Source organism: Thermobia domestica, chromosome 9 (assembly GCF_964235325.1).
Source record: "Thermobia domestica chromosome 9, izTheDome1.hap1.1, whole genome shotgun sequence".
Taxonomy (NCBI): Eukaryota; Metazoa; Arthropoda; class Insecta; order Zygentoma; family Lepismatidae; genus Thermobia; species Thermobia domestica.
In genome coordinates this window covers 124,792,241-124,936,419 of record NC_137462.1, presented here as the reverse complement: position 1 = coordinate 124,936,419, position 144,179 = coordinate 124,792,241, and the positions used below count along the sequence as shown (strand labels likewise).

At 35.5% G+C, this 144,179-nt stretch overlaps 2 protein-coding genes across 2 annotated transcripts; both read left to right on the top strand.

Annotated features, from left to right (window-relative positions):
- Nucleotides 1-23,067: 23,067 nt before the first annotated feature.
- LOC145694087 (uncharacterized) lies at nucleotides 23,068-142,389 on the top strand. The gene is made up of 3 exons (XM_081770215.1): nucleotides 23,068-23,073; nucleotides 123,262-123,314; nucleotides 141,930-142,389. Exons 2-3 carry the CDS (start codon nucleotides 123,300-123,302, stop codon nucleotides 142,326-142,328), a joined length of 414 nt encoding a protein of 137 aa, XP_081626341.1. The 5' UTR covers nucleotides 23,068-23,073; nucleotides 123,262-123,299; the 3' UTR covers nucleotides 142,329-142,389.
- On the top strand, nucleotides 54,108-60,356 carry LOC145694989 (uncharacterized). Its single transcript, XM_081771823.1, has 3 exons — nucleotides 54,108-54,265; nucleotides 57,880-58,127; nucleotides 60,135-60,356. The coding sequence occupies exons 1-2, from the start codon at nucleotides 54,254-54,256 to the stop codon at nucleotides 58,117-58,119; spliced, it is 252 nt and encodes an 83-aa protein (XP_081627949.1). The 5' UTR covers nucleotides 54,108-54,253; the 3' UTR covers nucleotides 58,120-58,127; nucleotides 60,135-60,356.
- Nucleotides 142,390-144,179: the final 1,790 nt, after the last annotated feature.

Genomic DNA, 144,179 nt, shown 5'->3' with positions numbered 1-144,179 from the left:
ATCCAAACTATATGAATACCATAGGGAATCAAACGTATGCACGATAGAGGTTATGCACATAAACGAGAATGTTGCACAGGAGTAATGTTTAATTTAAACGTTTCACAATGAACAAGAGAAAGATGTACTTTGTAATATTAGAAACCATCGCACTACTCTTATCTGCGATACAAAACTCCTATTGTATACCATATTAAAAAAAAAGAAAAAAACTACTTAATATAATCACTGAAAATGTACTTTAAAAATAAAAGGAGCAATTTGTTAGTTTTAATAGTGAGCCAGACTTGGCAATGCAAGCTAGAACGAATTAAGAGATTCTCATAGAAACAAAGGGAAACCTTGGAAGGGGACAGGCCCGTATCTAGGAGGGTCTAGGGGGGCCGGTCTCCCCTAAATTTTTGCTCGCCCCCCTAAAACTTTCACGGTAGGCTTGCAAATGAAATATAATATGGTGATGAACTATAATATGGTTGGATCGCCCCCCCTCCCCTAACTTCAGCCGGGTACCTCTACATTTTTGGGCTGGCTACCAGCCTGGAAGTTGATCGATCGAGAAAATACAGTTTAAAAATAGGAGAAATAAATATATAAAAAGAAAAATCAAAATAAATTATCGCAATATATTACAAAAGCGCAATTTACACAAATGTAAATTACTTATCTCCTTGGGATTTATCTTATAAAATACAGCTAATAATACCATAATGTAATTTAGAAAGCAATAGGAACACAAATGGAAAGGTAGATGGCACGGAGCATAGATTAGCATTGCATCAAAACGTGACCTTAAGTTATGCTCTTCCTAAAATAAAACATAATACTTGAAAAATGTAATTTAAATACTGCTTTTACTGTTAAGCAGCACTAATACAAATAATCCAACTATATTTATTTGTAAAGAATATGAATCTTATTAATAGCACTACTCATTCATCTGAATTTGCTTCACTTCAGTTTCCTTTAAAAAAAAACTGCTGAACAAGATTGCACTTATTTAATATAAAAACACATTTACACGTGACGTTTCGATCTTCTAGCCAAGATCCTCATCAGACGTACACTCCTAGGTATTACTTTCTTCTCCATACACTTCTGCAAAAAACCCACTTGCTGCTCCATGTTGATTTCTCTCCTTCTGTTCTTCCACTTCTCAACAGCCCTTTTCAGCTTCGGCTCAGAGTGTAGACATTCATCAGAGTGTACGTCTGATGAGGATCTTGGCTAGAAGATCGAAACGTCACGTGTAAATGTGTTTTTATATTAAATAAGTGCAGTCTTGTTCAGCAGTGTGTTTATTTTTCTGATTTTATTCGCAAGACGTTGACTATGAGTGTGTGTCAGTTCAGTTTCCTGTAATACTTTTTTTTTTTTTAATTTTATTTAGGATACAAATGAATCACAGTAATGGATTAAACAAGGATCGGTCAATTTTAGAATAGAGATTTTTTACTTAATTTTTCTCCCAAAAAGGCAGATCTTATTAATTACATTTGTGCAGCTATTCTAACAAATGTTTGAAGTTGATCCATCGCTGACCAAACAACATTGTGATACTTGATTATTTGTGATATTAACCACTCAATCTGTCAATGCAAGTGATAACTAGAAGGGAAAAATAGGAAAGAAGATACCGATTTTATGTACAGGATAGAGGGAAGTAGCCTATATAAAAATCGAGTGTATCATTTAACTTTAAACTTTCGTTCGGCATACGTTTTACGTTCTACATACATATAGGAATCGCAGTTTCTCGGGCATAAAATAGATAAAAGAATTAGACAGACAGGTCTATAAATATAGGATATAAAAGAATTACAGAAGACAACACTAAGTTTAACCTTCACAAAATATACGCAGAACACTTCCTTATCCTCTTACAGCTATTACTTTCAATATTGACGAAGGTTTGATATAGCCCATCCGGCATTTCTTTCAACTAACAGAAAAAAAAACGAGATTTTTTTTTTTTTTGTAATTAAAACATCCATCTCATGCGAACTCAATCCCAGATTCACTTCACGTTCATTCTTAGAAAATTAATGCAACACTGTATAGAGACAGTCGCCAACGTGATTTGCATTGAATGGCCGAATAGAATGGTTGTGGTAGTACCGTGGCTGATGTCTTGTAACAAACTCCTACCTTACAGGCTAATGTTTATTTATGTTGTGAGTATAAAATCAACATCCAGAGAACATCTTAAGTACTGAGTATGCAAAAAACGAGTCAGCACGATGTAATATATGAGTATATTCTGTATGAAAGTAGCGATATATCACAGCGTTCTATATTTATTGGAGCGTTGTTCAAATAAAGTCGTCAATTTTTTTTTAATAAGTGTATATTGATACATTGTAATTCTTGTGATACATTGTAGTTCTTGTGTAAGTGCACTGTGTAATGTTGTCAAATCTCCGTTTAATAAAGAAAGTTTTTTAAGTGTTTAAATAGTCCTACTTTTGCCATAAATTAGCGTTTGGTTTCGCTATGTTAGATAATATTAACTTCTTTATACTTGTTTTACATATTCCTACACTGTGATAGCTGTTGAGAGAAGTCGCATTGGTAAAAATATAAATTGTATAGGTCCAAACCAAGAGAATGAAGTTTCATAGAACTTCAGAAAGTTGCATATAATAGTCAAGCTTTCTCCTCTTAGCTTGTAGAAATGTAGAGACAAAATTTTAATTTTTAGAGATGTGAATTTCCTCAAAACCCGTCACTGCTTCTACTACTAGTATGAAACACCAGATAGAACAAAGTGTTTCCCATAAGAGATCTGTTATCTTGTTCTTACTCTAGTCGTCCTGTGTTTGTATGTCTACACTACAATGTGTAACTATTATGCTAACTATTATGCTATCTGGAAGAAAGAGTGTAGGTTATACACCTGAGCAGAAGGGAGGAATTGTCAATACGATAAATGATACTGGATTTAATAAGAGATAACTGGAATCGAAGCTGGATCATCATCAAAGAGTAAATGTGTATTTGGTTAACTTCAAGGGAAGTATTCTTGATATATCAAAGTCAAGACGGCTTTTTCCACATCCAATCAGGTCCGGTGAAGCGTCTCAGCAAAGTTTACCATTATCACCATCACCACCGCAAGGATTTTGTCATCACTGGCAGGTCACTTGCTTCAGCCTAGGAACTTTCATGAACTCGTGTTATGGTCCTCTGCTAATCTCTTACTTTTGATCCCTCTTTGATTTGTCATCTTTAATATTATCCACTAAAGTTTCGTTCTTATCTTCTTTTTCTCATTTTCCACCATGTCTTCTATTACAGCTCTAACTTTTGATCCCTCTTTGATTTGTCATCTTTAATATTATCCACTAAAGTTTCGTTCTTATCTTCTTTTTCTCATTTTCCACCATGTCTTCTATTACAGCTCTAATATAACAATTTATCCTCCAAAATAATGCTGTCCAATTTATTTTCATCTTCCTACATATTTTTCAATACTGCTGTTCTTCCCACGCTTTCCCATAATATTTCCTCATTGTACTTTCGTTCCACCTAGCTAATTTTCTATATTCTTCAAATCCACATTTACAACGCTTCCAGTCAATACTTACCGCTCCTCCACAATGTCCACGTTTCCGTCCCGTAGATACAACGTAATAAAACTCTAAATGAAATATTTGACAAGTTTTTTTCGTAACTTTCCATTTTTCGACCAACAAAATTCGTTTATCTTCTTCCTAAAGACATCTTTTCTCCCAGTTCCTATCTTGGGCACGGTGACTCAGTGGTAGTTCGCTTATCTCTGGTGTATGGGGTCCCTGGTTCGGCCCCCGGCCAAGTAAGTTTGTGGTGAACAATATCGTGTTCGTGGGTATTCTCTGGGAACTGTAGTTTCCTTCTACATTCTCATTCCACTGATTATTTTATCATCATTCACATGCCTTAATCACTCGTCTCCCTTAGCATAAAGGACATAATAATGGAACGTTAAGCTGATAGGTTTCATTTCATTTTCATTTCCCCATTCTTATATTTAGTTTCCATTAACATTTCAATTTTTTACTATCTAAATATTTAACAACTTTAAGGAATAGCTGTAGACCAATGTTCATTGATATGAAATTAAAAGTGAATTTTTGAAGTTTACTTTTAAAGTTGATTTAAGCTTTAAGGGTTATTTTGTAGCTCAATGTATCATTGATATGAAGTTAAAAGTGAAGAATCAGCTCATTATACGAAAAACGAAACATATTGTTACTCATACTAATGCTTCGGATTGCCATTTAACGTTTGCGTTATAACAAACATGAAAAACTTTAAAGACGTCAATTATATCAGTTTGAAGTAGATTTATGGGTAATTTTCTTTTTCAATACTATACTAAAATTCGCGATACATATCGTAAATTAAAATCGTCGTGATTGTGTCAGTAAATACAGCGTGCGGATATACTGACAATAAGTAGTATATAATACAAGGTCACATCACTATGATTTAAAAAAAACAAAACAATTTTGACGCCTAACTGTCAAAATTCAACGTAGTAATATGGAAATAAAACAGGCTTTGCTAAACAAATTAAACACATTGCCCAGAGTAACATCTTGCTCTAACAAGTAACTACTATACTAGTCTTTCTGGTAGAAAGAAACTGGTTGCAAACTTATCTTTCAGAATAGATAAGATAATAATCTATATGAGATGCCCTCAGTGTTTGTACTAAAAGCATGGGTCTGATTTCATATAACTACAATTATATTCACTTCGTTATTATTTGCAATACGTTGCTTACAGAAGCTTATTATTTCTGTTTTTATTATTGTTTAATAAGTGTAATCAAACTCTTCTTCCATATCCTGATCTATCCAAGATAATGGTATATCCTGGTAATTAGGAGGCGGATTTATTGGCAATAAAACAGAAAAAAGAGTGCACGAACAGGTATTAAATGTTGATAATAAGAGTTTCACCATTTCTCGTCAATACTAGTTATTTAGATCACACCTGGTACAAGGATTTCAAAAGTACAGCACGTTGATTACCTATAATTTTCGTCATTATTGTGCTTTATTTATTCTTTTATCTCCAGATTTTTCGTAAGTGATCTATATACTATAGAACAAAATTTTCCTTGTCTTAAATTTTTATATTTCTGGTCCTCTCACGTATCGGAATGGTTGAGATGTGCTTCCGGGTTCGATTTCTGTTGGTACCATAAATTATTCGCTGATATTGACCTAGTTTATGTGTAGTTACGATTTTAGGAGGTGACCCGGGAGGAAGTATGCCTTTGGTTACAAAATCACTCCCGACCCTCCCAGGACTATATCTCTGATCATGCTTAATGAGGATAACCCGCACTTTCTCAATATTATTTTTCAGTATTACTTCGCGTATTATTGGTATTTAGCAGTATTGCGTTTGAATTGAAAGTTCCTGACGGGGAAAGTATTCTAAAATCGTACTACTGTCGCGTCGTTGGAAAACTAGTTGAATTACGATCAAATGAACTCCTGTATGAACATAAAATAGGTGCAAAGTGTTTATTATTATTATTATTATTATTATTATTATTATTATTATTATTATTATCATCATTATTATTATTATGATTATTATTATTATTATTATTATTATTATTATTATTATTATTATTATTATTATTATTATTATTATTATTATTATTATTATTATTATTATTATTGAATATGAAGTATGAGTAACAATTATGGATCATTAGGTTACTAAAAAAGTTTATAATACTAACACCCACAGGACCAGAGTATAAAAAAGTTTGCTAAGTGGCTTTCTCTTTTAAAAGGAGCTAATGCATTTGTATATATTACAGGTATTGAGGACAAATGAAAACCACAGGGAAAAAGGAGGTAAGTCAAGAAATGGTCGAAAATGCGTTAACAGCAGAATTATGTAGCCTCAAATATGTACTTTGCATGGACTAAATCCCACCGTAAGAAGAAGGTTAATAACTAAGAAATTTAATGTTAAAGATTTCATCTACAGAGGAAGAAGGAGGTAAGTCAGTGGAAAACAGGGCAATTTTGTAAAGTTATAAAAAAAACTTACTTGCCCCCTCTTTCCCTTGTAGTCTTAAAGTAATCATGCGTAGGTTTTTTAGAATATCTGTAGAAATGAATGTTTATTGCGTAAAAAATGTGGAGACATGTGGCCAAACATGACATCCATTAAGGAAGGGTTCTCAGCCTATGGTACGCGTACCACTGGTGGTACGCGAGTCGCTGTTGGTGGTACGTACGACATATGGCAGTATTGATTAATAACATGGTTTAGTGATACGCTGGTGAAGAAGGTTTAGAAACCCTGCATTAAGGTAATTAACACTAAAATACACAGTGTTCAAGATTTCCATAATGACACTAGGAAAGTGACACTATGACCAGTGATTTAGATAAAAATATATTAATCGGAACTCACTTTACATATTTTAACAGCTTCCATATAGACTCATACTAGATTTCTACATTGTCTGACAAATATTTTCTGGAACAGTGTTTCTATGTGTTCTGGTCAAACTAAACTATTGCATTGACTATAGTCAATAACTTAAGATGATCGTTAACATTGAAATATTAAGTTCTAATTTATGTTAATAAATTTTATCAACACTGCATACCCAATGGGTAATGGCAAGGGCAGTTGATAGATTTAGTATCCCGGCATTCGAATGGTAGGACTTAGGGCGGACATTGGCGCATTTCCTGTTCAGCTCATCTTATCTGTTTTCATTCTACTTTACTTAACTTCTTCTGCATTGGCTGCAACAGCGAGCAAAAGCTCCGTCCCATCAATATCTGATTGACAGGCCATACTTCTCCAGAACTATAGGGCCCATTACCCGAACGCCTGCTTCTACACGTTCTTTCTATTCCCATTACCGACTCCTACACCAAATTTGGTGCAATTATCTCTGAGTGATATCGCGCCCCTCCCTCGTTAGTGTAGTTTCTACTGATTACAGATAGGAGGCAGAATTTCAGGTACATTTGAACACTCTTAAGGTAGTTCCTATTGACTAGCGTTAGAAGGCATGAGTTCAGGTACATTTTAAACACTCTTAGGGTAGTTCCCATTGACCACTGTTAGAAAGCAGAAGTTCAGGTAAATTTGAACATTTTCAGGGTAGTTCCTATTGTCCACTCTTAGGAGGCAGAAGTTCAGGTACATTTTGGACACTGTTAGGGCAGTTTCTATTGACCACTATTAGAAGGCAGAAGTTCAGGTACATTTTGAAAACTTAGGGTAGTTCCTATCGACCATTGTTTGGAGGCACAAGTTAAAATACATTTTGAACACTCTTAGGGAAGTTCCTATTGACGACTCTTAGGAGGTATTCTACACCACTTTTGTTCAGTGATAGAACATTTCAAGATATTTTTAGTCATATTAAACAGGAACCAAAAAAGTCGTATCTAAAAAAAATCCCAGCACTGATTTATTTATTTTTATTTTTTAAATTTATTTATTTATTTATTTTGCAGTGTACATGTAGATACATTGAAACTTTGTACATTACAAAATTCGTGGACAGTATTGAATGCATATATGCATAGTTAAGTGAGCTTAAGGAAGCCGAAGCTTGATACTAATTTTATAAGACTAACATAAAAATATAATAAAAGTAGCATTTGCCATTTAAATTTGGAGCAATGTCAAAGAAGAGTGAAAGGCAAATCAACTTGTTCCTTTTTTTTTTTTTTTTTTTTTTGCAAACGAATTATTTACTTGTAAAGAAATGTTATTTTTTAAAAAATAAAAAAAATAAATCGTTGTTACAACGAGAAAAAAATGACCAACAAACATTTCCCAGACATGTACTCGCTCGTATGTTGATTTACGGCATCGTAATAGACACGAACTACTCGGTTTAAAGTTGTGCCTCTTTTTATAGATTTCTTATACAAGCACATAAGGAACAGGGACAAAACCATAACCGACCTTATATATTGTATGCTGATGAGAATGTCTTTTTGCAGGTTGCGTGCCTCATGTTCTGTATAAAGAAACCATTTATGTCAAGATGTGATGATGTTATGCTCAGAGACACATCATGGTTTTCTATTTGGAAGCGTGCAAGTGCATTAGCCACCAACTAAGGTAATAAAAAAAACAAGGAAAAATACAAAAGAAGTATGCATAAGATCTTCAACTAAAGCGAATTAAAAAAAAAAATATCTGTGAATGAAAGGTCATCCAGATTGTAACATTACATTATTACCCGTTGCCATTCCTTCCTTAAAAAATCCGAAGTTAAATTTACTGGTAGTTCCATGCAGTTTCTTTCTTTCTTTTTTACTTTGGAGCGACGAAAGCAGAAAAGAAAGTATGGTTATAGTGAAAAGCATAAATTCAATACTTCAACAGATTTACACATTTCATGGACTCTATATGTTGAGAAAACGTCATTTTTCAATGTTTGTAGGTTCGTCACTGTTGCGGGTCTAGCCCGGGGCCAGGGGGGGTCTAGGTCCCTTAGTTTTTTAAGTGACAAAAATAATGTACGCTAATACTTATATATTTTTTAAACTTTATAATAAACTCATGATATACCTATTATAGTCTGAGTACTGGCTGCTTCCACCCCTTAGTTTTTACCTTCTGGATGATGCCCCTGATATGTCGCTTATTGTTTCTAATATTGTTCATTTGCCTAGAGCTTTCGTTGTTCACTTGCCTAGAGGCCACATCTTTCAATGTATCCGCAAACGTTTAGACTTAAGGTTTCTGTAAGATTCTATAGGAACGAATTTCCGAATTTTCTTCCTGCTCCCAAAAATAAGGGTAGTTTACTGAAGGGTGAAAATGAAAAATAGTATTTTCTCGGGAACAGCTCTAACGATTTTCTATGTATTTCATAAATAAATATTTCATTAACAAATCTGTACTGTACATCTCTGGTAAACAAAACAAAAAAAAATCCAGACAGAATAGTTTACTCTTGCGAATGGATTGAATTTTGAATGTTTTTCTCAAAAGCAACTCCGGTGATTTTTGTTTACATTTCATAAATGAATATTTCATTACTGACAATATGGCATAACCCGTTTCTCCTGATAAAAACTCACAAAAGTGCTGAAAAATGCAGGTGTTCTAATTTTGAGAGTGAGTTTACGGGCAATTTTGTTCATACTTCATAAATAAGTGTTTCATTAATCGCATGATAATATGGCATATCTCGTTTGTGCCGAAAAATACACAATGTGTATTTTACTCTTGAGAGTAAATTTGTTTTCGGATATTTGTCTCAACAATGACTCAGACAATTTTCCTCACATTTCATAAATAAATATTTCATTAATTACCTAAAATGTTGGGTAATTTTCCTTCTTATTAAAACTTTATCTTAGGAATGAGTTTCCTCCGACAAAGTTCCCCGAAAATGCCTCACAATGTTGTTCATATCTCACAAATCAATGTTTCAGTAATACTTGTAGCATATCATAATTTAGTTTAAGAAAGTGGAGCGAGTAAGTTTAGTGCGTTGCCCGTACCTTTTATGTTTTCTAAGTCTCTCCATAGATATTTATTACTTATTTTTCTATTTAGCATTAACTTTATTTCTCAGTCAGATTCAACTAGATGCTCTGCAACGTTAGAGTTCCCTGCTGCACTTCTTATTAGTCCACACGACGAATATAAGGAGCAGACAGGAAATTAATTATATTATCCGCGTCAAATCATTTATTTCAATGCATAATAAACAATAAAACGAAAATGTCAATATGTTTATAAGCAATGTCCATCACAATCCATGACACGCTACCAGCACTCCGGAAAGATGTGTACTTGGAAAAGGGCACGCACAATGCTCTGAATAACTGAAACCTGTAAACGCATCAGTAATGACGGGGTTCCGTGTGGACTTTTTCAGGATTGCAGTGTGCTTCCGGAGGGCAGGCAGCACGTCATTGACAGTGATGAATATTATTTAGTGTAAAAGTACAGATATTTAGGAAGTATTGTATCGTTATCTGTTTATTGTACACAGGCTGAAATACATGTTCCTCTCACCGGAACAATAAGTTTATGAAAAGTATTTGAACCCTTTTCTCCCATTTACATATGCATTTCAATGAAATTCTAATTGTAAAAAACACAGAGGTATTCAATTTTTGAGATATTAGAAATTTTACATCCTTCTTCTCTAATACGATGCGCCGCACAGTGGTCGGAAACTTGAAAAAAGCGGAGAAAAATAATTTATTCTGAAATAATGAAAGTTGACGAACGTCCCTCTATCGTTCTATACGTAATGCTCCTTTCTAAATCGATTGCAACTACTGCCAAAGTGATTCGAAGAACCCCTGCTGCAATACGTGTAGTTATATATACAGGGTGGTCCAAAAGTATGGAAACTCTCGCATAAATGTCAAATATTGCAAAATAACTAAAGGAACAATGTAGGAGAGTAATAAAAGTGAAGAGAAATTGAGGAGGACACAGAACAATGAAAGCCGCCATCTTCAAATCCACCATCCTGAATTAGACATACAGTTGGACATCGCTAGCCAGTACGAAGTTATGGCAGGTGTCAATATGCATTCAAGAAGTGGTTACAGGTTTAATGTGCTCTCCATTGCTCTCCGTCTAATTGTATGTGCAGCTAATAAAAAGACGGTGTCAAACAAATGTGTGTTTGACCTTAGGATACAAAATTAAAGTTCGCGGTTTTGCATTAGCACCATCTTCGAAGAAACTCTAATAGTTACTAGAATGTAATGTAGTTCAGGATTACGTTGTTTCGGAAAGATTAAAAGGTTCAGTATATAATCTTCTTGTATACTACTGCACTGACATATAATATACAGCAGCTCCACATGACTGATACTTTATCACTGCACTATGTATGACGCTTTCACTGCAACTTTGATTCAGAGACGAAGCGCAATACAAATTACGTACAATGCCTTTTCCCCTTGTAGGCCGCAGATAGCGGATCTCGATTGCCATCACAACAACATTATTCATCACACATTTCCAGTTAGATGGAGCTGAGTACTCCAGCTGCACTTGGATGCACCTACTTTCAATGCTCAATCATTGTACTACTCATGGTCAACTCAATAAACCTTATTTTGCAGATAAGCAAGAATAAGCTTAGACTGCAGAGCTACTAACATCAGCGTATATGTAACTTTTTGGTAATACCAACAAAACTATCATATAAATAATATGATAATGGATAGCGAATAAAACTATTCACTAAACACATAGTACTCGAGTTCAATATACCATCCAACCGCTTTCATCGACCTCAGAAACGATTTAAATGGTTAAAACATATCATATTGTTTGGTTCATTTTTTACTGATTTCTCGGCATTTTTATTTGTTCATGTGTAACGGACCATTTTGTCACATGGTCCTTACAGTAAATCTACGCTGTAATAGAAATCCAATACGTCAACTCCTACGTTATCTGCATATCTGAAAGGTTGAAATAGTTTATCTATTTGATCGATTTCGTCGTTGTTTCAAAGATTATTTATATCTAGATGTTCAATTTACTAGTAAATATGCAGATTCGGAATAATGAACTATATAATAAAAATCCAATTTTGTAATTAAATATATTTCAAAATATGTAACAAAATAATTATAAATTTTACCATTGTAACCCTTTGGAAATCCAATCTACAATTTTGTTATTTTAATGAAAACCGAAGTCTTAATGAAAAATTTATGAAAAGAAGAAAAAGAAAAAAGTGTTGTAATGACAGAATTTACTGACATGAAGTTTTAAGCAATGAAAATTAGTTTTGAAGGTTAATTACGTTTTATTTACTACTAAACGTGTATATTGTTCTAAATACAGGGATTATACTAGTTGTTAGTATCCCATATTTAATATTATATATAAAATATATAATTTAAACCACGTCTCTCTGTTTTTCGATTGAATAGATATGTTTGTTCGTGAAGCTAATAATAATAGTATACTATGTTCAAGTAAGTAGTTGAGATCCCTGACCAAATCTCCTAACACCTAATGATGTCCCAGTCTTATTTCGTGCTATAGATGAAATTTAGTTACCGGTTATGTCGTTGGTTATAGTCAGCATAAATATATACAGATGGTCGTTGTGACATCCAGATTTGATCATTTTAGTTACTTCTATTTCCTTAGGATGACATGGTGAATGAGTACTGTATATTTTGATAGCTACTGACTACGTATAATCGTCAGGTGTATACAATAATGTCACGAAGTAATCTATATGTGTAAAATAGAGGCAATGCTGCAATATGTTTATGCTGGTGCTGAAGAGCCCGCGTATGATTACAGCGTATTGTTCTCTTCATAATATTCACGTCTGTGGCCCATAGTTAAGAAGGCTGATCGACACAAGGTAGCATGTAATACAGTATCTCTTATTTACGCATCCTTATATTCAATTATCTTCATTTTGTGTTGATCATCTCATGGCTGATATTCCAATTAGACACATGGATTCACATAATACTTATAAAGAACAACGGATCACGACCAGGGAACTTGGTGGCGTATTTAGTGATATCCGGGCCAAAACAAAATATTAATCTATTTGTAACCGTCTCGTGTTGGTTTGGTGATGTCCAGAGGAGTGACCCAACCAAATGAAGGGGCGGCTACACATGTTTACATGCAATTTATGGACAGCGAATCAATTCCTATGTCCTAAAACTCCGAGCTTGGAAGCAGAAGAGATACTTATAATCAAATATCAATACCAATTTCATAGGCGGCGAGGTTGACAAAATCGATTTTTGACCGCTTTTTCCCAGTTTCCGACCACTGTGCGCCGGCTAGAAGTAGTTCCTTCATTAAGGTACTATCTTGCAAAATTCATTTCAAACTCGTACGCCATTTTCTTGAGATGCGATAATAAATAACACTGTTCAACAAATTTTGATCGAAAGTATGTAAATTCTTTGAAATTGCGATTTTTACATTCATTTAAGCACAATATGAAAGGAAATGATAATAGAAGAATTTTCTTATCTCAGGTTGTGAAAAAAACGTCCTTGTACAACAGTAGCTGTATATATACAAATGTATTAATATTTATAGAACATTTAAGCAAAATCCTTGTAAAAACCTACATTTCACTTTTTTTTTATCTATTTCACTGTGATGTGATAAGCTGGGGAGTTAAAAAGTACCCTAACCTATAGCTTTCTATACCCTTGTACTTCCTTTTTCAAAATTGCGCAAATACCAATTTCACAGCGATACAGAAAATAAAGTAACCGTGGTCAAGTTAAACATTAACAATTCCGTAATAAAAATCAGTATTAACAACAAAACATGGAAAATATGTACAAATACCTTTTTGTGTAAGAACTACACTGCAATGTAGACAAAAGTTTCAATTGATCCCTTGTACAGGATTATGTTTATTTTATTTTGAGCGTCTTCGCTTGGCTTGCCTTTTGTAGGTTACATCTGGAGCATCCCTTGCAATAGTCCAACAGTAGTCGGCCAATATGTTAGTACTCCACTTTCCCTCATATCTCTTCTCCATGGCTGCAATATCTTGATGGAAACGCTCACCATGTTCGTCACTTACTGCTCCACAATCTTCGGGAAAGAAGTCTAGATGTGAATGAAGAAAGTGGAGTTTCAGAGACATATTGCAACCAAGATTTTCGTAGCACAATAACAACTTTGCTACCAGTTGTTTGTAATTTGTTGTTCGTTGTCTTCCCAAGAACTGTGAACAAACACTCTTCAAGCTTTCCCACGCAGCTTTCTCCTCACCTTGGAGAATTTCGTCGAACTTGTGATCTTTGAATAGTTGCCTAATCTGTGGCCCTATGAAAACACCCTCTTTAACTTTGGCATCACTTAATCGAAGGAATTGTCCTCTTAGGTACTTATAGGCCTCATCCTCTTTGCTCATGCTCTTAACAAAACTTTTCATAAGACCTAATTTAATATGTAGAGGGGGAAGCAAAATTCGGTTACGATCTACCAGTGGTTCATGCTGCACATTTTTCACTCCCGGCTGAAGAGTTTCTCTGGTACTCCAATCACTTTTACGGTAATGAGATCCACGATCTCTACTGTCCCATTCACATATAAAGCAACAATGCATACCTAGCAACAGTGCTATTACTTTAAGGTCACCACAAATGAGGCACTGAAAATCGTAATATTTAATGGCTTGAAGTAAACGTTTCAAGTTTTCATAAGATTCCTTCATATGAACTGCGTAACCTACAGGAATTGAAGGAAGTTCATTTCCAATACGTAAAAGCACTGCCTTTAAACTCACCTTGGACGAATCTATAAAGAGCCTCCACTCCGTAGGTTCGTAATTAATTTTAAGTGCCCTCATGAGACCATTTACATCTGTACATGCCACAAGTGTGTCTTCCATAGTAAAAAATGAAGTGAACATCTTCTCCCTATTCCGATACACTGAAATATTTACTTTTTCCTGCAATAAATTCTATTGCTTTAAGCGTGAAGCTAAAATTTCGGCTTTGCTTTTCGAGAGGTCCAAGTCTCTGATTAGATCACTTAGTTCCTCTTGAGTAAGTCTATGTGGTTCACATGGAGGTTCTTCTACAACAAACGTAGGGTCCTTCGAAGTACTTGATTCAGGAGCTTCAACTTCTTGGTCATCATCAGAAAAAAGATCGTATTCTTTAGGTGGGTCAGGAACAGGTAGTCCTTCTTCATGTGGAACAGGGCGCATTGCAGAAGGAATGTTAGGATAGATCAAGGCCCGCTTCTCCTTCGTGGAAATTCCCTTCTTGACGGAAGGAACCATACAAAAATAACAGTCTCTGATGTGGTCGCTTGGCTCCCTCCAAATCATGGGCACTGCAAAAGGCATTGAGCGCCCCTTCCCATTAATCCAATTTCTTAGATTGCTGGCACAAGTGTTACACACAATGTGGGGTGCCCAAGATTTATCTTGGTCTCCAATTTTACAACCAAAGTAATATTGATAGGCTTTTCGTATAGGTGGTGTTATAGTCTGCTTTTGTGAGGAAAATGTCACTTCCTCACACACGTAGCAGAAGCTATCCGCACTGTTTACACAATTGGGCGGCATTTTTGTTTATTGAAATCCTCAAAATGTCACTTGAAATAGTTCCGACAACTATTTAAAAATATACATTCGAAATACCAGTATTTTTGCGTACTTGTAGTTGTATTTTTATGTCCTGCACTACACAAACGTCACACCCAAAACGCTGATAACTGCACTAAACCTGTCTTTTCTAACAATAGCAGAACACTACTGAGATAAGGAACACAATGAAACCAAGCGTTCAAATAGTTTCTCCAGTGTTGTCGAATCAGTGTAATATTTTACCCCAAACGAAGCGAATATATTTATTTTTAAAGCGTTATTATTAGACATGCCTGTAAAACGAAATGTTGAGCTAACATTCGAAAATAACTTTCAAATTCGTGATCAGCACCACAAAATCAATAAGAATTAGCTGATTTTGTTCAATTTACATTTTCGTTGTTGAACAGTGTAACATACAATGTCGATTTCAATATGGCAAAAGTAATTACAGAAGTATTCCCTTCCTCTCCTTCCTTAAAACTGGAATTCTCGAAAACTCGAAACGCATGAACGGTACGCAATCTGCAAGACAGTATAGTAGTTTAAGTTGTCTATGTTGAAGAGCTTCTGAGATATTTTATACTTATTGCACCTTTAGAATGTGTGCCTCTCCCATATCCTCCACCCCCAAGCAACACCTTCGAGTCGAGATTCGAGAAAACGGTTTCGTACCCTATTACATCTGATGAAGTACAAACTGGCTGTAGGTGACTTCTTTCCATGTGAAAATATGATGACAGGCACACAAGCATACACATATTCTTTTATAATATTAATAAGGATATGAATAAGGAGTGAAATAAGTAACTGACTCGGACAACCTAATAGCTAGAGAAAAAGCAGTTGTGAGAGTGATGGAACGGATCATGTATCGCCAGTTCACTTGTGTCACGACTTTTGTTCGGGAAAGTCGGATCGCGGTATCGCTTCTCCACGGTGACTCCCAGGGTCACTGGGTCTGGAGGTCATAAGTCTAACTGCCTTCGTGCTTCTCCACGATGACTCCCTGTCACCGGTCACCGGGTCTGGTGGTCTAATTGCATCTAAATCTTCTAGATCACAGGTCACGAAGGTCGGTCCATCATTGGTGATAAACGAGAACATCAATAGTGCAAGCGACGGTTTTTACAGACATACCACTCGCACACTACTAAAAACTTGTATATACCATTGTTCCACCTCATGTTCCCAGCCGCTTCTTGTTCTTATATTTCTCGCTGTGATTTCTGTGATTCTACGTCATAAACAAATATATATGATACTATAAGATTATATATATATATATATATATATATATATATATATATATATATATATATATATATATATATATATATATATATATATAGGGTGTAAAGAAAGGTTGTTTACAACGTTTGGGAGGTGAATCTACAGATGAAAACAAGTAAAAATGCCTATGTAACACAATGCCCATCTCGGCCTCCTAACCGAGTTACGGACGTCCAGAAGGGTGGGAAAATGAACTTTGAAGGCTAATTCTGGCAAAACGACAAGAGATAGAAGGGCAGTGTTAGGCGACCCACACAGACTCTCAACATGGACTATCCAAAGATTAGATGTGTACAAGATGAGCGCAAGGAATTCCCAAAAGGATGCGAAGCATGCCGCTGACGTTATGAGGGCAAAGTGAGGTGAGAGGGTGTGTGTGAAGTGTTCATGCATACAGAAACGAATAGCTGAAGTGTGTATGTGTATGCAAGATGGCGGGAGAAGTGCGTGGTTGCATAACCGTACAGGAAAGAAGCGCAATTTCGACAGGTTTATTCAAAGCATGTTTACGAGAAAGCAGAAGAACGGCAGTCCGGCAGTGGGATAGGGACATACAGCGCTTTACATAGGGTCGACAGTAGTGTAATTTGAAAGAGCTAATAGGAAGGTGATGCAACGTTTAAGATAGAGGAACGGAAACCTGTTCCGGTGATAGTACTCGTAGAAGGTAAGCTTCATTCAGCTGATTACTACAATTGCAATACAAACAGCAAGAATAAAAAACTGAGTAGTTAAGGCTGAATTCGACCACTGCGTTAGAATGTAAAAAAACGTTTGAGGATATTTATGACGAAACTATGGATCACACAAATTTTGTGAATTCGGATAATTGTAGATTACCTATGTATTGAACTAAGCATTAAAAATAGTAAAAAATTCCTAATCATTGTCACTGTTGTATAAAAAGAGCACTTGAATGAGAAATTACGGTTTTCGGTAATGAACTGAGCTTGAACAGTGGTTCTACTTGTCTATTTAGTGACTAAGCTTTTCAAACTGTAGTTAGAAGTATAAAAGATATTGCGAGACTGCACAATTTTAAACTACCTCTTCTTTCGACGAAATTATCCACACAAATGGAGTGTTCTTCAGGTTGAATTCACCCGCAAAGAGATTCAAGCAGTATGGCAAGATGCCGAGACACAGCAGCAGTGGGAACTGGTGTCCGGGATTGAACATGTGGGTGAAAGGGCAATTCGATGATCATTTAAGAAATAATAATAATAATAATAATAATAATAATAATAATAATAATAATAATAATAATAATAATAATAATAAATAATCCTCTCGCGTACTTGACGCGTCGGGCAACCAACAGCGCCCACTGTTTTATGAAGCAGTAAAACACCTCTAAAGCGAAAATTTGCCAGGTGATTTAGGAATAGCTTTCTGAGGAGTGTTGGAAATCTGGCAACCTTACCTGTCATTACGGAAGGAAGAAGCAGTTTTTTTTTATAACCGACAAACTATGGCTTAAGTGTGGTCGCGTTTCTTAAGCGTCACGTCTAGCCACGCCACTGGTTCTATCTAAAGGCAAGTTCTATTTCCTATTCTACTTTCTTATGAACTGGTAGACCTCGAATGCAGTAAATCATGGAGAAGTAATTTATTTCCACCATGATTCGTAAAGGTTTACAAAGTAAATTGAGAAGATAGACTAATAATTAAGATTAGGTATATCAGCTAGATGAAAATTGAATAATTACTGTATATACATTACAATTCCTAAAACAGTTAGAACAGAAGTTATCATTGATATGTAGGAAAATAAATAATTTTCCTGAAAGACCAAAGATCTGCAAAATGTTTACGTTTTAACCTGAAAGACCAAATGTATGTGTGTAACTATATCGAATGATCTTTAAGTGTGGATCAGATACCACGGACTACAACTCGAAAATCTTCAATTCCAAGCTTGGCAACGCATTAGAAAAACGAGCAGGCCTGATTTGGTAATTTATTGCTACAATTTCGTCTTGCAAACAAATGTACGAAAACATTATTTACCTAGGTATATATCGGCTCATATGTTGAGCAAATGTTCGCTTTATAACCTAATTACACACATCTTTACTCTATGAAAATACTTCAAATTTCGAATGAAATGCGAATGCAATACAATACAGCGCTATGTTGTAACAATAGTGGAATTTACCAACATAAATATCAATTTAAATCAAACTTTACCACAATAATGTTTTTATCTTACTCTTACACACACAGAATAATTATAATCGATTAGCGAAATTAAGTGCTTAAAAATTCATTCTTACTAAAAACTGTTTTCCTGTCGTCTCCGGCATGCCATCTCATCGGCAACGAAATTTTATCCATATTTTTGTTTTCTGCAGCTACTATAGATTTGTCTATGTGATTTTAATTCAAAAACTAAATATATAAACTAATAAACTGTAATAGACACTAAAAAGAATCACACATAACAAGGTTCAATTACGTCCGGTAGATAATCAACCGCTGGAGGGTATTTGGTGCAATCTAACGGTGACATGTATAACTTCTACTATTTTTCTTTCAATAGTAGAAAATAGGATATACGTAGGTAGTCAACGTCAATGTCATCGTTAACCCTGAAGAGGTTAACGAGTTGACTCGATTAACGAATTCGGCGAATTCCATTAACACATTGGTCTAGCTACGTATTGCAGCAAATAGAATTTAAAAATTAGCTAGCGTCACGAGTTATCATGTGGAATAACGGACGGATGTTGTCACCGTTACCTGTTAATGGTGTTAACAAATTCGACCGAGATAATTGCTCAGTTAACTATTATGGGAAACAGAATTCAAAAATTTGCTCATAATAAATGTGGCTGAGTTCATTGCTCTAGCTATCTATTTAATGCAAAATACAGAATCCAATGAAATTCGTTTTGGTTCAAGAGTTATCGTGTAAAGTAACGGACGTACGGACTAACATTACAATATTGTAAGTCCCACTTGCGTGGTCCTAATAAACTAAAGTGAAAAATAATTAAGAGTGTAAAAAGTCGCAACAAGCAGTTATGGGTTAGGTGCATTATAACAAAATACATGATAATTGTAATTAATGCCTACATGCTTGACTCTTAAAGTGATTAAATAAAATATAATGGTTGACATAAAATATATTACCGGTACGTTTAAAGAAAAGGAAACAAAACGTTATATTCAAACTGATTCAGTGTAAAGCGAAGATTCCAGCCTTGTAGTACGCCATTTAGATTTCAATTATTATTTTCATTAGTCAGTGGTTAAAAAAAAAAAAAAAAAATCTTACTCGTAGGATTTACCAATAACTTTGACACTTTTATTAGCGATGCTATGCATTGCAGAATCAAGTTTTGTTTTTCTTTCTAAATTGAATATTTTTTCTCTGTTTATCCCTTACGAATTACAATTTCAACTAACATGAATAATTCTTAATCTCAAAAATCAGAATTTTTGAACAAAAGTACCCTGGAACCATCAGTATTTTTTAAAAAAATCAGAAAAGAGACAGAGATGATGATAATAATAATAATAATAATAATAATAATAATAATAATAATAATAATAATAATAATGCCTCTATTCGAACATTATGAACAAATGTTGTCTTAAAATTTTATCGTTTTGTGACAATGCGTTAATTAATACTCAAGCCACTTTATTAGATATTTGATACTCTATATGGACAGATTTGGTTCCCCACCACTATTTAATAACAATAAAATTGCATGTTTAGGTTTTACCTTCATAGAAATTAAATGGTAGAAGCCACGAGGCACTTTTAGCCAATACAATATAGTTAATACAATGAACGATACAACGTAATATTTCTATCAGTAACATTGGGTTAGTGAAATTGCACAGTGATGAGTTCCATCAATTTGATTATACGATATGTAGTGTGTGCCCAGGAGTCGTGACGAAACGAGAAATAAAGTTTTTTCCGTCTCGTGTCGATTCTCGAAAAGTATTTATCTTCTTCTTTCGTCAATTTCTGTACAAAATTTATGTCCTGATTTTCTCCTTAATTTCATCTACAAGTTATCAGAATCTTTCCGCATCACAAGAGATTCACGAAAGGTATGATGTAAGAACATTTTGAATCATATTTATTATTGAAGTACATTGTATAATGACTTATACATTGTTCAGCGTAAGCTCTAAAATCCGATAAACAAAATATTTGTATCCTTCCGCATGTCACAAATACGATTGGCTAGTGATGTATCACTCCAACTCCCCACGGGAAGGAGCAAATTATACACGTGCATTTTGACAATACTGTCTCATGTTGTCCAGATACTTACAGCAGCAGGAGAAAAGAAACTCGAAAGACTTTAAAAAAAAAGTATTTGAATTTCGCTGGTAAACAATTGTTGCTTAGTAAGTAAAGGTTTGCCTTGTTGGTGTTTCACCACATCACTCGCGGAACCGGGATTCATGCCAGTCATCTTTCAGAGTTTAAAAGCAGAACACCCGTCCACAGTTGAGTTGGCGCCATAATTACTGCGCATGCTTAGTGTTTATTTCTATTGTTTCATTAGCCACACTTGATTGCAGTATTATTAGATAATACGTATTATATTTTTCTCATTTATAATAATATAGCAGTTTTATATAAAGCTTCATCGTAAAAGTAATAATGCAATCACATGAAGTATTTTGCGGAGGAGTACAAGCGTCGGTAGGACAACAGCAAATCAGCGAGATTTAGTTTCACGTGGTTTTGTTTATCGCAGTTTAGAGCTTACGCCGAACAATGTATATATATATCAGTAGCGGCTCGTAGTCTGTACAAGCACCGGTTGCAATGTTGCAATATAAAGGTATGTAGGTACGCGCAAGTGTTCCCCTCCCCCAGCATTCTTGAGTCTTATCCAAAAATATTCAGGAAATATGAAGAGGAAAGTCTTTTAAGCTCTATTTGTATGTTATTGATTAAATTATTTCTCTAATATTGATTTAATGTACTATCAATGTACGTTTATACACTATTTATATACAAAACCTCTACACTCATGTTATTGAACACGAGATAAATCGAATATATAGTATGTGCTGTAAACCATGGATGATGGCGTTAATCCGAAAAGAAGAAAAAAAGCAAGAAAATTGCATGCACGCAGTTAAACAAAAGTATTTAATTATATAAACTATGCATTATTTTAGAATGGAAGGTCCATCTTCTCTTCCATCTTTTGGGCTTCACATTTTTCTATGACTTTATTGAAATCTGAAATGCTGCTCGCCAAGTTTCTCTGAATAGAAAGCATCGCTACCGCAAATATTTTTCGCTTTATTTTCTTTAGGGTCCAGAAACACCTCTCTCCTCCGACAATATGTATTTTGTTAGCATTTCTTTGTATAAATATACGGTACAAAAAGTCCATTTTCAGAAACCACGTATTTTTGTCTGTAAAGAAGCATGAAATCTAAGATGTTTTCCTTCGAAAATGGAAAAAAAATAATAATAAAGTAGTTTAACATTCCAGCAAATTAGGCTAAAGAAGACAGATGAGTATTGGAAGTGAATGATTTGATATTAATTTATGCTCTCCGCCGGAAATCGAACACAGAATCATGTGCACGAAAGACACAGAGCTAGGAATTAGACCAGTAGTAAGACATTTTCTTCTTCGAGACTCGATCGACCTCCCAGAATAGGATTTTTTTTTAAAAATAAATCTTATCCCAAGAATTTTCACCTTTGTATTATAAATGTTAAATAAAATCTATTGACTTCGAACGACCGCCCCCCAAACTTTCAGCCTGGATCCGTCCCTGCTACCACCAGACTTATATTTGTTCTTTGCGAGTTTGTTTTGTGAATAACTTCTTTCTTCCAAGCGTCTGTATCTCGCTCACCCTATCAATTGAGTCAAGCGCTGCTAAGCGGAGGAATTCGTAACTATTACAGAAGCTGACCAGTTGCGGTAAGAAAGGCAACCGCATGAGACCAATAGGGGAAGATAGGAGCGATGCAAGAATAAATCCACTTCCCCATGTTAAGAGATAGGAGCTCGCTGCCATATGCTCAATGTTACTGCTTCCAGTGGCAACGTTCGCTGCCACCGGAAATGTAAATCTCTCTCTTTCTTTCCGTTTTTTAATTGACTTTTTTTCAGAAATGCATCAATACTGTTTTGCGCTCAAGAGCAGAGGTTTATTTTTTACTAATACACTACTTTAATACTTAAAAATAGTTTTAGTATTAAAAAATATCCGGTTGCACAACCATGCAACATATAGTACCAGCCGCCGCTGATATATATATCTTTAAACGTTGATAAATTGTTTTCATTTCGTTCGTACAATCACTATGATGCTCTTTCCTTTCTTACTATGGATCATGTAACACTAAAACAGGGATTGAGATCTCATATTTGGGTGAACTAGTGTTTCCACGAGACACGAGAAATTTCTGGTTTCGTCTCGGATTTAAAATTTCTCGTCAGGAAGGCAACGCTAAGGATGAGAATGTGGGTCTAAAGCGATCTTGTATTTAGAAATGTTCTTCAGGTCCAAATACTTATGGAAATTGTTTTTTCATGGGGTTTACATTTCCACCCAACGTAAGTAGATTTCTAATTGCTTCAGGAAGCTGAATTAAAAAAAAAAACATATTATATGCCCCATCAAGAATCAAACCGAAGATCATCTGAATCAAAGATATTCGTATTAACCATTGGACCCAAGAAGACACGGATACGGATGTAAAAGCATTCAAAAATTGTCCACTTTATCCTCATACATGTCATAAGAATTCATAACTTTCATTACCGCCGCAAGTAAGCAATATTTTACGTAAAAAAACACAGGTAGACAAAAGACATGAGCTTTAGTATAATAACAGACCTACCAGAAGCTTACAACAATTGATAAGCGACTATAGGACAAGTCATTATGAGTCGAATTACAAAACGGAACCAGATGCTCTTTAAAACTGGCACACCCATCATTAATTTTAGCAATTCATCGTCAGCAGTATTCCTTAATCTAAAATATTAGTCTGGATCTCATTCATAAATTCTATTTACTTACACTTCATAATTTATTATGGAAATAACCTTCAAGGTCGGTTCTACTTCTTGGTAGCACCAATAGATGTCAAGGTCAATTTCTGGTTATTAGGAAGTACATTCTCACACTCCACTGTTTTAATTTTGGGGTAAAATCCTTGACTATGTCACACAACACGATTTATGATGATGAGCTGCGGACTCTAAAACCTACCTATTCCGGGTGGAGACTGATCTAGACAAGTGGTTTTATAGACTGCATAAGACATCCAATCGCCTACTGACGCATTCAATCAACGCACGAAAATGATTTAAAACTGAAACTCTTTCCTTACACGTGGGACTCCAAAGTTTGAAAACGTACTTTCGATCACTACGTGAAATCTTACATAATACAAAACTAAGTAAATAGAATTGCGTAACTACAAAACACTCATTGCAGATCCTGAGATATTTCTTCAACCCCCTCCCCTTTCCATTTACGAGGTATTTGTTGGCTAGCACTATGTAACCCCAGTAGATATTCAATGGGGTGAAGATGTCAACTTAGCTTCATTCGCTAATTAACACAGATCCATATGTCATTAAATATAATATTGTGTATATATTTGTAAAAGCAAAATCTAAATTGATGTTGTTAGTGGTATGAATATGAGAAAAAAATAGGATCTCATTTTTTTCATACTATTCTGATAGCCTAAAATCCAAGATGGCCCCCGCGACTTTTTATACTGTTCAACATTTCCAGCTCAGGCTTTGAATATGGATTTACTTTATTTTCCTTATTCTTGGATGATCCCTACATAGGCTTAATTCTTGTGTGTTGATACTGAAATGACATGATGATGAAGAAATGTTAAACCTTTGCCGGGAATAAAACCTAGGACCTCGGTAATCCAATCAACCGATATGGCTTAAGGCTAGGGTAGGATTACTCTTGGCAGTTTGGATTATGCGGATACTATAAAGGGTGTTTCAAAAATTTGAGAGGTTATTCCTGACAGCAAGATAAGACAAAAAGTATAGACCAACCTGGGTGCACAAATGCTTTCTTTCGGAGTTATAGGCTGCCGACAACATGAAAAATGAATTTCAAAGGTCTCTAGTTCCAAAACTATAGGATCTACCGTAGTCGAATCCAGATTTCACTTAGGAACTAATATGTGCGCTATACAAATATCCACGTTTCAGAATCCTAAGGTACTTCTGCAACAATTTTTATAGAGGGAGTGTGGCTACGGGCATATAATTTGAAGTACTCACCAACTACCTCTCCTGAAAGTAATCGAGAGGGAGAGACAGTGTGGATAGAAGATAAACATGTTGTTCCTGCTCGGTATGTTATCTTTCTTAAACGATCGGCATACGAACATCACAAAGACTTACTGTCGAAAGAGTGGTCGGTATGTCTGAGAGTACTAAAATAAATAAATAAATAAATAAATAAATAAATAAATAAATAAATAAAAGCGACATTTAAATAATTCATAACTGATTTACAAGAAGCCAAGAATGTATATATAAAATTACGATTTTTCTTATGGTAAGCCTTAAAAATATAAATATTGTAACAAAGAAGCATTAAATTAAATATCGCACAAACGCAAAATAACTATTGAGTAAGAACTGTGATTTTATAAAAACCAAATCTGGTAGTAATAATAATAATAACAACAATAATAATAATACTGTACTTACAACTATAAACTCGTGAGAATAGAGTATTATTATTATTATTATCGTTAGTAGTGATAGTAGTAGCAGTAATGATAATAATAGTAGTAGTAGTATTGAAAATTTGAGAATTCAAAGCTGTATCTGAAGTCTCAGTCAAAAATCACGTATGACGAACGAGGAAAAAGGATGGGGGAGGAGTGTGTGAAGTATGTAAGATTTATGAAGGGGGCCTCCAGGTAAACAAGGTTGGAAAACACTGATGTACATCATTGATGGACCACTGAAAATTCACGAACCTCCTAAGCGGAAATTGAGGAATGAAAACCCAACCTCTCATACTCTAGTTATACAGAAACAGAAAGACAATTGCACAATAGGCATTCGCTGATGTCGTCCTGGTATTGCAAATACAGATGATCCGCACACAACGAATTTACAGATTACACACACGTATACTTGTAAGTGTTGCCTAACGACATTTAAATAACTAGCTGCATACCCTCTACCATGATGGAAAGACTAGAAGGTGGCTGCATGCGCATGTGGTCTAGAGTGCTGTCGTGGCTGTGATGTCATCTGGGTGGCAAAGGACAACGGGAAATGGCGCAGCTGGAAGTGACAAGTGGAAATTCTTTTGTGTTCAAAAAAAGTGATATCGAGAATTGTCTAGTTTCTTTTTAGTATTAGTAGTATATACAGTGACTTGTGTTGATTCTGCATACAAAAATCCAACAGTATGATTTTAAAAAGATTGACTTAGAGGTAAGACCAGGATTCGAAATCATAAGAGGGGAGCGATAGAGGTGATCATTTCTATCATCATTTCCTTCTACATAAAATACTGAGACAAAGTTTTCCCCATGGAGCAGAAATATAACTTGAGAACGGAGAAGGGGATGTTCTAGTGGGCATTACCTCCCTCGAGTTACGCATATGGAGAGCATTGAACGTGTTAAAGTAGTTCAGATCCCATTTCATTCTGGAAGTCTGTATCCCCTGTAGCCTCGGTGCTGAAACGGGACTTTGCACTTCAAGTTAACTAATAAATGGGAGGTTCATAATCATGATTAACGGTTAAGATATATAACGATGTATTGAACCAAAAGAATAAAGTATCCATCTCCCATGTCATGGGCGAAATTGTCTGGGCATTTTTACACTCAGATTTTGAACTTTTTGTTTCATTTTAATCATAACTTTGGATAATTACACTAGCCTGCGAATTTTAACTTTTGGATCATTGCATGAAGTATAGTATGCCACCTTTCATATTTCGGGTGTACAGAATTCAGAACAAAAATCTTTTTAGTCATTGCACATCAGGTTTTCTTGCAAATTGCATATTAACATTGCTAATATCAATATATCTAATGGTTTATTGCTATTCATAACACTGCTACGAATACTAGGACACTTACTAATATAAACAATATTAATATCTTATATTTGTATTTCCAGTGCTGTATGCGACAGTAAGTTAACTCGTAATCACGATATTAGAAACAAACAAGGCAAGAAAACGGGAAAAAAGAGCGATGTTTATGGATAAACATTCACTATAAAACAGTAAGACTCTTAAACCAAGCAAACGTAAACTACATAGTGTTTTTCAATTTGTGCCCTCATCTGCGCCATTTTAAAGGAGGAAATAACACACCCATAGATAATGACATACCACACAAAAAATCCACACTAGTGGATTTTACGCATCTTCCCTGAGAAACTGCGTCTTGTCGCGGCCCACTTGTGACTAGTGGCAGAATCTTCTCTCTGCAACAATCAGCAGTAGTCTGCAAGCCTGTTGCAATTCCACTTTCCTTGATAACGACTTTCGAGTTCCTTGAGGTCCTGATGAAATTTCTCTCCTTGTTCCTCACTCACGACTCCAAGATTGTCTGGAAAATAGTCCAAATGGGAAAACAGCATGTGCACTTTCAAACTCATGCTAAAACCCAATTCTTTAAAACACAGTAGCATTCTTTCCACCATGTTTCTATAGTTTGGATCCTTTGTGTTGCCAAGAAAGTTTTCCCTGCATCTCGGAAAGCTTGCCATGCTGATCGCTCGTTCTGGTCCATGACATTTTCAAAATTTGCGTCACTAAAAGGTTTCCTAATATCTGGTCCATCGAAGATGTCCTCTTTAAGTTTTGTATTACTGATGCCAGGAAATTTTTGACACAGATATTTGAAGTACTCATCTTCAGTATTTATAGGCTTTACAAATTGCTTCATTAAGCCAAGCTTAATGTGAAGGGGAGGTAACAATATATCATGTGCATTAACAAGACCTGCACGTTTTAAGTTTCTCGAACCAACATTCCACTGCCTATCTGGCCATTCCTTTTGAGTCCAGTAGACTGCCCTTGCCTGACTGTCCCACTCACACAGAAAGCATGGGGATTTGGTATAGCCTGACTGTTGACCCAACAGAAGACTGATGACCTTAAAATCCTCACATATTTGTCATTGATGTTCGTGGTACTTTATCTTGTTCAACATCAAATCAAGGTTGTCGTAGTTTATCCTCATGACAACAGAATAAGCAACTTGAATGGATGCTAGCTTGTTTCCGCTGTGTGGGAGTACACACTTCAAACTCCGCTTAAAAGCATCGATGAAAGTCTCCATTGGGATCGATCATAGTCAGGCGATCCTAATTGTAGTATTAACTCCGGAATGTTGTTCTGCAGAAAAGAAAGCAGCAAATTCTTGTTCACGATGCCTGTACCAATAGTACGTCGTCTCTGGTATCAACAGGTTTCCCTCCTTTAGTCGTGATCTCAATAGTTCGGCAGATTCCTTTGTGAGACGAAGGTCACGAACTAAATCATTTAAACCATTCTGTTCGAAAAGTATAGGCTCTGTTGATTCTTGTGGGTCAAAGTCTGAATCGTCATTGTTGTCACTAGGAGATTCGGAAGAGGCTTCGTTTAATTGGTCTTGTGGCTGTGGGACAGGTATGTCAGGACCATGGGATACTGGTAAACTGACGGATGGAATTGTAGTTGGGTAAGCAATTTTAGCCCTGTTCCTACTGTTGGAACCTTTCATATTCACAGAACAAAAGTAGCAATTTGTGATGTGGTCAGTAGGCTCATGCCACACAGTGGGGATTCCAAACGGTAATGCTCGTCTTTCACCTTTCATCCATTGCCGTAGTTATTCAATGCATGTTCGACAAACCTCTTGTCCTAATCTCCCTAATCTCCAAATTACGCAAGATAAGCCTTTCACACAAAAGAAGTTATATTGCGCCGTTTTTTTTATGGGCACAAATGTCCCACATATATAAGAGAATATATCTGGATTATTCTTAAAATCTCGACGCTGCATTCCGAAAACTCTACGAACAAGCAATTCACTTTCGACACTAAATACTAAGCACGCACACCACGATATTAGAGGCTTCAAAGCACTGAGCACAATTAGGGAGTTTACAACGAAACTGTATGAATCATTCGCAGGAAAAACAATATAGCAAACAAAACAATGCCGCTAGGCGGACAAGATAAGCTGTTGTTTAGCTACCGTTACAACATTTCATGCCATGAGAGTAATAGCATTTCAGCTAATCAGGATGTTTAGTCCTGGTTTGAGACGCATATGAATGAATAGGTAAAACGATTATCTCGATTTTGTCACAAAATGTGATGTGATGAGACAAAACAAACCTTAGTTTTCGTCTTAGGTGGCAATCACCACATTACATAAATATATTGCACTTACGCAATAAAATCATCGCAGGCTAGTGTTATATATACGTATTTAAGGGACCCCTCCAGAATTACAAAGTTAAGAATTACAACACTAAATAAAGAAATATGATAGATTCTCGAACAATCAAGGAAACATGGTGGCTCAGTGATAGAACGCTCACCCATGGTGCAATGGGTACTGGTTCGCTTCCCGGTCAAGTGAGTTTGGTGGACAACATCGTGTCCGTAAGTTTCTCTGGGTGCTCCCGTATTTTCATTCCACCAAATTCTGCCATAGTAATTCATTAGCATTTATCGTTTGTCTCCTTTAGTCCACGGGACATAATCATGGGACACTAAACTAATAATTTCGTTTTTTCTTTTTCTTTCTTTCTTTCTTTTCTTTTCTTTTTTTTTTTTTTGTAAAATCAAAAGAAAACTACGTATTTGTTTTTTATATTGAATAATCAAAAACTAATTTAAGATATAAAAAGCAAAACAAGGAATTTCCTTCCATTCTAGACACAGTATATTTATTATTACACACTAAATAGTTATTTTGCACAATAAATAGCAAAAAAAAAAAATCTACCGTCCTAGTAACTCTACCAGTCTAACTATGCTTATCAGCGTTTCCCGAATTTATTGTAAATATTTTGTCAAGTGTTCTGTAATCACTCTACCTGCTCGCTATCAACTCCTTTACCCGGTCCTACGAAGATAGATTAAGTACAAAACGATAGAAGAAGACCTATATATACTCGAGTGTATTACTTCATATTTAAAAAAAAGAAAAAAAAGAAAAAAGAAAGAAAGGAAGAAAAGAAAAAGGGGAAAATGTAGTGAGCAATATTGGCTTGTTCAAGCTTCAAAGTTGTTTAGTATGAACTGATGATATTGCTGTTTCTTTTGCTATTGTAAGCTAAATATCTTCCTTTGAATTCACTTAGCTCAAGCATTGATAACATTAAGTTGAAGATCACTATAAATACAAGCAAAGTTCGCGTGTCAGATACCAGCGACCAGAGTGACAAGAATTTAGCACCGCATTGCATCCACCTTCTACTCTTTCCGCCATGCCCTCTACAAACAGAACGAACAACCTACCCCCTACAATAGCATGTGTGCTGTCTTTCAAACTAAATTATCATTCCCCCTTCAGACACACATTTTGTAGGGCGATTTTCGATCGAATCTGTCGATGGTATTCCCTTTGATGCGTATAGTTTCTTCTAATATTAAGCAAGACGGTATAACCATTTGAAAATAATTTATTATTATTATTATTATTATTATTATTATTATTATTATTATTATTATTATTATTATTATTATTATTATTATGTTAGTTATGATTCATTTGTTGTGTCAGTAGCAATGCAAGCGGTGGGCGATAACCCAGGACCTCGTGCCTTCAGAGATCTCACAAAGCCAACGAGCCTAAAGATGATTTGACACTGACTTTTATAAAGACCCATCGATTCAATAATTAATAATATTAATATAAACAATTATGAATTCGGATTTGTTTACATAAGACATTACGTAATGGTGACTTGAAACAAACTTATCATCTATTCTTGTAACCGTACCGTGCCGAAGGGGGCCGACGGCTCCGGGCGCCGAAATAAGGGAGCGCATTTTTCGAGGGGTCGAAAGAAAAGAAAAAAAGAGAAAAGTGTACTTGGAATATTACTAGTATGTACTTAAATCCTCTTCCTGCTTTAGGAGGTAGTTCTATAATGTTATGTTAGGGAAATGCATGTACAAAATGTAAAGAAAAAGCAATAAAAAGTGTTCCAAATCAAGGAAAAGCAAGGTCTATTGTTGAAAATTTTCTTACGTTTCGCGCCAACCTTGATGGTGCCTCGTGGCTGGTCTGTCGACCTCACTCAGTCATATGCATGGGTACCGTCATATACTTTCGCCCCAGGCGCTGATTTTTCATGGGACTACACTGTCTTGTAATATTAGGCCACTAACATAGGCGAGTATACAATAAATTTAGTTTTATTGTGTACTACATTATACACTTTATTATAATTTGCCTACCTTGAGCATTTTGGTACGAGGCGCCACTGACTAAAAGTGTTCTCTTTACCATTGGTAGCAGTCCTTTCTTTCTGCATCGTAATAGAACGTTCGCGATGAATTCCATATAAACGTTAATAAAATATTGTTGTCGTCAGATGTTTATTCGCTTCATATGCCACAAAATCGACACTGGAAAAACAGTTATCACATAAATACGTAGAGTCGACAGCAAGATTGCATATCTTTTTCCAACGTATACTAAATCATCTACATAGTTAATTACTTAGAATGTAAAAATGTAGTATGGTTTCAGAAAATAATAATGGAAACCCGATGTAGAAATAGTTCTACAATTATAAGAACTGTATTCTATTAGATCTAAAATTATATACGTAGAGCTATTCATTGTTTACAAACTGAAAGGTTAAGGAATGGCATTTTTGCAAATTTTTCAATCAAGGATGAGAAGAAAATTTCGTGTGAAGTTAGTCGCCTCCATTCATTAACGATGGAAAAACAAGAATACGAATGTACGTGTACCATCCGCTACCTGATTACACCACCTATCTAATTAACCAAGCACGAGCAAAAGCTGCTGTACGCCCAAGACTACTGTTTGCTTAGATTTATGTGAAGACATCTGTAATTTGTTGCTTTCTGAACCTGTTTTCTCATATTCTCAATTTCTACACCAATGGTTCTATGATGCTGTCTCAATGATAAAAAAATACAATTACGATTTCGTCGTTTAATAAATCTGAGGGCTACGAAACATTACGAAATCATTTTCGATAGTTCTAAAATTGTCAAAGTAAAAACAAAAATAGGAGCAATACTAAAATTGGTAAAACATACCAGTTTAACATAGCATAAGGCTACTGCACAATTTATAATAATTTTAACAAATACATTATACATATTATATAACATACATGAATGCCAATGTAAAATGTTCGAGAAGTTCTTCACGTGTACTTAGGCATGCACTGACATGTTCAGTCTCAGTCTTCAAGGTTGGCCTGATCTTCGCTCATCCATAATTTGGAAATTTATGAGTCGACCATCTCATTGCACTATGAACCTGCTCATTTCTGTCAGCAAGCATTTCTATAAGCACATATTATATCTGTTCCCTATATCGACCTACATGTCTAAACACTTATTCCGTAATAAATAAATAAATAAATAAATAAAAAGAAAATACACGAACATCGACTAACAAAATCATTGTCAATGCAAGTACATTCCGGATTTTTTTTCAAAGAGTAAAGATAATTTGCAACTGCTTACCTTCATTCTTGTCCATTACCTTCAATTATTGCCGAGTGTATACAAATGACCCGCGATCAGAAATTTTCCCGTGCGTGGAGTATTTAGATACAGTCAGTTTCTCATAGCCTTAAAAAAATACTACCTTCCAGAGTAACTACTTAACGTTCCTTAATAGTTAGCGTTACCACCTGTCGTGCCGGGTTTGATTCTCAGTAGGACGAGATGATATTCGAACCTCACACTAAACTGTAGTCCATGTTTGACATAGCATCGGTGCTATAAAGGGACATCAAAGTCTAAAATAATCAACCAACGCACAGTGGCGGATCTACAAGGTAAAAACTCAGGGGGCCAGCCAGTACCCAGACTATGATAGGTATATATAAACTTTCAAAAAATATATAAATAATAGCTTAAATTATTTTGTCACTGAAAAAACTGGGGGGCCTAGGCCCCCGGCCCTGACCTAGATCCGCCACTGCCAACGCACTTAAATTAAACGGCAAGACGTTAAACCTATGAAGAATTACGTTCAAATGCAGGGATTTTAATTAAATAATTTATGGTCAGCACAACGGGTTCATCATTATTTTGGCTTCCTAAACTACAATTCTCTACATTTTAATTCAAAATGCTTTTCATGATGATGGGTTAACACTGAAAATTCTATATTTTTCCGGAAATTGAATCCAGTGCCTCGAGCACCAACTGTAAGCCCTATAACTATTTGGCTATATTAGCACTGAACAAAGGAATTAGAACCTGCATTTAAGATTACTAAATAATTTGTCTTACTGCACTAATAAGTTAGCAAATTATTTCTAAATTATTTTTGTTTATTTGTAGAGGTTAACCAAATCCTTTTAGTACCAAGGCTCTTTGAGATATTAACGTACAGTTTAAGGTTGGATTCCAACCAAGGTAATGCATTTCACGTGCTCTCACTGGGAATCAAACCCGGGATCTCGTGGATCGAAGGCACACACACTAGCCACTAGATCAACGGATAGGGCTAAATAAGGTTTGCATTCGTTAACTTGAGGAGATATACACTACGATGGAATAATAATAGCAATAATATAGTACTTTTTAAGAATGTTTGCTACTGTAAAGTACAGAAAAATTATTAGGCTAGAATGTTGGAATTGTTCATTTAATTTTACGAGATAATAAACTCGAGATTTACAACTAAAAACTGTCCATTAAAAGCTACTATATTGATTACCTAAATGTTTAAGCTAAATAATAACTACAATAATTTATAATAAATGTACACTATTTGTAAGAATTATAAGTCGTGGAATAAAAAAAAAACCTTTTCGTGTTGATATTCAAAATTAGTTAGTATACAAATGTTTTCAATTATCTTGTTAAGTTCCAAGGTGATTCTTTTGTGAGATAAAGAATCTTTAGTTCCTTTTAAGGGACGTATAAAAATGTCTCCAACGGTAGTATTGCCTAAATAGGACATTAAAATATGCTTCGTATAATTTAGTATTGTTTCTTGGAGCATATTCTCTTCGTATATAAAATTATCTGCACGTGATACTATGAAGAAAAAATATAAAGAGCTCTGCAATAATTTTGTGTAAAGTATCCTATGTGGATATTAGTATACAGAGTTTGTTAGACAGAAGCGCTTGTCCTCTGGACGTGAAAAAAGATCTACGGCTTAATTATAGGCCTGAATTGCCGTAGCGTTATTTTTCTTTAATTATACTAACATGAAATATTATTATATGAGGTGCATTCATATCTCCGGAATAAGAGTATAACTTGGTGAAAGTGTGCGTATCCTTGAAGGTTTGAGATTTTTAAAAACTATTACTCTTAAGTCAGCTTCTAAAAATTTCTTTCGTACAAAGCAAAAGAATAGATAATAACTTAAATTGCATCATATTTGTTGTCGTAAATACCAATACATAGAGCTTCATTGTGCATATATTGTTAGCAAACGAGACTTTGGCGTGAAAGATCCGGGTTCAGTTCCTGGTGCGAGCTGTGTTCTAGAATCCCAAGTTAAAGCTATGTATAGGTCTCTAACCAACAACACTAATTACGCTCAGTGTTTCTTCCAGACACGTTTTTTTGGGGGACACTGCCCCCTTCCCCCCCGGAGCTCTGAGAGTGACCCCCGGAGAAGACCAAAATAATACGTCCATAATATAATAATAAATAGAATAATACCAGCAGTGCCCCTCCGGAATACTAAGTGTGCTCCCCCGGAACATTTTTTTCTGAAAGAACGACTAATGCGCTTAGTGTTTCAATTGATAACACGTTATGTTTAACAATATTTCTTTATTTATAAGTGTTTTAGATACAGATGTATGTCCACTTTACACGGAAACAATGTAACAAAGTAAATAAGAAATAAAAACTAACAAAAAAAAGAATATGTATCACATTTACAGAGACTTTAGTTTGTTTCTAAAATGATTTTCAGAGTCAAATATATCAACAACTGACGATAAAATATTATACGATGCCAGCTTGAAGTATAAGGAACGTTGTATAATTGATAACCTGGGTGTTACATACGTAAGCAACATATGACTGCGAGTAGCGAAAATTAAGAACGGAAACCAATAGTTTGGAGTTAATTTTCCCATTGATAATTTTATGGAGAAGCAGCAAGTCTGCCACCATGCGTCGAGTAAGTGGAGTCTGAATATTAAGTTTGTATAGGAGCTCTGTTTTATTCAGATTACGCACTGAAGGAACTCTTTGTTTGACAATAGCAAGAAAAAGTTGACAAAATCGAAACGGGATAAGATTGAGGCACAAGCTATATTCCATGTCGGTGAACAATATTCAATTTTAGGACATATGAAAGCTTTCAAGAAAATACTTCACCATGGAAACTCTCGGTATTATCTAAGAAAACATCAACGAATTTGTTTCTTTGAGAAAATCAGTATAGAGTAATTCAAATATCTTAATTATTGAAATATACAATTACCCATTTCTGCCGAGAACTTTCAATTAGCATTACCCAAAAACATACAGAGTGGATCACACTTCCGAAGTCTGTATGTTTTCTATAATACGCAGATTTGGACAATATATATTGTAAGAATTAAGGCAGTAACGCAGGAAATGCACCTGAATTATCAAGGCTCAAACTGAATCAGGAATAACACAACAAGTTGTTGCACCGACCATTTTTTTAAAAATATTACTCTAATGTGTATATACAAAGAGTAGAAGAGTGGATTAGTGCTAACGTTAGTCTAAAAGAGTTTACATTACACCATTATGTTTTATTTATTTTGTGCAAATACGAGAAATCCCCTGTCAATTCTTAACTCTTTGATTGATAGATAAAGCATACAGTTTTAAATTCTCTCAGCCTGATGTGATTTTACTGTTTTGAAGCAGTTTGAATGTTATCTATATATATAAAAGAGAACGCACAAATCCTTTGTGAACTCATCACGCTAATACGGCTGAACCAATTTCTTTCATTTTTGGGGGGTTATTATGATTTGGACCCTAGATGGTTTTTATCATATCACTTTAATTTTTAATTACCAGTGTCTTGAGATAATTGACCATTCAAGTGTCCATACGTACAAATCCTTTGTTATTAGTTCATCATAGGTAAAAATAAACGTATTTATATGCAACCCGCATGACCATGTGACTCGGCGGGTTAACATAAATGACAGGCGCTATAATAACATTTACTGCAATTTGAAAGCGAAAAAGTAAAAATTATCTAAGTAACAAAGTTTATTGCGTTCCGGGGTGACCGCAGCGAAGCGGGGCGGGTTAACATAAATGACAGGCGATATAATGTTAACATTTACTGCAATCTTCTATGGTTTTTATCATATCACTTGAAAGCGAAAAAGTAAAAATTATCTAAGTAACAACGTTTATTGCGTTCCGGGGTGACCGCAGCGAAGCGGGGTGAACGCTGCTAGTAACGCATAAAATAAAAATTTGGTTTTTAACAAAGTGGAAAAAAATGTAATTTATTTTATTATTATTTATCTTATTTTATTTATTTTATTCTTTTTATTTCTGTAACGATCCATAATTTCGCAATGATATGCAACTATTCTGAAAACAGAAAAAACAAATGTAACATTTGATGTTGGTTTTATTTTATCGTACAAATACAAAAAAAAAAAAAAGAAAAGAAAAGAAAGAAAAAGAAAGTAAGAAGAAATCCTGACTGATTCACTGACTGACTAATCAACGACCTCCTTAACTGCAAAACTTGAAATTTGGAAAGTACATAGGATTTGTGACGTAAGACAGTACTTCCCAACTGATGTGTGTATATATATATATATATATATATATATATATATATATATATATATATATATACGTCACATCATAACAGAAAAACAGGTAAACTGTTAAAATGAATTTTTGAACATAGTCAGTGCCTAACCTGAGCTGTTTTTTTTTTTTACCATGCCATTGTATCCTAAGGGATCGAGAGGGGTGGGTTTAAATTTTTTGTCAGAAATTGTATATCTCAGGAACGCATCAAGTTAAGGAAATGAAAATTGGTATAGTAAAATATAAATTCCTCATTCAAATGAAACGGACACGTGTTCCAGGTACGTGTTTTGCTTGCTCTACTTAATGCAAAGCCTATGAAATTAAAGCTGACTGCTTTAATTAGCGAAGAGTCAAATGTTCCACGAGAGTTTTTCAGAAAAAGAGAACTCTTCTTGAGTTCCCAATGTTTAAATATTATGCCAATATTTGTTCATTTCACTATCTATTGCACTGGCGAAGCGTACAGAGAAAATTGAGTAGACATAACACTACACACACACACACACACACAGACACCAATCTTCGTAATTTCACTTCCACATATCACTCTCAGATATACTCAATAGTAGTAAAGTTGCCCATCCAACATCTGAACTTGCCGATAATCTTTGCCTACTATGTTAAACATAAAACGACAAAAATCTGTTTTTTAAAAAAATATCGTTCTTCTAAGGCCCATTAGAGCAATTTAACCTTTTATAGACGGAACTCGACAGATGATTTAATATAAACAACAATAACAAGAAAGTGGCGGTATTTCTGGCACTAACAAATCTACCTTAAAATAATCTAGACTGGCAATCCTGTAATAGACAGAAAGTCGAACGTCTTTTATAAAATTTTACACGGTGAGTGTATGGTCTAACATTTCGCGCGGAGTTAGTACTCGTGCGCTTTTTCTTAGGGAAACGTACGAACACTGATTCTTACGTAACAGAAACACACCAATCTACACGAACGTAATTTAAATGGGATGAATCGTAATTGTGAATGAATATTTGGCTTCATTGTTCTATTTTAAGCCTAATCACAAGTCCCATTTGTGCCTCATTTTCGGGCATTGTATCAAATTAAATCTCCATTTTTATTTACTTTTTTTTTTCTTCAAAAAAGGAAGACCAAATACACTTGAGTTTTATTTAGTTAATACTTTAGACCACATAAGTATGTTCTCTATGTTAGAATCCATGTAATGACACGATAATGTAAATATTTTGTCTAATTAACGCGTGCTTATTGTTTAATTAATTATCAAAATCTTTTGATTACTTGGTCTATGTTCTTTAAATATAATTTTTTTCTAATCTATCTTGCGGGTGAAATAAAGAGAAAAGAAAATCACTATTTTACCAATTTTATTTCTTGTGCATAGAAAATCCAAGTAACTCCCAAGAAGATAATGCCTATTTATTGCCAAAGCAAGTGTATTCCAGCCATGATAATGATCTTTATGTTACAGAGGTTATAGTCTGTAAATGACGTCAAACGGAAAGTCAGTGATACTTGTTGCTAACCACACCAAATCTCAAGGATTTTTTTCTTTAGCATTTCCTCAATGCTATTGGTAGAAGTAGAGGCCACACACGTTTATATTATAACAAAGTCTAACATGGACCATCAATCACCTAATATATTGAGAAAGAAAACAAGGCTATTAGTTTTTATATTATACAAGCATAATTACATAATACTAATACAAAGTAGTCCTAATTTTCCACTCCTTGTCAATGTTCCAAAATATTCCACTCAATTACCAGAGAACATAAAACTCTCTCATTTACTTGTAACTAGTGCCATTTTAATCATTATATATTCATTAAAAAAGAACTTTTAAAATTTGTACTAATTACAAGGCAATTTAATTCTTTGTCTTTAAGACTAACACACCTGCTCAATAATCTCGCGTGGTGTGTACGATATATTGTCGGATGGATTTAATATCTATGATATATATACAAAAAAAAATTTGGTTATCCATACTTGTGATGTTTCAAACATGCCTGAAACTATTTTTTTAAAAGGGTATAAAGGAGATAGATCAAAGTTAGTTTATCAAAACTTCTTAGGAAAATTATAAAGAAGTTAACAAAATTAGTGTGAAATTAGCATACAAATGCTTATAGTGTATACTAATATAAGTTGTATTGCATGAACTTAGCAAAAATAACATTTACTCGTAAAATCTTCTTTAGTGTTGTCCACAAAACGAGACGAAACGAGAAATAAGGCTTTCGCGTCTCGTCTCGTATATTTTGTAGAAGTCTCGTCTCGTCTCGATTCTTGAAAAAATTCTCTTCTCAATTCTAGAAAAAAAAGGATTTTCTAGTCTAGTCTCGATTTCTTTCTCGTCTCCTTTCACAAATTTGTGTACAAAATTTATTCCCTGATTTCTTCCCTTAAGTTTATCTACAAGTTAACAAAAATCTTACTCGTCACGAAAGGTTCGCGAAGAGTGTGATATAATAGTATTTAAACCATGTTTACTATTGGAATAAGCCTATATATTATGTAATGACTTACATATCTTTAAACGTTGAAAAATATTGTTCATTATGTTGATAAAATGTTTTTTTTTAATTTATAAATATGCACGAGGCACATACGGGTTTTGCTATTCATCTACTCATATATATTCGTATATATGCATGGTCCTAGTAAATACATAAAGGAGTTTTGGTAATTCTAACTCCTCGAAAATAGTTAATATAATATTAATCTATACATTTTGCATTTCTTAATTCTTTATATACTAGGGAATTTTCTGTTATATAATTTCCCTCTAGTTGAATTTCCACGATTTTTTCTTATTTCTGCCATTTTAGGCATAACGAGGATTAGGCCAAACAAGGATCCTTTTTTCGCCTAAAATGGCGGACACAAATCTTATCATTTATCTGTCATAAAAGTGTCAGATAATTGGTTAGGCGAAACGAGGATCAGGCCAAACGTGGCGACACGATGTAACACTAACACAATGTTTGAGAACTAATACTAGGGTGAACAAGTGTTGCCTGCGAGACTCGTAAGATTTTTCGTCTCGTCTCGATTAACGTATCGGAAATGAGACGAAAATTGTCATGATTTTTCGTCTCGTCTCGAACAAAACGGCCTTCTTTGTCTCGTAGGCAACACTTATCGAAACTACCTTTAAGAATTGTATTTCTATTCAGAAATACTTGATTGACCTTTAGAGTACATATAGTGTCATTTATTTCCCTCGGACCTTTAGAATATATCAACGAACTGTTGCTTGTATTTGATCTAATATCTCCTCATATCATTAAATCGTAACTATTCTGTAATTTAAATATGATTTTTAAAGATGGCTTGTCAATAATAAATGGCATGTATGGGTAGATTATTTTGATTTTCAAATAAAATTCACTTTTTCTGTTTGTGGTAACATACATGAGGAAAATATACATGTTAAATTTTCCTAATTAATAGTCAAGAAGTGAATAAAATTAAAGAAATAATCTACGCGAAAATGTTTTACCGAGTTGACTTACAATACTAGGAGCATTTGAAAGAAAACAATATCTAAATCTTCGTTCTTACACTTCAAGCGCATTATAGAAACCGCAGTATAGTGTATGGCTCATCAGAATAGTTTTTACTGTAAAACTAATTTTACACTGTACAGTTTAGCTGGTAATTTTCCACGGAACTTCAGCACTAAACTAAATAAATTATGCATTATTGTGAGTCAGGGAAAAAATCTACAAGAAATGTGTAATTTTAATATAAATTTACATTTTACATCTCATTACAGAAGATAACTAAAACTATGTAAAAAAAAATATTGTTTGGTTTGTTTATTGAAGTTCAGTGTCCGTTTTCACTATTGATACGTGAGACGCGGACCTACAGTTCAAAATGATATCCAAACCACTATAATCCGTTCAAGACATTCCGACCGTGAATCGTAATTAGAACCTGATCCCCTTGTCTCCCTCTACCGTCGTCGCTGAATCCACTCCAGAGCTGAAAATGAAATTTCATTTTGAATTTTTTTCCGATGTATTTTTGTTACCTTTCAAACATCATAAAAACAATTTATTGACAAGCAGATTTTTTTTTTTTTTTTTCGCACGGAAAGAAAGATGTATGCGTACAAGTTCTTCCTGGTCTTCATGATACTTGTTTATGCAATTTCGATTTCACTGGAGCTACGTAAATAGTCGCAGCGGTTACTCCCTGTTAGGCATCACATTCTGCAAAACTGTATCTTGGAGAATATTTATACAAAATTTGAAAATTATAACCCTAATAGTATCGAAGATTTGGTGATAAGTGATTCAGAGAATGAGTCACTGAATTTACTGGTTTCAAAATGAATATCGGAAATTCCAATTCTTATATCTTATTAGTGAAACATTCTTTCGAGTCAACTATTTATTTTGCAACAAATCTTTTATTTAAGTGAAAAATAAGTTCATTCTAAATTTTAGAGCAATGAAGTTGTAATAAATGAGATTGTACTAAAAGTAGAGCTGTACATACTTCATAACATAAAGCATATTATTGTTATTGTAATTTTTTTTTTAACTGAAACGTAATTCAGTCAAATGTAAAATTGGCAATTGCACTTATACGTTGTGTTGATAGTCTACTTTACACTATATAAAACGACACAGGGTGGAACTACTTGCCTGCGATTCGAGGCGACACGAGAAATTTCTCGAATCTCCTGACCAACACTAATTCACTTAACTCTTACATATGTAGATCTGAAACACTGTTTCAGTGTAACATGGTTCATACTATAAAAACTATAAAATGAAAAAGTGATTATATAAGCATATTATGAAGAGAATTTATCAATGTTTTAAAGATACGTTAGTCATTTATACATCCAATAATAAATATAGTTTAAATGTTATATTAGTGTTCGTTGGACTTCTCGCGGAGCAGAAATATTCTGATACCTTCTACATGATACTAAAAGAAAGAAAGGGAAAGAAAAATCCGGGCATAAAATTTGTACATACACTTCCAAAGCGAGAGGGTAACAGTTTCGAGGTGAAACGGGGGGCTTTCCAAGAAATGGGACAAGATTAGAAAAAACTCTTCAAGAATTCTGACAAGACCAGACTTCTACAACAACTACAAAACGTGATAATCTTATTTTCGTCTTGTTTAGTCAATAGCATTAGCTGAAACGGTGTATCTGTGGTAGAGTGCTTACTTCTTGTGTCCCTGGTTCGATAACAGGCTAGATACTTTGTGGTGAACCACAGAAAAAAATTTCCTCCCATATTCTCATTCCGTCAATTCTTTCATAATCATCCAATTAATCACCAGTCTTATTTTGCCAAAATAGCATATTTGTGGGACGTTAAGGTAAATATTACAAAATAACGAATTCTCGCATAAATAATCTAATGTTCGAAACTTCTCTTTTCTTTCTAATGAATGGGTCAGAAAATTAAAAAAAAAAAAATACTTTGTAGACAACTTGCATGGCACTATATCAGAGATGTACTCTTTTTCTGTGCAAAATATGTGCTATTTTACTTCGTGACCTTCCAAACCCCCTTTGCATAGCTATCTAACATTCCTTTTTAAGGAAACATTTTTCTCAAGAATTAAAACAATGAAATATATTTTTGTTCTCACTGATCTACACATTTTTCTCTAATCAAGGAGAATTAACGCACCTGTATTCTTGAGGCACATATTTTATTTTTGGTGTCTTTAAGTATATGAGAAAGGTATTTATACATATATTATGCACCTGCAACGTTCATTATCTTAAAAACACATTCTTGGTATTTTTAGCTAATTAAAAGAAATTGTGGTTAATAATCCAAACTATTTTTGTACTTGCTTTTTTGCTTCTTGCAAAAACGCAGTAGAAGCTGCAGTTTAATTCTTCTTCGTAGTCAGAAGTTTGCAGACGAACCGGTTTTCCCCAAGCATTTAGCGCTATTGAAGGTGGAAAAAATTCTGCTTAAATATCCATCACGAAACACTATTTGATAATCAGAAAAGCGCTTTGAAACTGAATAAATGATGCTTGTAAGCTGTTTGTTAACAAACAAGTATATGATTTAGTGAAACAATATATTCTTAAATAAGCCTTTAAAAGACGGTTTACGCTTTAAAGCAAGAACAGAATTACAAAGCGTAAAGTAATTAGGTATAAAGAAGCTCATGAAGAAATACGAAGCCTTTTAACCTCGTAAATACAACACTGAAAATTCTACCCTTGTACTGCCAAACAACAATTCCTTAAAAGCTTCCACTTTTTATATGTGTATATGTTAAGCTCTTATAACATAAAAAAAAATGAGAACAATTAAGCTAGGAGCAAGCCTTGAATACGTACTACAAAATACTGATTACATGAATAGATTATATGGTAGTTCAATTCACGCTTACGGTTTCACAGGTCTCTGTAATAATTGCCCAGATACATTTTAAGATTATTCGCTGCTGAACGATCGTGACTAATTCTTTATGTACCTTTTCTCCTTCCACACATGTTTACGATCATTGTTATTAGGTTTTGGTGGCCTTCGTTAGTGAAATATAATGAGCTAGCTTTTATAGGTTCAATTGAAGTTTGGTAGGCAGATAGGGGGAAAAATTACAAGGTAGTTCTTTTTTTTCTAAATGTTGTTTATGTTTTCTTTCTTTTACTTTATAGCCACCACATTAAAAAAAAAAAATGTTAATTTCTTAACATGCAGATACGGATTGGTAGTAATTTATCTATCAAAACGTTTATCGCTTTTCTCCAAATGCGAAAACAAATAATCAAAATAGCCCTAAACAAAACTACAGATAAATAATTACGATATGTAGGTATCAGTGTAACGGAGAAGCATTAGTAAAATAAGTAGGTACAGTAACATAACTCTTTGTTATCCTCTCTTGATCGTATCTCTGTTGATAGTAAGGATCAACTTTAAAAGGTGGCTAAGTTCCGGAAAATAAATAAATAAAATGTTTTTAAGAAATAAATTGTACGTGCATTTATTCTATATTTATAATATCTTAAATAAAAATCTAATATGTTTGGTATTTTGTCCCATCAAAAATTACGAGCTTATTTTCAAAAGAAAACTCATACATCTCCAAGTTTTTTTTTCTATAATCTTCGTTGGACTATACAATGCAGTTTATACACATGGTAGAAACGATGGAGTTTTTTGGTAGAAGTCAGTCGTATATATGAACAGGAGTCTCTCGCACTCAAGATGTTACACTAGCCATAGAGATACTAGGAAACTCTTAAATTATGTTGTTTCATCATTATTGGTCATGCGTGTTATCATGAAATCGGATTTCCGGTCGAACTTACGCATCAAAGAGTACGATGTTGCGCTAATGTAGCCATCTGTATTGTCCCCACTTTTCTGGTAGACTCTGTAACAAATTTTTACACATCTTTCTACTGTTTGAGTATGACAGATAAAATTTATAAATTCAAACTCTGAATTTCATTTGGCACAAGTGGTAAAATATTTTCTGTTGTCAAGTTTTCTACCATTGGATTGGATAAGAGCTTTCGTTTCGTCCAACCAATCAGTTCAATGTAGTCCTTGGCATCAAAACTTAGTAAGGAAGGCATACAAGTTCTAACAGATTTTTCCTTCGTCTATTGATTTCTAGCTTTCAGTATCCTATTGTAACTCAACCCTCGTCTGTATTGTCTCTCGGCCACTATGATCACCAATAGCATCTTTTCAGGATGGCAAAAGATAAGGTTTCTCTTAACTCCTGGATCGATGTTTTCTTTAATGTTCTTCGGCATGCATCTCATTGTTTGTAAGACCTTAAAGACGCACTCTCTCGCATTTCACTGACTGGTATCCTTTAATCCCTCCAATTAGCATATAAAACCCTATCTTTCTACCCTACTGGTAGTGAAACTTCCGTAACTGGCAGAGCAATGATGTTTTTTTTTTCTTTCTTTCTTTCTTTAATTCTCTGCATTTAGCGAGTGTGTACTTGGAATCCCACTCATAGGGAACGCTTTTAATGGCGAGTGTGTACTCGGGCTTCCGGCTTGAATGCTTATTATCGAACCAGACAACGACATACATCTTCTCAATGTAAATGGCTAGTATTTTTAGTTCATTCGTAAGACTCGTGTGAGACATTCGTAAGACCTGGTACGTATGTCAACCATCGGGAATGACTGGACCAATCAGCCCAGTAAGAGAAAAGTTTTTTTTTTTTTTTTTTTTTTTTTTTGCCATCCTGAGAATATGTTGTGGATGATAGTAACTGAGAGACAACACATACAAAAGTTGGGTTGCAGAAAAATACTGAAAGCTATAGGAATCATCAGACGAAGGAGAAATCTGTCAGAACTTTTAAGCCACTCTTAATACATATTGATGCCAAGGACTACACTGAGCTGATCGATTTCCTCCAATGGTAGAAAGCTTCAAAACAGAAAATATTTTATTATTTATGACAAATACAAATCTGAGTTTGAATTTATACACTTTTCCTGTCACACACAAATAGTTTTAAAGCGTCTTAAGCTTTGGACAGAGTCCGCCGAAGGATTGTGCGGACGAGATAATAGAGGTGGTTATATAAGAGCAACATTGTAATCTTTATTAAACTAAATCGGAAATCAATTTCAAGAGAGTACCTTCTACTGGTAATGGCGAAACAACATAATTTAACATATCCTGAATAGTTGGAAGGTTGAGTAGGGCGTGGATACAATTTGAACTACAGCCACCTCCACGTGATGAGATCTGGGTCATTTATCAAGAATAATTTTGCCAAATGGGTGAAGAGCTGCAAGCGACTATTTTCATCTCAGATTTGAATGTATACAATTCCTCTAGAAAAAAAAGTTAAAAATGGCTTGTATATTTTTAATACAAAAGTGGGTCTCTTTGTTAAAAAGATATATATATATATATATATATATATATATATATATATATATATATGTATATATATATATATATATATATATATATATATATATATATATATATATATATATTTTTTTTTTTTACCGAAATTCACTAATTTTAGGACATTTGCGCGAATTCTAAGTTTAGCGCTGTGGTTTTAAAAGAATAATTTACCATTATTAAACAACTAAAATAATTTTATGCTATTAGAAGCAAAAAAATCTTTAAAATTTCAGCATTACAGTAATAATTAATCGTCTTTAGTCATTTTCTTGAAACATTTGCCCGAACTGAAGAAAAATTTTAGGATATTCTTCAACATTTTCCCCCTTTTCTAAATACGCAACTTTTCCGCACTATTAGAAATCGATAATCGAAGAATAACTTTTCGACCCATCTTAACATATAAAGTTACTTCTTTCATATTACAAATTCCCTAAAGACTATGTTAGTATTAAGTATGAAGACTATGTAAGTATTAATATGAATCAACTATAAAATATAATATCACATATCATATAAAACATCCTAAATGCAAAGTGCCACGAACACTATGCATGTTTCGTTCTCTCTGAATTTGCACTAATATTGTCCACAGCTATATGCAATATTTATAGACTCCAGCATATTATAGATTATTGCAGGCACGTCGCCTTCGTTGCATATTACCACGTCTTTTTTTCTTTCATAGAATTTTATGTTATTTGTATTTTAATTGGTTAATATCTCTGATTTGAATATATAAAACTCTTTGGTATGAAGATGGGTGGAAAAAAAGTACTGTACAATGTTAAATTATAAAATCCCACACACAATCAAAAATAATATGAAGTACAGAATATCACAATTTCACCACTGAAAACTATAGACTAACCGTGTAACCATCTGCGGAAAACAGCAGAAAAATGAGGCGCAGTGAATAAGATTTTGTTCGACAATGAGTAGTGTAGGTAAATTAAATAGAAAGATGAGGTTCATTTCCCATAGGCCATATCCTCGGCAGGTAGATCGAACGAAACTTATACAGGGTGGGCCAAAAATCACGAAGGGATTATAACTGTGAATAACTTTTTTTTTATCATTAGTTTCCACTGATATTTCACAGGCTTAAACATCAAAGATGGAAGATTCTTTACATTTATGTGTGTAATATAATCTCAGGTAGATGTTCGCCATTATCGATCTCACAGATACGGACACTGTGCAGCACATGATAAATGACAGAGGTCAACGCTTCTGGTAAGAGTGCCCAAACCTCTACAAGCATTTCTGAAGGACAAAGTGTATGTGAACCACAATCAATATAGTAGCTCAGTGACAATACTGGTGCAGAAGTACGGAGGCGCGGTGGCTCAGTGGTAGAGCGTTCACCTTTGGTCCCCAGTTCGAAACCAGCTCGCGCCGTGCGGACTTTGTGATGGACAAACGCTATGCTCGTGGATTTCCTCGGGGGTCTTCCGTTTCCTCTCACTTTCTTCATTCCACCATTTCATTCATTTCTTATCATCACCGTCTCCTTTAGCTTAACCGTCCTAATCGTGGGACGTAAAGCTTAAATATTTCATTTCATTTCATTTTTCGTGCAGAAGTACGGGCACTCGAACTCTTGTCATAAATCATGTTACACACGACCCATACTTGTGAAGCCCATGATGGTGGACATCTACCTGAGATTATATTGTACACATAAGTGTAAACAATCTACTATCCTTGGTCTTTAATTCTGTGAAATATCAATGGAAAGTAATATTTTTTTTAAAGTTATTCGCAGTTATACTCACATGGTGACTTTGGACCCATCCTATATATGTTAGAGTACTACGTGAATCAATACAAAAATCCATATTAGTTTGGACAAACGGCTGCATTGATTTTAGAATTAACATTATTGTCTATGGGAATAGTACAAAGATAGGCATAACATATTTAAAAAACCACAACGTGTGAATTTTTATTATATAATTCATTAAAATGAGCATAAAATAGTCTTGAGGAAATATAAAATTGGCGAGCTATTGTCAATCAAAATATAAAGCTTATGACTTTTACTGTTGTCTGTGTTGTACAACAAACAAAAAAAAAACGTAGTAATTTGTATAAAAATAAGCCTTTTACAACCAAAAGGTTAAGATACTTGGCCTACAGTCCAGCTGCGATGATCACTCGACCATCTGTTTTGAAATGAAAATGAAATGAAATCTTTGAGTTTTACGTCCCACGATTATGCCGGTTAGGTAATGAGTAATGAATGAAATGGTGGAATGAACAAAGTGGGAGGAAACGGGAGGACCCCGAGAAAACCCATGCACATGGTGTTTGTCCACCACAAGGTTCACTTGGCGGGGGCTGGGATCGAACCCGGGACCCCTAGCACCAGAGGTAAACGCTCTACCACTGAGCCACCGCGGCCCCCTACTTTTTTTTTTTTTTTTTTTTTTTTTTTTTTTGAAAATGGCTCTAACGATTTTGCTTATATATCATATATCAATATTTCATAAACTAGTAAGAGCTTTATACTATACTAGAACTCATTGCTCTGAGAAAAAAAAGTTTACTCTTGGAACGAGTTTTTTTTAAACAATTTCCTCAAAAAACTCCTTAGGCGATTTTGTTCATGTTTCATTTAAAACTATATATATATATATTAATAAAACTGACAATATGGCATAACTCATTTGTTCTGAAAATATCCACAAGGGGCAATTTACTCGGTGGGAGTTTCTCTTCGAACATTCTGAAAAACGACTCAGGCGATTTTCTTCATATTTCATAAATGAATATTTCATTAATGACCTATAAAGTTACGTAACTTATTAGAATATTCACAAGGGGTAGTTTACTCTTGTGGGTTTGGTTATCTTCGGATGAAGTTTCCCCAAAACGCCATATACTTCTGTTCGTATTCGCAAATAAACGTTTCAGCAATATAACTACCGCATAACGTAATTTAGTTTAAAAAATTGGAAACGAGAAAGTTCAGTGTTGTGGCCCATATCTTTTATTTAAAACAGTACCGGTATACTAATGTAAGACTATGTTACGTATATATTGTAATGACAAATTGGTTTAAAATTAAATGTATTGTAATTTGTTTATACTACATTTTACTTGTAAAAAAAAAGATATAAAACTATTTTCCCCCACTTTTGCGTATAATCCGAGATGTTGTTTATTTCATTGTTGAGTGAACTATAGTAAAATCAATAGCTTATAATTCGAGTTCGGTGGGATCACGATTTCAACACGAATAGAAAAACTTTCCCTACGCTTATTGCAGCTGTCAATATTTCGTTATATATATATATATATATATATATATATATATATATATATATATATATATATATATATATACAGTGGCGGATCCAAGGGAGGGTCTATAGGGGCTGTAGCCCCCCTTGACGCTCAGGTACACTCTGGATAAAATGGGTTTCAATCATGCTTTACACTGGATAAAGCGGTAAACTATGGTTTAGCCCCTCCCTTTATCATATCCTGGATTCGCCCCTGATATATATAAGACATCATAGTGCTTTTACAGCGAAGAAATTAATTGGCGTGTGTACGTGGATATTTGAGTAACTACGCCATATATATTCACAATAGACGTATGCGAACCTTGACAGCTAGATATTTATGAAAATTGATACCCTGACTAATTGTGAATCGCTAATTATCGTGGTGATAGTCACTCAGTGCGGAAATGCCAGAGACGCGGCACTAGTCCTAAACGGCACAAGGCCTAAAAATAATTTCGCGGTTCAAGTTCTAAACGTCATAAGACCTAAACGACACTAGTCCTAAACGGTACAAGACCTAAAAATAATTTCGCGGCACAAGTCCTAAACGGCACAAGACTTAAAATTTAGGTCTAGTGCCTATATTTTTAAATCTTGTGCCGTTTAGGACTTAGGAATATTATCCGAAATGTCTTGTTTACCCGCTACGTGTAATACATATACATTTTTGTTACCTTTCGGGTCACACGCCTCTATAATCTTTTCAGGTGCTGCGCCGTCGCTTCTGAGGTTTGGAAGGCATGCAGGATTTTATGCAGTGTTGCAACTCCAAGACAGTTCGTTTTATAGCTCTCGGGAACGGCTCGAGATATCGGTTAATCACAAACGTCATTAAAATTGCTGCGCTACAGGAAGACTTCCTGTTCACATTTCCGCATTATGTCATATGAGACTTCTTCTTTCTACGACTACTGTAACATGTGCCTTTTCTGGGGTGAATTCTGTATCAAGCCTGTAAGCAACTGGATGGTGTACATGCTGTGTTTTACTCCCTACTGTACATTTTGTTTTTCTGCAGTCTTGTTGTTGTTGTACATTTGCTCGTTTCTCTGTACGGACCCATAATTTCTCAAATTTAGAGCCTCGTATCTTCCTTATGTGACAAAACTTACAATCCGCCTTTTGTTTATTTTCTTTCACCTTCTATACCAATTGTTTTAATGTCATAAAATGGTATACGTTATATTTGAAAAACTATAAGTTTGTGTTGGGGTGGTAACATAGCTTGTGTGACATTACTGCCGTGTTCTTGGTCATGAGGACTCCTCCTGTAGGTATCAGGTTACTAGCACACATTTTTTTTTATTTTCTGCCTTTTTCCGGCGTTTTAAGGGTATAACTCGGCACAGTCTCACTCAGTTACTGCGTGCTGTATGTATTATACGTAGTGGTTAAATAAGGCATTTCCGCACCAAGTGACTATCACCACAATGATTAGCGATCCACAATTAGTCAGGGTACCAATTTTCATAAATATCTAGGTATCACAATTCGCATACGTCCCTTTCAGTTCTTGTACAGTGATATTCCTAATCCTGTTTTCCAATCTATCCCTTTATTCTAGCGTTTTAATTTTCGGTGTTTTATATTAAATGTTATATAAGATGTGAACATTTGTAAGTGCAGTAAATTCGGTATATGAAAACAAACTTTAGATTTTCAATTTCCCGATGCTTTACAAAAGTATGATTGCTTACTCTGATTCTCAATTCTTCAATCAATGGGGAGGGGGGGGGGGAATCAGTACCCGGAAAATTTATTTTGGATAGTAGTACGTAATTTATTTGACCTTGAAAAGTATTCATTGGTATTCAAGAATTGTGTTATCAAGATTAAGGCTCCTGGCTAAACTCAACTCCACTCAGTGTTGCCAGACCGGTCAGTTGGAAAAGCAGGAGATTCGAAGATAAAATACAGGAGAAAGCAGTAGACACATACAGTGGTGGCATTTGAATGTAAATCCAAAGAGGAGGCAATAAAATTTGCCATTATTAAGGGCGAAGTAGTCAAAACAAGCAGTCCAGAATTCATTTCCGATGAACTACGTTGAGCATATGAAAAGCAAAAGTCCCGATGTATATTAATATTATTTGATACACACGTGTGTGAAGTAAAACGTAGTGAAAGAGCAAAGTGGAGTGAGAAAATGTCTTTTCATGCACGTAACGATAATGTAGCTATATGGTGCAGTCATACTAATCGTGGCGTAAGACGATTTCTTGCTGACGATCGTGGAGAAATGATCTAAGCTACTCTTCCAAACCAAGTCCCAATCTAAACAACACTTACTTGTAAATCTTACAGAAAGTCGTAAAAACGCTAACCATAATGCATATAGAAGATGACGTACAGTTGTATTCTTTGGATTCATATTATATACAGTAAAGCTATATATCTATATACTCTACAGAGCTTTGTGTATTATAACAGAGTAATTTCATCTTTTTATGTGAGGAAACATTGAAAATTCAATATTAATAATAATATATTTCTTCAACTTCTCGAAGTAAGGAAAAAAGCAGGAGATTGTTCACTTTTCATTTTCTCTCGCAGTAGATCAGTAGAACGGAGAGAAAGTAGGAGATCTGCAAAATCAGTAGATCTGGCAACACTGACTCCACTCTTTTGAATATGAGTGAGTAACTTCAAAGACAAAGAACATCAAAAGTGTAGAATGTGAGCAAGATAGTATCTACAAAACGTTATTAAAATTAACAATCTTTTATTATGGACCAGAAATTCGGGTGCGCAGCTTATAACTTCATAATTATTGGGCATCCAAATTTAGACGCTATACAAAAGGTCATGGGACAGTTATTAGAGTTTATATAAAAGCCTTTTGATTGTACTATCTACCTTAGTTACTATATTTTTTTTTTATTTTCCTCATTCTTTTAGTTATTCTGCCTTTTGGCAGATCCTGACACAAAGAGTTTTTTTTCTTTTTCTTTTTTTTTTAAGGTTTGGACCTGGAAATGTTTCTTCCACTTTTATCAATCTTCAGCTCCCTCTTTTAATTCTCAATATTTTCTTGTGTTTTTTAAATCATTGATCATTTATTCTTCTTCTTCCTACTCCTAATATTCCTTCCATTTTTCCTTTTATGGCGGTATAATGGAAACATTTTCTTCGCAAGATATGTTCAATCCAATATGGAGTTTTCACGGGATATTCTCATGACTTTCGATTTTTCGATATTGATTTCCATTCCACATAATTCCATATAGTATACAAGTAGGGTCAGCTTAGCTATGAGCTGTAAGATATAGATCTTACACTGCCTCGGTCAACCAAATTTATACACTACACGAAATGTCATTAAAACCATTATTAGGCCTAGTTCATGTAATTATATAGGCGCCGTGCTGGCTCAGTGGTAGAGCGCTCCTTTTTGTCGTGTGGGCAGTGATGTAACTATGGGGGGCAAATGTTGTTTGTGTCCCGGGCGCTGGATTGGGAGGCGCTAAAACGGGATAAGGCAAGGAAAGGAGTATTAACAAACTGAATATCATAAAAAAATAACTTAGCAGGATAACAACGAATCACCAACCTTAGGATCATATTCATAGAGTATAAGATTGCTTCAATGCTATCTTTTGAGACATTGTAAAAATCTTTGCAGTCAACAGAGTCTGCGCAGTTAAATTTTACTTCCAGCTTTTTGTATTTTCATCTAACATCGATTTAAGGGATTTGCAAAATATTCGAATATAATACTTGACACAACAACTTGGCTGTTTTCCATAATTAAATATTCTATTATAAACCAACAAACTGTTGATTCATTCTACACATATGCATATCCAGATATAATTGAATCAGTCATTGCGAAAAGGTCATATTTCCATCCCCACCACATTTTCATTTTAGTGCAAATTTGAGAAGTACGCGAAGAAACGCGCATCCCCTGTGAAAAGACCAATTGTATGCTGGCATTATGTTACATATCCTCTGTATCATTGATGCCATTGTACACGTCGAGGTTGCAATCCGAAGTTTTTCTTTCTCATCAACAATTTACTTTGGTCTATATATGGCCTTTTCAAAATGACTGATTCAAAAAACATTTTCATTTGCAGTTATTATGATAAGATCGTAAGAATACGTCAAGAATGCTACGTTCATATTATTTGGTAATCAAATACTAATTAGTTTGGTGTTTTATCTTGTACTATAAATTAAATTATGTACTGCAATTTTGAAATCAAGCTTTATACCCACTTGAAGAAAAAAATGGGGTAAGAAAATTACTATGTGATGCCAATATCAGGTGTACTTTGGTTTGGTTAGTCAGGGTGGGGGGTGCTCAGGTGAGTTCTTGCCCCGGGAGACAACTAGCCTAGTTGTGTCGCTGCGTATGGAATCCCAGGTACGATTCCACCTGCTTCCAAGTGGGTTCTGTGGTGGACAAATACCGTGAGGTGCTCCTGTTTGCTCCTCTTTTCGTCATTCCACCATTATCATGCATCTCATCATCAACGCCCCCTTAGCCTAGGTGCATAATCGTTTGATGTTGAATTTTTAATTCTTTTTTATACCATCTGGCTCAAATTCTAAATGATGATGTTCTACATTCTCTTTAAGTAACTCACTATAATTCAGAAAGTGAGAGTAAGTCAGACTTGTATCCAGGGGGGGTCTAGGGGGCCGCATAACCTAAATTTTTGCCGGTCCCCTAAAATTTTCACGGTTTGCCTCAAATGAAGTATAATATGGTTGTATCGCCCCCCCCTAACTTCAGCCGGGCCCCGCCTACATTTTTGGGCTGGCTACCGGCTTGGAGTGAGTTTAAGAAACATGGTTCATAAAAGTATTCTTGTTTTATAATTTGCATTTACGATTAAAAACGGCAAATAAAAATTATTTTTCAGCTTGTAAATAAAGTCTATTGGTAACTACTAAAATACATGGGTTCCTTTAATGTAACGTTTTGCGCGACTTCTTAATAAGTTTTATGCAAATTTGATATAGCTGCTGCCAACGTAAAAGTTATGTAAACTGTAAGTTGCACCTTTCTAACCTTCCGGAAGGCATACGTGACTTTTCCAGCAACTTTGATTAAACAGACGTATAACCGTATAGTACCAGACCATAACATGACGTATAATATACATGACCATTTAGTTAGTTTTCGTTCTTATCTTGTAGAAGGGGAGGGGAAAGGAATCTGATTTTTTTTTAAAGTGTAGTAAGGAGGAACAACTTTCAATTTTTGTGCGTGTGTCTCTTGTATGTGATACAGATACATGTTTAAGTAAGTCCGTCACCTTGACAATTGCAACTTTTCCCCCTGAATCACTTCTAGTGTTGGTAATCTTTTATTTTCGTTTCTATACGAAAACTCTCATTTATCAGGAGCGAAATAAGAGAATAAACTACATAAAATCCCAAGGTCGGTGTAGCGCGTCCTAAAGAGTATCTCACATTCCGTACGATATATATGCGCCGAACACATAAATTGTGTAGTCTCTCTTGTAGTCCGGAACCGAGCGGGGAAAGGAGGGGGACGGGGCAGCGAAAGGTCGACTGACCCCCCCTTCCCTTACCTAAAAGTGAAGACAAAAGAGGATTGTTAACAGGTGCAAGGTCGAATCCTCCTCACATATGCCTATAAAAGAAGCTTTCTGAGACTCAATTTTCGACAGTGCATCAGAGAATATTCATTCAGAACGTTCCAGTACATTTGCTACCACAAGTTCACCATGAAGGCTTTGGTAAGATCATATACATTACTATATACTGTTCTCTATTGCCAAATAACACTATTCATGTGCTCATTTTGGTGCTCTCTTATGGCAAAATTAACGTTACCGAGCTTAGTGCGGAAGTCCCGGGTTTGATTCCCGGTGAGGAATCATGTGGTTTGGATTTAACGTTAAACTGTAGGTCGGCTGGTCCACTAACATTTAATTCCGAAACAGCCAACCAATCAATAGGTACACATCACAATGACTTTCTTAGTTTGAGAAAATGAAATAATGCAAAGTTCCATTAAAAAATAATAAATTATATCATTTCACTCTTTTGGTATTACAAAACACCTACTGACAAGAAATTTCTACTATAAAGCCCTTATTTTCAGAATGGAATATTAAAATTATTCACAGTTATCATTTTATCTTAAATGTTTAGTTTTGAAATTCAATAATTTGTAAATCATTTCTTAAAAATCAATCTTTTTGTAAGAAAAAATAAATAATTTGCTCTTTTGTTTTATTAAAAAAAGAACATAAAAATTACTTTAAGGGATCTCGGTGACTCAGTAGTAGAGCACTCATATCTGGTGTGTGGAGTCACTGATTCGATCTAAGCTTCCGTCAAGTGGAATTTAGGGTTGAGAAACACCGTGTGCGTGCGTTTTCTCGGGGGTTCTCCGTTTTCCTCACACTTACTTCATTTCACCATTGCCGTCTCATCATCACCGTCTCCCCTAGCCTCGGTTCAAAATCGAGGAACGTTAAACTAAAATTAAACAAATAAATTACTTTAATATTTACCTAACTTTATACGGTTTAGCATTTTCTAATTCACTTTATGCAAAGGAAAAGAACATTTAATAGCTAACGTATCAGTTTTCAATCTAAATAAAATCACAAAAATATGTATTTGTTTAGCATACCACGGACCTAGAGTAGGCAAATGATAAATGCAAATCAATTACTAAAAATTTGATCTAATAGTTTTATCTCAAAAGTAAGAAGAATCAGTAGAAACCCGAGAGAAATCTTATAGACACAACGTTGACCAAAATAAACTTGCATGACTTTAGATTGAACCTACAATTCGCCCCAGAATTAGATTTCGAGTTCGTAGTAATTGTATAGCCTATTGTTAACCATAATAAATAATTACATAAGTTCCTTTCTGTGGGAGAGCAAAGAGCGGAAACTAAAATGATAAATTGTGTTTAATTAATACTATTCCTACGTTGCATTTATAGTAAGCTATGAAAGACATACACACTATTATAGAAATTGAAGCCACGATATAATTAACTTCTATTGTGAGCAACTGTAAATATGAAACGGAATCTTTCTTATCAGACTATTAAGCTGTATATTGTAAAGGAATTCGATATATGCAAAAATGAATTGTGGTAAACTAATTGAAGGAACAAACAGTATGAAACAACCATGAGAAGACTCATGAGCACGATGTTGTCCAATACAAGATACCAGACACCGAACCAAAGACTCCTCAGAGTAGAAGTATATACTCTAGCACTGAGTATTGACGTGGGAGACCCGAGTTCGATTCCTGGCGGTGGTTTGGATCCCACGTTAAACTGTAGGTCCACGTATAATATAGCCTTGCTGGTGAACGGGACGCTTACCTTAAAATCAAAATCAAATCTACAACTGCGTAGGAAATATGTATTTTAAATTGCCTATATTTAGATATCAATCCGTGAAATGAAAATGTAGAAGAAAACGGGAGAATTCCGAGAAAAGCTGTGGAGAAAATGTTGTGTACCACAAATTTCTGGTCTGGGATCGAACCAGTGACTTCTCGCACCAAACGTGAACGCTCAAACACTAAGCCACCATACCCCCTGATGTTAAGTTAGAGAGTTCATTGTGATATCGTTATTATTCATACCTAATAATTTATTAAGATCAACAATAACCCACATGTTTTGCTTGTATTATTTTAAGGTATTAGAATCGAAGTTTAAAGAAAACAGACTTTTCTTAATGACTGAGGTATTAACTATTTCCTAAATTTCTTTGGATGAAGTTTTTTTTAAAAAAAGTCAGTAAACAACATTATTACTGTTCTTCGAATGTAATACTGTACTTCCTCATGATCAAGTCAGGGTTTAATATTTTTCTAACATTCTGGCAAAAATGGTATTATTTTTTTAGGCCAAAGAGCAGAAACACTTGTTTCTAACGAAAAAAGAAAAAAATTGCAGTCATACAATTGTGTTTTACGTTTCTAAACATTTTGGATCTAGTCTAGTGAAAAAGTTCGTAAAATCTAAATTAAAAAAAAAAAACTATTCACTAAGTATGTTTATTTTATCGTAAAGCAATAGAACTTATTAAATATTGACATACCCATGACAAATTGAAACGATTAGATTATTCTCTTGTTGCATATTTCTTACAGGAAGATATTCTATGCACTAAAAATGTTTCATTAGATTGATTAATACATCTCCTTAACCTACTTCATTGAACCAAATTTATTTTCTTGCCTGTTGAATTTTAGCGTCCCTTTTCACCACTGGTGCCATGTAAGACATGGATCTTTAATTCAAGGTAGAATCTGAAACGCAGTCACGTGTTCAATGTTCTTACGATTAGAGATTGAAGCCGGGACTGCGTAAACGAAAGAAGCGCGCTAGCCAACAGACCAACTGGGAGGGCTGAGTAAAACTTCTCTAAGCTATTCTGTGAAATTGAGCTGGGTATTATTCCAAAAAATGGAAGGAAAGCTAGGAACAGGAAGAAGAAGAAGAAGAACACAACTGATCGATGATTTGAAAAATATAAGAAAATATTGGAAGTTAAAAGAGGAAACTGAAGATCGACAAACATGGAAGGCCCAAATTTAAAATAATAAACAACCTCAGTAGTCCCAGCACCTACCAAAAGGCAAAATACTTAATAATAATAATAATAATAATAATAATAATAATAATAATAATAATAATAATAATAATAATAATAATAATAATAATAATAATAATAATAATAATATACAAGAAAGTTAATTTTATATCACTATTAGTGTTCAAATTATGCATATCAGTACAGTCTGGTGCACTTTTAGTTGTGAGTTTAGTTTAAGACGCCTTTTCAGCAGTGAAGCGGAATGAGATGGTGGATCTAGAACTTAACATGAAATCCTAAACGTTTTTTTTTTTCTTTTTCACCAGGAAACAATATGCACTAACCCTCTCCACAATGTGTTATAATGGTGAATTTCATCTTCTGAGTGCATTTATTGATCTGTATTAGTTCTATTTTTTTAAAAAATAATAAATTTAGTTAAAACGAAGATTCCAATTCTCAACGTGATTCTTCACAAATTGAACACTTAATTTCAGTTATATTGTATGTAGGCCTATACTAAAAAAGATCTTGTTAGTTTCTACTCACCATAAAAAATACACAAAAACAGAACAATCCTACATAAAAAAATAGATACGGAAGTACTGCCTTTCATCATAAGCAAACGTTAATCCTGAATAAAGAGAGTAAAAACGTTTCATACTTAATAATATTATCGTTATTAGTTGAAACCCCTCTACGTAGTCCATTACAAATATAAAATACAATACATATAACTTACAAATCATTATTTCTTCTATTATTTCCAGCTTGTCTGCTTGTTCGCTCTCTTGGCTATCTGCTTCGCTGAAGAAGCTCCCAGAGACAAGCGAGCTTCTGTAGCCTATGGAGGCTATGGTTTGGGAGGCTATGGACTGGGATATGGAGGACTTGGCTATGGCGGATACGGTCTTGGATATGGCGGATTGGGCTCCTACTACGGCGGTTACGGACTCGGAAGAATCGGTTATGGAGGTTATGGACTTGGTGGAGTTGGTTATTATGGCTAAGAAGTAAGGTACGTACTAATATGTTTTTTTTTTTTTTTTTTTTTTTTTACTATTAGCTGTACTCCAAGAAACGGAGAAGCGTCATTTTAGATCGTAATGTAAACATTTAATAACTGATAAAACTAAAGAGTACTTAATTACAATATTGAAAACGGTCCATCATAAGATTCATTCTTATTCTATCTACATTCTGTTCATATATACTGCTTAAGGCAGTATAAAGAATCACGCGAAATATATCTTTATGAATGAATGGGATATATATATCCACCATTAAAGTCACAGTTACCCGTGATGTTAACGGATTAATTTTCTTAACGAACTCATCCGAGATAATTACTCTAGCTTTCAATTGAAAAAAAATCCTTGAAAATTTATCATGTGGGATAACGGACATATGTAGAGATGTACTGACACTATTATCTTATAAAGCCCATTAGCGTAATCTTAATAACTGGTGAACTAAATATTATTCAATTACACATCTGAAAAGGGTTCTTCTTAGGCAAATAAAGAAAAAATAAAAAAGAAAAAGAAAGAAAGAAAGAAAGGCTTTCATTCTTATTCTAGCTAAATTCTGAAACATCAAAACAATTAGCTTATAATGGTACAATAAAATCTTTTCGTTTTACCTTCTATCTTTTCCATTTATTTCCATTTTTGAAAATTTTGAAGGCAACAATTTGAGCTGGATTTAACGGATACAGTTTGGTAATTTTTTCTCCTCTTTCATTCTCTCTTGTCAAAAGTATTACTGTTAAGTGACCATTGGACAGGGACCAGGTGATGGACGCTGCCACCTGGTGGCGGCCGCTCTCTTGCTTCCCTCTAGCGTCGTCATTGCAAAGTGTATAGCTATAATAAAAGAATGAATAAGCTCCAGTTGACTCATTTATATGTGTAATGGGAATCAAGAATGAATAATCTTCGAAGTTCCCTGTTAATGTGTCAGCATCCATTACTTTTTGAAACGTATCTTGAGTTATTCGGATTATTTTTTATTTTTATTTTATTATTATTACTATTTGAATCTTCTAAGAAGAAAGGGAAAACATTTCTATATTTAACTACGAAAAGGAAGGGAAAGTTCTCCATATCATACCTATGAGGAAAGGGCAAATTTCTCCATATTTTACCTATAAAACTGGGAAAAGTTATTCATAGTTTACCTATTTTCTTAAAAGGAAATTTATCCATATTTTACTTATGAAAAAGGGAAAGTTTGACACAATTAACCTATATAAAAAAATCCTCCATATGCTACCAATGGAAAAAAGGGAAAAAAAATCTCCATATTTTACCTATGAGAAAGGGAAAGGATTTCCATAATATGCATGTGGAAAAAGAAAAAGAGCTCTCCATGTTTTTCCTATGAAAAAACAGGAGAAATTCTCCATACTTAATCCATGAAAAAAGGAAAAATCTTCATATTTAGCCTAGAAAAAGAGAGAAAATTTATCCATATTTCACGTCTAAATATCCAGGAAATGTCGTAAGGAAATTTCATTATTTAACAAATTTCTAAGCACAGATTGTAAGGTCAACTTATATTAGAATATTAACAATGAACTCCACATCAATAATGTGATAGAAAGCCTGTCGAAGCTTATGTTTGAAGGTACTATTCAAGATATTGGCTTTAACAGCAGAACTTAGGAAAAAACCCAGAATATCTCAGTTAGGATGACCGGCCACCGAATTGGAAGGTCTCATGATTCCGATACAAAAACGGTAAGTCTACGTTCGCTCGATGAATCGAACTAGAACTCTTCATATCAGAAGTTATTTCCTTCCTTGTAAAGCCTAAGAATCATACGTTCAATGTGAAATCATGGAAACTGCGATTTTTTTTTTCGCTGCGATTCAATGTGAAATCATGGAATCTGCGAACTGTTTCTCAAAAATAGAAATATATTTGTTTACTTTGAGGCATATATCTGTATATTCTTATTCCTAAAGACCACGTGGAGATTTCTTTATTAAAATGGAGATTTCTTTTCTTTTCTTTTTTACAGTGAAAGATCAACTTATCGTCATTCATTTATTAAGGAAGAAAAGAATTGAAGATGAATAATGAAATCACCAAATTAACATCGAGATGCTGTTACGACCATCATCATCATCGTCGTCATCGAAACTAAATTTGATTGGCAGTAATATCAAAAATAAAAAGAATGTTGCGCAACTGTAATTATTTCAGTTTACTAAGCAATAAATAAAGTTCATGAACACTAAAACTATTTTTACATTCTTTCATTCCACACATTTTATTTTTGGAAAAGTCATTATAATTAGGGTTACATTATTTTCATTTTCTGAAACTGGAGTACTTAATGGATCAATAATGCTTATTATTATTATTATTATTATTATTATTATTATTATTATTATTATTATTATTATTATTATTATTATTATTATTATTATTATTATTATTATTATTATTATTATTATTATTATTATTATTAAAATACTTACAACTAAAAATGAAACATATTTAAAGTTTAAAACTGAATGACAATTTTAGATCCCTATAACTCATTAATCATAGTGTATAACAGTGATCGCCAAACCGTGGATCGCGAGCTACTAGTAGCTCTTGGGGACATTTTCGGTAGATCGCGTTAACGCTCCACTTGGCTAACCTTGATCAGTGTTGCCAATGTGGGGTGAAAATCGCTAAAATTACTAGGGAATTCGACTTCGACTTCCTTCTCATTAAAGTTAATAAGTAGGGGTCTATGTTTAAAAAAATCTATTATTACATTTGTTATTTATTACTAACTACACTTCAATTTCTTTCTAGTGTACAATTCAATTTCAGTTTCTTTTTTGTTATATATAGTTTAATTAAAAATGATTTCATATTTACTAGAAATGTAAGTTTATAAGCAATGAACAAATGTAAGATTTAAAAAAAAAAGAAGAAGAAGAAGTTGGTAGCTCTTTTGATTGGTAGCTCATAGCAGAATTTAAAAACGGTACTGTAGCTTAAAAGCTTCGGTTTGGCGGCCACTAGTGTATAATCTTATATTGCTAGTGTCATAATAAAAGGCTTGATGGCGTTTTAGAATTAGTTTCACCTTAATATGTGATGTATTATTTAATAGTTATTGTTCGCCAGAAACGATCTACCTTTCTAGCATAATAAAAATTCATTTTTTCCGAAAACTACGCATGAAGATTTACCCTCACACATATCATTATGTTCAGTTTAATCAGATCTGTCGATTGGTATAATATAATCATCGAACAATTTTGGCGCGGCAAGTGGCGTGGTCCTGCAATCCAGTTCCCATGGAAGCGATAGAGTGTGCTGGGGAATGGCCTATACTGTGAGAGTAAATCTTGGATGATAGTCTACGTGCCCATCAACTCCACCGCCCAAGTTACGGTTCCGAGCTCACGGTAACAGTAGATCCAATCTTTCATAGCCTCGGTGTTAAATAAAATGTGAAAAAACTGTAGTCATTTTTCATTATATATTGCTATAGAATTATTATTATTATTATTATTATTGTTATTATTATTATTATTATTATTATTATTATTATTATTATTATTATTATTAATAATAATAATAATAATAATAATAATAATAATAATAATAATAATAATAATAATAATAAATTAAGTCAATATGAAATTATTCGTTATGAAAATAATAATTTGATCTTAAGGTTTCCGAAGCATCATCGCGTCGACTTAGAAATAAGTCAGAAGTTATGACTAGCATCCTTTGCCTTGGAGGTGTTATTACAAGCTCGATTCCCGATAGGAACTTAAGATTTTTGCCCTTGGCCAAGTGCCGTGGAATTAAATAAGTAAGCACCGTACTTAGAGTAAATAAAGATTGTGCCTACAGTAAAACAGAGGCTTTCAAATAATCAAAGCAATGAATGTATACGTTATCTGCGTACGCAGAAAACTTCATAAGTTCCAGCGCTACAATTAATTGTAGTTTTGTTATCGCCCCTGAAAAGCTATTGATACCCAGGTGTTTTTCTCTATTTGGATGTAGTATGATTGGCACTTCAGATCCCAGTTATCTCTGCCTTTCTTAAAAAAAAAAATAGTTCACTATCTCTTAATTCAAGTATCTTCATGATTCTGTACCAATAACAAACATTCCTGATCACAACGAGGAGCAAACCAGGAATAATGGCAACAGAAGTCTCTCACAGTAACTATCCTGCAGATCCGACGCACTATACCGTATTAACCAGGCAACTTTGTATAAAATGGAAAATTGAGGCTGAACGTAGGTTCAGTTTGATGATAAATATCGGATGGAGAAGTTTCTGACTCAATATTTCTTAGCAACATTATTAATTGGAGTTGGCTTTATCCACAAACTGTATCAGCAACGTCCACCATCCTTCTGCAAGGTGGGTTTCTGATGGAAAGTTTTTCAGTTCTCTCGGTATAAAGAACAAATAAAACGTAAATACGGTAAATAGACAAAAATTTCACGCAACTCAATAAAATACATATTTTATTTATCAGGACAACTCATTTATTGGACAAAACACTCCAAGGGAACTCTTAAACTAGAACTGAACCTATTTAATCGTGATGCTTAGTAACCCTGTTTACGTTCAGTATACATCTATTTTATAGATTTGTTACTATACGTGTCAATCATTATCTGTAATGTATCTAGTTCACTATTCGTCACTATAAATAACACACGGATAACAAAATATATTGCAGTTGATTTGTTACTTTTGTATATACAGTACTAGTAAATGCCGTCCTACTCCGGGTAATACCTTGCGTTATAACAAATATGCTCCCACCCGTTCTTCTTCCCACATCTTTTCTTCCTTTCTTGGACTAATATTTTTAAAAACGCTGAAATACGTGTTTAACTATTTTAAACGAAAAGTCCAAAGACCAAATTTCAATGGATTCCGAGACATGGACACCATATTATGATAAGTGCAATCCCCATTCAACCCTTAGACATGGAATTTCCAACACTCCTTCCTTATAACCGGCATAACCGTGGGACGTAATACTCAAAATTTCATTTCATTTCGTTTCACTCCTTCCTTAGTGGTTCCTTACGTCACAATCCTATGAACTATCTATATTTCAAGTTCCTAGCTTAAGCAGCTCAACCTAGCTCTTGATCACTCAATCAGAATTTGTTTTTGAGAATTATATATAAAGTCTTCCCGGCAGAAATGTGTGGTCATATCTAACTGAATACCTATTAATTAAGGGTAACAACATCTGCTAGTTATTGAGCATTTTGTGTGATAATATTTTGGCAGGTAAAAAATGTATGTTTTTTTACGATAAGAAACTATTATTATTATTATTATTATTATTATTATTATTATTAATAGTAGTAGTAGTAGTAGTAGTAGTAGTAGTAGTAGTAGCAGCAGCAGCAGTAGTAGTGTTGCCACGAGACGAGACGAGACGAGACTTCAGGCTGTCTCGTCTCGTCTCGTGCAAAGCATGTCTCGTCTCGAAAAAATGTGCTCGTCCCGTCTCGTGTCTCGTCTCGAGAGGTTCTGTCCCGTCTCGTCTCGTCTCGTTTGTCTCGTTTTGTCTCGTCTTGTCTCGTAAAAATATAGCAGCATACTATGGGAATGAAAGTAAAATGTAGCAGGCTGCACCATGCTAATCAAGATACAACTAACAAGGGAAGAGAGGGAGCTTATATATCGAAGTAGAAGATGGTTTATATACCAATCGAAAGCACTAATGACGCCTATTACAAAACTGTAATAAAAATTTTCCGAATGCATCTACTGTGCGAGTTATATGAATATACAGGGTGTCCAGAAAATCCATTTCCACCCCTTGAAATCGCAAACGATGAGACAGATGCTAAAACTGGAAAACACGTTTTTGATCATTATAAAAGTACAATGTATCAAAGCAAACATTGTTGTCCCAGGGCCACCCGCAGAGTCCCAGGCGGGATCCAACTCAAAAATTACAAAAGGTAAGGGGGTCAAGTAGTATATCGTTCGAAACTTCTTAGGAAATGAAAGAAGACGAACAAGTCCCAACTCTCTAAAATTACCCTTTGGAAAATGGCGGCCGGTCAAACTGTCAGCAAAAACGTCATTGTAGAGTCTATGGCCACCCTCCAAAGAAAGAAAAAAAACTGAAACGGTAAGACAGATGTCAAAAAAGAAAAATATGTGTGTCATCTTTTCAAAAGTACAATGATTGAAAGTAAAAATGTTTGTCCCAGGGTCCTCCACAAGGTTCCAGACGGGGTTCTACTCAAAATTTTCAAATGGCAAATATGGTCAAATAAAGCTGTTGAGAAATAAAAGAACACGGAACAAGTCTCGATCCTCTAAAATTACCCTGTGTAAAATGGCGGCCGGTCAAAATGTACATCTTCATTTCGATTTTCTGAGCACGTTCACTTTCCATTTTGCAATCGGCACTTGTTTTCATTCTGAGACATTTGTACGTATTTACTCTTCCTGGTGCAAGGAATTCTTTCGTTTGAATCATTTTATAATTGATAAACCAGATAACGAGCATAAGTACCACTGTTGTGCAGTCATAAACATAAATAAGTAGAGGTAAGAGTCTTTACTTCTGATGGCTCCAACCTCTACTTATTTATGTTCGTGGAAGTACATTATATGTTAACTAGTCAGTTCTATACTCAAAGATGTCAAATGTTGTCGTTTCTTTTCTTTATGTCTTAATTTGCTTTTATTTTATTATTTTTTTTCTTTATTTAGATATTATTGGGCTCAAAGAGCAGAATCTCACAGTAGGGGCATTTCCTTTCTTTCCGTTGAGTACAAGAATTAAAGTGAAAATAAACTAAAACCCGGTTACAGAAAGAACAACTAAAATGCAAGATGTTTGCACAGTATTATCGTAGAGCGTCCATACTTGTTCTCTCTGCTTTCATTTAATAACAGCTTTAAACGATGTGCTACTTGACCTCCCTTGCCATTTGAACAATTTGAACATGACCCCGCCTGGGACATATTGGAGGACCCTGAGACAAATATTTTTACTTCCAATCATTGTACTTTTGAAATGATGACACACATGTTTTCCTGTTTTGACATCTGCCTCACCGTATCAGAATTTTTTGGGGGTGGCCATCGACTTTACAATGACATTTTTGCTGACAGTTTGACCGGCCGCCATTTTGCACAAGGTAATTTTAGAGTATTGAGACTTGTTCCGTCTTCTTTCATTTCCCAAGAAGTTTCGAATGATATGCTACTTGACCCCCTTACCTTTTGTAATTTTTGAGTTGGACCCCGCCCAGTACACTGCGGGTGGCCTTGTGACAAGAATTTTTGCTTTGATACGTTGTACTTTTAAAATGATCAAACACATGTTTCAGAGTTTTGGCATCTGTCTTATCGTTTGCGATTTCAAGGGGTGGTAACGGATTATCTGGACACTCTGTATATCCATATAACTCGCATAGTATATGCATTCGGAAAATTTTTATTACAGTTTTGTAATAGGCTTCATTAGTGCTTTCGATTGGTATATAAACCATCTTCCACTTCGATATATAATCTCCCTCTCTTCCCTTGTAAGTTACAAGTAATACCAAGAACACACAAGACAAGAAATGTCACGGTAGCTACACCGTGAAGCCTTCACCTCTGGTAGTCGGTTCGATCTCGGTTAGTGACATGTGAGCTTTGTGGTGGACAAACATTGAATGTGTGTGGGGACCGTGGTGGCTCAGTGGTAGGGCGTTCACCTCTGGTGCTTGGGGTCTCGAGTTCGATCCCAGCCCCGTCAAGTGAACTTTGTGGTGGACAAACACTGCGTGCGTGGGTTTTCTCGGGGTTCTCCCGTTTCCTTCCACTTTCTTCATTCCACCATTTCATTCATTACTCATCATCGCTGTCTCCTTTAGCCTAACAGGCATAAGCGTGGGACGTAAAACTCAAAGATTTCATTTCATTTTTCGAATGTGTGTGTTTTCTCGAAGTTGTCTAGTATCCTACCACTTTCTTCATTCCACTAATTTTCCCATCATCATCCATTCGGCCAAAGTTGCCTAAAGGTCTTAAAAATAAATTCAAATAAGCTCACAAGGCAAGGACAAATAGTTTACAAGATAATATATCTCTGCTGTTAGTTGTCTGAGGCTTCTCGACCCTGGCTTTTTCTTTTTTTTTTTCATTCTAAAACATTGAATTTTGTTTCACCAGTTTCAATACACGAATATACAGTAAATTGCTCATAGGTACGTCGAAGATGAAGACACTAATGTTAAATAATGTTTACACGACAAGCAAAGTTCGATGTAAAGGTGTCATCATCCCCGACACTATCGTATACTATCAGCCCACTTGCTTTATAGTGTTTATATATATATATATATATATATATATATATATATATATATATATATATATATACACAGAGAGAGAGAGAGATGTGGAAAGATATATAGATAAATAGAGAGATAGATATGTGTATACACTTTGATTTCATATATTCCAGCCTTTAGGTTTCACAGTGTTAACCCATAACAATCCAAAAACTACTTTCCATTTTAGCATATATAGATTTGTTGCAATTATTTTTTTTTTTTAAAAAAGCTCGGAACCAAATAATTTTATTGAGTAATGGAAAGTATTTGATTGAAATTTTATGTTACTGCACACTAAGCTCTACTTAAAGTGCCATAGTAATGGGAGCTGAACGACACATCGGACGAAAGAATGCTTGGGGCCAGTCTTCATCTCCATGGTTCAAATCTGTTCCCATGTGCTACTATGTGGTGCTTGCCTCGTTTGTGTAACAAACTCATGACAGTACACCCAGATTAGCTAATGGCTAAAAAAAAAAGTTGATTTTTGGGTGGCCATTTTGGATTAAAGTTCCTTATATTGTCGGGATCTATTCGCAGTCATACAACGTACATCTTCATACCAAGCCGAGCGGTCTGCGGCGATAGACCATCGGCTTGAAGGCCCCGGGTTGAGTCCCGGAAGGGTCATGTGTAAGGATTTTAACAACATTTGTTTTTTCGTACTGTGTCAGGGGGGGGGGAATCGTACGGGATAAAAGGATTTCAGTCTGAAAAAAATGGAGAGAATATCCTCCCCAGGATACTTTCATGGGAGTAAGGAATCAGTAAAAATATAGGATATACATTTTATAGCAGGTTTAAAAATATGGTTTGGGTATCCTATTTCTTTTCTGTTAATTATATTCTTCAATGTTCGAATTTTGATCATTCTCATGAAATTTTCTGCTTTCAACGGAGTTCCATGAATATTATACCAAATGCTCTTTAAACTTATCAAGTTCGAGAGGTTTAGTGCGCCTGTAAGAAACAATTTCTGAAGATAATTCAGGTCCTAATGAATATTATTCACTAGGAAAGGGAAGTATTCCCCTCCTCTCGAAGCAGAGGGCAATTTCGCACTCTGGTCAGATCAAACATTTCCGCGTAACAAAACGAAGGTCCCCCTGTAAAACTTCTTTACCTAAAGTGTTATTATTGGTATCATAAATTTGCTGAAAGCAAACAATTTGAAGGGTTCGTCGATAATATCTTTGCTTCTTTTGAAGTTCGCCCGCCTTCCAAACGAAGAGGTGAACTTTACAACATGACTGCTGTATAATAAGCGAGCGATTGGTAAAATGGTAAAAGTGTGTTTTTATGTATATATATATATATATATATATATATATATATATATATATATATATATATATATATATATATATGTGTGTGTGTGTGTGTGTGTGTGTGTGTGAGAGAGAGAGAGAGAGAGAGAGAGAGAGAGAGAGAGAAGACAAAATTTTAGCTGCAAGATGACACTTCAATTGCCGTTTTCAGTTCATATAGCAAAAAGAATACCGCCACCAGAGAATAAAGACAAGTGTAGACTTACCCAGTTTTCAAATTGAATAGATGGTGGTGGTAGTTCGGTTTCTTGACCTTGTAAAAATCTTCCCTGTCTTTGATTTTGTTTGTCATCATTCCAGCCAGAAATGAAAAAAAATGAGAATTCCTCAGTTTACAGCAAGGGGAATTGGGAACAAGACATTAAGGATGATATTCCTGGAAGCTCATGTATCACGATTGTTTCATTCAATAGACAGAGGACCCTTTCCATTAAGGCTTTTCAACATGTTTTTTCACAAAGGGGATTTTCCTTTTGCAATCTATATGACCACTGGCAATTTCAATCTTGGCCATTCCCGCCAGCGTTTTCATTTTCGAGACACGAGACGAGACGAGACATTTCACGAGACGTCCCGTCTCGTCTCGTGTCTCGTCTCGTTTTCGAGACGGGACAAGCAGACTGTCTCGTCTCGTGTCTCGTCTAAGAGGGTTCTGTCCCGTCTCGTGTCTCGTCTCGTTTACGAGACGAGACGAGACGAGACGAGACACGAGAAATGTCTCGTCTCGTGGCAACACTAAGCAGTAGTAGTAGTAGTAGTAGTAGTAGTAGTAGTAGTAGTAGTAGCAGTATGAAATAGTGAGGTCAGCATCAAAGAATTAGGGTGTGAAGTTGTATGTCGTCACTATTTTGTTGTAATACTATCAATTACTTTACAATTTCGCTCCATCGCCCTTATCGCTTGATTCTATTTCGCTATTGGGCACGGCGACTCACTAGTAGAGCGCTTACCGCTGGTGCGTGGGGTCCCTAGTTCGATCCCCGCTCAAGTAAGTTTGTGGTGGACAACATCCTGCTCGTGGGTTTTCTCTAGGTACTCTCGTTTCCTCCCACTTTCTTATTCCACCAATTCTTCCATCATCATTCACTTGCTTTAATCAAAGAGTTTTCTATTTCGCTCTTTTGAACTTTCTACTGACCGATTGCGGTATTCTGTAATGGGGACATATTCACCGTTGCTACTTGTCTCCATCACAATTTTGAACTTTTAAGATAAAAAAAAAGTCTATTAATTATAACGTCCTTTTAACATACTAACTTAAAAGCAGCGATCATGTACTGAAAACATATAAAGTATATATATAAATTAAAGATTTACGGAAATTTTATGTGTACGACAATAAAATATATTTTAAAGTGCATACAAATAAGCTTTGGCTTCGGAAACACACCAACTCAGTTAAAATTAATACAAATACTGAAAAACTGTAGATCATGTTCAATACGCAAAAGCACTACTAAATCCAAAAGGTATATTGCATCTTATCTGCTTTCCGTCAGCATTTGCAGGTCACTTATGTGGAAGAGACAAGGAAATGTCAAATGCACTAAAACTTACCTTGCAATTAAATTACTACAGTATATTGTAAGTATATGCATATGTCTGCAGAATTCTTAAAAAGTTTGTATTTCTAACTATAAACTTATATCCCAATAGTGACAATTTTAACTACTGGCAGTAAGGGAGCAATGATCAGTGAACAGGATGTTCTGTATTATGGTATATTACTCCGCTGAAACATCACAATGAAGAATTTTTGGTAAATTTTTGCAAATTACTTTACTGAATTACTAACTAAACGATAATATAGCAAAACTGAAAGACTAGATTTAAATTATTATTAGAGCAAGGAATTTTAGGTAGTGCACCTTAATTTTTGTTTGTTGTTAAAATCCCCCAAATTAGCTTGTTTTGCAGAGAAAACATTAAGTAAATATTTCTATCTATATTTTGGTTGCACTTTTTTACACTTTCTTTTAGATGAAAAATGTTTTCTCAATTTTGTCACCTTTTTTTGCACTTTTTTGAAAATTTTCTTTCGCTTCTTTGCCGCATTTACTTAAACAAGGACCACCGATCGTGTGCAGCATTACATTACTTGTACTTCAGTGAACTTCCTTTACGCGAAAGCTATTGAATAGAAAGTAAAGGAAAGTGACAATATCAAATTGACCAATTATGTCTATCATCAATTGGTATTGTGGAGTGCTTATGTAGAAACAATTATTTATTTATTGACCAGATGGATGGATTCCATTGGTTGATTTGGATTTCAACGTCTCCTTTAGAACCAAGGGTGTATGAGGCATAGACCTACAGCTTAGCGTGTTTGCACACGATACCGACAAAATTGGAGGAAACACCGATAATATCGGTGTCGGTGTCTGCGTACTTTGCACACGTCGCCAACAATATCGGTGGAAGCCCCGACAATATCGTTGCCGGTGATGAGCGAAGTAAGCGACACACAAAAAACTCTTCTCCATATATGAAAACAAATAAAAAAAATATTAATCGGGTAAATTATTTTTTAAAACAAGGACTACAAAAACTGTTCTGAAGAGGTGTGGAGGACGGTACAAAACTTAGAAAAAATAGGCTTATGCCTAAACATGTTTAGATTTAACAGTGCCGTTTTAAATAGAAGTCGTAAACATATTATTTTCGTTTCGATGAGAATTGATGTTGCGGTACATTGCAAAATATATTAGTTTTAATTTTTGTTGAAACACTGTTACATATTGTATGTATTATTTTGTTTTCCATGCAATTAACAATAATGTAATAGTAGATTCAATAATAAGATTCGAATTAGTAATTATGTTTTACATTGCTCCATACATACACTGTCGCAAATCCCGGGGGAATGAACGGGACATGTCCCCTCCAATCTTGGAACTGGGGAGATTGTTCCTCCCCCCCAATTTTGGAAGAGAAATTTGATTATTTGTGTCCGATCACCAGAAAGGAAAGTGAGATGAAATTAATGTCCACTCAGAATAAGCCTCAAATTAATCAACTACAATATATATATATATATATATATATATATATATATATATATATATATATATATATATATATATATATATATAATATGGGAACGATCTTACTCGTCCGCCCCCCCCCCCTCAAATGTTGAAGACAGATTTGCGCTGTTGCATACATACCTGTCATTTCTCGTTTCTTTTTGTCCATGAACTCAAAATCCTGGGCAAGGCTTGCATAAACTTTTCGTCATGCTTTTTGCTTTTCAATTCTGTCCTTGAAAGAGTGTTATCTTATCCCATATGCAAGGTCTACATTCCACAAGTTCAATAAGGGTTAAAATATCGAATGGAAAAATTCCTGCCATCTCTAAAAATCTAAGCAAAACTAGAAAGATACGAATGCAATAATACACAATCTCTTCATCCAGTAACTGCAGCTAAACTGCAGAACTCTATCAGGGGGTCGATCCCGGTACAAAGGGGAGAGGGAAAACTTGGATACATAGCTTTAGTCTTTGTTTTCAAATGCCATTCCACAAATTATTTTTTAAAAAGGGGGATTTGGGATAGTTTTGGAAGTGAGAGAAAAAATCTGCAACAAGTGAAGCATGAAGTCACATCCCTATTGTTGAGATCACAATCAAGAACATGCCAAATGAGTAACTTGTCCTTGGAGCTTTGGAAAGAGTGTTTGATTGTGCTGGTCTCGTTTCAAAATAATAATAATTCTACTTTGACTTGTCATAAATATTTTATTCAATGATTGCTTATTAAGTGGGACCGGGAAAAGTGATCTGCACACAATTCTGATGAAAATAAAAGGAAGTAATAATAATCAGGATTTTTTTCCATATGCTTATGTTCACAGTGTGTCAAACTTTGAAAATTACGCTTAAATTAATTTCCAGAATGTATTAAAATTTAAATGCATTAATAGATTAAAAATATACCATCAAAGAGTGTGTGTGTGTGTGTGAGAGAGAGAGAGAGAGAGAAAGAACAAAAATAAAAAAGGAGTGGAAAATAATTAAGAAATTGGTTATCTAAATTTCCTATATTCTATTTGGTAATAGCTATTTAGAAGGAAACCAGTACTCTTCAGACTTCCCACATTTTATACTTATTTAATAAAGGGAATTAGCTACTCCAAAACAGAGACTGTAAAAAATAGTAAGCTGTTCCGAAGTTGTTATAGGACAAGATAATAATAATATTATTATACAATTGTAATAGAAAAAATGGAAACAACAAAATTCCACAGACAAGAAACGAAACAAAAATACACAGCGCCTTGTCACTCACTCTCTTCACCTAACCCACTAGCCGGCCGACATTATCGACCGCATGTGCATCCAATCATAAGAAAACACTGTCCCCGACAAAATCGGTGTCGGCGATACCGCCGACAATATCGGGGGCTTGGCCGACAGCATCTGCGTGTCGGAGGATCGGCCGATAATATCGGTGGCGTGTGCAAGCTACGATTTGAGTACATTGAAGTCGATTTCACCGCCGACATTATCGGTGCTTCCACCGATATTATCGTTGCCGTGTGCAAACGCACTTAATGTGGAATCCGACCTACGTGAGCTCCCATCAGGAATCAAATTCGTGTCTACCGCGCCAAGCGTACGCACGGAAACCATATACAACAAGCCTTACTTAGTGATTGAAGATGCAACGTTACTAAGAAAAATGTTAAATGTTACCGGTACTTGTTTTAACAATTTTTCGGACTTGTGACTTTCACCACATTGTATTCTTGGACTTGTTTTAGGTATACATCAGTGAATTTTTAGGCCTTTTGTATGATGTAATCAGTTTTGGCACTATTTGTGTGAATGCTGACATTTCACATTTTCAACCTTTCTTCGCAAAACCAAAAATTTGCATCTAAAATTTATATCTCTATTTATTATTATTTACCTATTTTATATGATTTCTGCACAATTTCTGAAAGGGCATACGTAGTTCAGATTACATTTAAGCTGTCAGGTTCTGTATGTAGTCTCAGCTCTAAAGATAAGACTATAAACAAGATAAAATATATTTATATTAGTCTATTATTATTGACTATTATAATTTTTACACAAGACTGTAAGGATCAAGGTTACCAACTGTCGTTTGTTATCTGGACGTGCCCTGCACAGAGAAAAGTCCGTTCTCCGGACAGCGGTATATTGTACAAATATACGGTATCCTCTTGCTTACTATAGAAATCAGTACGAAGCATACGTTATCCGTATACTACGAGGCACTCGTACATAGGCACTGCCCTTAGATGTTACATCATGCCGTTGTAGGATGTCTGACATCTAACAGTTTTCCGTATATCACATGCATATACTTATGTTACCTTCGTCAGTTATATGTTATATACGTCAATTTGTATGTGAGATCCTTACCGCCTACATTGTTTCATACGAAAAGCACGTATAGATGAAACACATACAGAAAATATTATAAAACATGCGTTTTCAGTTATACGTCTGCTGTACGTTAAGTCCAAAAACTACAGGAATTACGCATGTAACCTATCTTTTTAAGTACGCCACCTACAATTTTTTCCCAGTGTGTCTTCTCTAATAAGCAAATTTTTTCCTACAATGAAATTGACCAGATTTTCTAACGATTCCAGAAAAATGGAACGTTGGAATAAATAGCTCCATCCCCATTTTGCAATATTTATATCTCTCAATCACAAAGGAACCATATGACAGTGTCCGTAAGTTTTAAAAGAAAATTTCCCTTGACTTTCAAACTTTTCCCTTTTATCACCAAATTTCCCCGGCTTTGTTGAGTATCCAATTCATATGACAGAATTTATGAGATAAGATTAATTTACAGTGGCAACCACATCTGTTTCATTCATTTGCTTTTTACTTATATTTTTTATACTTTTTCGTTATACTTTTTACAAAAAAAAAAAAAACACACACACACATAAACATACCACCCACAGGGCCGAATTTAGCGGGTGCAAAGGTGTCCGTCCTCCCCCCCTCCTTCGTTGTAAATATGCACTATCTAAAATGAGAAGCTAGCAGTGAAAATGGCAACCCTTTCCGAAATTTCTGCCATCATGTTTCCGTTTGAAGCTTAAAAGAAAGCTGAGCTCTGGAAAAGCAATAGTTTAAATCTATTTTCTTAAGGTTGAAGGAAAAGGATTCACCAAGCAAAACAATATAACATTTGTCAAGTAGGAAAGAAAACAAAACCCAGGAGGAGAGAACATTTTTTCCTGCATAACACTTACAACCCTCTTTTAAACACTTTCCTCCGTTCTATGCATCAGTGTTGTCAGGGGTAAAGAATATTCTCACATGTCACTTTAAAGAGTTTCAGTGTGATTGGTTATTTTGGTATTTTGGTAGTTATTGGTGCACACCCTCAGACAATCCTGGATCTGGCCCTGACCACACACTCACAAAGTATTGCTATTGCATTAGCTTACTCCTGAAAAACAAAGAAAAATTTAAGCATTTATATCAGTTAATCAGTCAGCGTGAGAATTTGTTTTATTATGTCCATGTTCATGTTTTATCAAAAAATTCTCTTTCCTCCCCTAATTTTTCTAAATTTGTCTTCGATTTCCCCAGACTAGCTCGGAAGTCAGCTGTCTGTTAATACTGGGCAGGGGAGAGACATTTATAACTTACTCAACAATAAAATTCGTGGATGTGTATAACAAAAATTGACTTTGTTTTTAAAATACGTTTAAAGCTTCGTAAGCAGTAAAGAAAACGTCATTTAAAGAGATAAAAGGACATTTATACGTACTTGTTTATAGTCTGTAAATAATTGTTTTTGTCAGATGTATTTTTTATTTCGTGAAATATATATGGTATTCCTAAAAATTAGCATGAAAGTTAAGATTTTTCACAGGAGCAGCAAATGATATTAAATCATGGGCATTAAAAAGGTTTCAATACAACAGTATCCGTTACAAAAACTCTCTTATGACCAAATGCATTAAATGTAAGTTTCTCGCAAAGAATATTTTAAGAAACACTCTCAATAGAAAGACATATATATGCCTATGTGCATTCTACACGTTCCATTTAAAACACAAATGCTAATAAAACTTTATAAAATACAACCTCTTTTTGTGGTTTATGACATTTACTGCTTCCGGTATATCATTTGTCATTAAAACCCAATTGTGGTTAAGTTAAATGTGGTTCGACCGATCAAATAAATACAACGAGAAAATACGTATCTTTCACTCTTTCTTTTAACATATGAGTTCAACATTATACACAGTTGAACTCATGATGGGTTAAATATTATGTTAATAATGGGTTTGCATTCTTTTCTTTTTTGGTAATTTGAAAAGCCTTGCCTTTACTCTGTTTCAAAACTGAAAGAAATAAATACTAAATTAAAACGTAAGTGACAAAATAGCATATCTTGTTCAGTTTAGGTTTTAAAACATATTAGCAGTTCGTGCGTTTCCAGCATAATTTAGGGAGAGGGTTAACTTCATTTGCAAGTAAGTGTTGAAATATGTCCTAGACGCACTAAAAGAAACAACGATAAATGTGTATTCATGTACCACACACATATTAACAGCACGAAAAACAAGGCAAGGCAAACAAGAAAATGGAACTAGTCAGGATTGTTTTTGCGTGAATAATGAAACGTGTTAAGTAAAACGAATGTCGTAGTGATCTATTTTTCCTTGTTTAAAAAACAACAAACAGAAAACAGCAGAGAGCCGACCTCTGTCAAATTAATCTCTTTAATAATTTCTTAAGTCTATTCGTAACTCGCTTAGTCTCTCTTTCGTCAGCCTCAGTAAAGAGAATTCTTATGTTAGGCTATTCGGAAGTAAAAGGTCGTTTTCGTACCACACGCAACTAGTAACTATTGAAAACAAACCTTCTTCCCCATAATGCTCTCACTCGGGTCTGAGAAATGTAAATATTGGTGTGTTCCATTTACCAGCGGTGATTTCGCGGAGTGAAAATTAGTACAGTAAGCTCGACTATTCGGAATATTTTTAAAAATAAATAAAAGGTACAGACCAACGCAGTAAACTCCCCCTCTCCAATTCCTTAAACTAAATCATATTGTAAAATACAAACAAAATTATAAGTTTTTTTATTCGAAAAGGACCTTCGCCCAAAGAAAATTCTCCCTCAAAAGTAAAGTAACCCTTGTACGTTTTTCCATAAGAAATGGCTTATCCCATATAAACGAAGTATTTCTTTATATAAAATATCAACAAAATCGCATGAGGGCCCCGCATAGCGAAGTCGCTAACGTTCACGCCTTCGGTGCGAGCGGTCCTGGGTTCGATCCCCGGAGGGGCAACTCGATCGAAAAAGTGTGAATAGCTTTTTCAGGCGAGTCATCCTGAATGAGGTTTTCCTCCTTTACACCAGACAAATTTACAGTAGGGGTGGTACATAATTTATAGGTCTCAGGCCCCTTCCTTCCTTTCCCTTTCCCCGGATAGTGTGCTCGCCGAGGGACATCATCCCTTATACGTGATGGGCTAAATGGCTATTGATGTCGAAAGCCCAGTAATCTAAATCCTAAAATTGCATGAGTCGTATTTCACAAAACTGTCAAAAATAACTCACTCCTAAGAATAAGATACCCCTTGTGGATACTCTCAAGGAAGTGATCTACGCACCATAATACGAATATTAATGAAATATTTAAACACGAAAATCCGCATGGTTCGTTTTTTTGAAGAAAAAATATAGTCAGAAAACTAGCTCAAGTATCCCTTATGAACTTCTTCGTAAGAAGTACTTTATGCAACATTGTTAAGTTATTAATGAATTATGAACTAAAGCAGTAGATTCGTTTCTGAAAAAAATCAACCGAAAAAATCACCACAAAAATAAATTAGGCTACTCCTCTTAGATTTTTCAGGACAAATGAGTTACGCCATATTGTTAAGTTATTAATGAAATATTTATTTATGAAATATAAACAAAATCCCCCACAGTTGTTTTTCAGCAAAATTTTCCGAAAATCCTCATTCCCACGCCTACGCCTTTTCAATTCTTTCCAGAGAAAGGAAGGAATATTGAGTATGGGGTTGTTAATGAAATGTTAATTTATGGAATTTCAATGCCTTCAAAAAAAAAAAAATGCGACTTTAGAAAGGTGTTGCAAACAAAAACTTGACCGGAGAAATCTTATCCCACCTTCAGAAGGATTTCACACGATTGAGACACCCCTGCAATATACACTTCTGCAGGGACGTACGTAGGGGGGTGGGTCCTGGGGGCAGGCAGGTAGTCAGGATTTCGTAAAGGGGGGGTCCGTGATATGAAAAACTGTGGTCATCATACCAGGGACTCGATCATTCTAAACCATTTTAATGGAATATATATTGGTTCGATTAGCCAAAATTTCGTAACGGGGAGGGGGCGTGACATGAAATTCTGAAGGCCCAGGAGCTCGATTAATCTGAACTACTTTACTATCAACATATATTGATTTGTTAGGACAATAAAATGAGGATATGTTGGTAAGTACTTCAATAACAAACTATGAAGAAATCTCGAGTAGAATAATAAAAGAAAATATTGAAAAAGATTATACAATATTTACGTCCTTCCTCTGTTTATTCAAATATAACAATTTTTCTTTCATTATGACCTCTACTATTATAAAAATTACATATTCACTATTATAAAAAGTACATACTCAATAATGTCTTGGAATAATAAAAACAAAAATTCACGTGGAACGAAAGTTCCGTTAACATTTGATTCAACAGAGAAAGGAACGCAGATATTGTAAAATATTTTACGTCAGCTACTGTCTGTTCCAAATGACAGGTTAAAGGAGCAGGAGGAAATTGTTTTTGAAATAACATATTTGATACTGCAAGGATGCGATGACGAAAAACTATGATAAGAAATGTCCACGCTATTACAGAACGGCACTATGCTTTCCGAAGCTTGAAATCTTCCTGACTAGAAATTCTGAAAAATCGCTAACTTTTCTAGAAATTTCAAATTCCCTGACTCTTCCAGGATATCTCGCTTACTTCGCCACTATGTATTGCAAGTAATACAAATCTCCTCATACGAAAGAGTAATCAAAAGCTTCCTGTAGTTTATTTTTATCTATGATTCTTCTTTTTCTCATTTCAGTTTGTTTCATCCTTCCTGGTCTCGAAGGGGGGTCCGGACCCCCCTTGGTGTCGTGCCTGCTGGGGGTACGGACCCCTGCCGAAATTTCGACTTTTGTACAAATTTATCCTAATTTTAGGGGCAATTTTAGGAATTTTAATATAAAATACCCTCATATAGAGTTTGGACCCCTCCCGAAATAAATTCATGCGCATGCTACTGCACTTCTTTATTAATCAGCAAAAGGAAGCGGCACTAGTAAATATAATATGCACCAGTAAGTGGACGAATTTGGTATCATTAAAGAGGGTAAAAGAGAGTATCAAGAACTTTTCCAAATTTTGATTTTTTTAAAAATTTAGGTGTATCTCTTTACATTTATGTCATTATGGTCTAGTTTGGAGGCAGTAAAATGTAAATGTTGCTTATAATTTAACCACTGACGATTTGAGAGGTTGTTCCCTGGAGTTATGAAATTCCCAATTGTGGTCAACATGAGCTACTATTTATTTTTGTAGTACTATTTTCAGTCCCTTGTATTGAACCCTCCTCCCTCGTGGAGAAAAAAACTGAAATCTTCACTACCTCTTACAACAATTATCAAGGACCAAGATTGTGAAGGTGCAGTATTTAAACAGATAAAGTAAAATTTACTGTACTATAGTGTTAAAATGTACTCGTGGTCCATGTTAACAAATAAATATATATTAAATACTTTTACACAGTTCACTGCATTAATTTTTGTTACTGTTCAGCAGTGTCATTTTTTATTTTGCTCTGGGAGGGGGGAATGGTCCACCAATGTAGGTAAAGTATTATGTGTTTCATTAGTATATTGCTATCTTTTTGATTAAATAAATATAAAGCTCAAATTTTGGGGGAAGCAATTGCACCCTACTGTCCTACCAAGTGTTAGATGGGTAAACAATTCGTCTTAGTAATACAATTCCAAACATAATAGAATAACATTTATGCAGTTAAAACTCGGGAGATACAGGGTGCGGCACGTAAAACCGGCCCGTCGTAATATTCTGGTATAGTGTGTTTTGGCAACACATAAATAATCTACCTTCCTACCAAGAGATGGCGTTTCGAGGTCGGGTCGACTTACGTGACCTGCAGCAGTCACGTGCAGCCGCAGCCAGTGAAACTTGTCGAAGCCAGTTGTAAAAAAGACCTCGTTGTGTTAAACCGGGTGAGTGGCAGTGTGTGATATTGCCATATCTTCTCATCATGAGTGACGAGGCGTGGTTCCACCTGTCTGGGTACGTAAATTCCCAAAACAACCGGTATTGGTCAACAGAAAATCCACACGCAATCCACCAGGTACCCTTGCATGATGAGAAGATTGGTGTTTGGTGTGCCATTTCCGCCACACGCGTTACTGGGCCCATATTCTTTGAGACGACAGTGATCAGTGACGTGTATATGGGAACCCTGGAGGAGTTTTATACACACTTGATCGAAGAGGAGCGTCAGTTATGTTACTTTCAGCAGGACGGTGCAACATGCCACACATCAGCTGCATCATTGTCCCTTGTGCATGAAATGTTTACACCAGAGAGGACAATCAGCAAAGGCTTGTGGCCTCCTCGGTCACCAGACTTACCAACGTGTGACTTTTACTTATGGGGACTGTTAAAGGGAAGAGTATACGAAACAAATCGACACACAATTGAAGAACTCAAGACCAGGATCCAGGATGTCACCAATAGCATTACAACACAAGAACTGACAAGGGTATATATGAATCTCCTCAATCGTGCTTACATGTGTGTTGAAGTGGGCGGAGGACACTTTCAGCACCTGCTGTGAAGGCTGTTGTGAAGGTGAGTAGTCATATTCAATACATTACATTTCATTTATGTGTTGTAGTTAATCATATTCAATACATTACATTTCAATTTATGTGTTCACTTTACGGGCCGGTTTTACGTGCCGCACCCTGTATAAGATAATCTTAAAATGACAAAGCGTCTCTACTAGACGAATAACAATTGCAACAGATGTCGGGATTGGTAATTTTAGTTATGGTATTCATGTTTTGATTTTATCGCACATCAAATTCAAAAGCTAATAAGTTCAATAGAAACAAAGTACTGAAAAGCAAAGTTATTAATGGATGAAATTTAAATGTAATGATAGTTATAGTACAATATAAAAAAATACCTTCGCCTCGCCCTTCAATAACACTAAGTTCTCGTATATAGTTAGTCGCAACGGAGGTAAATATAATGAATAGATGAATAGTGATATAATGAAAAAAGCCATTGTCTTCTAAAGAAAGGAAATGCCAGTAAGATCGATTTTACACTAAATGCAAGAACGGATAATTATAAATAGTAAACGATTCTGCAGTGGCGTAGGTGTCCAAAAGCCATATCTCGACAACGAATAGTCCAATTTTCATGAAAGCTCGTATTTCAGGTGATGTTTTGGTTGCCACCCCATGTCAGTGTTGCAAGAGCTACTGATTTTGCAGGAGATCTGCTTTTTCTACGTTCTACTGATCTACTGTGAAAGAAAATGAAAAGTGAGCGATCTCCTGCTTTTTTTCTTACTTTGAGAAGTTAAAGAAATATATTATTATTAATAGTGAATTTTCATTTTTTCGTACATAAAAAGAGGAAATTTCTCTGTATCCATGCACAAAGCTCTGCAGCGCAAATAGTTATAGAGCTTTGAAGTATATAATATGAATACAAGGATACAACTGTACTCATCTTCTATATGCATGATGGTTGGCGATCTTTATAACTTAGGATAAGATTTACGAGTAAGTGTTGTTTAGATTGGGACTTGGGTTGGAAGCAGGGTAAAAGTGAGGGGTATGCTGGTGGGAAGTCGTTACCCCACTTCCAAAAATATCTATAGCGTCCCCCACTTCCTAAAAATTACAGTAAATAAACATAGGCAAGGAGGACGGGCTACGGCCTATCATGCGTCACGGTACTATTTCAGAACCAGTTTTACCCCTGGTTGGAAGAGTAGCTTAGATTAGATCACTTCTCCACGATCATCAGCTCTTATTTTGAAGTAATTAAAATTCAAATTTATGTTTTGTATGTATTGTTTTATTTTGAAATTAAAGTAATAATGAATTCTGAACCTCTTGTTTTGACCGCTGTCCCCTTAATAATGACATTTCTTGGTCCCCCTGGATTTGCACTCAAATGCCGCCACTTTATGTGTCTACTGCTTTCTCCTGTTTTTTATATTCGAATCTTCTGCTTTTCCAACTGATCGGTCTGGCAACACTGCCCCATGTAAAGCTTAGCAATAATAGTAAGTATGATAATTATACAGGATGTCTCAAAACTCCCCTGACACAGGGTAACTCTGTTATTATCAGAGTTACAACAAAATGTAAGAGGAGAAACCGTCTCCAAAAATGATTTTAAAAAAATCTAAATTGAAGGATTGTTTTAAATCGGATGAGCCGTTTGGGCTGTACATTCTTTATGCACCCAATGTTAAATGAAAAGGCAACGTTGCCATTTACCTGGACCCACAACATAAGTGAATTAAGTTATTGTCTTTTACGCTAAGGTGTCGATGGCCAGCCCCCATTTCAAACATGCACCCATTCAGCATACTCTTACAAATTTTTAAGGGTCGATAGTAGCGGACTGATGCAGGTCTAGGATTCTGCCAAACTACTACGATTTCTTGGTTGTCAACGGCAACAAGCTTGAGTGGCACAAGAGAAATACTAAACAAAGATTTGACGCTTGCTAATTCATCCACCACGAATTTTTGTTTATAGCGGCTTTGATCGAAACTACTATCACAACCCCACTTATTTAGTAGGTTATATCGTTGATGTGGCAAACTCGTCAAAATGTCTTTGAACTTCACACAAACGTGTAACTGTATGATCAAGTAGATCTTGTAGAGGTACTGCTGCGGATATATCTAAAACGGTAATGTTAGCTGGATAACAGTTCTCTTTACTTTGACGCAGAAAGTAATATGGTGTATACAAGTTACTTTTGTACGCCTTTGCATTATCTCGTAAATCCTTATGAGGTCAGTTGTAAATCTATCATCAGGGAGAGCGTTTTAGCAGGTGACATACCAGATTTACCTTGCAAGAACAATTTTCGTGTTTTTTGAGCTTTGTTGCGCGTTGTGGAGAGGCAAATGACACATCTTCCACTATGCTTGCAGCGTCATTTTTTCCTGAATCACGTAAATTCTTCTGGGCTGCAGCCACTATTTTTCCACGTGATCTCTCTTCCACAAAAGTTTTAACTTTTCTTCTCTTACATCTTGCACTTGATTCTGCAAAACATTTCTGTAGATGTTCACGACTGTTGCTGCTGGATGTATCACCTGCACCCTGTTGCAATGAACAAGACGATATTTTATGTATTCGTAAATTGAGACTGACATTCCCATTTAACCATAGAGCATTGTATTTCAAAAAAATTTTCCTACTTCTACCATATTTCGTTCACCTAAATCTAATTTTTGCACACGGAATGCTAATACTCTTCTTCATTAGTATCTGCACATCTTCAGGGTGCTCCAGCAAATTAAACTGTTCTTTTATGTACTTCCAAATGTCTTCACTACGTGCACTTTTCTCACATTTGTTCCACAACTCGAAAATAACTCTACGCGTTAGCGCACACATTGTCAACGAAACAATATTCCTGTCACTCTGTTTGCACCTGTTTGCAGCAAACACTTTTTGTGACCCTTTAACAGCATTATGAAAAATATATTTACAAAGTTTCGTCGCGGAAGACAGGAGTAATACCTTTTGAAAGTCTACATTAAAAAGTATATCTGGTGAAACAAAACGATGCCGCGCACCTACATTTTCCGTCTCAGATTACAATCAGTAATGCACCAAATTTCGGTACACTGTTTAGCCTGCGGAAGAGTTCATACCTTCATGTATTATATCCGCCTCTTAGGCTTCTTTCGTATTGATGCGGCGATTTACCGTCGCAGTTCGAGGCAGTTTGCCGCGTGAGAAGTGTACCCTTTCATATTATGCGGTGTTTTGTCGTGGATGAAAAATATACGAGCAGGGTTGCTGTGTAACTGAAGAAACGAAACCTTGCGACTCTTACCATGTTGTGGTGGTTACAATGGACACACGCAAAAAGTGTCTTCTACTCACCTTGTTGAGACAGAGAGAAAAACAAGCAAAAAAAGTCAGAGTCACATCTGGGTTCACCCTTTTTTAGAGAAGTGTATCTTGAAGGAAATTTTTCTATACTGTTTCCACAACTGATAGACCTGAGCAAATAGCGGCCAGGTTCTGGATATTGAAAATACTATCCCGGTATTCACCTGTTGTGACTGGGAAAACCAGGATAAAGTCCTTTCAGGATAGTCGGTGGTTGAGATCTATCCTGGAATCTTAAGTCAACACTCAACCACTGAGCCAAGGCTGATCAATAGTATTATTATTATTATTATTATTATTATTATTATTATTATTATTATTATTATTATTATTATTATTATTATTATTATAGTATTTCGGGTTTATTCTTTTGTTTTAAGCGTTCGACTATTGACTCAAATCTCTTTAAAGCACTGCTCTAGTCCCTGAATTTAAAGGACTATTCAAGAAATTACAACCATAGAAGTGTTCAAGATAATTATAAAATATATAAAGTACGGTATATTTATCAAATATCACATCATGAATTCTCTCTTGTTTTGCGAAAGTACATTAAGGTATTATTACTAAATATGTAATATTGTTGAAATATTTGATACTGTATATTTCAATTTTGGGGCACCACAAATTTATAGAATTACAAGCTCATTAGTCCAATGCTGTTCGGACATTTATTTCTCCCGATCTTCTTCTACATAGAAAAAATAATTTATATTGATTTGGACTCTTTTTAATCAACGGCCTATGGATTCGACACTTCGGTAGTATCAGTCGTTTTCAATTATTTTTAACCGGCATAACCGTGGGACGTAAAACTTACAGATTTCATTTCATTTCAATTATTTTTACGTTATCTTTTCCCATATATTGTATGTAAAAAGTTTGGTTAAAATCACTCCAAGTGTCCTAGGCTAGAGCATACCCACTTACACAAACACACTCCACACACACACACACACACACACACACACATATATATATATATATATATATATATATATATATATATATATATATATATATATATATATATATACATACATATATATATATATATATATATATATATATATATATATATGAAATGAAATGACATCTTTAAGTTTAACGTCCCACGATTATGCCGGTTAGGCTAAAGGAGACGGTGATAATGAGAAATGAGTGAAATGGTGGAATGAAGAAAGTGGGAGGAAACGGGAGAACCCCGAGAAAACCCACGAGCACGGTGTTTGTCCACCACAAAGTCCACATGGCGCGAGCTGGGATCGAACCAGGGACCCCAAGCACCAGAGGTGAACGCTCTACCACTGTATATATATATATATATATATATATATATATATATATATATATATACGTGAAACACACACATCCATATTATCGCATCCACTGTCTACTCTTTCCTGGCAACACTTGCTCCCTCCCCCAACACCCAACGGCAGATCGTTTTGTATATGTGAAGAGCTCCATTGTTTGTAAGAGCCCTTTCTCATTATCCGGCGAACTGCCGTACAGGGTGGAAAGACATTGCAAGCAATGGAGCTCTTCACATATGCACAGCGGTCGCCGTCCATTTACGCGGCGAGCAAAAACAGCCGCTTCTCCCTGCTAGAAAGCGGCACTGCAGATCGCTGTGTATAGCCAAGCGGGACATAACAAGCAATGGAGTTCTTCACATATACACCGCGATCTGAAGTTGAATGTTGAGGGAGGGAGCAAGTGTTGCCAGGAAAGAGTAGAGATTGGCTGCGATAGTATGGATGTGTTTGTTTTACGTATGCGTGTGTATGGAGTGTGTTTATGTACGTGTGTTTATGTACGTGGTTATGTCCTAGCCTAGCCTAGGACACCTGGAGTAATTTTAACCAAACTTGTTACATACAATATATATGAAAATATGACATGTAAAAATAATCGAAAACGACTGATACTACCGAAGTGTCGATTCCATAGGTCGTTGATTAAAAAGCGTCCAAATCAATATAAATTATTTTTTCTATGCAACAGAAGATTGAAAGAAATAAATGTCCGGGCAACACTGGGCAAATGAACCTGTAGATCTATAAATTTGTTGTATAAACTAATTTAAAATAATAAGTTTACAGTTTATTGCCTTCTTTTCGTGGTACTAGTTTCTCTATATTTTTCTGCAAACGTGAATACGTACTAAGACAGCTATTAACGCTTAGAATGCAATCCAACTCGCTTTCTTGAGAGTGTTCGTAGGTTTGCCGAAGAAAATTTATCTCAAATTACTCAATATTCTCTTTTCTTATCAAATTTTCCCTGGTTTGCTGAGTGTCCAATTTCTATGGCAGAAGTTATGTAATAAGATTAATTTAACTTTATTAAAGGAAGTGTCATCAACCACAATTGTTTTATTGATTTGCTTTTTCCTTCTATTACTGGATCAAAAGATTCAATATATTTCAATCGAAAATTTTCTTGTACGCCTTATATCTAGGCAACTACATATAGGTTAGTGTAACCAAACCCAAACTATCACTTAACTCAGTATATGATATGCTTATCCCGTAGAAAATACGGAAACTCGATTTAGGGACCGTTCAAAAATTTTGTGGCCCTTGATCCAAAAACTAATTATTGGCCGAGATCGCAATCTTTTGATTCAGTTTTTTGATCATTCCTAAAATTCTTGTATTTCAGTATTATATCGTAAAACTCATCTAATTTGTAATTTATAGAAAGAAAGTAAAAATAAATAAGAACGAGTAAAAGGAAATAATCGGAGAAAAACGCAACTATTCCAAATGAATTTTCATTTCATAGAAACGATTACTTTTCTTACTTCATTAAATCGACCTTCAACATTAGCCGGGAAACAGACATGCAGACAGAGCATAAGATTGAAAAAATTCAACGAAACTGCAAACCTAAGATAGAAATGCATTGAAGAAACCGTTCTCACCACCAAGAAATCAATTTGCTGAGATATGGACGCTTCATCGCTCGAACAACGCCACACGAAGCTACAAATAAGACCAACGATTTGTAACATGATGACTTCTGCCTCCAAAACTCAATCACGCAAGATCTCCGTGTGCGAGCTCATCCTCTTTTGCTTAATTTAATCATCGAAAGACAAATTTAATATGAGGAAGAAGACATCTCATACGTAAAAAGACTGTTTTACAATTCTTTGGATACTTCAGAGTATTTAGAAGATACCCTCGACATCCGCCCAAAAAGAGGGAAGTCACCGGAAAACATAGCCCTCACAGAAGAGAAGGGGAAAGACGATTGCTAGCCGCCTATGATGCTGGGACCCCGACTCCTCATTGGTCACGGCACGGGATTGAACTTCTAGCAATTTTGATGTCCAATGAATTAGAGGACTTTCCATTCACCCTTGTGGACTAAACAAGTGCCACCGAACACTTTCTACAAACTGTGCAGTAGTGAAGTGTTTGTGTGAGTGTTGGTGCCAATTACGACGAACTGGAATGGAAAACTTTAAGTCCGTAAGTAGTAAGCATTCATTGACATAAATCTGAAAATATTGCAGTTTCTTTGCAAATGCCTATAACTCTGCTCTTCCGTCTGAATGTCTGTTTTTAGGCTAAGTGTTGTTTTCAGTCCGACACTAATCAAAATTTTCTAGAAACTAAATTCCAATTAGATTCATATTAGAGAACAAAGGTACTCACATTGAGCCTCACACACTACCTTTGCTATTAATGAATGTTTCCTTTTGCTCACAATTTCTTCCACGAAATTTGTGTACCCTTTATTATTTACTCTCATAATCTGTTTCGTAGAATAAACATGAGGATACGTTCTAGATTTGTAGGTAGGGAAACCTCATCTGGAAAAGAGCGTCTAGTGTGCGCTGTGCCTCAGTAGCATAGGCACACAACGATATTGTAAGGTATATTTGATTCTCGTTTACATTTTCCTTCACTTTTTTCTTAAAAAAATTCAAATACACCAAGCCCACAAAGGGTGCAAATTATGGTACTTTGAACAGACACACAGGCGCAAACAATTGCTACTGTGTTAGTTTATATCTGAAGAACAAACAAAAATTTAAGAATTTATATTGGTCAATCAATCAGCGCGAGAATTTCCCTGGATTTTCTACATTTTATTGAAAAAAAGTCCCTTTCCCCTTTCTCCTAAATTTACCTGCGAAATTTCCCTAGATTTAAATTTTGGAGACTGATGATGTGACAACTCCCTGGTAACCATTGTCTACTGCCCGCAGAAAGAAACATATATAACTGCTTGCACGCCAACGTAGGTTAGCCGTAACAATATGCTAGCGAGCTACGGGTTAGCAACCAGGCAGGTTGCCACTTTGTGTATCGGTTTCCGAAGGCGGAGCGAGTACATGGAAGTTAAGAGCAATGACATAACAGCCATTTTGGGTCTATCTGAGAATTTCGGAGCATCATTTTGTAGCGCTTTGCGTCAACGCAATGCAAAAGTTGTGTTTTACTTTGAGATTCTTATTATTGTAGTTAATATTACTTATTGCGTTATTTGCCTTTAGTTGAATCCTCAAATTTTGCGCCAACCGTTACGAAATGAAGACCGCAGACAGTATTGTAGATTGGATTAAATGTTAACTTCTACTTACTCTGACGAGCGTTGTGAGTTATATAATTTATCATTTTTCATATCATATGACCGTTGTGCGTTATATCATTTGAGCTATCATTTTTCAAATTTTTGCTACAAAGTAAATTGGTTATAGAACGTTTGTTTGTAAGGCTAAAACCAGTACTACAATGGATTTATGCTCAAATAGCAAAATCACGTTACATATTTCGTGACGCAAATTGATGAACGAAAAATATTGTATGGGATAACTCGGCACATTCCGTAATCGTTTGCGTTAATACACCGCAAAACTTGAGATTTTGGTAACGATAATCGACATAACAATTATAACGATTGTCTGCATTTTTGCGTTGTGTTGCTATACTCAGATGCCTTACGAAAACAGGTGCGGAATGACAATCAACATCAGTGACAGAGGCGACTATTGAGGGAAGTGACAGTGGTAAAAAATTAACTGTTTATGAATGCAATCCACGAGAAGTTAACTGCGCAAAGGCTTATTCCATTTCATTTGCGGTAAAAAAAAAAAAAAAGCAAATAGTTTCAATCATTACTAAGTTCAAACAAAACACATCAACCACTATTTGTACATTGTTATGCATATGTTGTGTATAATAATAATAATAATAATAATAACAATAATAATAATAATATACACGGTCAGTGGAATCCCATGCCGTGAAATCAGAATGCGCCACTGCAATTCTGAAAGCTTGAGATTGAAGTGAGAGTCTTGAAATTACATAACTAATATTGTGTACTACGTACCGGCAAAATAAACTTCTGTAATGCAAATAAATTCATAGATGAAAATTAAGAGGCCCCATCACGGCGAAATTAAAATACCGCTACTTTTACAGTAATTATGTGATATTTCCAAATAGATAAAAGATAATCGGAAAGTGAAACAAGAGCTCCATAGACAATATTATTTTACATGAGATACCGTTATCACGACTCACTTATCTGCTTTCAATTTCCAACCATTTAGAAAAATCGGCATTTATTTTCGTGTTTTTAAATAGCTGCAAACGGAAGGCTACTAGGTGACTCGTGATAACGGTACCCCTTGCAAAATAATATTGTCTAGGGCGCTCTTGTTCCCCATTTCGATTATCTTTTATCTATTTAAAGATATCTCATAATTACTGTAAAATTAGCGGTATTTTAGTTTCGCAGTGATTAGGCCTCTTAATGCTATATTTAGAAGGTAAACATTGATGATGGCTAAGAGAACAGCAAGTGTCCTCTTAACCCTTAGATTCACTTGGCATTTTTCCTACGTAATTACACTTGATGGGTCAAAATGACCCGGTGCTCTTTTTGATGTTTAATCTTTAGGAAATTGGAGATTTTGCTTTGGAAATGATGTTTGCTATATCCCTAGTTTCTCACATGGTTCTAATGTGCTTGAAGTTTGTACAAGGGCTTATGTGTACAAGAACTTATTTGTACAAGGGCATATGTGTACCTGTTCACAGGTTTACTATTGTAATCAAAAAAGTTGGAATTTTTGTTTCAGAATTGATGTTTTCTTCATCGCTCTTTTCTCACACGGTTGTAATGTGCTTGAAGTTTGTACAAGGGCTTATGTATACAAGAACTTATTTGTACAAGAGCATATGTGTACCTGTTCACAGGTTTACTATTGTAATCAAAGAAGTTGGAATTTTTATTCAGAATTTATGTTTGCTTCATCGCTATTTTCTCACACGGTCGTAATGTGCTTGAAGGTTGTACAAGGGATTATGTGTACAAGGAAATGTCTACTTGTTCATAGGCATGCTATTGTAGTAAAAATACACTATTGATTGCAATTCAGAATAATATTTCATTATTCATATCGTAACATGTACAAAGGTGAATTTTAATGCTATTAGAAATTATTAGCAACAAGTAATAACGTACTTTCACTACAAGTACTCTACATTCTCACCCTACGCACATTCTTCACACAAAGATACAGTATGAACTGTGCAGATGAATCTTTGACATTTATAGCAGACAGTAGACGTTTTCTTATCCGCTGACGTAGGACAAACTGAGCATCGTTTCTTTTTCCTTGAAATTCCGGCACGATCTTCTTGTGGTCCTCATGTTATACCACATCTTCCCAAAGTATCCACTACACTCCTCTTCAAGTCAGGAATCAGCACACGCCTTTCCATCTGAGGTTCCATCAGGAATTTTCTGCGGCGTTCAGTAGCATTTCCTTCGTAGTCAGAATTGCAAGCTATGTACGTTATATATGCGTTATTTCCTCCGACATCTAGCATGTTGAAAAACAAGGTCATAGGCCACCGCCTGGTTTGCCTCTTTGTTGTGTATGAGCGTATCTATTTGTCCATAGTATCGACACCACCCTTGGTTTTGTTATAAAATGTTATTATTTCTGGCTTTTTTGGGGCACTTTCAGAATCTATTGAAGCATCTCCATGCATAGAAGATAATAAAATAACAGCTTTATTTTTCTTCGTTACAAAACTGACCATTGTCGCTTGTTGAATGAAAACAAATTCAGACAAATAAATTTGTCGATTTTTAGCTGGTAGCATAATTGTAGGCACTTCCCTCCTGTGTTTCCTAATTGTTCCAACTAAAGTAATCTTATTACGTAACAACTCTTTAGCAAGAGATAAACTTGTGAAATAATTGTCTGTTGTAATATTTCTCCCTGGAAAGTTCTTCAAAGATTCACATAGCGTTAGAACAACATATTGTGATAGGTTAGTTTCTACTTGCTGCCCAGGTTTGCGACCTGTGTACACCATTTCAATGTATGGATAACCAGATTTAGCAGAACACATCCAGAATATTTTGATTCCGTATTTTCCTGGCTTTTGGGGCATATACTGAATATAACTACATCGACCTCTGTATGACAGCAACTGTTCGTCAATGGTTAGATAAATGTCTGGAATCATAGCTTCGGAGCAATTCTTCATGAACATATCCCATACGAAACTTATGGCAGCAAGGCGGTCAGTTTTTAGCCTAGTATCCCGTGTACGCATGTCACCAATCTCATTACTCGCAGTATATTCAAGAATCTGTTTACCGACATGGTAGGTCGATAAAGTGGATTTGCGTACATGTCAAGAAACAATTCTTTTACCGGTACATCCCAATTTCTTTCTAAGCCAACAAGAAGAAGTAATCCAAGAAAAGCAGTAAGTTCCACCATATCAACTTCTTTCCACGTAGTTCTTTTTTCTCGAGCAATGCGTTTGCCTTCTAGATATGTACACAGTCTAATTCTTCCAACAAGTCTGGTGAAAAGAACATATCAAGCTTTAGGTGAAGTGAGATGAATGTTTTTGACAGATCCAGGATTATGTCTTACAACATTATGTACAAGGGTTTGATTTGACGTACGGGGATTCGTGTTCCAAATAGTACCGTCTTTAGAAATATATCGACCGTTTATATCATGACTACAAGAGGGAATGGACACATCGTTAGTAGTTTCACTTTCACTGTCGTCCGTAGATTCACTTTCATTATAGGAATCCTCTTCATTACTCTCGGGAATAACAGTTCATCTCTTATAGCCTCATCTGAAAGTCCGCTCATTTTCGCAGTCTAAATTTGACCTCACAAACAGACGCACTAATACACAAGCTGACAACAATTTTCAATAAATCTAATTCGCAGAAAAATATTTTCTTCTTTTTTTCTTTTTCTTTCTTTTCTTCTTCTTCTTCGTCTCTTCATTTCCGCATTTTTGACCTTATGTTGCCTTAGAGAATACAAGTGTTCGAAAGTAAAATATATTACTGAAAATAAAGCAAACTAAATTACGGGTCAATTTGACCCACCAAATGTAATTACGGAGCAAAGAGAGAAATCAGTTTTCCCCCACCCTATATTTGGTGATACTAAAAAACTAAATATCAGGTATAGTAGAGAAAAGATGAATATGAGATGTCACAAAGACTGGTTTTATAAAAACATAATTGACTCGTTTAGAAAAACAAAAGAAACAGGTACCGGGTCATTTTGACCCACCAAGTGTATCTAAAGGTTAACAGAAACGCTAATAGTTATGGCTATAGTCGAGGGTATATACCTCTGTATACCCTCTGCTTAACAGGTTGACTGCCAAGGCCAGATGGCCTGTAACGCTCTGTGGGGCCAAGTAATAAAAAATTTGCGAAAATGAGTCAACATGGTATGTCCATTTGACCTGGCCCTAGAAAGCATAAGCGCCTTTTGCTTTCTAGGGCCAGGCTACGAGTATCATGTAACATTCTGGAGCCAAAAAAATATTTTTTTACTATGTTAATAAGTGACAAGTGAAACCCATATACGGGTATCGCGGCTTGAAACGGCTGGTGAGGTGAGACACAAAAGTGGATGTCACGAATGACAGTACCTGAGACCCAGTTTTGGGTCTCATGGCTGTCAACCTATTAAGAAACAATAATAAGACCATTGCCCATAGCAACAGTAAGAAAGAAAATCTCGGAAGGAATTCAGCAAAGGAGAATTCGTCTAGCGTGATTCAGAAGAAAGCCTCGAGAACCTTAATAAGACTGTAAATCTTTGCGGATCCGAAGGAGGCCCGTAGCCAGCCCAAAAATGTATGGGGGAGGGGTAGCGATCCAACCATATTACAGTTTATCACAATTTGCAAGTCTGCCGTGAAAATTTTACGGGGCCCGGCCCCCTAGCCCCTCTTGGGTGCGAGCCTGATCCGAAGTGGGAAGCATTCAATTACGATTACGAAACAACATGTTTCTTACGATTTTATCATTTTATTTCTTCACATTGCTCTGAATTTTTTAAAATATAAAATATAAAATATAAAATGAAATGTAGTGAAATTTCTTCATTTTATCATTTTATTCCATACCATAATCACTGTCTCCTTTAGGTTTATGGGAAATTAAACTAGAAAGTGGGATGAAATGGGAGAACCCCGAGAAACCCCATGCACAAGTTGTTTCTAGGACAAAGTCCATTTAGCGCGTGCTGTGATCGAACCAGAGATTTCATGCATCAGATGGAAGGGCTCTTAATAGAAATTAAAGTATGACAAAAAAAATATGTTGCAATTTCCTCATTGTTAAATTAAAGACGTGCCTGAAGTTGGCCCCCCCCACCTCTCCCAAATTACGCCAAACATTGCACATCGTTAGTGCATCGTTAGTGCACGTTAGTGCACTCAGAACTAACGTTAGTGCTATCAGCGTTTACGAAATATTGAAGATTTTTGGTGGGGGGGGGGCAACTTCATATGAAGTTAGCCCCCCCACCCATCTTTATGCAGACATATTTTCACAAAACTTTGCGCATCGTTAGTGCATCGTTAGTGCATCGTTAGTGCACTTAAACACACTTAGCACTACCGTTAGTGCTATCATATTTTGGGATTTATTCAAGATTTTTGGTGGGGGGGCCAACTTCAGAAATATCAAATTCTATACAAATAGAGGTAGAAACACGAGGTTAGCGGCGATCGTTAGTGCATCGATAGTGCACTTAAACACACTAAGCACTATCGTTAGTGCTACCATATTTTGGGATTTATTCAAAATTTTTGGTAGGGGGCCAACTTCAGAAGTATCAAATTCTATTCAAATAGAGGTAGAAACATAGAGCTAACGGCAATCGTTAATGCATCGTTAGTGCATCTAAACGCACTAAGCACTAACATTAGTGCTACCGTATTTTGGGATTTATTCAAGATTTTTGGTGGGGGGCCAACTTCAGAAATATCAAATTCTATACAAATAGAGGTAGAAACATAGAGTTAGCGGCAATCGTTATTGCATCGTTAGTGCACTTAACGTACTAAGCACTATCGTTAGTGCTACGATATTTTGTAATTTATTCTAGATTTTCGGTGGGGTGGGCAACTTCAGTAATATCAAAGAGATAGGAACATAGGGTTAACGGCAATTGTTAGTGCATCGTTAGTGCACTTAAACGTACGAAGCACTAACGTTAGTGCTACCATATTTTGGGATTTATTCAAAATTTTTGGTAGGGGGCCAACTTCAGAAGTATCAAATTCTATTCAAATAGAGATAGAAACATAGAGCTAACGGCAATCGTTAATGCATCGTTAGTGCATCTAAACGCACTAAGCACTAACATTAGTGCTACCGTGTTTTGGGATTTATTCAAGATTTTTGGTGGGGGCCAACTTCAGAAATATCAAATTCTATACAAATAGAGGTAGAAACATAGAGTTAGCGGCAATCGTTATTGCATCGTTAGTGCACTTAACGTACTAAGCACTATCGTTAGTGCTACGATATTTTGTAATTTATTCTAGATTTTCGGTGGGGTGGGCAACTTCAGTAATATCAAAGAGATAGGAACATAGGGTTAACGGCAATCGTTAGTACATCGTTAGTGCACTTAAACGTACTAAGCACTAACGTTAATGCTACCATATTTTGGAATTTATTCAAGATATTTGGTGGGTGGCCAACTTCAGAAATATCAAGTTCCATACAAAGTGTCAGTATTTTCAGGAAGCACTAACGAATGCACTAATTACTTTGTTAGTACTTGAAGTGGGCGCAAATTCACGCTGACCACCAAAGATATTTTACTTGTAGCACCTACACTAATTAAGCACTAACGTTAGGGGTTGGTGCACGAAGAAGCACTAACGATGCACTGAGGATTGTACTAGAAGTTATCATTAGTGCTTTTTAATTTGGAAGAAATTAGACACAGTGAAAAACTCTCCTTAAATTTCTTATGTGAGTTTCCTGAGATGTAACTGGTCATAACTACACTAATAGTGAAGCACTAACGAAACTGAAAGTATTTTTAGAACCACGAACTATGCACTAACGAACGCTTTAATTTTTCGTTGTTGGTTGAAGTGGGGGCGCCAAGTTCATGAAGGCTTCCAAAGTTTTTTTTTTTTTTTTTTTTTACTTGTAGGACCTACATTAATGAGGAACTAACGTTAGGTGTTAGTGCACTATGAAGCACTAACGATTTCAGTAGAATAGGTCATTAGTGGTTTTGATTTTGGCGGAAATTTGACGCAATGAAAAATACCCCATGAATTTCTTATGGGATTTTTGTGGCATATAATTGGCCATATCTACATCAAGAGTTAAGCATTAACGGAACTATGGGTGTTTTGCAGAAGCACTAACGATACATTAACGAATGGACCTGTTTTTCGTTAGTGCTAGAAGTGGGAACCAAGTCCACGAAGGTTTTTTACTTGTAGCACCTACACTAATGAAGCACTAAACTTAGGTGTTGCTGCAATAGGAAGCACTAATGTTACAAGCAAAGAAAACTTTCGAAATTAGCGGGAACTTAGCCCCCACTACAAGAACTAACGAATACATTAGTTTTATTCGTTAGTGCATTGTTAGTGTCTTTAGAAGATACAAGTAGTTTCGATAGTGTTTCACCATTAGTGTGGATACGGCCAATTATAAGTCACAAAACTCCCATAAGAAACACAAAACTCTCATTCATTGCATCAAATTCCCATCGCATTCAAAAGCACTAATTACCTCTGTTAGTGCAATTGTTAGTGCATCGTAAGTGCTTCTTAGAGCACAAACACCTAACGTTAGTGCTTCATTAGTGTAGGTGTTACAAGTAAAAAAATCTTTGGGGAAGTCAGATTGAATTTCGCACCCACACTTAAGCACTAACGGAAAAATAGTGCCATTCGTTAGTGCTTTTATAAAGCACTAACAATTTCATTAGTGCCTCACTATTAGTGTAGTTATGGCCAATTACATATCACTAGGCTCACAAGAAATTTATGGCAAATTTTTTTATTGAACCGAATTTCCGCCAAATTCAAAATCACTAATGATCTCTTCTAGAGCAATCGTTAGTGCATTGTTAGTGCTTCTTAGTGCATCTACACCTAAGGTTAGTGCTTCATTAGTATAGGTGCTACAATTAAAATATATTTTGAGGCCAGAGTGAACTTAGCGCCCCCACTTCAAGCACTAAAAACTTAGTGCCATTCGTTAGTGCATTGTTAGGCTTCTAGAAAACACTAACAGTTTAGTTAGTACTTCACTATTACTTTAGTTATGGCTAATTACACGTTACGAAACTCACATAATAAATTTATGGGAAATTTTACATTGCATCAAATTTCCGTCAAATTCAAGAGCACTAATGATCTCTTCTAGTGCAATCGTTAGTGCTTCTAGAAAATACTAACAGTTTCGTTAGTACTTCAATATTAGGGTAGTTATGGACAATTACATGTCACGAAACTCCCATAAGAAATTTATTGGTAATTTTTAATTACATCAAATTTCCGCCAAATTCAAAAGCAGTAATGATATCTTCTAGTGCAATTGTTAGTGGTTCTTAGTGCACCAATCACTAACGTTAGTACTTCAGTGGTGTAGGTGCTACAAGTACAATATCTTTGGAGGGCACGGGAACTTGCCCCAACTTCAAGCACTAACAAAAAATTAATGCCATTCGTTAGTGGATCGTTAGTGCTTCTAGAAAGCACTAAAGGTTTCTATGGACTTTGATATTTCTGAAGATGGCCCCTCACAAAAATCTTGAATAAATCCCAAAATATGGTAATGCTAACGTTAATGCTTATTGCATTTAAGTGCACTAACGATGCAATAACGATTGTCGTTAATTGCGTGTTTTTACGTCAATTTGTATAGAATTTGATATTTCTGAAGTTGGCCCCCCAACAAAAATCTTGAATAAATCCCAAAATATGGTAGCACTGACGTTAGTACTTAATGCGTTTAAATGCACTAACAAAGCACAAACGATTGTTGCTAACCCCATGTTTCTACATCAATTTGTATGGAATTTGATATTTCTAACGTTGACATCTAACCAAAAATCTTGAATAAATCCCAAAATACGGTAGAACTGACATTACTGCTTACTGCGTTTAAGTGCACTAACAATGCACTAACGATTGCCGTTAACCCTATGTTCCTATCTCTATTTGTAAAGAATTTGATATTACTGAAGTTGGCCCCCCACCAAAAATCTTGAATAAATCCCAAAATATGGTAGCACTAACGTTACTGCTTAGTAGGTTAAGTGCACTAACGATGCAATAACGATTGCCGTTAGCTCTACGTTTCTACCTCTATTTGAATAGAATTTGGTATTTCTGAAGTTGGCCCCCCCACCAAAAATCTTGAATAAATCCCAAAATATGGTAGCACTAACGTTAGTGCTTTGTGCGTTTAGGTGCACTAACGATGCACTAACGATTGCCGCTAACCTCGTGTTTCTACCTCTATTTGAATAGAATTTGGTATTTCTGAAGTTGGCCCCCCCACCAAAAATCTTGAATAAATCCCAAAATATGGTAGCACTAACGTTAGTGCTTTGTGCGTTTAGGTGCACTAACGATTGCCGCTAACCTCGTGTTTCTACCTCTATTTGAATAGAATTTGGTATTTCTGAAGTTGGCCCCCCCACCAAAAATCTTGAATAAATCCCAAAATATGATAGCACTAACGGTAGTGCTAAGTGTGTTTAAGTGCACTAACGATGCACTAACGATGCGCAAAGTTTTGTGAAAATATGTCTGCATAAAGATGGGTGGGGGGGCTAACTTCATATGAAGTTGGCCCCCCCACCAAAAATCTTCAATATTTCGTAAACGCTGATAGCACTAACGTTAGTTCTGAGTGCACTAACGTGCACTAACGATGCACTAACGATGTGCAATGTTTCGCGTAATTTGGGAGAGGTGGGGGGGGGCCAACTTCAGGCACGTAAATTAAAGCGTATATGCAGTAGAGCAATACTGTCAGAATAATCAGAATTTATAAGGAAATGATTATCAATTGTAATAATAATAATAATAATAATAATAATAATAATAATAATAATAATAATAATAATAATAGTAATAATAATAATAACGATTGTTAACTATATTTTCAAAATCGGTCGTATTGTAGGTCCTAATTTATCACTGTAATTTAACAAGATGAAATGAAAAGAGATTTGGCAGTAGTACGTTGTAATTTTTATTAAAAATCTTGCATTTTGTAAAAAATTACAAAAATCTATCAAAGAATATGAAACTATTAACTATATTGAATACCCTTTTTAAAAATGAATTAGAAATGTACTTACATCCTTTGTGTCTATCAGCAGCATGTTTAGGATATAACCATCAAAAACATTGCCTACCTGAAAAGAGAGAGAGAGATTCATGTGGTCACAAAAAGTTAGTTTTAACTAAATACCACTGCCGTTCGTGGAAATGGGAACATCAAGAAGGAATAGCAGAAATGACTGTAAAGTCCTAAAATTTGTACGGCAGATAAATAACGTATAAACGATTACAACTTGCATCATCCTCGGCTGAGTGTATGGAGTAGTGGAGCGATAAGTGGTTTACGCAGCTTTCAGGTAATAGAGGCCTACGTACAAATGAACAAGAAGTATGTATACGCATCAAAGTGTACCATATGAACAGGGCTACATGCTCTTCTCACGGGAAGTTGACTTCTCGTACCGCGTAATAGATGTCGTACACCTTCAACAACAGTGATGCACGTGTGGAACCAATATACACAAGAGAACCATACGCAGTGACTATCGAGCAATGGATTCCACAATATGACAACGTTACGACACTGGGTGGTACACATTGGAATCCTGCTTCAACCTGTCCTGGGGGAGATGGCCGCAAACGCAATAGACGCTTTCTTGGTGAGAGAAATTGGCTGATGTGTATTTCAAATATCATATTGGCAACGGCCGAACGACAGGCGTGATGGTGTGAGGTGCCTTGTGTCACTGCTAACAACATGTGATCTCTGCTGCTATGCATTGATAGCAGCTCACCAATGATTGCTACAGCAGAAAAGCAGCGGTTAGTGTCATTCCTTGAAGAAGTCTTAAGCATTCCGGTGTATATTCGAGCGGGGATTCTCCTGCTGGAATACGGTGCGCAGGCGATTCCTCAAAACATTCAGTGCGGAACGTATAGAAGTTCAGAGTGCAACACGTGAAGGCTTCTCGCCATACGAATTTTTGAAAATTAGTAGTGTAGAGTTCTGAAATTATACTAGTTTCAATATAGTCATGTAACGAATCTCATATAAATTTCATTCCAATTATACTTTGTTCATCTTTATATTGCACTCTTCACAAGCACAGTATAAACTACTTTAACCTTATAATAGTCTGGAATTTAATATTACAATATAGAAGTAGAAGGAAAGAGATCATATTTCAATTTTTTTCGAAATCGTATTATATAATGAAATCGTATTATATACAAGGATCCACTATTACATAAATTATTCACTTTCAAAAATTCAAATGCAAATTTCCAATTTTAATATTGACAAATAATTTTTTGTCTTTTATATTTCTGTAGTGGAATCAGAACGGTCACAAGACGTAAGGTATCGAACTGAGAGACATAAAAATGACACAAAGAGATTCTTGTTACACTTAATAATTTCCTGTACAATTATAATTACTTGCAAAATTAAACATCGTGATAAAGTGAGATCGCTCGATTGTTTGTTTTTTTTTTTTTTTTTTTTTTTAAGATGCTCCTTAACATCAATAAGAGTATTAAAAGCTGCTAAATTACATATTAACAAAGACGTATTCATAAAGTAAAAAATCTGTGTACAAATCATTATTGTTGCCGCATTTGAGTATCGGAGATCATAATTTCATGCCAGTGGGAGTTACGTTTCATACAGTCTCTGTGCATACAAGGAACCAACGGATGATATATCATCCCTTGGTTGATGTATCATATTGATATATATCATCCGTTGGTATATCTATTTATCTATCTATCTATCTATCTATCTATCTATATATATATATATATATATATATATATATATATATATATATATATATATATATATATATAGAGAGAGAGAGAGAGAGAGAGAGAGAGAGAGAGAGAGAGAGGGAGGGAGGGAGGGAGAGAGAGTGGGAGATATTCAATGTTGAGCCAGAGTTTTGCCGCTGTTTTGACATCTTCATTATTTTGGAATCTGTGTCCTTCAAGATGATTTTCAAGTACATTAGGCGCTAGATTGAGGCTGTAATGTACTTCCATCGAAACTGAAACAATAATTCTTAAGTGCTAGTAGCAGTGTGTGGGTGAGCACTAATGTGACCCCTTTATAGCAATCGAGGACATTGTCGTCGAATGACAGCTCGTAAACGTTCTAATGTTACATCGGGGACAGCTGCATTAATTGTTACTCCCATCTCCAAGAAAGTTACCAGGAAAACAATGCTCTGGTCCCACAAGACAGTAGCCATTACCTTGCCAGTCGACTTCAGACTTTCAATTTCTTGCTGCGTGGAGAATCTGGATATTTGCACTACAGATTTGCCTTTCTTGTTTCTGGGCAATTGTGGTGATCCCAGATCTCGTCACCAGTGACGATACACTTAAGGAAATACCGTCTTCAACAAGGTTTCGTAGCACTCACCGGACACACTTGGTGAAATACCAACTTTGCGGCTAATTGTTCCACGTGACAAACCCAAATCATTCGTTAGTCGTACAACACTTTGTCACTTGTTCTCCAGAATAGCATGTTCCATGTGTGTCTTGTCTGCCATGGCAAGTGCTATATGCCTGCCACTCCGCGCACTGTTCTTGTTGTTACTTTCCCGATTTAAAATTGGCTACACCATTTTGCCACATCCGACGACTCATCACGCTTTCCATATAGACGTCCCCAATTGACTATGAATCTCGGCAGCTGACACGTTTCTCGCATTAGGAATTCGAATGACAGCATGCAATTCCTGCTAGGACCATTTAGTCGCCCTCTATCTGTAACCGCTATGACGTCACTACCTAAAACAACAAACATTTTGCTAAAGTTACATACTATATAACCAAAGTCATATCTACGAAAACGTCTGAAAAATAAGTTTACAAGGCAGTGATGAATATGTCAAAACACCGTTGCAATGCGGGATTAACAGCCAGAAGTTCACATTTCACGAAAGTGGCATCGACAAGTTCATCTTTCAGTTAGACAAATGCTTCAATCGTCTCCGCGGCTATGTTGGCAAATAAAAGTTGACTGTAGCACAAAATGTGTACTGATTTATGCACAACTTAAAATATAATTACTGCGAAATATGGCTTTTAATCTTACTTTTGGGACGTTTCTTGTGTATTATTATATTGTAGTGTACTCAGAATTTCAAGGAAGGGGCTCAAACATTCAATCTCACATATTTTAAGACAAGCGTGACTTTTTATAACTAACTATATTCTATGTAACCAGAAGGTTCTATGCCGCATTCACAAAGGCTCTCCATTCACTTTTGTTGTCAGCCCTGGATCGAGTTTCTATTTTGCATTCCTATTTCATCATAACAACGTTCTCCAACCTGCGACTACGTCTTTCTAATTATCTTTTGCCAATTGAATTTCCAGTTAAAATTTAGAAGGAGATGATTAATTATTACAATCAGTTTTGATGTCTCTCTTGTGAATCGGGACAATCATTGTTTTTCTCTACTCTTGTGTCCATTCTTCTTTGTTCCAGATCAGAAGGATGAGTTTATATTGCGCCATAACTTTCCCCTACAACTAAATTTAATTCAGCGGGAATTTCACTTACACCCGGATATTTGTGTTTCTTTCATTGCTGGGATTAGGGCTCGGTTCAGGTCGACTTGTAAGTCATACTTTATTCCTAGATAACTAGTGGCTGGATCTGAACCAAATTTGGTGGACAAGTAGCTCATAGTCTAAGGAATAATGATAGTCATACTTAGTGAATGGGCTGGCGTCAGTTCGGCTCGACTTGCCTTGTAGTAGTAATTTTCTTCTCGGTAACTATTGACAGCATCTGAATCAAAGAGTGCGTCCAGGTTTAGCCCCAATTTCGTCTCCCCATGAATTAGCCCGAACGTGATTGCAATTTATAGCTTCCGGAACACGACTGTCGAAGGAACCAGAGTGATCAGATGCACTGTTGCTGAGATATCGCGTTCCTAAAGTGTGGAATGCTACGAGATTGCACCAGTATTGAGGTTGAGATCGATGTGGTACTTTAGTTTATGAAACTCAATCAGAGACATCCTCATCATTGGAAGGATTTCCAATGCGAAGAGGAACGTTGGACTACCGATCACCGGGCACAAGAAACTCATAGTTGTGGCCGTAAGAGAAGTACCAAATAATGGTGGCCATGTGTGAACATCCTACTGTACGTGCTCAGGACTCGCAACAACGAGTTTAATACAATATGGAGTTATATCTGTGACCACTATAACGTGATAGCTTCACACTTTATACAAATACCCAGGCGTTAAGAGGCGATCTCGCAGCTGCGCCTCGATACTGGCGCCATCTCGTGGCATCCCACACTTTGGAACGCGATAACGCAGGAACGGTGCATCTGACCACTCTGGTTCCTTCAGAGTTGTGTTCTATGCATCGACGCTATCGCTTGCACTCAAGTTGGAGCAAATTCATGCGGAGATGAAATTGAGGCTAAAGGCTAATACACTGCTCCACAAAACTTAAGCAACCCGAGAGAACGTGGTATAAGCGACGTGTGGGGCCCATTCAGCACTGGTTAGTGGCATGCACATACACAGAGACGCGTCAGAGACACACAGGCAAGGCGAGAACACGTTCTATCGCATAAGCAGCACCGTTGCAAGCGCGGTGAACAAATTATGCCATGAGGCGTACACCACAGCCCAGTAGTGTCCGAGGCTCCAGCGTTGGGTTAGTGGTTCTTGTGTGGGGTACACACCTTGCAATGACTGATAGACGACATTTGAGTGACTTTGACCGCAGGCAAATAATTGGGCGGTTGGAATTGGGTCGATCACAAGTGGAAGTGGCGCAGGAATTCAACGTGAACAAAAGCGTTGTGTCAAGTTTGTGGAGTCGCTTCCAAAATGGAGGTGAAGTCAGTAGACGTCATGGAGGAGGCCGTCCGAAGAAGACGTCGGATGTCGATGACGAATTTCTCACAATTTCTGCCAAACGTAACCGTCAAGAGTCACGCTCTCAAATGGCCAATGAGTTGTTTCAGGCTACAGAACAACGCGTGAGTCGTGAAACTGTTCGTCGTCGGCTCAACAGAGCAGGACTGTATGCAGGAAGGCCTGTTCTGTGTGCGCCATTGAAAGTGGAGCACAAACGTGCGCGTTACACATGGTGTCAGGAACATGTTGCATGGGGGAACACCAGTGGGCGCGTGTCATGTTCTCCGATGAGTGGACATTCAGTTTGTCGTCTGATTCTGTCGGACTTTAGTGTGGAGAGAGCCAGAAACACGCTATCATCCAAACTTCATTGCTGAACGGCCGTCTATGGCGGTGGTTCCATTATGGTGTGGGGTGGAATTATGCTGAATGGGAAAATGGACCTCCATATTGTGCAACATGGCACTTTGACAGCACAACGGTACCGGGATGAAATTCTGAATACACATGTGCGCAATTTCCGCGGAGCATTTGGCCCAGACTTCCTGTTCATGGATGACAATGCCCGCCCACACCGTGCACATCTTGTTTCCGACTATCTGGAGAGCGAAGACACTACGCGTATTGCGTAACCTGCATATTCCCTGGACTTGAATCCCATCGAGCACGTGTGGGATGCTCTTGGACGGCGAATAGCGCAGCACAGTCCACCACCACACACTCTCCCTGACCTGGGAACAGCTCTCCTCGAGGAGTGGCAACATCTGCCGCAAGACTTGGTCAACACTCTGATTTGCAGCATGGAGGCCAGATGTCGTGCCTTTATAGCTGTTCGTGGTGGTCACACGCCATATTGACTGCCTATGCCCTCGCACAATCCAGCTTGACCTGTTGAGGTATTGTTGTGCTGAACTTTTTGGTCACTCTGTACATCCTAACTGTATTGTTCGTCTTCACTTGTGTTGCATTGTGCATCTGGATCGTCGGTTTGTTCATTATACTTGGTGCAGTGATGGTGTCGTTTTATTTTCTGCCACTTTCTTCGAGTTGCTTAAGTTTTGTGGAGCAGTGTACTTTGTTGGCCGCACTCTTTAATTGGCAAATGGCCCGTCGTCTACGAAACAAAGACCGGCTTTTTCCGTAGCCAAGCTCGGCCAGAAAGGGGCTCGGCTCAGCTTGGTTTGTATTTTTACCGTTGTATTCAAGTTAAACGATTTTAGCTTTGAAAAATCGCGTTTCTTTGTTCTAAATATTTTGGAAGTTCCCGCCTGGCGTCAAAGAAATTTTGTGAAGTTCTATTGTTAAGCAAAACTGCATTGGCTACAAAATCCGATTTTCTCTGCTAGTTTAGTGCACTTTAGGTTAAATCATGATTTGTTCCTATGCATTTCCGCATGCTGCGATTTTCTTTTGCTGATATTTTAATGCTATCTGTAATTTTAATCAGTATCCTCAACACTATTGCATTGCGAACCTTCTAAAATCGACTGGTATTCCCCTTTCTCCCGATCAGCCTCTAATTTCTTTAAATTAAACGTTATTTTATATGTATCTTCATAAAATAACTGTTTATTTTTCCATAGTATCTTATTCAAAAGTATATGGTTTAAAATCAGGAACTCGTATTTGCTTACGCCACTATGCAATAATTTGTCTTTGCTCATGTGAAAATCTTCCAGTTTGACGTCCCACAATTATGCCCTTTAGGCTAAGGAAGACGATGATTAAAGCAAGTGAAAGATGATGGAAGAATTAGTGGAATGAATGAGAAAGTGGGAGGAAACAGGAGTATTCCGAGGAAGCCCACAGGCACGATGTTGTCCACTACAAGCTTGCTTCGCCAGGGATCGAACCAGGGACCCCAACTACCAGAGATAAGCACTCTACAACTGAGGCACCGTGCTCCCCTCTTTGCCCATAAAAAAAATGGGCATATTACTCATCAAACTTATACTCTCTATTTAGTAAATATAGTTATGTAATTAACAGCTTTCATTAGTTTATATAGGAAACCTTTAATCTGATCTGTGGAAATCATAGGTACTACACATAACGTGATATTTGGCCTGGTTGTAAAAAATATTACAAGTACTGGTATCATGTACAGAATATCGAAAAATTGTGAGACACATTCATTTCTATAAAAAATCGAATTGAATTTTTAAAGAACGTTTTACTAGTGCCGTAACTTAGATTTTTTCTAGGGGGCAAGCATTAATATTTGGTCACTCCTGCAAAATTCGAAAATAGGCTCATTCTTTCTATTTTTCTCTTACTCTCTGTGGGCCCTCCCGCACGCCCCTGGGCTAGTTCCATACATGACAAATTAATTAAGGGACAACTACCGCACGGAGACGGTATGCGCTGGAATGTCATACCGCTTCTGGTTTTTCAGTGATAAAGGCGTACCGCCTCTGGGTTTTCATTGATCAAGACATACCGTCACTGGAAAGTAGATGCTAAATACCTTTAATAAATCCATTTTTATACACAGTAATTGAGGAATAGCTTTGCACTAAAAACATTTTATTATGTAGAAATAATTTCTAAGTTGTCATCACCAACATTTTTGTTATTTTTCCTACCTTTTGTTTTTAAAATGAGGTGCCTTCAAAAACGTTCATCTCCTTTATATTTTGATGTCCCATATTGAACTGTTTCTTTTTCATGTATGTTTGTGTCTTCTTGCCTTAATGCATATAAATGCCACGGTTTGAGCATGAGCGGATTTAGGGATTGTCTGCTGTGGGGGCAGATCTTCCGGGAGCTTGAAATATCCCTCAGTCGAGTGGGGTTTCTGGGAGTTTTCCAGCAGGAAATTATTAATATAAAAACTCAGTTTTTGAGCATTTTCGTGTAAAAGTCTCTATAATACAACATAAGGGAATATTTTGACCCCGCGTAACGTAGTCGCTAACGCTCTCGCCTTCGGTGCGAGTGATTCCGGATTCGATTTCAAATGGGGGGAACTCGGTTGAAAAAGTGTAAAATGCTTTTTCAGGCCAGCCATTCTGAATGAGGCTTTCCTCATTCCGACCAGGCAAATGCGGGGATGTCCCAGGTAGCTTCCTTCCTTCCTCAATCCTTTCTTCCTTCCGTTTCCTCGGATAGTATGCTCGCCGAGGGATGTCATCCCTCAGACGTGACGGGCTAACATGGCCATAGTTTGCCGAAAGCCCAGAAATCTAAATCCTAAACTCTAATAAGGGGATATTTTCTACTTTTCTCAGAAAGTTGTTAGCAGGGGATCAAAGTCTCTCTTGCCCCTCCCCCTCAACTACAGAGATTAAGCTTTCCAGTGGTTTTAAGTCATTGTATAAATAGAAATTCAATTTTTTAGGCAACATACCCTCACTAATTTCAACAATTAGATAGTCGGTATGTCGAGACAAAATCGTAATCAAACATACCCCTATGTTTTTTTTTCACTTCCAACACTAGAGACAATATTGACAAATCTCAAAGCCATACAAATAAATATTATTCCTAGTGCCCCTAATAGTGGACATTTTTTTACTGAAATAGGCCCACGACTCATTTTTGGTTTTATTTACCTTTCGTGTACTGATTAGTTTATGTAATGTACTGAACCTAATGCTTAATTTATAATTTCGTGTTCGTATCGTATATGGAGTAAGAAAATTTTGTCTTAAAGTGGACCCCTCTCAAATGGAAGGGAGCTTCCCTGAGACGACAGTTACCCCCTTAAGTTACGGTTAGGGATGCGCACGAGACAAGATTTGTGGCTGTCTCGTCTCGTAAATGTGTTGTAAAAGTGATGTCTCGACTCGACAAAATGTATATTACTCTATTGGAAGAGCCGTGTCTCGACTCGAATTTTGTCAGGAAAATTCTGTCTCGACTCGTCTCGTGCGCATCCCTAGTTACGGTCCTGCGTTTTACACAATATCTAGCAATCTCAATATTTGGCTAATAATTTAACTTAAGAAATTGTATCAACATACAGATAGGACAAAGCCACGCACGAAAATTTACCTATATCAGATGGTTAAACCCAATGAATGTATCGGTTGGTAAATATCTCAAATGTGGACAACTGTTGTTAAATATTTTCTATTGTATAATTGATCAAAATTGAGCTCAATTAATGCTTTACGATGTATAGCTGACTTGTTCTCTGAAGTATCGAATATTACCTGTTCTAATTTGAAAACTATTTCATTATAAAACATACGGAAGTTTTGAAAATTAACATTTAAAAACAAAGGAAAATAAAGTTTGTCATTCTTTTTTTCTTTTCTTTTTTAAAAAAATCATCTCAACTCTGGTTTCCCAAACTAAGGCCAAGGACGCTTATCGCATAGCCACGAGGAATCATTTAAGTATTTAAAAAAAATCAAATAGATGAATGAGTGAAGGAACGAGGGGTTAAGGGGACACAAGAAGAATGTTTATTGATGAGTCTGTCTTCAAGGAACGCGATAATCTGAAGCTGTTTTGCAAGGTCCCTTCAAAAGCGCCGAAAATAATGTAGATAGACATGTATAAAGGAAAAAAAAAAACTATTAAAAGTTGTTGATTGAGATGCTAAAAACCTGCCCGCATTTTTTGTTTTCCTTTTTCAGAATTTCCTAAACATAATGCACGTCTTCTAATTTCTTTTTTATTTTGTTTGCTTTCATTGTTTCTTCTTCCTTCTCCCTGTGTTTTCTAAAGAATTTATTGTCTATGTTTTTACACTACGCACCTAAACATCACACACACACAAATCAGCCTTCACTCTACATTCATATATGACGTTGATTCAAGGACCTACTGTGAAATTTTATATATGTATTTGATCTAAGAAATGGGAGGGAAAAAAGGAAAAATTCGCCAAATCTTTTCCAGAGCAGGTGGTTGTTTGTTATATTTGGACGGCATACAGTTGATGTCCTTGGATTATAATGTATATAAATAACTTCTTAAATACGTAGAAAATGTAAAGTTATTACCTATGTCATTTGAACTATATATATATTATATAGTTCGCCACAGAAGACGGAAGAAACTGATTCAATATAATTCTAGAATTTAAGTGAATAACGATGCAAAAAAAAAAAAAAAAAAGATATGATTAAGAAACTAAGGTCCTTATTTTAAAAATATATAAAAATACTACTTGGGAATACCTGCAGACCAAGGACACTTCTTTGCTACCAAATGAAAATTACTTTGTTTTACCAATTTACAATTTTACGTATACACAGCATCGGCGCAAGTCTATCTTCAACATTGGGGGGGGGGGGGGGTAAGACCGTTCCCGAAATCATATTTTTAAGCGAAGTTCATAATACTTACGAAGTTGAAATATAATGCTATGGATGATCATGGGGGAGCAGCAGCAGAGTTGTCTTCAACATCGGGATGCAGGCAGATTTGAGGTTTATTCTGGGAAGCGGGGCTTAGATGAGACTCGTATTACGGTAGATGAATCTGATTTCAGAAGTGAATCTGTTGAAATATATTATATATCAGACAATGTAGATGAAGTTGTGATACATATCATTGCCAAGCGGAATTAATACAGATTGTGACATAAATGCGCCAGAACACGAAGTTCAGTTTGAAATATTAAAGAATACGATTCTTTTAATATATATATATATATATATATATATATATATATATATATATAATAAGCCAAGGGATATCAATTTCATCTTACTTTACTTTGAGGCAGTCGGACACAAATAATCACATTTCTCCCCCAAAAATATATTTTAAATTGGATTGTTGGGAGGTCGACAGTCCCCCAGTTCCAAGATAGCGGGGGACATGTAACTCTCATCCCCCGGGATTTGCGCCAGTGATACACAATGATGTAAGCTAGAATTTTTTGGTGGGTATATGCTAGACAAGTTCAAAGGTATAGGGTATACTCATCTCTGTATATGCTAGTCCTTTCGTAAATTTGAGGTGAGTAGCTGTATGTTGGAAAATAAAAATATAGGTGAATATACATATTATTATATCTCTGCGTATATATGTACACATAGGATTCAAGATTTAGTCAAAGGGATCTTCCGTCATAACAATCAAGAAAGGATTCTGAACTTTACGAACTCAACTGTGAAACGAAAAAGTGTGAGAACACCTGCTTTAAGGCTGTGACATGTATTTTAATCAAATTAAAGTAATTATTTCATCTTAGAAGAGGTGCTTATTAAGAAAAGAAAAATATTACAGTACATAAACTGAAATAAGTTTTAAGAAAGCTTCGAAAACCGAAGAAACAAAAACTACGCCTTTGTTAGTTGCATTCTTAAACTGAAGAAAGTAAATTAAGCCAGTAAGATTTATATGTCCGGACAGACGTAAAACCAATAATTTGATTTTTTAAAATATACTTCGAAATAAATAAATAAATAAGAACGGGGAGGAGGAGAAATATGACAAGCCGCTCCGGAGATATGACAAACATAGGTAGGACAAAAAGAAAATCCTGTACGAGTTGCGAAAACTTGCAATGATAATCACCAAAAAGTGTTCCTGTAACGTTATAACAGCAAAGGAAAAGAACAATAATTTTTAAACATTTCGGAAAAATAGGTTATTTTAAGCAGTTTAGTAATATCTATTCATATTTTCCATAACTGCGAGACGGTTTGAGTTGTCAAATAATTGTAAACGGCAATATGATTTTCATATTCATTGAAAACTATCAATGCGATTGGATGCTTATCTAAGCAGTTTTTCGAAACTAACCCTTTTTAAAATCAAAACAAAAAACTTTAAAAAAAGGTCAAATTTTCAATCTCTTGTAACTTTGTTCCTATTTATTCGAAATACATCATATCACGACACTAGCGGATCTAGAAGGTTTGGTTTGGAGAGGATCACAAGATGATTAAGTCAAGAAGCCTGAGCACCAGGTCGCATGGCTAATGGAAATACGAGCCATTTTGAATTGTTCACTTTTGGTATCCGATTCATACCTAGTGAAGTCGAGTATCTCTATATACCCAATTTCAGATCCATAGTTTGTTTCTTTGTAATTTGTGTCCGCTATGTTGGATCTGCCATTTTGATTCATAAACATTTGATACCAGACTCGTCTACAGCTACCTTTTAAACCAATATATATACGTATCACGTCTCAAAACAATTACCTCATAGCTTCCTATTTTGCCTACGTTTTCTGGTGTTTCGGAGCGTGCCTTGATCGGATCTTCAAATTGTCGCCACGCCCCCTACAGGCCCCATTTAAGCGAGATATTTCACATGTGAGATGTACTCGGTGTGCCCCTTCCAACGATATATAACACAGCAGACCCCTTTGTACCACATCACCTACTTCCCTTGTAAGAGGTTTCTACGTTTGTCTCTTTCGTCATATCCAAAAATTGTTTTGAAATTTTGTTTGTCTCTTTTTTTTGTCCTATTATTGAATTAAAGTAACTATGATAGTATTTGGTAATTATTTTCTGTAATTAAAATCTCTAATTTCTTAGTCTTTGCACTTCTTCTGAATAGCGTGTTGTGAGAGCCTGCAAAGGGTGCCTAATACCTGACAAGGTTGAAGATACGTATGATGTGGGACCGGTCGTATCTATCACCAAATATCTTACCTGTACCTCCCAGTTGTACAGACTGGAATTTTCCATTACAATGTGAAATGTACAGATTTAACTAATGGTGGAAGGACGAATTGAAAGTTTCATTACCAACAAGCTTGGCCAGCACGGTGATTTTTTTTTTTTCAAGTAGCAAGAAACTTCTTTCACCAATCATGATAGGATCAGCCAAGGTTCTCATTTTCTGGAAACTGAATGGTGACTATGCAAGGCAACGCCGACAATCAAATGTAGGAAGAGGGTTATGAGAATACCTATTGAGTTACAAACTACGTTGCAATTTTAAAACTGACCGTTGCTACTTATAATGCAAAATCTCTGTCATTAGCAGCAAGAGGGCTACGGGAGGTTAACTGAGGCATCATCGGATTAAGCGAAATAAGAGGAAAAAGAGATAAACTAATCGAGATGAAGTACGTTCATCTATCCTATTACAGAGAATCAGAATGTGGCAAGACTGGCGGTGTTGGATTTCTTATCAGCGAAAAAGTGAGAAGCAAATCTTGGGGAGAGATAGTAGTTTAATTGAGTAGGAAGGCTTTTTTTTTTTTTTAAATCAAATTCTTTCGTATATACCGAAGATGCTCAAAAATTTTCTTCTGACTTCGGAAAGCAGGTGGTATAATAATACAATCTTAATTTGATACATAAGGATATGTGTTTAGACTTAATTTATCTAGGCGCCAGACTCGTCTTTTCAGTTGCCACGGCGACCTGGCGCCAAAGGAAATTTTAAGCCCTGTGTATGACAGTGGCGGATCTAGAAGGTAAAAACTTGGGGGGGGGGGCTACCAGAATCCATACTATTACAGGTATATGATGAGTTTACTACAAACTTTGAAAAGTATATAAATTATAGCTTCAATTATTTTTGTCACTCAAAAACTAGACTAGATCCGTCAGTGGTGTATGAGAAGAGTGAGTCTAAGCATAGCAAAATCAATTGAGCTTAAAGTACCCTTTGGAAAGGGACAATTTCCCCCTTCTCCCCCGTAGATCCACCACTTTATCATTATCATAGTACTTTGGATGTGGATTGATTGCCCTCTCCTTACTTGCGTTATTAGTGTTTAAGACGCCACCAAAATCTGGATGGGATGTTTTTGATATTGTAACGTTCTTAGTTAGCAATACCGATTAACATAAACATTTGAAGTATGTATCAATTTAATGTCGTGCCGTGTGAATACATATAACTTATTGTTAGGTTGGTAACACTGTTAACCCGGTGGTGTTGCAGTGTATGAAAAATAATTTGGTCCTGTTGATATCGTTCAAGATTTCGCCATATATATATATATATATATATATATATATGCTATTAAAATCTATTATTTAAAAGTTACAAGGACGATACAACATAACTTATCTACTCTATATATGACTCATAACAGTTGATAATGACATACTGACAGCAGTAAGTAACAAAGTAGACATTACAGTATTCTCAACACAAAGACAAATTGCAATTTTGTTCCAATTAAACCATAGTCTTCTATTAACTGATTAAGGATAAAGATCATTGTATTCCACCTGTTATACACTCTACTGAAACTATGCAAGCTGCTTCGGTTCTGGTTCACTGAATTTTTGAAAGGTTCTCTGCGTTAGGGTGTTCCTAAAATTTATTCACGGTTGTAAAATAAATCACAGACATGTTCTTAATAGAAAAAATCAACTTCTTTTTTTTTTAATGTGATAACAAAGTGTAATGGTAAACAACTTTTTTTTTTTTTCAATTCAACAGTGCGTTATTACTAGAAATGAATATGCTTAGAAATATTTATTGACTTTTAATTACTGGCTAGCGAACTAAACCATACTATATTTCTTCACTTCTTTTTAAGTGCAGTTCCATGAAGAAATTATGAAGTCTTACTGTGGCGAGTCGAGGAAATAGGTTTTGCCCTTTATTATAACTATTGTTTACAAGCACTTTCGTGAAAGTATCAACACGTGCTTTTTGCACATGGGAGTCACGAAGTAAAAGTGTGAATCAGTGGAAATATCAATCATCTTTCATAAGATTTTTCTTTTAAAATATGAATCACAACTAGAAAAAAAGTGTTATTCTTTTTAATATTTTAAGCCCCGTAAATGTGCCCTGTTGGTTGAGATGGATGAGGAATAAAACTGAATGATTACGAAATAATAATAATAATAATAATAATAATAATAATAATAATAATAATAATAATAATAATAATAATAATAATAATAATAATAATAAAGCGGAAGAATCCCAAGAAAACTCATGTACACGATGTTGTCCATCACCAACTCACATGACGATGGATCTAACCAGACACCTTTCGTTCCAGAGATGACAACTCTACCACTGTGCCACCATAACTCATAATCTCAAGGAGAGTATACATTATATGCGAACGATGAAAGTCATCTGATATTGTCCAAATTCGGCATGGTGGAAAACCTTACTGAGCAAATAAAACATGATGGCCTGTAGGCCATTGGTTCCCGAATTAGGTACTATCAGAGCTGCAGTTCGGATTTGTTAGTGAAATTTTGAATTGTCAAAAAAAAAAAAAAAAGAAACTATTGTTTGTTTAGAACAAAAATACATTAAAAATAAACGTGTTGTTAACAAGAGGTATACAAAAAAATAAAGGATGAACGAGATAGATCATTAGCAATGTTGTAAATGTAGTCTGAACTCATAATAAGGATGTGCCTTTAAAATGAACGAAGAATGAATTTTATTCTGCAGTTGGAAAGCTTACTATTTCTGATAATCTATTATTTACAGGAACTTTTATTCCATAATTCAATATAGTTTGCTGGTTAATTGGTTAATTGATAGGAATTTAATACGCTTTTGCAGACCCATGCGAATGAATTTATTTCAGGAAAAGTCCAAAGCTTTTGGTGGAAGATCCAAATTCAATATGAAGATAAATTATATTAAAATTGGTAAATTCATCCCTAAAATTATTTAAATTTAGAGAAGTCATAGATATCGAGGGGTGGGGTCCTTACCCCAGGATTCACCCCGTCTATATATATCCCTATCCTTTTCCAACACAGAAACTACATGAAACTCCTTGCACTGTGTAAAATATAATTCGACGGTCTTCTGTGTGGAAGTTCAGGTTTCGATTCTCAGTGTGGACCCCATATGGTTCGAACCCATGTCTCTAATGACCTTAAGTTCTAACAGAAACGTTAAATCACAAACCACTCAGTATCATTCACAAATCGACAATACAATGGATTTTTAAAATCAAATCTCTAATGCACGTTAATATTTTTTGGAAAGAAAAATTTTTTTATGAAGTTAATATGCTTCTGACTAAGAAACGTATTGGTAATACTTTTAGGAAATCCAATTTACAGAGTATCACAAGCGCGAATTACGCGCAATGAGTCTGAAATTTTAAGGGAAATTTTTAGAAAAAAAAAAGTTGAAATATTTAAACGTGTTAGTAACTAAAATTATGTTCGAAAGTTATTTACTTTATAAGAACAACACAATCAAAGCGTACGTAGTGAAACTGGGAGGGGAGTACCATTGAGAAACTCAAAATCAGGTACAACTTTTTGGGTGAACGTACGCTTTGCCCTGTGTATTAGAAAGGTAGAAGGATGCTACAGGAGGAAGAGAAGTTAAAAGGTAAGGATGGCCAAATTTTTACGAATTCCGGAAATTTTCCGAATTCCGGGATTTTTTCGATTTTACTCTCTAGATTCTGGAAAGTAAAAATTCCGGAGTTGGCCATCCGTGTTAAAAGGATGTATAATGCGTCTTGGGGGGGGGGGGTAGAAAACTGTAATTTGTCTGTACCGATAAAGATACGGGTAGTTTAATGGAAGGAAATAAATGTCGACTAAAAGCAGGGAACTCGTGTTATTAATCGGATCAAAATCTCTTGCCGTCGTGAATACTGTCAAGAATTTGAAGCATAAAATATATAAAACGATAATCATGCCTGTTGTTCTGTATGGTTGAAAACATGTTCGCTTATTCCGAGGGAAGAACATAGACTACAAGTATTTGAGAACAAGATCCTGAGACGAATATTCGGACCCAAGAGGATCGGGAATGGAGAATGGCGGAGGTTTATTAAATTTAGAAGGCTCAGGTGGGCAGGTCATGTAGACAGGATGGAAGAAAGTAGGAACGCTTTCAAAATCTTAACTGAAAGAGCAATTGGAAAACGCCCATTAGGAAGACCTAGGTGCAGATGGGAGGATAATATTAAGATGGATCTCGGAGAACTAGGAATACAAAGTAGAAACTAGATCCAGTTGGCTTAGGATACGCCAAGTCAGTGGAGAGCCTTTGTGAATGCGGCATTGAACCTTTGGGTTACGTTGGCCATAGAGTGAGTGAGTTAGATTTATTGGAAGGTTTGTAACCGAAGAACTAAAGCTCTTTTATACATTAGCAGTTTGCTCTTTTATACATTATATATTCAAAGCAAATCTCGTTACTATTTTAGGAACATATATCGTCAGTATATAATCATTTAGGCTTGCTTCAGTGATGTGAATGGATTTTTCTTTTTGGTGGAAACATTGATACCTTCTCTTTCTATCAGACTTTCAAACATCTTTTCTTTCTTAATTTATCATGTTCCGCGTTGGAGGTAATTTGTTAGACAACAAGCTGATCCGGTTATCCAGATGGGCGTTAGCAGGAAGAAAGAAAAAAAGCATATTCCTGCATTAGCATATTCTTACTGGTGCAGCTAAACAGGATCTAATATCAAATTCATCAGGGAACTCAACAAAACCATACAATTTGTCCTTTTATTTCGTGATGTTTAAATTGTATACAGAAATACAAGTAACAATGACAAACAAAATGTTTCATGTTTTTTCATCACAAATCCGTTAGTACAGTACTACGTACTTGTCGATTCAGTGATACCTGTTACTCTGAACTGTGGCATTACAATATCCCCTAACACTAAACTTCCGTGAAAATTGCAGAAACTGAACTACTGCTAAATATAAATATAAAGACTTTTAGTATTTGAAGGATATGTAACGTGATATTGACAATTTTTAAAATGAATATGTTACTATGCCATTACTTATAAAATTTACTGTATATTTGAAGGTTAAAATTCAACATTTTTTTTTTTTAACCAATAGCTTTGAACTGGATATAAATGTTAGAGTACAGGTTTATTCAACTTAGAAAGGACATATTTTCTTCCATGCCACAAGGATTCAAGACTAGTAGACCACAAAATTAAACACACAGTAAATATTACAGAGTGAAGAATAGACAGTGGTACTTTCGAGACATCCGCAAGGCTGACTCTAGTTAATATATAAATATTAGTGAAAAATCTTTATCTAGTTAACGCAAATGTATTTTGTTCAGTAGCGTTCTGTATCGTCATGCTAATCCTGTGCTATGTGTTCTATTAGATTCCGTTTCCGCTCGCGTCTGATGCACAATCGATAATGGGACGGTGATGGAATTAATGCGTAATGGTTGAATGACGAAAGTGGGAGCAAACAGAAGAACTCCAAGAAAACTTATGCATACGGTGTCTGTGTACCGCAAGGACTATTTGGTGTGATCTGAGATTGAACCAAAGACCCCACGCACTAGAAAGTGAGCTCTCTATCACTGAACCACCATGATCCCAAGTGAGGGTTTTAAGTTTCTCATTAGTATATTACCGTACTATTGATTAATATACAGCATGAATGAAGTTCGATGGATTATGAAATAATTGTAACATCAAAGACCAGAACTTTAACTTCTGTTTTCATGACTTTAAGTGGCCTGTTTGCACACTATGCAGGATAATGGTAGCATAAATAGAAGTAGCGACCATTCAACAACATGCGCAGGTAGTGATGTGGTATAATGAGAAGAAATAACAGCGATTTATTGCAACGAAATTTCAGATACGTGTACGGAGAAGTGGCATCTGATCCTATTTCAATCAAACTGTAGTTCATATTTAAGTTTATAACAATCCTGTAGAGCTCGCTGTAGTGGAAGAAATTCAAGCGGAATTTTAGAGAAGATGGTGTATATTCATCTGTCAGGAATCTAGATAATTCAATATACACCTAACAACAGAGCATCGAAATCTGCACAAGAGGCTTCGGTTATATCCGTATAAAAAGTAGATGTGCAACAACTGAAGGCAGGTAACAATCCGTGTCACAAAGAATTAGTATGGAAACATGGCAGCGTGTCTACATGAATCCTCATTTCCTTGACAACGGCCTTTTTTTTTTTCAGACGAAGCAATGTTTTACGTGTAGAGATTGTCAACCGGCATAACGTACCGTAGGTCCTGCAAATCTGAAACCCACCTCTCCCTAAAGAATATGTCCACGATGGCCCAAAATTGAATATTTGGTGTGGGTTCAAATGAAGGACAGGGTCAACAGTCTGGTTTTATTCAGGGAAGATATAGTAACAGGTCCCTTGTACTTGGACATGTTGAAGCAGTTCGTAAACTCCCGAAGTAGTTATTCTAGAATCAAACATCATCATCCAACATGATGGGACTCCCCATACTGTCGTCTGCATGTTCGGAGGTCCCTCAATTCGACATTTCCTAATCGCTAGATTGGACATGACGGACCGGCATACTGACCGCCTCGTTCACCAGACTTCATTCCGCTGAACATCTTCCTGTGGGTTTAAGTCAAGCATTCTGTGTTTACTATTAAAGTGAATACCATCCCAGATATGGTATGACCCCACCATGAATCTATGATATATCAATAACAGTAACAGGGGACATGCAGGAGAAAACACAAAATGAACACTGTTCATACTACCAATGGAGCACATATGGAGGTAATATTAGTGTGTGAAAAATAAAATTTGTAAGTTTTTCTTAGATTCTCTGAAATTTCCTTGCCCTATCATTCATACTTTCTTTTCTACGATTAATTGAAATTAGGGATTTTAGAACGTAGCACCACATATATAAAAATTAAAGTAGTAATTCTCCTTCTGACTTCCCTAAATGACGCCCCAGGTTTTTCTCTGGTGTTGCAATTTTACTGTCGAGCATTGTATGGATATTTAAGTTGACATCTTTTCGTGAACATATTAATATTGCTACCGATATGTAATGTTAGACATTCAAATTAATTTTCTTCACTTAGAATATTTCAACGCACTACTAAGTAATTGATTAAAATCAAAGGTGTTAGTTTGAATCCAACAAAATTTATTATTTTAAGTAAAGGAAACTAACATGAAACTTCAAAGGAGATTTGGTATTCGTTTAAGGACGTCACAACAACCGCTAGTACGTATTTTAAAATAAATCGTGTTAGAAGTTATATACGAAGTTATTTATTATACTCAAAATGAGCATTTGATGATACACATCATAATTCAGTTTTTTATATATGGATGAGAACTGAATGTCTTGTGTGAATTTCCGATCTTTGAAAAGGGAAATTCGCTGTTTTCTTTCACTAGGGAAATAAAAACAATTATGTTAACTGTACACATTGAGTAAGATAAGGAATACATATAATTTTTCATTATGAAGCTTTAGTAGTATTACCACTACTACTAGTACTACTATTACAATCTCTATAGAGGTGGTTAGTGAGGAAGTCTCATTGATTTTTTTTGGGGGGGGGGCTTGAAACTAAGGGATGAAATTAAGGCAAGGTCACCTAATATAATAACTGTTGTATATAATAATTAGCATATCAAAAAGAATTTTCTTATTTTAATTTCAAACGAAAAATCTTCAATTTTTGGGGTATAGATTCTCTCATGAGCCGACTCCTCAACCATACTACAATGAAGTTCTGAGAAGTCTTTTGCTTTGCCCCCTTCTTATTATCCGATTTCAGTAAGTTCTGTTTGTATTTGAAAGCTACATGTTTCTATATGCCTATGATCCAAAATCAAAGCGCTGAGACTAATGGTCCTTTTTTGTTGCAAGTGAGAAGTGAAGATGGCTAATCAGCAAGTGGAGTTCAATAATGTTTAAACAAGAGCAGTCATCAACTTCCTCCACCTCCAGGAGAAGTCTGCAAAAACGATCATCCATGATGAGATGGTATAAACAATATGGATCCACGCCCCGTGCTATAGGACTGTTAAGATACTTCATAGTGATTATCCCCGAATCGGTTGAAAATGTGCATAAAATAATTCTCTCAGACCGACGAATTTCTACTTAAAAGATAGTAGAGGATACAGGAATTTCCCGTGAATGCATTTGTTTCATTATTCGTGAGCATTTTGACATGGGAAAACTTTCCACTGCAACCAGCTCTCAATCTAGTCCAACCAACCTCATTATTGAAGTCACAGCGAAAGCACATTTGGCGTGCGAGACCCGAGTTCGATTCCCGGCGGGAGCTCATGTGGTTCGGATCCCACATTAAGCTGTAAGTCAACTTTTCATATAGTCTAGCTGCTGAAAGGGACGCAAAATCAAATCAAATCAAAATTGAAGTCACAACTAGAAAGAACGAGAAGGATTTGTAGATTTTAATTATTTATTGGTTCCAGAATATTACATTAACGCTTCCAGTTCCTGTGGTTGCAAACGCTCGTATACTTAGACTGCATTGTAGATCGTTTAGTCTATGGCTATTTGGGAATGCGTTTTCGAAGCGTTACCCCTTAGAGCGAACACGATCAAGTTGGCTATTTGGTAACATTACTTTTGCCAGAATTATAAATCATACTGTGAGCCAGTCAGGGTTTCCAGGTAATTTTTTGCCAAGTCCAGGTCTATAATAGCAATGTTCCAGTACTCTGCACAAAGTATCTCCAAAGCAGCTGTTTCTTGCTAAAATCCCCTTGTTTGGCAACACGTTTTTCCTTTTTTCCTTCCTTTTGACATCTCTTAAACAGCAGGCGGTCTATTGTTCCGAAACGCACCAAATACGCTCGAACTGACGTTTTCCCCGCGATTTTATTGCTTTCGCGTTTGTGATTAGCCATCCACATTTAAACACATGGTCAGCGTATTTCAAGCGTACGCTAGAGCAATAAAATAGCTTTGCAAACGCTTCAAATAGCCAGGTACTTATACTATAGTCGAAAGTCAAAGGTTACCGTAAGCTGACCTAGAAAACGGATAAAGGGCAAAAGGACATCTTCTTTACACAAAAAAGATTCTAAGAGATCCCCATGAGCAACGAGCCTGAGTATAATGTAAGTCAGCAAACATTCCTTTGAACATAATCTATACAGACATGCAAACTCAAGGTAGGTCATATACGTGTTCTATAAGGATATTTAGATAAATAAACCATCCGTACAATAATATATGCGGAAAAGACGCTCAGCAGTACAATTACACCTCTATTCCCTTGAGCTATCAAAGCAAACACCATGATGTTTTATTGCACATAGCATACTGATAGGCCATCATAGGAAATGGAATGTAAATGAGTAATATCTATTGAAACAACTTGTAATATGCCGTCGCATTGAAAGAACATAAGGATAGAAGCATACGTGTTCTAAATACCAGTAGGCCTAATCCTCGCATTAACTATAGATGATGCATGAAACAATAAGAAAAACAAAGCAACACAATATTACCTCCAAAGCGTTTGTATGCATAAATAAAAGACATACCTAGGTAGAAGAAAGATGTCTTAGAACGGTGGTCATTTCTGTTATGAATCAGAAGAAAATTTATTTTCTCTAAATACAAGGATTTCCCTATCTGGTATCTTTATTGTATTGCAAAATGTCGAGATCAAAACATCGAATTGCATCTTTGTTTTGCTTCTCGATTCATAAAATACATCATCATTTCTTAGATTGCTGTTTAAAATGCTGACTCCAAAAGTAAAGAACGATTTCATTAGGAATGGGTAAAAGTTCAGCAACTTGTGTAGGATAAGGAAAGGCTATAGACGATGAGAGAGAATCATTCAGTGTATGCATTATGTGCAATCAAACCCGAGCTCGTATCAGTCAAGAACACTGGTAAGAACATGCGACAAACTGTGCTGTAACGAATACTCTGTAAGGGTAGGCACACATTGACTAGAGGCAGAGCCAATTAGAGGCAGAAGGAGGAAGGAGATGATGCAAAGAGAGAGAGTCCTGCGTGCATTGACTTGTGTTTAAATCAAAACGTTGACGAAGCCTTTGTCTAGCACCTCCTTGAATGAATATGCGATACGATGCATTAATGCATTGTTCACATTCCTGTATCTCGACTCGGCTGTCCTATCCTTTTATCAATGTGCGGTCGCCTAAATATTTAACGAAGAAAAGAAAAATAAACAGTTTCTTCATTTAACAGGTTACTGGGAGTTAAGGCCGGGCAGAAGAGTCTTAGTTTGGTAATATATAATCAGTTTATAATTTCTTATCATCGCTATTTCTGACTCTCCCTCCAGAGAGAGATTGGCTGTCTTTTCATTTTAGTTGGTCACCATTTTCTACGATTCTGGATCAAAACCGAAATATCTGTGTCCCACTGGCATTGCACCAACGAGCTCAAGCGTTTTGAGCAATTAGTCTATTTTATACCGACCATTTTAAACGTACTATAAATATGATACATACCGTACAACATATGTATGGACAATTAATCTTAATTCAGCTTTTCGCAGAAGGGAAGGAAAGGTAGCAAAAAAATTCCATTCCACCCCTCCTCCACATATTATATATATATATATATATATATATATATATATATAGAGTGTGCCATTTTAATCAATCCACGGAAATATCTAAAAAATGATAAAACATAGAAGAAATTCTTGAAGTACACGTTATATATTGCTAAGGGGGAAAACCAATTCCCCCAAAAGTACCCCTCCCTGCCCCCCGTAAATGGGGGTAAGGGGGAGTAACTTTGAAATGTCAAATGGGAACATGGGTCGAGTAATACCTCGTTCGAAAGGTCTTGGAAAACTAAGTAACGCTGTACCAAAAGATGTTTCATATTGTGCACCAGTTTCAAAATGGCCGCCATGATATGGTTCGGAAACTCCAGTACCCGTAGTACGAAAACCATGGAAGGTAAATGAATAGAACAAAATTGAAATACGTAAATATCATAGGGCATATCGAATGGTGTGGTCCCTGTGATCCAAGCGGCCTCCCCGAAGGGGTCTTGGGGGCTAACTTCAAAATTTCAATGTCCGACCGGACAGCGGTTCGGGCGTACGCTTGACCTACCCAATGCTGTTTGGAAGGCAGACTTCATGGATAGAGAATCGGTGCACAGAGTTAGTGCGGATGGCCATATTTACATTTTGATTAACTATTAGCACTCATGTCATACTGTGAGCTTGAGGGACGAAACGGTGTGTACGTATATCACCGAAATGCTTTCTGAACAACCAGCACGCATTGCATAAAAAATTATGTGGCGACGGAGATGAGCAATTTCACACGTTTGTAAGTTCCAGCAACTGCATTATTCGACAACTTCTTTCGTATAACGTTCCTTCTGTTTTCGCATCAAATCATACTCGGCCATACAGATATGCGTTACCATTCAAATAAAATTTCACCTTTTTTTAGTCACTACAGCGTCATCCTTACAAACATATGTTTCAACCACTCCATACCTATTTGTAAGGTAACCTTAATTTGCGAATTAAAGTAGAGTTCTCATTTGAACTTTCACTGTTACTTTCCACCCCACTCACATACAGAGCGCAGGGAGAGATTATTTTGCAGGACTTGGATATACATTATGGCAATTTTACTCTAATATTTTTTTTTTTTATCTCTGTTGTATTATTCTCGAGCCTTGGAACGCCTCCGCGGTTTTCCTATTTAATTTTTGTTATTTTCATTTATGTCTAACCGTATTCATACTATGGACACTAGACGTTTTCTTAGACACACTCACCATGTCTTGGCGATCGTTTTGAAAACGGTGTCTCATGTCGAAAATATTCTTACAGAAGCTGTTTGATATTAATTTGTCTATGTAGCGTGATGTTACTCGCTTCAAGTTGCTATTTGAAATTTTCAAGTTGGCCCGGATACCTTTCAGTTGGCCCTTAGAGTCACCCCGACAACACCTTTCGATGTGCCTTACGTCAGTTAGCTACTCCAGTTTTTCTTCTGTTGATTTATCTCCAATTGCTTTCATACTACGGGTACTAAACCTTTTCTCTGACACAAATACTATGTTTCGGCGGCCTTTTGAGAACACTGCCATTTCATCTCAATCGTTTTTTTCCTGCAAGATGTTCGATTTTGCAAGATTTATCGAACGAGGTACCACTCGACTCATGTTACTATTTGAAATTTTGAAGTTAGCTCCCAAGACCCCTTCAGGGAGGCCACTGGGAACACAGGGACCAAGCCATTCGATATGTCCTATGATATTTACGTATTTCAATTTTGTTCTATTCATTTACCTTCCATGATGTTACTGGAGTTTCCGAACCATATCATGGCGGCCATTTTGAAACTGGTGCACAATTTGAAACATCTTTTGGTACAGGGTTACTTAGTTTTCCAAGACCTTTCGAACGAGATATTACTCGACCCATATTCTCATTTGACATTTCAAAGTTACCCCCCGTTACCCCCATTTACGGGGGGCAGGGAGGGGTACTTTTGACGGAATTGGTTTTCCCACTTAGCAATATATAACGTGTACTTCAAAAATTTCTTCTATGTTTTATCATTTTTCAGATATTTCCGTGGATTGATTAAAATGGCCCACCCTGTATATATATATATATATATATATATATATATATATATATATATATATATATATATATATATATAGAGAGAGAGAGAGAGAGAGAGAGAGAGAGAGAGAGAGAGAGAGAGAGAGATAAATAGATAGATACTATAGAGAGAGAAAGACAGTAATAATCTCTTTATTGTAAACTGTAAACAAATCGTTCATTTCTTGTTATGAACTTGCTGTCCGAAGTTTTCCATTTAATCATAATTATTTGTGAAACAGAGAAAAACAGAACTTTCCTCAAAGTTACAAAAGAAATATGTGGTGCTACTTTTCAGAGCAGTATTGACAATACCTTGATTACTCATTTATGTGGAAGCAAACAGGAATGCTTGCTATAAGACCTTTTGAAAGCAAAAATAGTGACGCCGAAAGGATTTCCCCATAGTAAAAGTGAAGTTGTATAAGAAGATTTCAAGATAAAACGGTAGATTAGAAATCAGGGCCTATCTTCTAACAACGACAAAATACAGCAGTTGTGAAGTGACGGATACGCAAGGTACAGAACTACAGTTAGTTCCTATTTTTTTTCCCACAAGATGAATATTTTACTGGTAAGTGTTTCAAATTCCAATATTACTTTATATTAAGTATTTTGCTCTTTTATTCTTAGAATGTACTAGGGATTTATTATTACCTATTATTTTATTCACAATACAATTAACAAAACTTAGTAAGACACAGCAGCAGGTAATGTATACCTTGCTAATTTATAAGACAATTCTCAGCACAAAGATATAAAGTGTGCATCCAGTGGCGTCAAGTGATGTTAAAACTTCCAAATTGATATAATTTTAAGTATTTGAATGCATATCTTGTGGAATGCATATGATAAATGGTTATTTTTGCATGATATCTTGCTCAAGGAGGAGATGGAACCTCGAAAATCTCCTCAATAGCATACGCCACTATTTATACCATCATCATCATCATCAACAACATCAATAATTACAACATAATTATTCGTTATCATTTCTAGCGCATTTGCCACAAATCGAGAAGCTTCCATGCATCAGGGTCTCAGTGGCGGCTTTTGAGGGAAGTGACATCGGTAAAAATTAAAATTTTATCGGTACAATCTAAGGGAAGCAAACTTACCTAATGCATTCATTCTTTTCTACAGACATTATTATTTTGTTACGAATGATTTAATGATAAAATGATAAAATTTTAATTTTTACTAACATTCTCAAGAGCTTGCAACTGTCCAGTCCTCAGCTATCCTTTTCGTCTTGACGTATCAAATACTCATTTTAATAGTATACATCAGTGTTGACTTCTTTGTCACACACTGCACGGACACGAATCAATATTGGTGGAGCTATTTCTCATTTTCTTTTTCCCCACCCCTGAGACGACAGTTCACTGAATATGTGTAAATCACACATTTTCTGAGTCATTTGTATTGCTCTATTTTGCGTATTCTGCCTTTATTTCATGTGACTATGTCAGTTCCAGGAGAGGTGTTATGAACCCTTGAAGGTAGCTTTCATGAAATCTGCACTTTTGTACCCAGTACCCAATATCAATGGCCTTACCATGAAGAATGGAATTAATAACCAAAAGGTTGCAGGAAATATTTTCAGAGTTTAAAAAAAATCAAATCCCAATTCAGATACATATTATGATAATGACCAACTACACTCTAATCTTCAACATAAATTTTTAAAAAGGAATAAATCATACAGTTTTATTCGTGTACCCAATGAAACACACTCGCGGTTTGGATCCGACCCGCGGGCCACAATTTTACCATCACTGTGTATATCAATCATAGAATGTCTCACATCTGCAAATTTCTTCCTCTATTATAGTTTATCTGCTACCAAATCACCTCAAATATTATACCTCTCAAACAATACCCCAAACATTTTCTCATTTTCTTTTAATGGTATTTAAGATCTACTAACCTTAGCAGAGAGGAGAGGTAGTGTAGTCGGTATAGCGTTTACATGCCAACAGGGTAACTTGGGTTTGATTTCCGGGGGCAGGAAATGTTTCTCGTTCTACCTTTGTTACAATACGATTTTGAGGTTCATACATCTTATTCTGCCGTAAAGTGATACAAATCTATTACAACTTCTGGTTTCAACGGGTAGAGCAAAAGCATTAAGTGAGCAAGAAGCGTTTTCTCTAAATCGATCTACTGATCTCAAAATAGGTACCATTTTATCTCTTAACATTCTATTGAAACTAGAAGTAGGAGAAAGCAACCACTTCTGGCTTTAAGGTCGATTAATATAGAATTACAAGTGAGTATCGTTTCACAGTGTGAAACTAAGACTTCCAAGTTATACGAATTCAATAATAGGGCTCAAAAATTTGAAGTAGTGTATCTATAAGTACTGGTTGTAATACAGTAAGAAGACCAAAGATCGAACCTGTTCCTCGGACACTGAATCCACGTCAGAAAGCCATAATTCGCTATCAATTACTACTTTCGTCTATGGTAAATTTTGAAACCAAAAATCGTTTATTTCAACCACTGCCAGTTTGAATAGAGGGCTAAGAGAGGAGGTACAGCCCATTCTTGGGCTCAATCGATTGCAAAAAGTCGCTTACCGTTTTTGCTGTACGGAAATCTGTATTGTAACCAGAAATAATAGTAAATTTGAACCACTTTCTCTTTCAGTAGATTGCTCTGAATAGTCTTGACAGGTTGTCTTAAGACGCCAATTTGTTTACAAAAACTACTTCTCATTATATGTTACTGTTTTCGTTGTTTGTATGAAGATAAACGTTGAAATGGTACTGAGACCACAATAAATAGTAAATTTGATCCACTCCCGTTTTATTAGAATGGATCAAACTCACAATTATTGTAGATAGTCATGATATATTGTGTTGAGACGCTGAATTGTTTGGAAAGTAAAAAACAAAGACGCTTCTCATTGTTTTCATTATATGACGATAAGTGTTAAAACCGGAAATTACTTATCTGAACCGCTTCTGGTTTGAATAAAAAGTTAATGGAGAAGATGGACGCTGAATCAGTCGCAAATAAATAAATAAATAAATAAATAAATAAAAATAAAAATAAAAATAAAAATAAAAATAAAAAGGAATTTCGATATCTCTTACCGTTTTCGCTCTGATACCTGTCGACAAACGGAAGGACAGGCAAAACCGTTCTGTAAGACATGCATAGTTTGGAAGTTTAAAAACATTAGCCGGCTAAATAGTGATCAAGAGATTTTCTGTAAGCAATTAAGCGCTCTAACAATATATTCTGTCTCTAGTCTAATCTCTTTACTAAATCTATATAAATCTACTATCACTTTCGGTTTCAATATTGATTAAGGTATTATCACATCACAGAAGCCAAACTCCTTCACGTGGTGTACACGTGACGTTGCTGCTTGTTAATATATGACTTCCGTCAAGAGCTGCATCGAAAATTAGTCATCTGTTCTTTCATCATTACCTCTAATATCTCAAAGGGGGAGTTTTCTAACATCATCCGCATCCAGAGCCATGTCATATGCAAATCGTTTGTGTCTACTTTTTTTTATCTTCTACTGAAATATTTTCTTTATATTGACCTCTCTTCATCATATATTCTAGAAAGATACGTAGTAAATAGTCAGTGCTAAACTTCCCTATCAATTGAACTTTTCTCTGCCTGTTCCTTCTATATTTTAACAATTATTGTCGGTTCATATGGAAGTTTCTTACAAGACTCCGCTTCATCCATTTCAACCACCTAACCACTTTTGGAACTTCTATGAATATTTACAAGGTCATGTATGAAAAGGCTATTCTACATCATTAAACAGTAAGCATACGTCAACGCATTTTATATATATATAAATCTTTCTGGGATTTACCTTAATAAATAAATAGAGAGTATTGTGCTCCTACTTCCCTAAAAAGCAAACTGCTTCTCCCTTCTGGTCAATATTCGTCGCACAATTTCTGCTGCATGCGAGATGAGATTAATGGCACGATATCTCTAAGCGAGATTACTACACAAAGAAAAATGAATAATGTTTGAACTCAAGCCTCTTTATTTCTTTTTATCTACCTCAAGCTTTTTGCAATGATTACGAGAGAGATAGTAAGAAGGTTCAGAGAGATGGGTGTTCAGATTATGTTTAACATGACTTACATCCTCTAAAGAAATATAATACCTTTCCGACACGTACCGTTTCATAGATATCTCAATGGTAAACGAGTGCGCCAAATTTGATTAGTTTTTGGTAAAAGTGTGTAAGATAAAGTTGATTGTTTATGTAGCAATTTAGAAATCCAAAGATTGTTTATTTAACAATGGTGGCCTTCAACAATGAAAGAACAACAATATGTGAAATCGACACATAGCATTCCCTAGATATTTCAACTTTAAATGGGTGTGCAAAGTTTGGTCAGTTTGTGGTAGAACGTATGGCCGTTAAAGTTGATTGTTTATTTAACAATGGTGGCCTCTAACAATGAAACTATCAGCAATATGTGAAATCGACCCATATCGTTCCATAGATATTTTAATCTTAAATGAGTCTGCAAATTTTATTTAGGTTGTTGTAGAAAGTGTGGCAGAAAAACTTGATTGTTTCTTTAACAATGATGGCCTTCAACAATGAAACTAACAACAATATGTGAAATCGACACATACCATTCCCTAGATATTTCAATCTTAAATGGGTGTGCAGAGTTTGGTCAGTTTCTGTTAAAAAGTGTGGCACATAAAGTTGCTTTCTATTTAACAATGGTGGCCTCTAACAATGAAACTAACAAAAATAAGTGAAATCGACACGTACCGTTTCATAGATATCTCAATGGTAAATGAGTGCGCCAAATTTGATTAGTTTTTGGTAGAAAGAGTGTAAGATAAAGTTGATTGTTTATGTAACAATTTAGAAATCCAAAGATTGTTTATTTAACAATGGTGGCCTTCAACAATGAAAGAACAACAATATGTGAAATCGACACATACCATTCCATAGATATCTCAATCGTTCATAAGTGTGAAAAGTTTGCTTAGTTTGTGGTAGAAATTATGACAGATAAAGTTAATCGTTTATTTAACAATAGAGAAATCCAACGAATGTTTATTTAACAATGGTGATCTTCAACAATGAAACTAACAACAATATGTGAAATCGGCAGGTACCATTCTCTAGATATCTCAGTTGTAATCCGATGGGTATGCCAAGTTTGGTCAGTTTGTGGTAGAAAGTGTGGCAGATAAAGTTGATTGTATATTTAACAATGGTGGCCTTCAACAATGAAACTAACAACACTATGTGGAATCCACACGTACCATTCCCTAGATATCTCAATCGTAAATGAGTGTGCCAAGCTTGGTTAGTTTGTGATAGAAAGTATGCCAGATAAAGTTGATTGTTTATCTAAGAATGGAGAAATCCAACGATTGTTTATTTAACAATGGCGGCCTCGTACAATGAAAGTAACAACAATATGTGAAATCGGCAGGTACCATTCTCTAGATATCTCAGTTGTAATCCGATGGGTATGCCAAGTTTGGTCAGTTTGTGGTAGAAAGTGTGGCAGATAAAGTTGATTGTATATTTAACAATGGTGGCCTTCAACAATGAAACTAACAACACTATGTGGAATCCACACGTACCATTCCCTAGATATCTCAATCTTAAATGGGTGTGCAAAGTTTAGTCAGTTTCTGGTAGAAAGTACGGCAGATAAAGTTGATTCTTTGGTTAACGATGGTGGCCTTCAACAATGAAACTAACAACAATATGTGGAATCAACACGCACCATTCAATAGATATCTCAATCGTAAATGAGTGTGCCAAGTTTGGTTAGTTTGTGGCAGAAAATATGACAGATAAAGTTGACTGTATATTTAGTAATGGAGAAATCCAACGATTGTGTATTTAACAATGGTGGTCTTCAACAATGAAACTAACAACAATATGTGGAATCCACACGTACCATTGCCTAGATATTTCAATCTTAAATGGGTGTGCCAAGTTTGGCCAGTTTGTGGTAGAAAGTATGGCAGATAAAGTTGATTGTTCATTTAACAATGGTGGCCTCTAACAATGAAAGTAACAACAATAAGTGAAATCAACACGCACCATTCAATAGATATCTCAATCGTAAATGAGTGTGCCAAGTTTGGTTAGTTTGTGGTAGAAAATGTTACAGATAAAGTTGACTGTATATTTAATAATGGAGAAATCCAACCATTGTTTATATAACAATGGTGGCCTTCAATAATGAAACTAACAACAATATGTGAAATCGACACATAGCATTCCCTAGATATTTCAACTTTAAATGGGTGTGCAAAGTTTGGTCAGTTTGTGGTAGAACGTATGGCCGTTAAAGTTGATTGTTTATTTAACAATGGTGGCCTCTAATAATGAAACTATCAGCAATATGTGAAATCGACCCATATCGTTCCATAGATATCTTAATCTTAAATGAGTCTGCAAATTTTGTTTAGGTTGTTGTAGAAAGTGTGGCAGAAAAACTTGATTGTTTCTTTAACAATGGTGGCCTTCAACAATGAAACTAACAACAATATGTGAAATCGACACATACCATTCCCTAGATATTTCAATCTTAAATGGGTGTGCAGAGTTTGGTCAGTTTCTGTTAAAAAGTGTGGCACATAAAGTTGATTTTTTATTTAACAATGGTGGCCTCTAACAATGAAACTAACAAAAATAAGTGAAGTCGACACGTACCGTTTCATAGATATCTCAATGGTAAATGAGTGCGCCAAATTTGATTAGTTTTTGGTAAAAAGAGTGTAAGATAAAGTTGATTGTTTATGTAGCAATTTAGAAATCCAAAGATTGTTTATTTAACAATGGTGGCCTTCAACAATGAAAGAACAACAATATGTGAAATCGACACATACCATTCCATAGATATCTCAATCGTTCATAAGTGTGAAAAGTTTGCTTAGTTTGTGGTAGAAATTATGACAGATAAAGTTAATCGTTTATTTAACAATAGAGAAGTCCAACGAATGTTTATTTAACAATGGTGATCTTCAACAATGAAACTAACAACAATATGAGAAAACGACACATATCTTTCCCTAGATATTTTAATCTTAAATGTGTGTGCAAGGTTTGGCCAGTTTCTGGTAGGAAGTATGGCAAATAAAGTTGATTGTTCATTTAACAATGGCGGCCTCTAACAATGAAAGTAACAACAATAGGTGAAATCGACACGTACCATTCCATTGATATCTCAATCGTAAATGAGTGTGCCAAGCTTGGTTAGTTTGTGATAGAAAGTATGCCAGATAAAGTTGATTGTTTATCTAACAATGGAGAAATCCAACGATTGTTTATTTAACAATGGCGGCCTCGAACAATGAAACTAACAACAATACGTGAAATCGACTGGTACCATTCAGTAGATATCTCAGTTGTAATCCGATGGGTATTCCAAGTTTGGTCAGTTTGTGGTAGAAAGTGTGGCAGATAAAGTTGATTGTTTATTTAACAATGGTGGCCTCTAACAATGAAACTAACAACAATATGTGGAATCCACACGTACCATTCCCTAGATATTTCAATCTTAATTGGGTGTGCAAAGTTTGGTCAGTTTCTGGTAGAAAGTACGGCAGATAAAGTTGATTGTTTACTTAACAATGGTGTCCTCTAACAATGAAACTAATAACAATATCTGAAATCGACACGTACCATTCCCTAGATTTTGTAACGTCCATTAACCAGATTATATCCGTTTTTGCTTAATTTTTGAACTGTTTATTTTATATTTGATTGTTTTAATTTTATTAGTTGTATATGTTAACATTGGTGACGGTGGCGCCATCTATCGTTTTAGACACAAACTGTTTGGACGTTCTGAATAACCTTAAAGCTTTTGTACTTCTTGTTTTACGTACAATATAGGCAAAAAAATGTGAATTCTACAATAGCGAAATATTCCAATCCATAGAGGCACGGTAGCTCAGAGGTAAAACACTTACCGTTGGTGTGTGGGGTTCCTGGTTCGAACCTCGGTCAAGTAAGTTTGTGGTGAACAACATCGTGTCCGTGAGCTTTTACGGGGTACTCCTGTTACCTTTTCCCATAATTTCATTTCACCAATTCTTCTATCATCAGTCACTTTTCTTAATCATCCGTCTCCCTTAGCCTAAAAGAGCATAAATGTAAGACATTAAACTAGAAAATTACATTTTATTTTCTCCCAATCGATAGAACTTATTACGCTGAACAAAATTATATGAATGAGTGCAAAAGCTCATGCGCAATATTCGAGAAAATGAAGAAAAGCTAATTTCTCTGTGAACCTAAAATGGATGCTGTATAAGAAGTATGCCTCCTACCGAGATGAAGCTGATACTGAAAATTTACTCTCATGAAGTTCTTCATGACGACACTATCACGATAACAAAACATTGTTTATTTTAAAGAGATATAACATAAGTTGACGTGAAATTAACGTTCATTAAACACATAGAAAATAGTCTTCATGGTACTTATAAATTATTAGAATTCATAATTAGAAGTGGTAAAGACTTCAGAAATACCGTACTGCAACACTCTTGAAAATGTATTACTCATATGTACGCACCAAGTTGGAATATGCTGTCGTGATTTGGAAACCCTTACAAAAAAATATCGCCAACAAATTGAAAGAGTTCAATCAAAATTTCTTAGATATTTTAATGTATAAAGTAACTGGAATTTACAGTATCCTTCACTTGAAAACCATAGTACACTGATAGACAATTTTAATATTTACTCATTAGAACAAAGGCGTAATATTCCCGATCTGGTATTCGTCCAAAAAATAGTTCAAAATGAATTCAATTGCTCAAACTTTGTATCATCATTGAACTTTCATATTCGTTCAGTTAGAACTGGAACTAATAATACAGGTCTATTCCATTCTAAAAAGTATGGGACCACCATAATGCTGAAGCCACCAATCTGGAGGATATATTCTGTCTGTAACAAATTATGTCAAATACATGATAAAATTGATCTCTCTAATTGAGCATCTGCCTGTTGTGTTGATAAATAAATAAACTCTTAAATTTAAGTTCTGTTTAACTAAAAAAAATGTTCAAAATTACGCATGTGAGATTGACCACAAGCATGTTATTTTGTTCGGCCTGAAGTAGTTTGATATTTATGTCTTAGTTTTCAAGAAAATCAAAAAGAGAAACGAACTTTTTTTTTTTTTTGGCGCTAAAAGGTACAGTGAAACCTGTCTTTAGCAGAATCAAACGGTACTCGCAAAAATTTCCGGATAACGAAAACAATGCATGCTATAATGGACATAGTAAGATAAAATAAGATGCTGTACGTACCTTAGTCAATTTACAGTATTTATTTTTACTACGAATTAATACATACAAAACTCACAATGAACAGAAAAAAATACTGTACACACGTTAACTTAAATTTTCCAGTAGTCAAGGAGAGTATTCTGTACACATCGCTGTTCAACTTTTCACACAGACTTCAGCTTGAGAAATCACACTAAGCATATTAATATCGTTTTGAAGTAAGGCCAAAGTTGCAGTTCCTTTAAACTTTTGACTGAATTTTGATATGTCTTTAGCTTACACTTTTCTCCAACTTAATGCCTTATTTCTCTTCTTCCTCTACCTCCGCTTCTCCTTCCAAGCTTTCCGTATACTTCTCAATTAAAGCATGTATATCCGTCGTGTCTGTTTCGGCTTCCGCATCACTGTCTGTTTTGCTAAAAATATATCTAACCTCTCATAGGATGTCTAAAACTTTCTAAATGCTGCACTCGGAAACTTGAAATTTTCCGTTAAGAGACTTATTTTGCATTCCGTTGGCCGCGCAATACAGTTTCTGTTTAACGAAGAGTATTTAACACGATTTTCGCCAGCACATTCATGGGACCGTGAAATATTTCCATCTAATAAAGGGTCCGTTGAAGACAGGTTTTAGTGTATATTTTTCATAGCCATTAATGTAATAATATAACAGTTATTTTGCCGAACGATTTTTTTTACGTATTGTATACGTACGTAGCTTGCAAATTATAATGTTAACTAACAGATTGTATTTATTGTTTACCTTTTCCTAGCGATGATAGCGATGATACTCCTTTAGATATATATTATTTGTAAACTTAATAAATTAGCAATGTATAATATAGACATGAGTTTAACAGGAAGATGGACTAATGAATAAACAATAAAGGTTAACTAGAACATTATTTTATTGTAAGTTGCCAGCACAAAAAGCTAAACAGAAATTTAGTTCTCTACAAAAAAAGAAAAAGAAACTAATCGATGTATCACAAACAACTAACTCCAAATATAAATAAAGGAAAAAAGGGAAAAATCACGCCATAGGTCGTTACACCGCTATGAGAATTTTCCCATCTTTTTTACCACATTAATATAAGTACTCTTTAGAGAATATTTTCTCATTTTATGATAATAAGTAATTTTAAGATCACTAAATTTCGTAAGCATATCTTGAAAATGGCATTGTGAATACTAATAATGTCATAAAGTAATTATGTGAAAAAGATAAGTATTTGAAAAACAACACTGACACGAGTGGATTAATGCAAAAAATCTGTTCACAAATTAAGTTGACCCACCAGTGTTGCCACACTTGGTACAATTGTACCAAATTCAGCTCTTTTCGTCATTCATCGGCCCGTTAATAGCACATGGACATTTTCAGCCCCTTTTGTAAAAAAGTTGGTACAATTCTAGCCAATTCATCACCATTTAACAAATGCTTGTCACATTGTTAAAAGTGTCAGTAAGACTTTTTCTACATCTCACATTACTCATACTGTGTGTTAGACTCTTAAAAAATGCTGTTGAACATTCATTCTGTGACGCTGCATCGCATAACGCTACGAACTTTGAGTGGAAAATTCGTAATTCGAACTGTTCCGGAAAACAAATTACGCTAGATGGGCGAAACTCATGACGGAGACGCAAAAGAAGCAGTGTCGGAAATTTTTAGCTTGAAATCCCTTTAAAAAAGAATAAAAAGAAGAAGAAGCACAAACGCGTTGAATCAAGTTTCATCTACTTCAACGGCTTGGGGGTTCTCCTGTTTGGATGTTTTTAAAAAGTAATTTTTAAAAAGAGCACTTTATTAATTTGGACTCTTGGAGGAAAGAAGGAATATTCTAGAACTTTACCTCTTTTAGTTTCGTGTTAGAGAATCATGTATTACATTAGTATACCCTAATGAATTCAGCCCTTTCTGTTTTAATGTTGTACTATTTTTCAGCCCACTCCAGAGCTAGGACTGTAGCAACACTGTGACCCAGTACTCTATTACTGACTTTGGCTTAGTAAACAAATCTAATTAAAGAATTCCTACGCAAAATACTTTAATTAACATTTTACACAGAATTTCTCTATAATTTTATTGTGTTAATCACACTATTAAATTATGTTGTTTCCTTAAGTTGCGATTAGCAATTGTTGTCGTCTTTCGAGTGCAAGAACCAAGATTCATCCAGTTTTCGGTTATGTGAGTAATTTGTATCTTAAACTGTATCTTTGAATCATATAGCCTTAGTACTAAAAGAGACTTAAAATTCAAATAATTAGAATTTACATCACTGTAACATACGTCCCAAGCTGTCTAACTTGAATGGACAATACTGTGTTCGTGTTCATGTTTCTTTCTTTAAACGAAGGTAAGGGGGATCTCCGGGTCTTTCTCGCCCACTTCAACCCACTCGTTTTCATTCTACTAACTTCTTCATCAGAGGGCGACGCTGGTTCAGTGGTAGAGTGCTTATCTCTGGCGCGTTAAGTATCTGGTTCGATCCTAGCTCCTACCAAGTGGGCTTTCTGGTGAACAAACAACACCGTCTCCATGATTTTTCTCGGGGTTCTCCCACTTTCGTCATTCCACCATCATCATTCATCTCATCTTACCGTCTCTCTTAGCCCTGGTGCATTATCATGGGACGTTAACTAAAAATTACAATTCTTCATCATTATTCAACTTGCAAATATCGGCTAGCTGATTCATTTTATTTCTTTCATATGTACACAGGATACTGTATGCACGGGCTTGTAACAAACTAGAATACTTTCGAGTGCCAAAACTTTTGTATAAATATTCAGCAAATTGGAAGAAGCAATGAACTTGCAAAGAGGAAGGACGTATTTTAAACTATAAAATACATGGAAAATATTACTGAAGGGTAAAATGAACAAAAGTAAGGTTTTGTCTGTAGGCTGCACAAGTCAGATATATCATACAGGATTGGAGATAGAAGAAGATTAAACATAAAGACAACAAGACCAAGGGCGTAAATAAGGACCCAGCAGACCCTGCTTTGCGTTGGAACCCAAGCCATCAGGGGGCTTCAAATCGCAAAGTGGAACGCGAACGTAGAGAAGGGGACCCACTCCACGCTGTCTACGGGTGGGCCCCCAAGCCTTTAGTCACGCCACTGTGCAAGACCCAAGTTCTTTCAAGCGTCTTGCATTATAAATTTTACATCATATACCAGAAATAATTAATTATTTTCTACATTACGGCTCATAATAACTTCAGTTTAACCCCTTTAAATACACATTTGAATCATACTCGAATTATACCATCAATATTTGACCCACGCTACCAAAATTATCTGAAGTTCTCAATGGGATCAAATTTCAAAATCATATTATTCCACTAACATGTAAGTAATACAGTAAGACAGTTTACTGTATACTATTTAAATATTTTAAAGTTCGAAAGACATGGCTCTCAAAGTTCTCGAACTAAAGCAATTCATAATTTTAGAAGAGGATGGTAAATATTTTAGTACCAAATAGTAACCGGTGACCATAAGAACATCCATAACAACACCGGTGACAGGTGACCATGACAACATCCATTGTCACTGCTCCATCTGATAGATGAAGTATTCTTTGGAACATGCGCTTCACTAGAGCCCCGAAAGTTTGCAGTGAATTTTCACAGGCTGCTGCTACAGCTCATATCCTTTCTCTGGAAATGAAATCTTCTCAAGAAGTGTTTGAAATGCTGCCGGAAACAACAGGACTCATTTCCTCCTTTTCATGACTGTTAGTAGCCCTACTTTATTTCAACAAATATGAACTCATGTACTGGCGATGGTACATGACGTCAATGGCGAAAACATTCCCTTCGTCTGCTAATGTGCTTGTCCTTGAAAAGATATGGTCTTGAAAATATCGAGATGCTGAGAGAACTTGAATATCTCTGTCTCGTTCAAAATTCTATACAATTTTCTGTTAGTTTTGTTACATACCTGATCACAAATAACGCATCGTTTCCTTGTGGAAGTGCCTTTCTTCTTCCGATTGAGCTAAACTCGAGGAGATTTATCTTCATCATGGTTATCACTGCCACTAGAACTAACATTTTTCAAGGATCCTATTCGTTCTTCCATTCGATTTGTTTTTAATACGTAAAGCCTGTAACATTTAATGTGATAATAAATTTCACTGAACGTCGTTTTATCGAAGAGGCAAACCTGGAGCTTCTGTCATGAAACTGAAGTGGTTTCTCGATCACTATCTGTTCCATAAACTTTTCTTTTGTTCGCTCGAGGTTGCAACATATGCACTGTTTTCTAGTTTCGGTTTCATTTTTACCAGAGGCACTAGATTTGTACTCTCCATTTTAAATTGAGGGACAATTATCTGAAACTAAGAAAAGGCAGAGGGAAACATTACAATCAACAAATTAGCTGTAATTGAACAACAGATGTGCCAAACAAATTTTGAAAAATTACATAAGATCGACAGAAACCTTTCATTTAGTACCACTTGCTTTGGTCTGGGAATTTCCTTGATTCGATTGTTTCGGTAACCAACCTTCTGTGTGAGTCCTATGCGGGTAATGACCTTCGAAACCCTGTTCTTTCCTGACTAAAATCATGTATAAAACATAATTATACTATAATCACGATAGGAGTGGCTACGGACGGAAGTGGTTCTATATAGGCGTTATCGCCTCATCCCTACAAACAAAAAGACAAACTGTCTAGGCTTGTATACGGCAAAGTCTTGGGAATAAAATAAAATACAAAATTGACTTCTATCTATGTTTATTGTGTCCTTTTAAAAAACTTTTAAATCCATTCCCCACTGATACAGCCGTCAAAGGGTTAAAGCTTGAAGCACAACTGAAAGAAAAGTCACACGATCCGGATCACGTGACCAAGTTATAAATAGTCTATCACCACCATAGAAACGATTCCAGAAGAGAAATGCCGTATATACAACTTTTCAACAGGCATGGTCTAGCTCCAAGACTATTGGCTTACATTGTATATTTACAGGTTGTTCATTTATTATGTAGCCAAAATCCACTGGTGAAATCCTCACACCTAAACAATAAAAAGGCCCATATGAACAAAGGGCGAAAAACGCGTTGTTTCAAAGTTACGAGATGCCAAAATCGAGAAAAATGTAACTTTGAGGCTACCTAGCTTAAAAACTATTAGAGATATCAAAGGCAGTTAAAGAAATATTAGAGAAACTAGTACACTGTCTAACTAAATAATCATGTTTCAGAGTGGGGACGTATCGGCGCAACTGATTTTATAGAGAGAACTGCGGTATAGGTTCTGCTTTTGCAACTCTCTCTGTAAAATCATGTGCGCCGACTCTAAAACATAGGTGACACGAAGGTCATTCCGAAATATTTTAAATACTATAATTCAAATAGCGTTTCCCTAGTCTACTAAAATGTATCGTTTAAAAGCGTATTCCCTCTAGTGATGAAAGGTATAACTCTAAGGTTGCACGCGGTGGCTCAGTGATAGAGCGTTCACCTCTGGTGCTTGGGGTCCCGGGTTCAATCCCAACCCCCACCAAGTGAACTTTGTGGTGGACAAACACCGCGTGCGTGGGTTTTCTCGGGGTTCTCCCGTTTCCTCCCACTTTATTCATTCCACCATTTCATTCATTACTCATCCTCATCTTCTTCTTTAGCCTAACCGGCATAACCGTGGGAAGTAAAACTCACAGATTTCATTTCATTTTTTCTAAGGTTGCAGGTTTATTAGTTTGACAATTAGAGGATTGGAAATGTAGGTTAGTTTGAGCCTATCAGTTAGCAACAACGGAGCTCGAGCGAAGTGATTTTTGTGCAATGATTTTTTACAATTTTAAGTACGGGTTTAACGCAAGAACAGTTCCATGATCGTTTAGAAAAGTGTTTCGGGGGCTCTGGCCCCAGGCAGTATCCAAGGGGGGTCTAGTGGGGCCAGTCCCCCTTAAAATTTTACCGCCCCCTAACATTTTCACGGTATGGTTCAAATGAATTATAATATGGTGGTGAACTATAATATTTTTAGATCGGGTCCCCCTTACAGTTTTGGGGTGCCTACCGGCTTGTCTGGCCCTTCACGTGCAACCATTTTCAATTGGTTTTCGAGTTCAAATGCGGCCAACAAAGCCTGACAGATGGCTCTTGCTCTGGACGCCCTAACACAGCAGTTACATATGGAAATGTCATCGCAGTAAGAAATCTTGTGAAAGAAGATCGCCATATCACATACGACGAAATTCAGTCAACACTGAACACCCCAGTCCATAATAAAAGATTATATCGATCCTTCCAAGCGTTGCAGTCGTTGGGTCTGATACGTGATACGTCTGAGCAAAAAGAATGGTGTGGTTACATGCTTAGAAGAGTTTCGCAGCGGCAAAGTAAAGACGTTTATAATATCGTCACAGGTGATGAAACATTAATTTACTATATGATTCTGAAACAAACAGCAGTCAACAGTATGGTGGATCCAAAATGAAACTTCACTTTCGAAAGTTAAAGAGCAGAGAACGTGGGTAAAGTTATGGTGGCATTTTTTTTTTTTCAAAGACTGACCACGTAGCAATTATACAGTTAGATTATCGTACAGTGACAGCAGAGTGGTATATTACTTACTGCCTTCGGAGTGTCTTTGAAATTAGGTAATCTGTCCACCGAAAGTATCCGCTGTCTCACTCTCTTCTTTATCATGACAATACACAACCATATACAGCAGTGAAAATTGTAGTTTCTATAGGAAAGTGGAATTCGGATTATTCTCTAGGTTTAGCTCCGTATAATTTTGTCTTCTTTAAAGAACTCAAGAAAAAGCTTCGAGTTCGCTCTTGAGCGTATAATAATGACATTTCTGAAATTACAGAAAACGAATTTTTTAAAATTATTTGATTTGTAATTTTTAAGAATGCAAAAAGTGCATTGATGCTTGTGGAGACTATTTTGAGAAATTGTAAAAGGTTTTATGTACATAATTTTCCAATAGTTTGATATAGACGTAGTAAATTAATGTTTGTTTTTCTTAAATATTCATATTCTTTGAGTTCTATTTTCAAATGAAAAAAATAATTTTGCAGTCATCTATATGCTTTAGTGTTTCTTCTCATGTTAAACAGTTTTACGTTTTCAGTGCACAACGACCAAATATCCTGAACCAGGTCAAATTTAATGGAATCAGTCGTAAATATATCATTTTGACTTTCTTGAAAAACTGCACATGAAAGAAATCTCAAGTAAAACCAGTACCTCTGGTAACCTTGTAAACAAGGAAACTAGTTGGCAACTTTGCCACACGTACAGATAAATCAAACGAGATGTGAAAGAAATATTTTGATTCAATACGGTATATATTTTTTTGAAGTTGCACAATCATCCTCACTACTTGGACTTAAAATCAATCAAAAAGAGAGCGTGAATTTATCTCCCCGGTCCCTTCTCGGTGTAAATAATACTCAGAAGCGGAGTTTGGGAATAACAAAAGGGACAACCGCTCCAGGCCCCACACTTATTGGGACCCGACGTTCTGAGCATGTTTCGTTCAAGAAATAGATACAAAAGCACATCGCCTACACACATACGTTGAGAAAGTTGATTAGTGCTTTATCAGCTTTAGAAGAAGCATGTCGGCGCTCGGCCCCGCGTGCATCTAACGCCGCCTCTGAATATATTCCACAATTACCTATGTAAAAATCATTCCGTTTTGATATATGATGTGTATGTTTGTTGAGGCTCCCACGTAACCCCAAATGCCTGGAGGTGAAGTCAATTGAAAACAGGGAGTGACTTTACCCCTCCCACGTACATATTCTAAGATTTAAAAAAATCCACAGTAGCTTTCGTAAAATAAAATAATACATTTTAGCTTGAATATGGCGTAAATTTTTCTTAGAATTCCTAATCTTCTTTACTATATGGATCTAAAACGCTTCAATGATGGGGGAGCAAATACGCCCTTCTATCGATTGTAAATATAATATTACCATGAAATTTTTATAGAAATATTCCTTCGTTTAAAACATAGTAATGTATTTCGTTCGAGATTAGAGACTTGTATAGTCTGAGTATGAAATTACTGAGACGAAAAGTGTCGTTCACTTTTACAATATATAATATCACTAGTAGCAATTTGACTGTTTTCTTCGCAGGATAACGGATTAGTATTCAGCTGTTGTTGCAAAATGAAGCTTATTGAATTAAAAATAGTTCCACTTCACATGGCAGAAAAACAGATCAAGAATATGTTGGTTAGCATACGGTTTTATGTGGGTTACTGAAAGTTTCCACAAACCACAATATTGTCTAATAAGAAAATATTACATTATGGTGACACAATCTATTGGGCTCATAACCTTTTGTAGTTACTTTCCTTCAACCCGCAATTTGTCTCAATTTGCCCCATGTCATCACTATACTGGAAAGACCTGTTACCAATTTGCCATAAAGTATTGGGCTTTTCCTTGCAGTAGTGACGAGGAATCCTACCAAATTGAAAAACAGATTTCGAAAATTTTCAAAGCAGCGTTAGATAACTCCTCTGAAGGCGTAACATTTTCCAAAGTTATTGTGGCTGCTAATGGGCATAAATAATAAAGCTATGGTACAATAAGCATTTGAGAACTGTGAACCTAGGCAATAGTAAAATTTTAAGATTGTAAAACTTTAAGATTTAAATTTGTTCAAATGGTACTACATCAAGTTATATACGTCTTATATATACGTAGCACTACTGAAAACTATAACAGTATATATATTGAAAAAAATGCTGTTACAGTTTTGATTCATAGACTGCAAAATACATGAGAAAAATTCATGGTTTCTGAACAAAGTCGTTTTACAGAGGGCTATCCTAACATCGAATACAAAAATATGTACATTAATTCTACAATTTCGTTAGGATACAGAACTATCTTTCAGTAATACTGTATAGAATATTCCAAATGGAATACTCTAGTTGCCAAGCTAATACAAAAGGGTTATGGTAGCTCAATGGCGGAGAGTTCAATTGGGTTGATCCCAGCTCGCGAAAAAAATGAACTTGAAAGAATCCCGAAAAATCCACCCAAGCGATGTTTATTCATTACAGTTTTTCTTACTTTTTCATTCTATCATTTCATTTATTATAATCAGCGTTGGTTTCCTTAGCCACGGTTAATAATCATGGGGCATTGAAAAAAACTAATACACATCTCATATATATATAAATTGAGGCATATAAACCAACATATATTGCAGTGGACGAAATAATCATTAAAATATTTGACCAGAAAGAGAAAATAACGTGAAAATCACTAACATCAGTTTACCAGTTATGTCGTTTATCAGTTAGACTTATCAGATTACAATTGGTGGCACTTCTGGTTTACAAGAATACACCTATTGTATGTTTTATACTATTTAATAAGATTAACATAAAAAGAAACTTCATTGACTTAATGCGCTTCCAGCAGATATTCAATCTTATACGATTTTCAATCGATTCACCGGCAATGAACAAGAACCGTCATTATAAAGGAATTACCAATATATGTGCAATGTGAACATACTGAGTAAGTACTGCAAAGATCAAATTGAGGGTTAAATGAAAATGGCAATAGAAAGAAAAGAAAAGAGAGATTTCAGTGTTCAAGATGGAACGACAGTTTTGAATTTGAAAAGAAAATCTTACCAAAGCAGCATCATATCATTCCCTTCATCAGACACATTATTTGTGTGAAGTATTGCAGATACTGTAACATTAATATAAATGTTCTCTTTGGTCATATTTAAGTTATACATAATTCTCAACGCAGAATAAACAGTATTCAGACAGTTTTATAAACTTGATCTAAAAGTTCAGCCTGAAATTTCCAGAGTAATATTAATTAAATTTCATTTTAAACGAACTTAACTTTTATATAACCTTTATTTGATTACAATCTTTTCTTTCAGATTATTTTCCTGTCTTTAGCATGCTCAGCAGCATGTGAAGATGAAGAGGAAACCGCAGTAGAGGGTCGAATTCTTCCTGGCTTGGGTCCTATTATAAACAGAGTGCTTGGATTAGGAGGAGGACGGCTGCCTGGTTTTGGAGGAAATGGCCCATTTAATTTTCGTCCAACAGGATTCGCTCATCCAGTTTTCCCACAGATGACTTTTGGAGGGCATTTTCCTGAATATGCTCCATCATATTTATATCATCAAGATGCCTTTGGATACAACGATTTTCCATATCATTATCATGACTTCCATGATCATCATTATCATCATTACCATCACCACGGCCCCTTTGATGGCATACAGCGTCCATTCTTTAATAACCGAGAAGTTGAATATTTACCTAGGCTTTAAAACTTGATATCACAATGTTTTTTTAAATGTATTTATTAATAAAATATATTTTCTTTCTAATCTTACTGATTTTGAATCAAATTTCCATTATAGTGATAATAATATGCAGGTCCGTACTTGCTCTCCCCCCAAAAAAAAATTGAATTAAAGTAATATCTTGAGTTTAATATTCCACAGTTATGAATTGCACAATAATGTTCGATTCACTCCATTTAAAAAGTATTCAGAGAATTAATAAATGCTGTAAATTATGCAAAATATAATTTGTTTCAAAGAGGCCAAATTTTATCTGCAATGTTTCAACGGGACTGTGCTCTACTTCCCAAGTAACATAGATCATTGACTCTACGGTGGAGAATGGTGAGTCTGGTTGGAAAACTCTTTGAAAAAGATCAGTTGCAAAATAAACGTTGAAAATGGTTGACTGAACTTACTATTTTAGTTGCATACAGTATCGTCGATTTTCAGTTGGCTCCCAACTTTGTACCAACAATTCATTTCCTACGAAATATAAACGATCTCTAAAATTATCATATTGCTCCTTCTCCTTTACTTCCTTCCGAGTTAATTATCAGTAAATGATTGAATGTCCAGTTTCCGACGCATGGTTTTGCCGTTGTGATCCCATTAAGAAGTCATCGTGGTCTTTAGATCTCAAACCGACCTTTAAGGCAATTTATGCTCTATACAGTGAAGATTCAGAATATATAACACCTAAAGGAACGCATTTTGGAATATGTAGACTTAATTATGTTCGTCGTTAAATCAAAGATTCTGGAAAGCCTGAAACGTCGCTAACAATGTTAATGGTGTACATATTCAACATAGCCAATACTATAAATTCCTAGTAATCTTTTCTTTTTTATTCCCCCCTTTTTTTTTCGAATCATCACTTACTGAATATACGAATGGACTTTTATCTTGTAGAAATGAAAAAAATGATCAAATTTCGTTCTACAAAATGTATATAAAAATAATATAACTTATCAAATCAATGTGAGTATCGCTTCTCAAATATGTGATTAAATAACAACCATATTAATTTCTAACGTGTGATCCAGTGACGATCCCGGCTTTACTTTCTTGGGGGAGAGTCAGAGGGGGTAGAGACATTTTTGGGGGAGCAGCTGTTCTTTTGTATACCAACAATAATAGTTTCATATTATTTGATCTATTGCAATACAACATGCCAGGGAGAGTAATGGGGCGGACGATATAATCAGCAGGAGCCTACCCCCACTACTGTCGTCAATAAGTGGGATTCAACTAATATAGTTACTATACAATCAAGATAACACATGTGCACTGAATAATATAGTGATATTTTAATTTATTGTAGGAGCTAGTACTAACCCTGCTAACAACAACGATTGAAACATGTTGATTATGTGCTCTTAGCCTCACGACTGACTCAATGCAAATTTCCAAGAACTGCGTTCAGACTCACCAATGCTAGATTTCATTGTCAAATACTTTCCTGATTCTATCGAATTCAGTAGTGTGAGTATAAGAAACTAGGACCTAGCTTAACGTAGCATCCGTATTGCTAGCACAGTCAAAAATGAACCGACCTTTGCTTACCAGGGAAAATTATCGTATTTGCAAAGACAACTCTGTAGTTATGCTAAGGGATTAGCTGATGCGATATGAGTGGTATAGAACAGTGGTTTCCAACCGGTGTGCCACACAGTTTAGGGTGTATCCCGAAATTTTAGAATTTGAAAATCATGAAGCATTAGTTAAAATTAATTGTGAGACACACTGTACCAGTCAACGTTTCCAGTAACAGCAATATTGTTCAGTACTATATAGAATCACTATTTTCTAGAAACTTATAGGTTTACACTGTTA